General features: G+C 32.6%; 7 protein-coding genes across 10 annotated transcripts; 6 read left to right on the forward strand and 1 right to left on the reverse strand.

Moving 5' to 3' along the window:
• Nucleotides 1–460: 460 nt before the first annotated feature.
• LOC132754213 (dynamin-binding protein-like) lies at nucleotides 461–23355 on the forward strand. Of its 2 annotated transcripts, XM_060744810.1 has the most exons (18): nucleotides 461–1750; nucleotides 4531–4610; nucleotides 8009–8147; nucleotides 8544–8785; nucleotides 10860–10983; nucleotides 11532–11623; nucleotides 11999–12148; nucleotides 12616–12721; nucleotides 13760–13995; nucleotides 14412–14543; nucleotides 15075–15215; nucleotides 15616–15801; nucleotides 16120–16296; nucleotides 18078–18276; nucleotides 18671–18832; nucleotides 19515–19711; nucleotides 20532–20549; nucleotides 22705–23355. In XM_060744810.1, exons 1-18 carry the CDS (start codon nucleotides 511–513, stop codon nucleotides 22888–22890), a joined length of 3807 nt encoding a protein of 1268 aa, XP_060600793.1. In that variant the 5' UTR covers nucleotides 461–510; the 3' UTR covers nucleotides 22891–23355. The 2 variants fall into 2 exon arrangements, with proteins under 2 accessions (XP_060600793.1, XP_060600794.1); XM_060744811.1 differs by lacking the exon at nucleotides 20532–20549.
• Nucleotides 23356–33420: 10065 nt separating this feature from the next.
• Nucleotides 33421–45716, forward strand: LOC132754217 (U5 small nuclear ribonucleoprotein TSSC4-like). Its single transcript, XM_060744815.1, has 5 exons — nucleotides 33421–33476; nucleotides 42386–42460; nucleotides 42794–42963; nucleotides 43943–44018; nucleotides 44185–45716. The coding sequence occupies exons 2-5, from the start codon at nucleotides 42393–42395 to the stop codon at nucleotides 44735–44737; spliced, it is 867 nt and encodes a 288-aa protein (XP_060600798.1). The 5' UTR covers nucleotides 33421–33476; nucleotides 42386–42392; the 3' UTR covers nucleotides 44738–45716.
• LOC132754216 (uncharacterized) lies at nucleotides 33872–40335 on the forward strand. Of its 2 annotated transcripts, XM_060744814.1 has the most exons (5): nucleotides 33872–34195; nucleotides 34878–35046; nucleotides 35281–35394; nucleotides 35591–35713; nucleotides 39774–40335. In XM_060744814.1, exons 1-5 carry the CDS (start codon nucleotides 34185–34187, stop codon nucleotides 39885–39887), a joined length of 531 nt encoding a protein of 176 aa, XP_060600797.1. In that variant the 5' UTR covers nucleotides 33872–34184; the 3' UTR covers nucleotides 39888–40335. The 2 variants fall into 2 exon arrangements, with proteins under 2 accessions (XP_060600797.1, XP_060600796.1); XM_060744813.1 differs by lacking the exon at nucleotides 33872–34195 and having other exon boundaries at nucleotides 34594–35046.
• LOC132754215 (uncharacterized) lies at nucleotides 35728–39767 on the forward strand. Its single transcript, XM_060744812.1, has one exon. The coding sequence runs from the start codon at nucleotides 36579–36581 to the stop codon at nucleotides 39537–39539; it is 2961 nt and encodes a 986-aa protein (XP_060600795.1). The 5' UTR covers nucleotides 35728–36578; the 3' UTR covers nucleotides 39540–39767.
• Nucleotides 45717–47096: 1380 nt separating the features above from the next.
• LOC132754218 (tRNA wybutosine-synthesizing protein 2 homolog) lies at nucleotides 47097–55806 on the reverse strand. The gene is made up of 7 exons (XM_060744817.1): nucleotides 55659–55806; nucleotides 51606–51886; nucleotides 50897–51010; nucleotides 50240–50390; nucleotides 49704–49813; nucleotides 48506–48663; nucleotides 47097–48084 (listed from the first exon to the last, which is right to left on the reverse strand). The coding sequence occupies exons 1-7, from the start codon at nucleotides 55799–55801 to the stop codon at nucleotides 47392–47394; spliced, it is 1650 nt and encodes a 549-aa protein (XP_060600800.1). The 5' UTR covers nucleotides 55802–55806; the 3' UTR covers nucleotides 47097–47391.
• On the forward strand, nucleotides 55768–64941 carry LOC132754219 (gamma-secretase subunit Aph-1-like). Of its 2 annotated transcripts, none has more exons than XM_060744819.1 (7): nucleotides 55768–55833; nucleotides 58122–58249; nucleotides 58891–59034; nucleotides 59540–59634; nucleotides 59942–60064; nucleotides 60451–60578; nucleotides 61120–64941. In XM_060744819.1, the coding sequence occupies exons 2-7, from the start codon at nucleotides 58137–58139 to the stop codon at nucleotides 61294–61296; spliced, it is 780 nt and encodes a 259-aa protein (XP_060600802.1). In that variant the 5' UTR covers nucleotides 55768–55833; nucleotides 58122–58136; the 3' UTR covers nucleotides 61297–64941. The 2 variants fall into 2 exon arrangements, with proteins under 2 accessions (XP_060600802.1, XP_060600801.1); XM_060744818.1 differs by having other exon boundaries at nucleotides 55791–55891.
• A 24153-nt stretch (nucleotides 64942–89094) lies between these two features.
• LOC132754225 (glycoprotein 3-alpha-L-fucosyltransferase A-like) lies at nucleotides 89095–91903 on the forward strand. The gene is made up of 2 exons (XM_060744826.1): nucleotides 89095–90296; nucleotides 91014–91903. The coding sequence occupies exons 1-2, from the start codon at nucleotides 89260–89262 to the stop codon at nucleotides 91375–91377; spliced, it is 1401 nt and encodes a 466-aa protein (XP_060600809.1). The 5' UTR covers nucleotides 89095–89259; the 3' UTR covers nucleotides 91378–91903.
• Nucleotides 91904–116045: the final 24142 nt, after the last annotated feature.

Consider the following 116045-nt stretch of genomic DNA (forward strand, 5'->3'; position numbering starts at 1 on the left):
TTTACTAAAGCCATAATGAACTGATAGGGGTAGCCCCCCCGTATGCTTAGAACATTTATTATTTGTTGGAGAACTAACCGATGAGTTAAGTTTCAATGCAAATGATATTGTTACACTTATACAGCATGTGGATGAACAATGGATTGAAGGTGAAATTGATGGTAAAATTGGACTTCTTCCTTCGAATTATGTAAAAATTTTGTAGATTTCCGTATGCAATAATCTGAGGATGGAAATAATTTGAAAAATGAAACTTGGTGCGGTTTTTGTGAAGGGGCAAAGTTGAAAAAAAGGAAATTGGAGGAAAAATGTGAAGGGCTGAGTCTGATAAGAGTTACTTGATGAATTTGGGAACTGAAGGATTATTGGTCTGGTATTGTATTTAAAATTTTGGGTTGGCTGAAACTTCTCAAGGACCTCAGGTGAATGAAGTGGGGAAATGTTACTGTGGCATTAAAACAAGTAGATGAAAATTGGTTGTTGGTAAGGAATGATGGGGGTGAAACAGGTATGTGTCCTGTAGCATTTGTTGATATAATTGGAGCACCACCAGACTTACCTATGGCATCTCATGACAGTAATTACAATGAAATTAAAACAAAACAATCTGAAAGTGAAGTCAATAATGAGCCTACTGTAGAAGGAAAATCTACAGAAGAAAACAATAAAGATGTTGTTGCAAAACTTCCAAAATCTGTCAATAATATACATCATAGTATTTCTACCAAGAAATCCAATTCAAACGTGAAACCTCTGCTTAAACCAAAACCTGTATTAGCACCAAAGCCTGCACTCAAACCCAAACCGTCCCTCAGCCCAAAGCCATGGGCAGCCAGTGTTAGTCATAAGCCAGTAACATTTGATCCAAATTCAAGTATTCCAAAATCAGTATCTTCCAACACTTTATCATCACATTCTGCTGAAGAAGATGTTCCAGACTGTGCAAATGGTTCACTGACAAAAGCTCAGTCAATGTTTGAAATAAATAACCAGTCTGATGATAAATTAACTCATGAAACCAGTCACATAGAATCAAAGGGGAGTAACCAGGGAAGTTTAGGTTCTCTAACTATTACAAAAGACAAAACTGACCCTACAGATTCACCAGCTGAATCAAAGAAAACATTTGAGGACTGGGATTTATCTAAACCTCTAGATTCTTTATTACAAAGTGAATTTATAAGAGCTAAAGAGGAAGCAGATACAAAATCAAGGGGTAGTTCATTTCGTAGTTCAGGGTCATCAGTGCATTCTCAAAAAAGTATTCAAGACTCTGGCATAAAGGGTGTTGATGAGGTAGATCGTGCTTCCAGTTTTCATAGTTCTACCAAAGGGAATTATTCTAGAGATAACTTTGATGACGGTTTGTCATTTGGAAATTCTACATTTTTTGTATCAGAAAATAAAACTGAACAGAAGCGTGGCCCTCATTTAAGGAAGCCGCCACCTGCTCCTGGCAGGAGTAATGTTAAGGAGACTGATTTTACAAGGAGACCTTCATTGAAGAAACCTGCTCCTCCAAGACCTGTTGGTCCTAGAATAGCACCTGCCCCATCTAAGATCCCTATTATACCAACAAGTGCTGTTCCTACAAAGAACCTGCCTAGTAGACCGGCCCCTGCTCAGCCAGGTTCAGTCCCAGCTCGAGGGCCAAGGAAACACGCCCGACCAGCCCCGCCAAGACCAGGGGCAACACCAAACAAACCTGGTGAAGATCTGATGGGATTTAGCCCCACAAATACCTCTCTCTGTAAGTATATAAGTTTATTATTACTTGATTTAAGAAATCTATACTGGTTGGTTAATATTGTATGTTTTTATGTCATCAAATACAGTAAAAATGACAATTATATACATGCAGGGTTTTCGTTTTTATCTAAGGCAACAGATATGCTAACAAAAACAACCGATTCGGCCAAGGGTCAAGGGGGATGTTTTAATTTACAAGCTGACTACAACCAATTTTAACAGCATTTTAACTGATGATATGGATCGTCAATCTGTTAATAATGAAAACCCTGTACACTTATATGAAACTGGGAAATGATAAAATAAAAGAGCCCAGGTTTTGTTGTGAATCTTGTTGAAATGAAATCTTAACATTTGTAATGAATCAAGGTTGTACAGAATTCTATAGATTTCTAGCAAAAATTGATTTGATATACTAGTACTTTCCTTTCATAAATGATAATGTTGAATAAACATGCCAATACTTTTGTCTGCCTGCTTAGCTCAGTAGGAATAGAACATAAGATTTGTAATCAAGGGGTTGCTGGTTCAATTCGGAGGGGGGGGGGGGGGGGATTTCTTCATTAGAGTGATTGTCATTTGCCTTTCCTTGGTTATTTAAAGGGATACTCAGGCAAAATAATGGCAAAAATATAAAAATGATTTTCTGTACTCAAATCACCCTAAAATGACATTTCTCAAAGTCCCAACATGAATTTCTGTATAAATTCTATATATTTTGGGTTTGAAGTTTAAATATATCTATATATGTTGAACGAAATTTTGACACGAACAGAATCACCGAATAGTTTAAAAACAAGTCATGCGATTTGAACAAACCCTGGAAGTTACAATAACAAATATTGTGGATATTGTATGATTGAAACAAGTCTAAGTTATTGATTTGACATGTTTTTTAACGTTTCCAGAGTACAGAGTGACAACTATTGTGAAATTTTAGCCCTCTAACCTGACCCACGTGGGTCAAGTTAGGAAAACACCATTTTATTCTTTATATGGAGAAAAGTTTTGTTCCTTTGACTGTTTAGTGTATTCATTTTGAGGACATTTACAGAATAATGAATGAAAATTTCAAAACTAAGAAAGGAAAATTTTGCCTGTGTCTCCCTTTAAGGATAACTATTACAAAAGACAAAACTGACCCTACAGATTTACCAGCTGAATCAAAGTGATAAGTAGTTTGCTGTGTAAATTACTGTTTAGTTGTCCTGGAAAACTGTTTAGTTGGACTCAGATAGCCAAGGTATGACACAAAAAAAAATGTTGAAATTGATGTAACAAAAAAAAAAAAATTGTATCTGTGGTCTTTAATACTGCCATTTTGTCACAATTTAATGAATATCTACAACAAAACAGATATTTTTACAAACAGTTGGGTTAACATGCATTCCTCAGGTTTATATATCAGAAAACCTTACCATAAAACATGTTGTTATTCTACAATAAAATATTGAAATATTAGAAAGGTACAATAATTGCAATAAATGGTTGTAGATAATGTGTCTTACAAGGTTGAGCTGTCTGTGAAATACAATGTTAAAATTCACTTGAAAGTTAAAAAAAGTTAGGAAAGAAAAGTAAAGAAATCATTGAATCAGAAACACTGAATTATTTTTAATAGTTATATATAAAACCTGTTTGAAACTGCAAAATGATACATGTTTGTAATCTGCAGTGAAATTATGTGTGTCATTTATGATGAGTTATTGATATTCATAATACAATATACTAGTACATGTAAATTTACATTTTGATATGTCTAAATTATTGTTTAATAGTTGTAACAGATGATACTATATCACTTATAGATATGTACCCTTTTTTAATGCTTGATAAACTGTATATAAGTTTGGTAAGGTCAAGGTCAAAATGCAGACGGACATGTAGACAGAGTCATATATATACTCATGAAACAAATACAATTTCAAGTTTTAAACTGTTATTGGGAAAAAAATATTTAGATAGTTACTTTATGTTCTCATAAACTGTCAAAGTGAAAGATTTTAAAGCGAGAAAATGTAGATCTTGTAAATCTGGAATTTATAATTTGTTATTAAAAATAGAAAAAACATATACCACACTATACATTTCTATCAATAGTTATAGACTATTGAATGTTTTTATTGATTACAGTAGTTCTTTATCAAAAACTCTTACAGGTAGTCAGTCTAAGAAAATTAATAAGATGTTTAAATGTATATGCAGATTGAAAAAGAATAGATTTGTGTTCTGTTATCAATTGAGGTGGGTTATTTATAGTTAATATACAAGGATGGGAATAAATATCTACAAATATAGTGTTTATCATATAGCCAAACCTATAAAGTGTAAAAGGTCAGGTACATTAGACAGGTAGGTGTTTTTAAAGTACTATGGAATAATGTTGAAATTATTTGGAATGTTTTAATCATAGCAAAATATGAAAGAAAAACTTATTTTAACAACATACACAAAGTGGCTATATATACAAAGTAGACAATATTACTTGGTGCTTGATTGCGACATTTTTGAAGGAGTATGGACTTTGAAATGTGCGCAGTTAATTGAGTTATAGATAAATTGAGTGGAGATCTTAGAATTCATATATGAATGAATTCTGTTTATCTTTTAATGAGTATTATTGAGTATATAGATATATACATAAAAGCAAAGTTTACATGTATCATGACCAACTCCCTTTTAGATTAATGTGGGATCAAGGGAGATAAGTAGAGTCATAATCTTTTCTAAATATAGATGTTATATGTTCTATAAATAGAAATGTATATATTGCATGGGTAGATGTTGGTGAAGAAGAAGAAGATACAGAAGCTGTTCAGGAGTTGAGAACAAGGATCCGACATTTAGAAGCTGATATACAAGTACGTCATAAATTCTACAATCTTATCATTATATCATATTCTTTTCTTTTTTTTGCACTTTTTATACCCCTGCATCATTAGATGAGAGGTGATGTGTGCTTCTAACAGCCAACTCCTCATCACTGTAGGTTTGAATCCCACTAGGGATTTTATAGTATTTCAAGTGAGGAAGCTATCTAGCCAGCTAAGGGAAAGTAACTTCTAATCAATTGATCCCTTGTTAAGTTTATAAGGTAAAACCATTAAAATTTGGCAAAATTTGCCCCTGTGTGAGAGCTTCTTTATTTTGACATGATGAAATATGACTATATTACACTTGACCTTTTAAATCAATCTTTCCAATTTCAGGAAACTTTTCTGAATTAAGAAATAAAGGATCTTGGTATGGGTGATGGGAAATGATTCATTTTTTTCATGAAAACATCCTGTTTTTTAGCTCACCTGTCACAAAGTGACAGGGTGAGCTTTTGTGATCGCTTTTCGTCCGGCGTCCGTCCGTCGTCCCACCGTCCGTCCGGCGTCCGTCCGTAAAACTTTTACTTTAAATGACATCTCCTCATAAACCACTAAGCCAATTTCATCCAAACTTCACAGGAATGTTCCTTTGGTGGTCACCTTAAAAAATTGTTCAAAGAATTTAATTCCATGCAGAACTCTGGTTGCCATGGCAACCGAAAGAAAAAACTTTAAATATCTTTATTTAAAAAACCATAAGAGCTAGAGCTTAGATATTTGGCATGAAACATCTTCTAGTGAGTGTCTACCAAGTTTGTTCAAATAAAAGCCCTGGGGTCAAAATTGGCCCCGCCCCAGGGGGTCATTGATTTTCCCTATATGCATATAGTAAAAACTTAAAAATTCTTCTTTTAAAGAACCCAAAGAGCTAGAGCTAAGATATTCAGCATGAAACATCTTCTAATGAGTGTGTACCAAGTTTGTTCAAATAAAAGCCCTGGGGTCAAAATTGGCCCTGCCCCAGGGGGTCATTGATTTTCCCTATATGCATATAGTAAAAACTTACAAAATCTTCTTTGAATGAACTCAAAGAGCTAGAGCTAAGATATTCAGCATGAAACATCTTCTTATGGGTGTCTACCAAGTTTGTTCAAATAAAAGCCCTGGGGTCAAAATTGGCCCCGCCCCGGGGGTCATTGATTTTCCTTATATGTGTATAGCAAAAACTTAAATAATCTTCTTTGAAAAAACCCAAATAGCTAGAGTTTAGATATTAAGCATGAAACATCTTCTAGTGAGTGTCTACAAAGTTTGTTCAAATAAAAGCCCTGGGGTCAAAATTGGCCCCGCCCCGGGGGGTCTTGATTTTCCCTATATGCATATAGTAAAAACTTAAAAAATCTTCTTTGAAAAAACCTAAATAGCTAGAGTTTAGATATTTGGCATGAAACATCTTCTAGTGAGTGTCTACTAAGTTTGTTCAAATAAAATCCCTGGGGTCAAAATTGGCCCCGCCCCAGGGGGTCATTGATTTTCCCTATATGCATATAGTAAAAACTTAAAAATTCTTCTTTTAAAGAACCCAAAGAGCTAGAGCTAAGATATTCAGCATGAAACATCTTCTAATGAGTGTGTACCAAGTTTGTTCAAATAAAAGCCCTGGGGTCAAAATTGGCCCCACCCCAGGGGTCATTGATTTTCCCTATATGCACATAGTAAAAATTTACAAAATCTTCTTTGAAAGAACTCAAAGAGCTAGAGCTAAGATATTCAGCATGAAACATCTTCTAATGGGTGTCTACCAAGTTTGTTAAAAAAAAAGCCCTGGGGTCAAAATTGGCCCCACCCCAGGGGGTCATTGATTTTCCCTATATGCACATAGTAAAAATTTACAAAATCTTCTTTGAAAGAACTCAAAGAGCTAGAGCTAAGATATTCAGCATAAAATATCTTCTAGTGAGTTTCTACCAAGTTTGTTCAAATAAAAGCCCTGGGGTCAAAATTGGCCCCGCCCGGGGGGTCATTGATTTTCCTTATATGTGTATAGCAAAAACTTAAAAAATCTTCTTTAAAAAAACCCAAATAGCTGGAGTTTAGCTATTAAGCATGAAAAATCTTCTAGTGAGTGTCTACAAAGTTTGTTCAAATAAAAGCCCTGGGGTCAAAACTGGCCCCGCCCCAGGGGTGTCATTGTTTTTAACTATATGTGTGTAGTAAAAACTTAAAAATCTTCTTTTAAAAAACCCAATGAGCTAGAGCTTAGATGTTTAGCATGAAATATCTTCTTATGGATGTCTACAAAGTTTGTTCAAATAAAAGCCCTTGGGTGAAAATTGGCCCTGCCAGGGGGGGGGGGGGCTGTGGGGGGACGGGGGCTAGGTGAGATCATTGTTTTTTCATTACATGTGTGTAGTAAAACTTAACATTGTGAAACATCTTCTAATGAGTGTCTTCCAAGTTTGTTCAAATAAAAGCCCTGGTGTTTAAACTGGCCCCTCTCAGGGGGCCTATATACAGGTGAGCGACCTCAGGGCCATCATGGCCCTCTTGTTTTATATCATCATTTACCTAGTGTAGGCTTCTTTTAATACCAAGGGCATTTCAGGGTTTAAGACAACTGTTCAGTGTTGCAGTTCAATGAACTTAGAGAACAAGTTATGACAGCGATTAGTTTAGATTTAAATCTGCATGTACATGTACATTAAAACTTTATTAGCTTATCACATTGAATCTACTTGAAAGTTATTAAGCCAATTGAGGAACATCTATGAGTTTTAAGGTCTCTGACTTCAAACTCCTTACCCTTTCTGCTGTGGGTTGAATCCTGTTAAGGATTTTTGATTCTTTCATGTAAGAAAAATATCCAGTTAACTTACTGAAGAAATGGTACTGGTGGGCCATGCCTGAAACAATACACGGAGGGGTACCTTATGCTTTTCTTCAATAGTAAAGCTATTTATGTGATATGGGAAGTAATCAGAGGTATCCATCCATTCATGCAGAACATATATTTTATTCTTTATAATTACATTAAGAAAATGAAACATCATTGATTAATATATTTATTTATGAAAGTTATTGTAAAATTAATATCAAAGTAAACATAACTGATGAGAAATGATCAGAACCTCAAGCATTTCAAAATCAATACTTGAATTGATATAAAGGAAGGAATGATGTAAAATTATTCGCTGTTACTGGGGACTCTTTTTCTACAGTTAAGAATCATTTTCTGAACACTGTTGCTTGTTAACTTAATAATATCAATAGAATAAAAGTTCAGGAAATCTCAGCAGGAATAAAACTGGGAAGGGCTGCATTTTTATCAAATTCTGTGTTACATAATAAAGATGATATGCGGCAATGAGACATGGATTTCTAGGTCAGTGATACATGTAGTTTGTGATGCATGATTATTATAGGTTGTTATTTTCTTACTCCAGGAATTTGAGAAGTCAAAAGCAGAGTTACATCAGATGCAAGAAAATGTTGGTGAGAATGAAGATTTAGAAATCCATGAAAACATTCAGTTCTATGAGGATAATATAGCAGGATTTAAAGAGGAACTGAAAACATTGAAAGGTATTAAAATAGTTATATACTTGTACAAATTACATCACCCCTTTTCTAGATTTTTAGAATATCAATTATAAGTACACATAATTGTGCTGATCTTTTAAACTCATCTAAGCAAGATCTCGTATTATACTTATATGTAAATTTTGACCAATCTTTATAGGAATGGTCATCTATAATGTTACAGATTTTGATGAAATTTTTAAAAATGATTCATAGAACAACTTGTGCTAATGTTATTGCAGCAAAAATCATTCGTGTCAGCTGAACAATACAGCTGTCACAGCATTAACTTGAAGCAATTCATCTTGTCGTCTTTATTCCTTAGTAAAAAGAAAAGTTTATATATCAACTCATTTGTTTTCTAAGTTAAAATTCAGAAATACTTTAATGGCATTACAGAACAGTTAGCTGTAGAGAGTCCAAGAGAGAGAAACAAGATGGATGAAGAGAGGAAATTAGCAGAGAGGAAAATACAGGAGGAGAGATTGAGAGAAGAACAAATAAGGAAGTCAAAGGAGATGAAAGCTGAGAGAAAAGAGAAGAGACGGAAAGTGATCATGGAGTTATTACAAACGGAGAAAGATTTTCTGACATCGTTAAATCTTATCATGGAGACATTTCAAGGACCGACAGCAGAAAAGGTTTTTGTCTCCTTTGTACACATGAATTTTTAGCTCACCTGTCACAAAGTGACAGGGTGAGCTTTTGTGATCGCTTTTCGTCCGGCGTCTGTCCGTAAACTTTTACTTTAAATGACATCTCCTCATAAACCACGAAGCCAATTTCATCCAAACTTCACAGGAATGTTCCTTTGGTGGTCACCTTTAAAAATTGTTCAAAGAATTTAATACTATGCAGAACTCTGGTTGCCATGGCAACCGAAAGAAAAAACTTAAAAAATCTTCTTTTAAAAAACCCTAAGAGCTAGAGCTTAGATATTTGGCATGAAACATCTTCTAATAAGTGTCTACCAAGTTTGTTCAAATAAAAGCCCTGGGGTCAAAATTGGCCCCGCCCCAGGGGGTCTTTGATTTTCCCTATATGCATATAGTAAAAACTTAAAAAATCTTCTTTTAAAGAACCCAAAGAGCTAGAGCTAAGATATTTAGCATGAAACATGTTCTAATGGAATGTTCCTTTGGTGGTCACCTTTAAAAATTGTTCAAAGAATTTAATACTATGCAGAACTCTGGTTGCCATGGCAACCGAAAGAAAAAACTTAAAAAATCTTCTTTTAAAAAACCCTAAGAGCTAGAGCTTAGATATTTGGCATGAAACATCTTCTAATAAGTGTCTACCAAGTTTGTTCAAATAAAAGCCCTGGGGTCAAAATTGGCCCCGCCCCAGGGGGTCTTTGATTTTCCCTATATGCATATAGTAAAAACTTAAAAAATCTTCTTTTAAAGAACCCAAAGAGCTAGAGCTAAGATATTTAGCATGAAACATGTTCTAATGGGTGTCTACAAAGTTTGTTCAAATAAAAGCCCTGGGGTCAAAATTGGCCCCGCCCCGGGGTCATTGATTTTCCTTATATGTGTTTAGCAAAAACTTAAAAAAATCTTCTTTGAAAAAGACCAAATAGCTAGAGCTTAGATATTAAGCATGAAACATCTTCTAGTGAGTGTCTACCAAGTTTGTTCAAATAAAAGCCCTGGGGTCAAAATTGGCCCGCCCCAGGGGGTCTTTGATTTTCCCTATATGCATCTAGTAAAAACTTAAAAAATCTTCTTTTAAAGAACTCGAAGAGCTAGAGCTAAGATATTGAGCATGAAACATGTTCTAATGGGTGTCTACCAAGTTTGTTCAAATAAAAGCCCTTGGGTCAAAATTGTCCCCGCCCCGGGGGTCATTGATTTTCCTTATATGTGTATAGCAAAAACTTAAAAAATCATCTTTGAAAAAACCCAAATAGCTAGAGTTTAGATATTAAGCATGAAACATCTTCTAGTAAGTGTGTACAAAGTTTGTTCAAATAAAAGCCATGGGGTCAAAACTGGCCCGCCCCAGGGGTGTCATTGATTTTAACTATATGTGTATAGTAAAAACTTTAAAAATCTTCTTTTAAAAAAACCCAATGAGCTAGAGCTTAGATGTTTAGCATGAAACATCCTCTTATTGGTGTCTACCAAATTTGTTCAAATAAAAGCCCTTGGATTAAAATTGGCCCTGCCGGGGGGGGGGGAGGGGGGTAGATCGTTGCTTTTCATTATATGTGTGTAGTAAAAACTTAACATCGTGAAACATCTTCTAATGGGTGTCTTCCAAGTTTGTTCAAATAAAAGTCCTAGCCCGGGTGCCTTTATACAGGTGAGCGACCTCAGGGCCATCATGGCCCTCTTGTTTTTATAATTTTTTGAAAATTATTTAGAATTACATGGATTAGGGGAGAAAAAATCTGCTACAAATAGTTGATATTTACATAAAAACAAAGAATCTAAAAGCAAGAATATTGTGCCAGGGGCCAAGAGAAATGTTCAGCTTGGTTGAGACTTGAACCTGGGTGCCTAGTTCTACATGCTGAGTTGTCAATCAGTTACACATTTTCACATATTAACTTTTTCTGTGACATCCACACAGTACCTACCTTCTCGCTTTCTCCGTTATATTAAAATTTATACTATGACCATTTTGTTATGTTCATTTAATCATCTACAATTGTTAAAACATGAGATATTGATACAGTTATCTCCAAATGAAGTTTATGACATGTTTCAGCATAAGGAGGTAGATGTTCTGATGATGTGTGGTAATATAGAGGAAGTGGCAGAGGTCTCGCAGAAACTTCTTACCAAACTAGAAGATGCCACAAATGGCAAGGACTTTTCTCAGCAGGTTATAGGTATGTCTCATAGTTGATCTATTACATTTAGATAACATAAGACTTTTATAGTTTATAGCTATGTGACTTTATTACTACCTACCCTACAAGGTTAAGCATGTCTAAAAATTAGAATTGATTAGTACATGAACCATAATGCTGTTATTTGAATATTAGTTCTTTGATTTTTGTGATCTGCATGAATCTTTGCATATTCATATACAGTTGTATGTTGTTTCATGTTGCAATGTATAGGATTTCACTGATAGTGGTTTAAATCTTTGTCCCTACTAAGAAAAAAACATTTTGTATATCAACATTATTTACATACAACGATATTTGGTAACTTTACTGGTGAAGGAAGACCTTTGGTGCCCATGCACAGGACCTTAGTAGATCTAAGCAGTCTTCAATAAGCAAGCTGGAAAAGTTGTGCTACAGCTTGTTTAAAATCTAAATTCGGATTATTTATGAAATATACAAAAAGGTATATCTATCAATTTTTAATAAATGTCTTTCTTTCTTAATATCATTGTTGTTCATATTTTACTTTGTTTATTATATTACAGGAGAAAGTTTTGTGATGTTGGCGGAGGACATGAAGAATGTATATGCTCCGTATTGTAGGAATCACGATGATGTCATCACCCTTATTGAAAAGGTCACATAGAATTTACAACAAAGTTAAATAACAAGTTTATTATAATAATTAACTTAATTTTTCTTGTCTGATAGCCTTCGTTAGATATCGTTAGTGGGTAAAGTCAGGGTTCTGTCTGTATATACCGTAATAGACTTTCTTTCATAAGAGGAAGCTATCCAGCTATAAATGTACCTGACAGAATGTTGGTGTTTCTACTCAGGTGCCCACTCATGCCTTGAGTAATGCACAAAGGGACAGCTGAGGCGTTCCTCAACCCATAAAGGTAGAAAGTCACGATATTACTTTTCGGTGTCTTTAAATCCTTCAAAACAAACATGAGAACAAATTTCCTTTTTCAAAGTTTTATATAATTAGACCTGTTTTGTGTTTCAGTATAATCAGAATGCTGACATAAAGGCATATCTGGAGAGGTTGTTAGATAGATTAAGGGAGAAACATGTAGTATTTGACCTCGAGGCACTGCTCATTAAACCTGTACAACGAATACTCAAATATCCACTGCTGCTAAATGAACTGCTCAAGGTAAGATTTGTTTTCATAGTTTAATAATTATATGATGTCACATCTGACGTCCAAGAAAGGTTTATAAGAACCATGCAATCTCTTTATTGCAGGTATGAATATAAAGAGGACATATTGATGTTGAATGAGTGTAGGTTCAATACTGAATTTATTTATCAAGTTGAATAAAACTGTATTGTGCAAGCCTCTCAACAAGTTCAATAAATTTAGTAATATAGATCTAACTTTATGCACACTAATGTCATATTCTATTTATCAGATATCTAAATTAAGAAGTGATTACAGTAAAAAAGAATCAACTTTTCATTGACTGGTTTATAAACTAATATTGATGCGTCTTATGCTATGTTTGTATAACGCAAATGAAATTGTGTCAGAATATATACACAGCTTTTTATATGGAGTCAGAAAAGTGACACGGGTATGTGATAAAACATAACATGATTCTCTATGTTTGTATTTAACAGAGTACAGAAGATGAACATCCAGATAAGAAGGAAGTGATGATAGCTATTAAAGCTATGACAGATGTTGCTTCTGCCATCAATGAATACAAACGGAGGAAAGATCTGGGTAATTGAAATACATTCCGATGTGATCGACTGACATTTTATATGTGCATATGAAATGAAAAGAGAACTGTAAAATGTTTTGATTCTTTTGAGTGGAACACTGTATCAAGCTGCTCTTATTTGTAAATCTATCCTTGAGCAAAGTACATGTACACCACTAAACATCGTTGGGAATTATGAAAGATGTCTTTGGCTGTTCCGTCTTAGCCTAAATTTTATTGCCCGAACTTTGTGGGGCCATATAGATTTGCCCTGCTTGTCCGTCCTCGCTGTTATACTGTCACTTTGTCAGTCCTTAGACTGACAAAACAGTGGAATGTAGGGGCATCTATATCCCAATATTTATTTAAAAGTTCATTACATATAACAATATTATTCTATGTGCAAAATTTGATAACTCATAGTGCACTTTGACAGAGGTACAGTATGCCCGTTTTCAACCTAGAATTCAAATTTTTATTGACTATCTTAAGACACAGTTAAGTTATATGTATTGACCTGTAACTTAAAATGCAAACTTAAGACAACAGTGTAACTTCTCATGTCAAGTTTGATAACTCTGATTTTTTCTTTGATCTTCCCCTTTTTTAGTTAATAAATATCTGAAAATTAACATTTTTTGTTGAGTAATTTACATTTTTTGTTGAGTAATTTACATTTTTTGTTGAGTATCTCTGAAGGTATTATAATAATGAACTAAAATTTTAAGACACATGTCAAGAATCACATTCATAGGGAAGTTTTATTTTAAATCTGGCTTGCACTTTGACATACATGTAATGTATGTATGCCCTTTGTTAGACTAGAAAATCTTCCTCAATAGACATTTTCTCCCATTGTTTGTTGAATACTATAGGATGAAAATGTTTTTAGAAACAAATATGAAATTCACAATGTATATTATGTATAAATGTATGAGTCATGTTCAATGAAAGATCAAAGACATATTTCTGCAGTCAAATAAGGCATTGTTCATGTTTTAATTGATTTAGTAACCTTATAATAGGGAAATATAATGCGTGTAAATTTCTTGTTTCAGTATACAAGTACAAGAAGGATACTGATGTATCCCTGGGTGAAAAATTTTCTAAACTCAGTCTTCATTCTATTAAGAAAAAATCATCTCGTATAAAAGAAAGGTTTTCTGCCAACCTTGGTTTTATTGAACAGACTAGGGATGCAGAATTTGACAAGGAGGAATCGAGGTACCGACACCTAGAGAAAACTGTGCGAGTGTTTATAAAGGATGTACAATTGTACCTGGAGGAAGTTCAGGTCAGTTACTCATTGTCTGTTGATTGACTGTAGACTTAAATGTTTGTCTTAAACCAGCATGTCTGAAAATAGTTTCAGGTGACCATTATAGTAGTTTTGGCTAACAAACCACATGAATGACCTTAAATGGGTCAAAATATACAACAATAGTCTTTTCTGTATTAGTACATGAGATAAAAACAGTAATTGAGACATATTTTTTATAGAGCATGTTCAAAATGTGAATATTTATACATTTCTAAAACACTTATATTTCTAAAATTAGATTTCTTGCAACTAATCAGTCTTCAGATTCAAGCCTATTTGGTTATTTATCCACATTAGGCAGGACAACATAAAATATATCGTATTCAGTATATTATAAAATGTATCATAATTTTATTTACCATACAAATATGTTTATTGTATTACTACAGAATGTAGTGAGTTGTCAGGAAAGTATAACTACGGATATTGAAGATTTCTATGGTGAGAAACGTGACATGGTAGAAGTAGAGAGATATCAGAGCTTCTATAACCAGATACATATGACATTTCTACCTAACTTTGTAAGTCATTTTAGGTATATCAATGGATGATAACACTACTAGTATCTTAGAAAAATGATACTTGTAAACTTTGTTGACAAATGTTCTCTTAATTGTATATAAATATGCACTGTAATGTAAATAGGCAAGTAATTGGATAAACAATTCCATGTTAGCCATTAATGAACACATCTGCAAATGTTTCTAAATTAAAACTTTATCAATTTTCATGTATAAATGTTGGATTCCCCTTAAGCTGGTGCTAGGGGGTTTAACCAGTAGCCTGCTAGTGCCTGCTCATGCCTGAAATAATTCCCAAACTGCCAGTACAGGACTGCTATCACTAGCAAAAACTGGAATGTTGATAAATGACCTTTAAAGTGTTGATCTGACTGGAAAAAATACCAACTGAAAATAATTTTTATACTTGGCATTTTTTTTACTGAATGAAGACAATTACAAGATCAAGCAAGGTATGAAATGTCAATAAAATGATGGTTCATCTGCATGTTATAAGAAATAAATTGTAATATTTGTTTTTTTATTACCCAGAAAATTGAGGTAGATGAACTGGTGGTGTTACCTCTAGGACAGATGACACAGATGTTTGAAGGTCCTAACAAGGTCATCCAGAAAAGATATGATAAACTACTGGACTATGATAACTTGAAGAGAAAATCCCAGAGTGACAAGGTTAGATTATAAGCTAAATATCATACATTTATAATGTAATGTCCGAGTCTTTGAAGTCTAAGAAGTTTTAATTTTGAAGATTTTTTTATGTTAAGAAGGCAAACTTTGATATATGTTGCATGTTGGCCCAATTAGCTCATTAATAGGTAGAGCATTAGATTTGTAATCCAGATGTTGCTGGTTCAATCCTCCAGCCAGTTTTAATTTCTCTTAGACTATTGATCTCGGACATTTTGAGTCTAATGGTCATACATTTATGAAGGTATTTATATAAAACATGTGTGATATAAAATTATTTATGATCATGTTGTATTGAAAACTGTTTCTTTAACTAGGTTAGTCTTTCATATATCTATATACATGTATCTAGTAACTATGTCTACCTATTCTGTTATACTAGGTATTTGAGAAACCAATGCAGTCAGCAAAGCAGAATTATGAAGCATTAAACGCCCAGTTATTGGATGAGTTACCAAGGATGTACAGTCTGGCTAGCAGGTTATTTCGAGATTGTGTCGGCTCATTTGTACGAGCTCAGAGAGAATTCTATGATAAAATGTTACAACAAATGTATGCTCTGCTAGAGGTAAATGGTTTTATTCTGAAATGTTATATTAGGCATTTTTTTCTTGTTATACAAGTTGATTTAAATCACATACATGTATGTTTCGATAAACATGTATAATCAATATTTCTGTACAACTCCATATTCAGGCATTTGAATGATTTATGTATGGTCTAGTCATTCTTCAGCTGTAATATACTCTGAACAGGACCTACTATTTAGCATAACTACTCATGCGTAAGTTCAATCTTTTAAAGTTTTCCCTCCTAATCTTGAGTCATGCTACTTTATATTTTTAAAATCATTAGTAAGTTAGGTGATTTATTATTAATATTTCAGTTGGGAATGTTGAACGAGGAGAATATAATAGAGGAATTTAACATCAAACATACAAGTGTAGTTGACAAACTGGCTATGTTAAGTTTCATGCCTAAAACATTTTCCCCAAGAGTTGCTGATCAAAAACAAGAGAAGAAAAACAAGCGCATGTCACTTGATTCATCTATGCTTCGATCGGTAAGAGTTATAGCATTGATATATCTTCTTTTTTTTTTTCTTTTTTCTGGTAACTCTTACCCTGCGGAATTTATGACATCATGAATGGATTTTCCCTGCTTGAAATATGAATACTTCATTTGAAAATGAAGGGATTGTATATCAAAATAAAAAACAATTGAGCTACCAATAGTAAAGATCCTGGTCAGATTTGAAGGATGTGCAAGCTGACTTACTCTGCATGTAAGGCAAAGACTAAATCACTTTTGGTTCCAGCACTGAATGTGCCACTGAAGAAGTTATGTTATGTGTGATACATGTTATACAGTCTAACTTGCCCATGCGACCACGTGTATTAAGCGACTTTTGTCTTAAACGACCACTTTAAATTCCCCCCGATCATTTTCTCTCTATATCTTTAATGTATTAAGCGACTTTTGCTCAACGCGACCAGCGACCGCTTATTAGTCACCTAATTGACATCAATCTTTTCATTAAACGACCACATTTACCTGTCAAGTAATTGTGCTTTTAGAGAACGCCACCTCGTTATGTCACAAGTGTCAGCAATCAAAACACAACAATAAACGTGTGAAAAACTCTATTTCCCATACCGTTTTAGCGTATGCAAATGAAGTTAAGTATACGCGTACGTGTATTATCCAGTAATATCGGAAAAACAATGCAACGCTCCCCCCATACTGAGATTTGGTGTTATCGCTTCGCTTGTTGACATTTAGACTGCATTGAATTGACCTTGAACTTGATCAGCCATTAAATTAATCGTAACAAATAGATGTAGTTTGTTTTATTTCAAATGAAAAAATGCACAACAGAAAACATCTTCACTAATAGGGTTTTCGTGTTGGAGACAAGGAAAAAAACAACGGAGAAGTTAAAAAATTCTGGAAAAAAATGTCAAAACATGTTACGTAATGGATCAAAACTGATTTTGTCAATAAATATCAGAACGTTTATTTTTACATTTGCATCCGTTTAGATTATCAGAGCGTACTTAATTATTCAACATTTATATAAAAATGAAGTTGAAAAAACAATCCCATCGAATAAAAAAGATGTCATTTATAAATTTTGACTTTTATATCATGCTGACTGTCTTAAGAGACCCTTTCATTAAGCGACCGTTTTTGGTGTTTCCCTTGCCCGGTCGCTTAATACACGTTTGACTGTATTATGTACAGTGCATATCCTTATGTATTATATGACTGTTCTTTTAATGCATCACTATATTTCAAAACTAGACTTCTAAATATGAACTTCTGATGAGAGGACTTTAGGTCACTGACTTCAAATCACGTGCCCAGTAGCACTTTTGGTTTGAATCTTGTCTGTGACAGTGATTTCTTTCATATGAAGAAGCTATGCATTTAGATTATGGCTGTTGATTGTTGCTGATTCCTGCTTGTATCTGAAAAAGTACAAGGGAGACATCTGAGGTTTTCTACAACTTTTAAAATTTTTTTTGTTTAGGGCGGAGGAAGGTAGTCTAGTACTGGTGTAACTCTCCAGGAACGATGGTTAGAAAACTTCCCGCCTATAGGACTGAAATATGGAAAAAAGGCGTAAAATCAAACAAACTTAAAATTTTTATGTACGACCGTAAAAAACATTTTCAGTGTTGGTGTGACTTAAAATCTAACAAAGAAAATACATTGATTGAAACAAGTAGCTCTAAAAACTCTGTCTGCTCTATTGAATACATATCTTGATTTGTACTTTGTTTATATCTCCTTAGTTCAGACAAGCAGATTATGAATTTATACACATTTTATACAATGCAGACTGAAGCTGTACCTCAGATTGATAGTCAGAGAATCTTTGTCACTCAGAAGTATCCTGCCAACAAACTGTTCCGAGTCAGTGAGACGCATATTGCTGTAGATGCACTGGACATCTCATTATGTGAGGGTGATGTAGTGGGAGTTATTGTAGAGAAAGATCCCATGGGAAACAAAGAAAGATGGTTTGTGGATAATGGAGGTGAGAATATATTTGTATATGAACGATGATTCATTGATGAATATTTAAGTAAAACATTACTATTGTTTATTTTTGTCTGAAATTTTGTAATGATATTTTTGGCATGATATGTTTCCTTTTTGTGAGGAAGTTGATGTGTTATGTAAGTTTGTAGGGTTATGATAATTTTTAACCCTTTAAACAATTCCCTCACTATTTATAAAATTTATAGTGCCTCATACTTTGATGGATATTATAAATTAACTGAATGAATGAATTGATGAACTGACTGCCATTGTCAAATAATGTGTTGAAAGAAATTTTTTATTATTTCTAATCAGTGATTTCTAATTATTTCAAGAAATATAACAGCAACAAAAAAATTAATAGATAAAGTTGTATTTCTTAATTTCAGCATCTAAAGGTTTTATATCTAAGAAGTTATTGATACCATATCAACCATCTCCAGCCCGACCTCTGTCACTAGGTGAAGACCTGCTACGACCATCACAGGGGAGTTTGTCCCCAGTTTCCCCTAAATCTAGTCAATCACCATGGCCAGCTGCTCCTAGTCCAGGTGAGTGTATTGATACATGAATTTCTCTGGCGTCATTCGTTAGAGACATAACTACTTGGTTTATAGTATTTGTAAAGTATAAAAGTTTTATGAAATAAAGAAAAGATAACCATGAAACAAACAAATCATTTTGAGTATCTTTTGTCATTATGTTTCAGTAAATTATACTTTTATCAATTGTGTTTTGAAGCTATAATTTAAGAATAAAGGTAAAAAAGTTCTTGTGCTTAGATTTTTGTTCTGTGGTAAAGCCTAGTGGTTATAAAATTATATTTATTGGGATTAAAGATTTGCTCGTATTTCACTAGTAATACCATGTGTCCCAAAGCTAGAATATTTGGTATATAATATTACCTAGAAGTGTTTGAATCTTAGGATAAAACCTTGCACGGCTCTTGTTCGTCAATTTTAGATACACTGGAAAAACTGTTTAAAATTCTGAAAAGGCCGAGAATATAAATATTGTGCACAAGAATGGACAACATTTACTGGCTTACTGATTTTTTTGAGTATAAAGTCAGCAGAGATATATCAATATTGACTTTCTAATTATATACCTTAGTACTATTTTCTCATATTATGTAAGATGTTCACAGTCTGAGTACAACATTTACTCTTTTATATTGTGCACAATTAACAGGAAGCTGTTGATATTAACAATGTTTTCTAATTCTGTATTCAGTGATACAGTCTACAGGAAGTGGATCAGTGTTACATACTCTACCAGAAGCTGACGACATTGACTTTGCTCTTGACGAAGACATGGCTCCAGATTTAGGAGACATAAATCAAGGATATGTACATGATAACTTGACTGCTGATTCCCCATCTGTCATTGCTTGGAATACTGCCTCCCAGCAAGTGGAAGAGGAACCTGAGGTAAACAGAACTTTATAACTTTGTTTGTTCTTTGTTTTTAATCTTAACATTTTCAATAACAGTTGTGCATTTTTGATATTTAAATACATTCTTTACATTGTTTTCTTTCTTATCAAGATAAGTGATTATACGTCATATCAGAGGGGGTTTTACCCTTAACCTGCTAAGTTTCTGTAATGGATTTGCCCTGCTTTAAACTTAGAACAGTTCATTTGAAGTTTAAAGGATTGTAATATCAAAATACCAAATAGTGCTACCCTACAAAGAGCCAGTTTAGATTGCATGAATATACATGATGATCGGGCTTTATACGGGTGGCATAATGGCTTAAAATCACACTGGGTTTAAGCAGGTTATGTGTTAAACTTTCAAAGAATGCTGTGAGAAAGCTATCTGTAGTTAACAGTAGGGCATAAGGTCTTTTCATGTGTCCACACATGTCCAAAATAATGTTTAAAGAGGCACCTTAGATCTTCCTCCACCAGTATAGCTGGTAAGAAATCATGTGACATTTCAGTGTTTGGCATTAACCAAAACAAAACAAAATATTGCTTCTTAACCTTTTGGTTTTGAAATACAGACTTAATATAAACTGATTTATAATCACTTCTCTTTGTTGGGTTAAATCATCTTTTGCTGTGTATTTGTTTTAAAACAACTAGTTCTCTCTAACAGCTAAATGCTAATGCATATTTACTAACTTCTTAACTAACCAATTCTATTTTATAAATCTTGAATGTATACAAACATTTTTAGTGAACATCAGTTTGTTTATTGTCAAAGTTTGATGTTTCCACTTTGTTTTTTTTCCTCTACTAAGCCACTGAAGTTACCAGCAGTGAGTATAATATATGTATATATATATATGTATGTATATGTATTTAGTTCCGAGCTACATCCTTGTATATAGAGACAAGTATATAGTTCTTACCTTCATCATCTCATATTACAGTCAGTCAGTCATTCTGTCAGTCAGTTTGGAAGTCTTTTGTCATTACTTCTTCCATTCATTCATTCATTCATTTTGTCATTCTTTTATTTTGTCAGTCTATCAATCATAGCATCGGTACAATTATTCATATGTTATAAATATCATCATTCATTAGTTCACTCACATTATTCTTCCATTTGATTTCCTAAATCACTTCACTCGTAAAGCTTCACTCCACACTCTTCACTGTTCAGGTTTTACTCCCATATTTTGGTATACATCATAATAATCGAATATTTTTTGTGTCCGATGGTAGAATTTTGTCCTATGGTAGTATATGTAAATGCTGAATGATTTAATGTTTCTTGTCATAAATATTTAATATTGTTTAAAATTGAATTTTATTTTCAAATAGACAAATTTTATTTGTAGAAAAAAACATTAAGTTTTTAAACCAATACCTGTCTGGTATGAAAATATTGATTTAATGAAATGCAAGCATATTCAATGTGTAATACAGTTATGTTAGATTTAAAAAAATAAAAATGAATTAACATCTCACATATACCTGTAAATTGATCTAGTGGAAAAAATAATGATAAGAGGGTTTGTGGTTGTTTTATTAATTTATATTTAACTGATTTCATCTAATAAGATATATTAGATAAAAGAGTCAAGTGTCATGTAGCATGTACATATAGCATGTCTTATAGCTAGTGAATATATGTTATATCAGTAGAATGGATGATATGAGCCGCGTCACGACAAGACCAACATAATGCGTTTGCGACCAGCATGGATCCAGACCAGTCAGTCTGATCAGGATCCATGCTTTTCGCTAACAGATCCTATTACAAGTAAACAAACTGATAGCGAACAGCATGGATCCTGATCAGACTGCGCGGATGCGCAGGCTGGTCTGGATCCATGCTGGTCGCAAACACATTATGTTGGTTTTGTCGTGACACGGCTCATATCATACTGGTTGCTACTGTAGATGATTGCTATATTTGTATTACTTATATTCTTAAGCAAGCATTCAAATTATGATGATTGTTCAGATCTTGTTGAAAATTTGACATATTTTGTTTATTACCATACCCTTATGAAGAAATTTCCATACTCTACAAAGAATAATAAAAAAACACAAAATGTGGTCCTCTTGAAGTTAGAAAAAAAAAGTAGGAAAAGAAAAAAGTAAAGGCATTTTATAGTTTTAAGTTTTATGACCTGGGCATGTTCACCAACTGTACAGCTTCACCCCTGGTCATGTACAAGATTAAATATACATTTTACAACTACCACTTAATAAGGCAGCCAATATCTTGGCACCACTAAATTATACTTCCCTCTTGGATAATTATTTACACATAGGTGAAGTTAAGTAATTTTATGAATGCGGCAAAGATTTCTTCCAGATGATAAGCAGTTGTCAATGTTTGGATTCAAACCAATATATGACCTCTTCAGCATAAAGCACCAATTCTGCCAAAAATATTATGTACAGAAAAAGATGAAGTTTTCTATCTTTATTCTGCCGTTAGCCATTGAGGGAAATTAATTCAAATTATATCATCTAAGATATATATATCTATTTGCTGAAAATATGTCATCTGCTTGCCATAGATAAGTTGTCTGTCTGCTTAGCTCACCTCTGCCTCTGTTACAATGATCTCGGACATTGAGTCTAATGGTCATTTGTCTCTCATCTCTGATTCAAAAATCATGTGGGAATTGTTGTTGGTCACTTGCGGAGAAATTGGTAATTACAGGCTGATTATCCAAACTAGCTGGTTAGGTGGACCAACTGCCAAGATATGACCAAGAATGAGTTAAAAATTGCCATTAAAATATTTAATAATAAAGAAAAACAAACAAATATGAATGATTGTAACCTCTGATAAAAAAATTTTCTTGAACAAAATAATAATTTTTTGCTTTTAATAACTTTTAATATATCAAGCCAAGGGATGAAATCCCTTAATATTTATATCATTCTATATTTGCTTGCCTTTATTTCTTGATACAAGTGGCCTAAAGCGCTATGCTTTGTATATTTCAGCTGTTTTATGCAGAATATGCATTTAGTTCACGCAATGACAATGAGGTTACACTGTTTGAGCACCAAGTTGTTACGGTGATATCCATGCATGATCAGGAGGGAAATCCAGAATGGTGGTACGTAGAAGCAGACGGGCATTATGGATACGCACCAGCCTCTTATCTTCGTAGAATGGACGCAACATGAAGAGTTATTTTTGCTGTTGTTTTTTTATATCTAAGTTGAAGTTCTTTTAAAACTTTATTTACAGAGAAGAATTTTTTTTTTAATCATGTTTGCTTAATTTTGGTGTATGATAGAGCAAAGTATTTCTTAATGGTGATTTTAAATTGTGTATTTAATTCTACATAATTGGTTGTAATTATCCACCTATTGGCTTACAGAGTGAACCTTTCTATTATTTGTCTGTGTATAAACTTTGAGATTACATAAATAAATGGATCACTTATGGTAGCTATATACATGTTTGTTGAATAGTTCAGGTAAAACAACATTATAATCTATCATTCATCTCGAGACAGTAACTTACATAAATACAACATTAGCAAGTAATATTGTTTGAGTAAACATGACTGCATCATGTTAATATATAAAATTGAACCTTGAAACTTACGCAAATATGAGCCATGTCACGACAAACTCAACATAATGCGTTTGCGACCAGCATGGATCCAGACCAGCCTGGGCATCCCCGCAGTCTGATCAGGATCCATGCTGTTCGCTATCACTTTCACTAATTGTAATAGAGTTGATAAGTGAACAGCATGGATCCTGAATCAGACTGCGCGGATGCAAAGCCATTATGTTGGTTTTGTCTTGACACGGCTCATATATATTTGAAATGTTGCAAGTTTGTAAAATTATAAAGCAAATTATGAAGCAAATTATGTATGTTTTGTTTCAGATCATTTTGTCTCACAAGAGAGTTCGGATTTTTTGTTTCGTTTCCCAATGGAATTTAAAATCAAACAATAATTTGAAATTTTATTATTGCAGTTATTATGTCATTGTGTATTTTATTTTATTGTTCTGCTGTATGGCAATGTGCAATGTTTGTTGTCTTTTACATGGCAATGTCATTTTTTGTGATAAATTTCATGTTCATTATTATTATGATTATGTATTTCACCTATAACTATAGCAACAATTTTAGGACACTTAGAAAAATTAAGGAAAAAGACCCAACTATTTAGTTATGGCCGCTTTAGGATAGAAAGCTTGATGCAAAATAAGTCAGTTAGTCAAAACATTTGCATCACTTATTAACAAATATCACACTTTTATCCATGTACTGATATTATAGTATTATTAATAGAACCATTGACTTTGACTGAGTCTATTAATAGACTACAGTGGATAATTCAAGCTGTTGTCCATACCGAGGCAGAAGTCGTCGTATAAAAGTATTGATAGTCTGTTTCCATCATCAGGTGGTCACATTATACAGGTTGTACTGTAATAGCATAATATATACATTTACATTAATGCTTTTTTTAGCATTGACTTGAAAGTCCTATACTTACTAATGATAACAGGTGTAAAGAGATAGGTATATTATTACAGTTATAAAGATTTTTGATGTACCACAACATATAATATTTTTTTATTTTATAAGCTATCAGAGCTTTAAAGCTTTAGTTGATTCTCATCCAAGACGGATAATTTATTCCTTTATTATATTTCAACTTTAACAAATATTGTGTACATTGATGTTTTAAATAGCCTGTCTCTCTAGATATATATGTATATGTGTGTGTTTATTTTGAGTGTTTTTGGTTTGGTATGGTTAACATTGCCAGATTTTCCATGTTTATGTTAGCTTGTTGATATCTCAAACCTTCTCTTAATTTTAGATGTAATAAGTAATTTCATGTTATACATACATTCCACTAGCATTTAGTATTGGTTGTAATTAGTTATAAAAATGTATAAAGAGTTTTTAATACTTTTTCTGTGATAACTGTATTATAGTCTACTGATAAAAACCCCACCCCCAACACACACAATCCCTCTATCTATTGATAAGAAAAAGAAAACAAAAACAGATAAAAACCAGAGTCTAGAATATTGTTTCATAGTTAGGCTGTAGTTTGGACAGTAAGAGGGTCTTCACCACGGACACTTGACAATGACCAAGGTGTACCCTAATACAACTGTAGTTGCAATTGTGCTAGAATGCAAGAAATTAAATGAATTCCTTCCATATAGCTATACTTGTTTCAGCAGCTGTAAATCAATATCACTAGCAAACACTAAGAGACTAAATTGGTTAGATTGGTCCCAATTTCAGCTCACCTGAGCATATAAAGGCTAGGTATTGTGATCAACCTCTGTTTCTCATCTGACATCAATTTTTGCTTCAAACAGCATCTTCTCCAAGGAGGCCATTTGTGGAAGGAACCTTAGATGATTCTCTCTACAAATAATAACTTAATATCCTTCCTGTTTGCTTTTCAAGATTTGCTACCAGAGTTACATATTATAAACTTATAAATGACATATCCTGTTCTTTCATTGTCCCTTCACAAAAATATTTAAAATTGGTTTGGCCTGCTGAACAAAATAGCCACTAGAGCATAGAATAGAAATAAGCTTTAAACAACATCATATGGAGTTTTTGTGCTTATGTGATTGATTAAGGGCCATTATGGCCCTCTTGTTAGGGTTTTTTTGGCACACAAAAAAATTCAAGTTAAGAAAGTTACAAGATGATAAAAATTAGTCATTGAAAAAATGATTTAGACTATATTGTTGAAAGAATTGTTAATATATATGTTGAATAACTATTCATTAAAGGACATCACTTGTTTTCAATTTTACACAATACACAGTTGTGTTTATATTACACACATAAAATGTTATGTTATTTTCAACCATTTATAAGATAAAAATGTTAATATCATTTTAAAAATGATGCAGTCAGATGATGATTTTTTCCACTTTTCAACATTACAATGCATTATGTGACTTTTTGTTAGCAAGTAATAAAGAGAATCTTTATTAATTTAATAAAAAATTTCATTGGGATTAGTTTTTAAAATTTACAAAACCAGTAATGGTAATACATGTTTTTCCCCAATTTATTTTAAATAATTGCCCCGGGGGGTTTAAAATATCCTTTTTTTGTAAAATAGTCCACTGATTTCTTTTTGTAAAATAAATTTTCTATTGAATGAAATTACATGTATAATACATGTATATTCTATTCAATGATACTGTTGTTAGTTTTAACAGTAGTTTATTTATGATGTATGCTTCATTTACATGATTCATGTAATTACAAATAATTATTTGAATGGATTGAGTAGAAAGCTGTGTAAATGTTTTGCAAAAAAATTAAAATTCTGTTGAAATGTAACAACTTTGAAAATGTTGATTGGCAGACATACTGAATGCTTCCATTGGCAAAAATATAATATGTTATTATTGAATGCTAACATATTGACAGCTTCACTGAAGCAATGAATATTGGCATACATATATATGCTTCGCTGAAGCAAAGATAATAATGTGGCTGCTTATGAATCTGCATAATTCTCCAATGCTCAAAATACTCAATTATTTATTTGGAACATTAGTTTTGAACTTTTCTCACTTAGTTTTCCCAACCATTATATATTTATCTGTTACATTTACAATAGTACTATTTTATATATGAAGATTATATTTTGGTAGACAAATTAATATATTGTTAAAGGTTGTAGTTTCAGATAAGACTCTTATCATTGTTTAGTGTTGGGTTTTGGCTAAAACTCGCATTGTTCCTGGAATAAGAAATAGAGGCCTTAAATCCAAAGTTATCCTCCCAGCTGATTTAGTTTTAGCATCACTTTTCAGAGAGTAGTTGGACTTTTCTACTCACCCTGATGTTTGCATTTGTGTTACTCTTAGTTTAACATGTAATTTAATATTTTATAAAACTCTGAAGGTTTTTCACTAGAAACTTCACACATGTTGTTTTGTTAATATTTCTAGGTGACTGACCAAGATCCAAATAAACTCTAGAATGGACTTGTGCTAAATTATATTCCTAAGTAAACATCTTTTGAAAAATACCTGTATTGCCTGTGATTTACTATCAGGCACTGGTAATAGTGTACTGTCTGTCTGACAGTTCTTGTTGTGAATCAACATGTTATTTCTGTGTAGAAATTATTGATCTGATTTAAGGTTGTAGTTATAGAAGTATTTATGTTACTGTTTGCCAAGTCATGCCATCATGTAACCTAGCTTTTTGCTTGCTGCTGCTGTGACTCGTACCAATTTTCAGTTTTGGAATTGGTTACTAGAATAGTTTGCTGTTAATGTATTTACTTAATCATGTGCTTCAAAAGGATCTTTTTATGTAAAACTGTTTTAAATGGCAGTAGTGTATGTCAAAAGGTCAAATTAAATTGAATTATACTGCTGTATACTTCATTATTGAATAAGTTTAATTGCATATTTTTTTAGAATTTAATGGTTTTTGGTATGATATGTAATGTTTAAACATATATTAACATATTTAAGTACATTATTATGTAGCGATATAAGTAAAGAATTCCTTCATTATTAAATTTCTCATCATGTAATATATTTAGGGCAAATGACATTTCTCTAAATTTTGGCTTTATCTTATCATTCTTCTCATGATACATTACACATATGTAGTCGAGATACAGGGCTATATTCTTACCATTGACAAGTTCATTTGAATTTACAGTCAGGGTAATACGTATATAAAGTATATTTATTTTTTGTTTGTTTGATTGTTTGGTAATAAGAATATGATAGTTTTACATGGAAGTGAAATATGATACATGTTTTTATTTAGTAAAGAGATTTTTTGTTGTTTAATGAAGAGTAGGTTTTCACAATTATTGATCTATGATAAGTAATGACAGTTATATTTCATTGATCAAATGCAGTAGGACTAGGACATAAAATAGATCTAGTAGAATATAGAAAGGTGTCATGGATAGTCATATTTTTAGCTCACCTGTCACAAAGTGACAGGGTGAGCTTTTGTGATCGCTTTTCGTCAGGCGTCCGTCCGGCATCCGTCCGTCCGTAAACTTTTACTTTAAATGACATCTCCTCATAAACCACTAAGCCAATTTCATCCAAACTTCACAGGAATGTTCCTTTGGTGGTCACCTTTAAAAATTGTTCAAAGAATTTAATTACATGCAGAACTCTGGTTGCCATGGCAACCAAAAGAAAAACTTTAAATATCTTCTTTTAAAAAATCCTAAGAGCTAGAGCTTAGATATTTGGCATGAAACATCTTCTAGTGAGTGTCTACCAAAATTGTTCAAATAAAAGCCCTGGGGTCAAAATTGGCCCCGCCCCAGGGGGTCATTGATTTTCCCTATATGCATATAGTAAAAACTTTAAAAATCTTCTTTTAAAGAACCCAAAGAGCTAGAGCTAAGATATTTAGCATGAAACATCTTCTAATGAGTGTCTACCAAGTTTGTTCAAATAAAAGCCCTGGGGTCAAAATTGGCCCCGCCCCAGGGGGTCATTGATTTTCCCTATATGCATATAGTAAAAACTTAAAAAATCTCCTTTTAAAGAACCCAAAGAGCTAGAGCTTAGATATTTGGCATGAAACATCTTCTAGTGAGTGTCTACCAAGATTGTTCAAATAAAAGCCCTGGGGTCCAAATTGGCCCCGCCCCAGGGTGTCATTGATTTTCCCTATATGTATATAGTAAAAACTTAAAAAATCTTCTTTTAAAGAACCAAAAGAGCTAGAGCTAAGATATTTAGCATGAAACATGTTCAAATGGGTGTCTACCAAGTTTGTTCAAATAAAAGCCCTGGGGTCAAAATTGGCCCCGCCTCAGGGGGTCATTGATTTTCCCTATATGTACATGTATATGGTAAAAACTTAAAAAATCTTCTTTTAAAGAACCAAAAGAGCTAGAGCTAAGATATTTAGCATGAAACATGTTCTAATGGGTGTCTAACAAGTTTGTTCAAATAAAAGCCCTGGGGTCAAAATTGGCCTCGCCCCAGGGGGTCATTGATTTTCCCTATATGTATATAGTAAAAACTTAAAAAATCTTCTTTTAAAGAACTCAAAGAGCTAGAGCTAAGATATTTAGCATGAAACATGTTCTAGCGGGTGTCTACCAAGTTTGTTCAAATAATAGTCCTGGGGTCAAAATTGGCCCCGCCCTGGGGGTCATTGATTTCCCTTATATATGTGTATAGCAAAAATTTAAAAAGTATTCTTTGAAAAAATCTAAATAGCTAGAGTTAAGATATTAAGCATGAAACATCTTCTAGTGAGTGTCTCAAAGTTTGTTCAAATAAAAGCCCTGGGGTCAAAATTGGCCCTGCCCCGGGGGGGGGGTCATTGATTTTCCTTATATGTGTATAGGAAAAACTTAAAAAACATCTTTGAAAAAACCCAAATAGCTAGAGTTTAGATATTGACCATGAAACATGTTCTAGTAAGTGTCTACAAAGTTTGTTCAAATAAAAGCCATGGGGTCAAAACTATCCCCGCCCCAGGGGTGTCATTGTTTTTAACTATATGTGTATAGTAAAAACTTAAAAAATCTTCTTTAAAAAAACACAGTGAGCTACAGCTTAGATGTTTAGCATGAAACATCTTCTTATGGGTGTCTACCAAGTTTGTTCAAATAAAAGCCCTTGGTTAAAATTGGCCCTGCCAGGGGTAGGGGAAGGCAGATCATTGTTTTTCATTATAAGTGTGTACATCATGAAACGTCTTCTTATAGGTGTCTTCCAAGTTTGTTCAAATAAAAGCCCTGGGGTTTAAACTGGCCCCGCTCCGGGGGCCTACATAGAGGTGAGCGACCTTAGGGCCATCATGGCCCTCTTGTTTAAGTATTTTGTTATGTCATGAAATTGTTAAAGCAGCATGCCTCCAGATTCATACTAAATTTTCACAAAAATTTTGAAAATGTTTTTAAGATTAAAAATTGTCAAGTGAACAAAGAAAGTAATTTATACATTACAAACTGCATTACAATCCATGTAAATTATCAAAAATAGGTTAAATAATGCAAAAATAGCTCTTACTGTGTAGGTCACGCAATAGAGATATGGTGATAAATTCTGCAAAATTGATGTTTAACTACACATACATGTAAATTATCACTTAAAGCTTTTTACTTTTCTTAAAATCTTAGTACATTTTTCTCAAGTTTGATTTTCTTAAAATATTTTGGTTTGTCAGGAGGCGTCAAGATTTGCTTGAAGATATTAGTGTTTGCATAAAAAAAAATTGTATTGATTTCCTTATTTCCAGATTAATGCATTGTGGTATAGTAAGTCGGAATGACAAATTTTCAAATATTTTCCTGTCTTCTTTGAATATGAAAATATATATCATCTCCAGTTGTTTCTTGTTACTGTGATGTTTAAAAGTGGTCTTATTCTAATATATTGTAGCTCTTGTTGCACGCTATTAATGCCTGTATCATATTTATGAAATCATATTTGAATATTTTGCATTTACTTTGGTAATAAACCTCATTAATATTGTATATGTTGTGTTATGTTTTACTTTTTCTTTCATGTGAGAAAGCTATCCAGCTAGCTTAAGGAGAAGGGTGGTTCTGCTGAGGTGCCCGTTTGTGCCTGAAATAATGCACAAAAAGGCACCTCAGGTCTTCTTCCACCAGTTAAGCTGGAAAGTCGCCATATTACCTATACTGTTTCGGTATGGCGTAAAACCCAATCAATCATACAACCTTGGTAACTAAGAGTGACAGAATGCCAAGGTTAGAATCTTTTTTATGCCCCCGCCATATAATGGCAGGGGCATATAGTGTTACCCTGTTCCGTCATTCCGTCCTTCCGTCATCATCAGTTTCCGTTCATTATCTTAATAACCCTTGCACATATTGAACTCAAATTTGACATATGGATATGTCATGAGAAAATACAGGTCAAGTTCGAAATTGGTCATGGTTCGATGATTTTTGGCAGAGTTATGCCCCTTTTACATTGAAAATAATATGAAATTTTCAGTTTCCGTTCATTATCTCCCAAACGGTTCAAAACATTCAATTCAAAATTGACATATGGATATGTCATGAGAAAATACAGGTCAAGTTGGAAATTGGTCATGGTTCGATGATTTTTGGCAGAGTTATGCCCCTTTTACTTTGAAAATAATATGAAATTTTCAGTTTCCGTTCATTATCTCCCCAACGGTACAACACATTCAACTCAAACGTGACATATTGATATGTCATGAGAAAATACAGGTCAAGTTCAAATTTGGTCATGGTTTTATGATTTTTGGCAGAGTTATGCCCCTTTTACTTTGAAAATAATATGAAATTTTCAGTTTCCGTTCATTATCTCCCCAATCGTTAAACACATTTAGCTCAAACTTGACATATCAATACGTCTAAGGAATGCGCAGGTCAAGTTCAAATTTGGTCATGGTTCGATGATTTTTGGCAGAGTTATGCCCCTTTTACTTTGAAAATAATATGAAATTTTCAGTTTCTGTTTATTATCTCCCCAACAGTATTAAACATTCAACTCAAATTTGACATATTGATACGTCAAAGGAATGCGCAGGTCAATTTCAAATTTGGTCATGGTTCGATGATTTTTGGCAGAGTTATGCCCCTTTCACTTTAAAAATAATATGAAATTTTCAGTTTCCATTTATTATCTCCCCAACAATATTACACATTCAACTCAAATTTGACATATGGATATGTTTTTGGAATGCCCAGGCCAAGTTCGAATCTGGTCATGGTTCAATGATTTTTGGCAGAGTAATGCCCCTTTCACTTTGAAAATGATATGAAATTTACAGTTTCTGTTTATTATCAACCCAACAGTGTTACATATTCAACTCAAAATTGACATATGGATATGTCAAAGGAATGCGCAGGTCAAGTTGGAATTTGGTCATGGTTCGATGATTTTTTGGCAGAGTTATGTCCCTTTCACTTTGAAAATAATATAGATACATCTTAGGAATAAGCAGTTTAAGTTTGATTTTGGTCGTGGTTCAATGATTTTAGACAAACTTATCTTTCCTGAATGTTGGAAAAATTTTGAACTTTCAGTTTCAGCACTCATACTTTTGTGGAAATGTATATAGCCATTATGTTGGCTACAAATATGCATTATGCTATTTTTAAAAGGTTAAGACTGAATTATAATTTCAGTGCCTTGAACATTGTATAAAAATGGTTTGTGTCAACATTGAAAAGTTTTAAGGGCTTTGAACTTAGAATGAAAAAAATAATTTGTGCAAACAAATTTGGAACTAAATATTATAACATTTGAAATTTTGGCTGCATGCGGGGGCATCCGTGGCATGATGACACATTTCTAGTCTTTAATGATGGCTGTCAATGAAATTTTATAATCTCTTAAAATAGAACAGGACCCGGAAGGCAAAGCTAATCGAAAAATTAGCTGAAAATAGGAAAGTCTTTTTACCTCTTTCTAGTCTCAGTCTTGTTATCAAAACTTCTGTATCAGATCTAGAACTATGGTAGTTGCTATAATGTTAATTACTAGTACTACATTGTACTATGATATATCCTTCCAAGAGAGAATAAGGTTCATATGTTATTTACTTGTGATGTATAGTATTTACTAAAAAAAATGTCTGCCCATGTAACTCAATAGGGATGGTGTCATGGATGTTTCTCAAGATCACTATAAAAGGTATGGACAAGCAATTTTGATTACTCTAGAAATTTCAAAGTTACAAGTTTACTGCCCTTTAAAAATATTTACTTGTGATTTATAGTGTTATTAAAAAAAAATAAAAATAGTCTGCCTGCTAAGCTCCATAGAGAGAGCATTGTCTAAGTAATCAATGGGTGGCTGGTTGGATCCTTGGAGAGACAAAATTTGATGTGACAATTTATCTTTGTCTCTGACTGCTGATTCAAAAATCCTGTGAGATGAGCAGTCTGTCACTTGTCAAGAAATTGTCAATTACTGGTAAGTTTTCTAGGTGAGCCAATTAGGAGGATAGACTGTCAAGATATGATCAAATATGTTAAAATCAGCATAAAAAACAAAGCAAACTTAAAATCAGCACACAAAAAAAAACATTCTAAGAAAAATAACACTTATTTTTCAGCCACCTGACATTAACACAATGCAATGTGCACCACATAGGGTTAGTCCAATATATCAGACGTTACGGGCTTGTTATAGTTTATGTTGGTTAAGCCGTTGCTTTGCCAGCAGTTACAAATATCTCAAAGCAACGTCATATTTATAGGACTACACACGGTGTGACCTTCATTGTCAGGTAACATAACCACCTTACATCTTGTCAAAGTTAGGCCCCTTTTTAACTTACAAAAAATGATGGTTTATCCAAATTTTAAATGTTTCCACTCACATTGTCATTTATAGAAATTGCCTGAAATATTTTAATAAGACTGAATGTACAGATTGCTGTTATTATAAGCTTATCCAGAACAATATTGGGGAAAGTGCATGGTATGTTTTGATAAAACCCTGTATGACCCTATGCCAAGCAAGTTACTTTCAAATAAAAAATCCTGACCACTGTTAAATTTTAAAGGGATTAGGTTTTTGCTATGAAAGGACTGGAAATGTTTTTCCAGCTTTTGATATTATAAAATAATAAAGACCAACAACTTTTGTGCATATTTTCAGATCATTCATGTGATATCAAGATCTGAATTAGATTTTAGAATGTCTATCTGTGTATTTCATACTTTTTCTTTCTGGTGCTTAATGGGCTTTATGGTATTTAATCTGAGTTTCTTAAACGCTTGATTTTATTAACGATTGTAAGTTTTGCGACTTATTTTAAGTTTATTTGTCAGCAAATGGTTAATTATTTGTTACATACGAATATATTTCTTTATTAAAATTTTGTGCATGTATTTGTTTACACAATAAACAACTGACAGCTAGCGGTGCTGTAAGAACGTGTTTTGCTAAAGTGTGTTAGAATTCGGACATGACATGATATGGACAATTAAGAGATGAACACTATTAATAAAAGTAAAATTAAGTAACATGATATGTAATGAAAGGTAGAATCGTTGATTTTCTGCCATCAATAACATTAGATCGAATTCGAAAGGTTGCAAGTCATAGAGATAGATGAAATAAGTTTTTTACATACACTGGCATGCAAGTTTAGTAAAAATTAACGAGGTCAGCTGATCTCGGAACGAGGCGCCGCCTATGTGTCACCATTGTAAACAATAATGTTTGGGAGTCATACATTTGCTTAAATTCAATTAAAGTCTTCGTATCTGTTGAATAGTTAAGTAAAACAATAATTTATCTACCAAATAAGATAAATAAGTCAACTGTAACAGTGCCTGTTTATGTATATTTTTAACGCAAAGTTATCGCCTAACCGGAAACGAGGTCAGAATTGACATGGTCGCCATCTTGATCAGTGATAGGGTCAAAGGATAAATTGAATAAATTATCCTCGTTTCGGTATTTTGTGAAGAAATTACGTCATTGATTTGTGTGTAGACATGGATGCTGGGTATGTATTTTGGAAAATGCGGTTCACTTTTTTTTTTATATTTTCGTAGTTTTTAACCAAAGATTGGTGAATTTTAACCAATTCTCCCGTTAATACTGTGATAGAAAGATAGTTTAAATTGATTGCAGGGTGTTATGCAAGATTTAATCTTTGAAAAAAAGTCATTATCGTGTGTAAATCTTGCAGCGCATAGAAGCGCGCGCTCTTGTCGTTGACCTCTGGGGTCGGTCGACATTTTTGTCAGACGAACCGACGGGTTGAATTACCTCCCTTGAATACTCTCACAAACAATAATTACATGTAAACAACACGTTTTTCGTAGTTTATTGGTGATTATTTCCTTCGAACCAGTGGTTTTTGATTGAATTTATTATATTAACACAAGTTTTAGTAAGTTGCAAATAGATTTTATCGCAATAGAAAATTAATTAGAAGATACGACCAAGTTACACAGATGACATATTTCGGATAAGACTTTTTCGGATACCAAATGGTGCCCTTGTTTTTACAATAAATATAAATGGTTTTCCATTCACCCTTGTCTATAAATTAGTAAAGAAATATACTAGTAGTTTGATTTGTTGGAACATTTTAATATTTAGGAGATTTTATTTCAAGTAAATCCTAAACATGCTACTGCCATGTTCCTAATTTGCCATTTGGTATATTCTTGGAATACTAGATCAGCACACATTGAACCAACATCACAGCCTAGATTGTGTCTGTGTGGAGAAGTGGACGGCCACGAGTGGGCACCAAATAGCCAGTGTTGTCCCCCATCACCTTCAGCAAGTTCAGGCTCAGGGCAGACAACAGTTAACAGTTCCCGTCTTATGACAGATGAGATTTCGGTAAGTAGGAAAGTTAATAGAATCTATTATCCCATGTGTAAATGTACATTCAATTTCTACCAGATAAAATCAAATTATATTATAGTAAATAAAGAATGAAAGTTGAAATACAGTTGAGTTGTATTCTATGTTGATCATTAAGCTCTTACATAAAAATATCTCTTGTTGTTGTCTGTTTATAAGTAAATGAAATGATGTATATGTATTTTTTTTTCCGACTTTCATGTATTGCAGGCAAACAGCGATGACTCGCTTTTAGATGATTTAAGCAGCAGTGCCCCAACAGCAGACTCCATTGATTCCTGGGGAAAAGACAGGCTACCCCCATCCCTGCTGGATGAATATCCTGTAAGTGGAACAACACCTCTAAGTTTGTTAACTAAGAAACTATCCATACAATACACAATATACATTGTAATGTTTTAACGCTTTTTAATACTTGTACGAGTTTGATGCTATGTAATTAATCAAAGGTTCTTATTTCAGTTCTGAAAAGTATCTTTCTTTACGTTCAATAAAAATAACATTTTTTATATTTTTCTAGTCTTCATCTGAGTCAGAGTGTTCCTGTGCCCCCCTAATCCGCAGACTTCGTCAGCAAATCATTGCATTGACCAAAGAGAACCAGGAATTACGCAAGGAAGTCCAGGAACTTCTAGAATACAAAGTATGTTTGAATACCTAAGTATATATGAATGTTGTGTATTTAGATATATAGTATTTGCCTTAGAAAACATACTGCTTTCATAGACCCATACTAACCATTATTTCACCTCAAATGCTTATCTTAGTCATGCTTGACCATCATTTTATCAGAGATTTATTTTTACACAAAACTTAAACTCATCAATATTTAAATTGTTCATCTAATTAATTATTCTGTTCAGTTTCTGATATTTTTTACATTTTTTATTACAATACCTAACATTTTTACAATAGAAAATAAATCTCTGATTGCAAGAATGTACATGTGTATTTAGTTGTGGTTTGGGTGCTTTCTTCCTTATCTGTAAATACTTGTAGCTATTATATTGACTAACTTTCTATACTCAGCACAAAAAAGCACTATAGTTTGATGTATATTTTTTAAACCTTTATATTTCTCTGAGAATCTTGATACCACACAACAATTACTTGCTTATACAACTATTTTTGTTTTGCTCTTTGATTCACCAATTGAAGTGTAACAAATTAAGGCGATAGTACAATATTAAATTAAATGTGTGAGTTTTATTTTTGTGCTGAGTATATATCCAAGCTATGGTTTCTGCTTACTTTCCTATTAGCCATGAGATAATGTAAGAGTGAAGATTGTTTTTAACTGGGCATGTCAAGGCTTGTAACTGACAGTCTGCAAGATGTATAAAGCATATTTGAAAAAATGCACTCTTACATTATCAAAAGGCAAAAAAGCAAGTATATATTCCAATAGCACTTCCTATTTCCTTCTATTGTAGCCATCTGCCTCGCCAGTATTTGGACAAAAGAAACATTGTTAACATTTATTAAAGTAAGTAACACATATCATTACAATGGCAACTAACATCACTTACAGTCTAGTAATAGAAAAAGCCAAAAGTCTAGGAAAAAATGAATGTGCAAAGTGGCTACAGGAAATTCACCAAACAACTAGTTCTGCTAAACCGCATTATATGTCCTATGTGTCTTCGATAACTTCATGCCAACGTGAACATAGTAAACTGATTAAAAGTAAAAACCGAGACAGTGGCAGGTCTAAGTACGATATATTCATGTGTGATACATATGTCTTTCCTGAAGCATCTCCTCAACTCAAAAAGCCTAAAGACAGAGAAATTGCCTGTAATTGTTCATACCGTGAAGCCTGTATTGACATTGCTATACAACTCAAAGAAAAAAACACAGAAAATGAACAGTTAAAGTCTGAAATTACAAATCTTAAGAAAACTAAAGTTTCTAAATTGACAGTCAAGAAAATGAAAGCTGACATTGTGAATAACAAAAGACTGGTTCGTGTATTGGAGTCTCGTCTGAAATCGAAAAATGCTTCACTAAGAAGAATAAGACTAAAACAAAGTAGAGCAGAAACAAAGAACATAAAATTAAAAGTTCAGTTGGAACAAATGGAAAAAAATGTGAGTCAATTAAAGGAAATCATTAATCAAGAAACAGCAATTTCGGTTGAGTTACAAGAAGAAGTGCAAAGAAAGCAAGCAGAATATGACAATATAGTTGCAGAAAGGGATTGGTTGGCAGAAATGGTGGAAGACAATGAACTCTCATTCTATGATGAGAACGGGAACAAATACTTATCTGAATTAAGGGAGTGCATATATATGTTGCTCGAACTGAACGTTAGTGCCCAGAATGTTGAGAAAGTTATCCGAACTGTTTTGAAGTTAGTCAATAAACACACATATAGGCTACCGTCAAAAAGTACAGTGCTGACTATGAATGTGGAAAGACTTGTACTGTCCCAAACTCAGCTAAATGAACAGTTGCCAGACAAAACTAATTTTACCTTTTACACAGACGAAACAACCAAATTTGGGACTAAGTATTCCGGATACCATACATCAGACACAGAAGGTAGAATGTATGTATTAGGTCATCGACCGCTCGTCACCAAATCAGGACAAGACACACTTAGTGTGCTCAATGAAATATTACAAGATATTGATGACCGAAGCAAAGAAGCAGACATGACAGCAAAACGGATCCTCATAAACATATCTGCTACAATGAGCGACAGAGCCAGTACCGAAAAGAAATTCAATGAGCTACTGCAAGAACTAAGGTCCAATGTGTTACCAGAGTTGCATGGAAATTGGAATGCTTTGTCTGAGGAAGATCAAGTTGCTGCTAGCTCTGTTCTGAACTTCTTCTGTGGCCTCCATGGGCTCGTGCACTTCGCAGAATCTGCAAACCAGTCCCTGGCCGAATGTGAAAAGGGCTTCTTTCAAGATAGGCCAATTCATGACAAATCATTTCTGAAAGCAAAAGAATCTGGTGCACTCAGACTAGTTCGGACAGCATGCAAAGCGCTGGCACGGGGTGCTGATGAGAAATCAGGCAAGTTTAAGGACTTCAGCTCCTTCGTAAAGGACTTCTTGTCTGACAATGGAATGCACAGTCTCCCCCTACAACCATTCCGTGGTAACCGTTTCAACATACTGTTTGAAAGTGCGGCGTCCCTGTTCTTTTTGCATCAGAAGATAAGAGAATTTCTATCAGGCAATCAGACAAACAACCTGCTGAAGTCAGTACTGTTTGATATCCAAGTTCCAGAGTACATGGCTGGAGTAAAAGCTCTTGCGCTGATCAGCAGACTAGTTACTGGGCCATTATGGTCTCTGTTAGAAGATAGAACCATCCATGTATTTGACATGAACATTCACTACCTACAGCTTGTGATTTTCTTAAATGAAGCTGCAACTGACATGGAGTCTTTCATAACTGGAAAAATGAAAGTATTTGGAGATGCCACTGTAGTTAAACATGATCCAATACTTGAATCTTTGCTTGCTCCATGGGAACATGACGACAAGGTCATTATATACCTGCAAGTAGCACTTCCAGCCTTAGCCGAGTTGTCACGGAAAATGTATGCTGATCATTTACCAGGTGGCCAATGGGAACATTTCACAGACGAGATGAAAGGAAAGGCATCAGGAACGCAAAAACACAATAAATTTGCAGAATCAGCATTTGGATATTTAGACCAGCTTTTGAGAAAGAAGCCAAACGTCTCTGTGCTTGCTTCTGAGGCATATTTGATGTTTTCAGCCAACAGAACACACACTTGGTTGAATGAAAAAGATGAACACTTGAAAAAACATTTGATTGAAGAAGCAATGCGTGATGTTAAAAGAGTACGATCTGACTTTCAGCAAAGGAAATCAGAAATTGAAAGGAAACACAAGGAAGCTGTGGCGCTGTCAATCGAAAAGGCGAAGGCTCTTGAGCAGAAAAGGATTCAAAAACTTGAAAGGTACACAGATAGAATCATATACTATGGTTTATGGCAGTCTGAAGATGCTGTTGACAGTGCATTGAGAGAGTTGGATAGTGTAACAGAAAAAAAAGAAGCATTGAAATGTCAATTGAATTTTAGAAAGCATGTTCTGAAGCAGAATCCATCTGATGGATTAGAAGACGTTTACAGATTTTCTAAATCTGAAAATGGAAAGCGAAAAGACCTCACCACAGAAGAGCTGACTACAAATGTTAAAAAGCTTGTGGCTCATGCCTTTACAATTACAGCAGAAAATGACAATTCAGAAACAGATAGAGTAATACTAACAGGAAAGATGGTAGAGCATAAGTTCGCCCAGAATGGAGAAGAAATCTGGTACAAGGGAAGAGTCATCTCACAGGTATTCAGTTCGACCGATGACTGTAGCTCAACTAAATTGTGTTTTTATCAGTGCCATGAAAATACCTCATTTGTTAACTGTCAATTTAGATCCAGTCAGATGTTTATGCAAGTTACATTACTAAAAAATCTTCACTAACCTATATGTATTAACTTTACTAATATCATTACCGATAACATCTGAATTCATAAAGGCTTGCTTCGTTGCATGGGTTTCGATTAGTACAGTCATGCTTTCTTTTTTCTTCTTTTTTATGATTGTTTCAAACTATGCACAACTTGTATCTAAAGAATTTATAGGTAAAACTTATGTATTCACTGTTTGTGACATTTTAACAGACTTGGTTTTTCTAAAGAGCTGTTTATGTTTCAGGTGCCAGGTTACCAGTCTTGGTTTAACATTGTTTATGATGAGGACCCTGCTGTCTACACCTATCAGTTGCTGAAGGACTACCAAGAGGCTTGCCTGAAAATAACTGTCAATTAAAGTAATATTACTTTCATAATATTCCAGTACAAAGTGAGTTTACCTGAGAATGAGATTTTTTGGGTTGTGTTGCGGGATTCAGACTTCTGGACACTATCTATATGTGCAGTTATGTGCTTTGATACTTTGATACTTGACTCTATATGTGATTGATATTTGTATTTTGTTGTCATTTTATGTCTGTTTTGTTATTATCATTAAAATAATATTCACTAGTCAATTCTTAGGTACTTTATTTTAATATATATGTGTAAATATATATGTAGAAGGACAATCCTGTGATTTTGGTATCACGTAACACAGACGGTTGCTATATTCAAAATGGGATAACTTTCTTATATGAAAAGATATTTTGTTCATTTAAAAAACATTGTGCTTCTTTTGCAAAGACCTTTAAAATGATGTATAACACTCCATACTTTATTAAAAAAAAATTTTTTGCTTGACTTCACTATAAAAATATATTGACGTGCGAGATATTTTCTTTCTGGGGCAGAATCTCGCTTAGTCAAAATATATTGACATGCCAAATGAAATAGCGAGTAGTTCAGGTCCAAAAAAGCGTAGTTACTAAAAAGCTCTGTTTTAATATGCTCACTCACCAAACAATTGTTGCTACACATTATTATTCGGCTTGTCACACAAATTATGGAAATCCCAATAATTTTGTTCTTATTAGAGAATAACTTTAAGTTATGAGGCCTAATATGTTAAGTCTCAATATTTCGACTGCAAGACGGACCAATTTTACAATCTGATATTACATAGATGTTGGTCTTTGCATGAAGGGAGACCATCGTCTATATAATAAAAAGCCTTAAAGTGCATAATTTGTTGGGCTAGATATGCGTTATTGAAATGACACATTATTTTCTTCTAACTGCTGGGCCCCTCTGTAGCATTGTTGTACATTTAAGGTAACTATTTTAGCACATGCAAACAAAGATGGAATCCAAAGGTTTTATATATTGTCATGTTTTAACAACACAAAGGTGAAAGTGATTTAAAATGAAAACCTTTGTACCTACTCAGGGTTCAAATTTAAGCTTGCATACTGCCAGTTAAAATAAAAAACTACCAGCAAAAATTACTTTAGCTTGCATTTATTTGCAAGTTACAAATTATTCATTAATATGAAATTGTACATAACTGAAATCTTATGCACATGCTAAGAAACTGCCCGCTGCAATAACTGATGATGTTTACTATGCCAGATGCAGTAACAGATGATGTTTTCAGTAAAAATCTATTTAAGGTTGCTATTTTCATTTTTTCTGTGGATATATTTAGATGGACTATTTATCTCAACATAGGCAAACATTATTGGTTAGCCTATCAAAGTTGTTATATCAGGGTCGAATCTAAATCAGTAGCACTTGTCTGTAAAGTGTTTACTTTAAAGTAATTTAGTACCTCTAAGTTTTCAGTCTGTTGGTGTAATCAGCTGGTCAATTACAAAGTATGCTAAAATTAATAAAGTTACATGTACCAAGAAATTGCATTACATGAGAGTTTATAACTGCACATTGTCACTGGTGGTTCTTGATAGTCCAGATAGACTAGTTTTCCTCTAATATATACATTCCTAATCTCTAACCAATTGTTTATTATTTATAAATTAATGTATTGAATAGTTTTTGTCTCATCTGTGTTTACTAGTAATAAAGATGTTTCTGACATTCAATAGACATGCAGCTAAATATCATTTGTCAAACCATATGTTCAAAATACATTGTCAATGTGCATAATAATAATAAATAAAAGAGATGTTATTTAATAATTGAAATGCCAGCTGACTACCTCATATTGCCAGTTAAACATTTGGTTACTTGCACAAATTTGCAAGTAGAAAATATTGCTAAATTCTATCCCTGCCTACTGGCACTCAGACATTGTCTCGTTCATACATCTGCACGATTTGATATCAATTTTTAAAGAAAACAAGTAAAAATCAAGCGTTTAAAAGAAAAATACAGGTACTGCTTTTGTATGGTAACTACTTGTATGCCAATATGTATTACAGGTCTTTATTGACCTTTTTGACCTTGGCTGTAAGCACTATACAGGATTGTGCCGATTAACCTCTGGGGAATTACACAAGCTTTACTACGTTTACGCTCATCAGACTATACTGTAGCCTGTACTTAAATTAAAACTGCTAACCTGCTCAAAACCATGGAGTATATTATGCATTGACTGATTGAGGTGTGCCTCTAGCTGACGCTTGCCTCTAATAAATCCACTAGTTTGAGTCAATCTGACAGCTCATGTTTTCCTGCGACTGTATATATAATAAGCAACTGAATATTCTATTTGCTTCCTTCACTCTTCAAGCGATTAATTTGAACAAGACTTAATTGGCTGTTATTTGTATAAGGAACAGGGTAATTTTTTAGCCTGATACAGAATCCAGGATAAATTGTTTATATTTAATATCAATTAGAAAATGAAAGGCATTCTTTTCATTTGCTGTTATGTGATCTTTTTGTATATTCCAGGAATGAAATGGATGATATTGAGGAGTCAAAGACAGTTCCTGTATTCCAGTTACAAAACAGCGGCTTGAATGACAGGTTTGACGTTATTTTAATACAGCATGTTTTACTTTAGATATTTAAACATTTATAAATATAAACACTGAAACAAGAAGAAATTAAGGTAGATGTAAAATGGATATAAAACTTAAAGATTTTCTTGGAGTATGGAATTGGTTTATGCTTTAGAAAAAAAAAAATAGAAACATAATAATATACAATTGTTTCATACTGCTTGTAATCTGTATGACTTCTTACTACTTTCCTACAATGGCTTAGGAAAGTAATTACTGGTAAAATACTGTTTCTGCATGTTGAATGTCCATAAATTAAGTATTTATCTAAACAAACATTGTATATATCTTTTAATAGATGCAAGGATGTTTTTGGCAGTCTAGATGCTTTGGAACAAAAGCATCAAGCTTTTGAGAGATCTAGAGCAAGAGAAGATGCAGATTCGGACAGACACTTGATTCATCAAACTCCTGTTGACGACGATGCAGACACTTCCACTGAAACATTCAAAAGGCCAACTTTCACAGGTATAATCTTATATAATTCAAGTTGTCTTGGAGAATTTTTTTTGATTGATTTACATAAATAGCAGTCATTTATATGTAGATGTAGAATACCTTTCGATCAAATGATGGCCGCACAATACCCCATGCTCAACTAAACATCTCTTATGTTGAACTTTGATAATTTTCTATCATCAGGCATTATTATTATTATTAAAAGAAATATTGGTAATATTTTGAATGTTTTGAAATGTTAATGAAATTACAGGGTAGCATCTGAAATGATGTGAATTACATTGAATGTTGTAATGAAATATTAAGGAATTTAGGGTATGAAATCTGAAGGAAATTTAACATTTGTTTTTTCAGGAGTTGAATTTTGCCATTTGTTTAGAGAATGTCTACACAGAAATTAATTCTTTATTACATGCTTTTCGTTGGTTTATAGAAATATATCAGTTATATAAAATTGGTAATTTCACTGTTTGAAACAGTGAAATTACCACTTTGATAATTTCACTGTTTTGAATTTAAGCCCCTTACGTTGTTTCAGTGAAATACCAGCGTGCACAGTACTGGGTACCAACTTAATGACGTGACGTCGTAAATGACGTCACGTTGTATTATTATTTGGCGCGCTTTTCATTCAGTATTAGGTTTAATGTCTTTTTAAAACGTTTCTTTGCATGTAATAAAATGAAAATTTGTTTAGTTTAGTGTAAGATCGATATATATTTCACCTTGTGAACACCAAAAGTTCATATTTCACTCGTGGCTGCGCCACTCGTGAAATATACCTTTTGGTGCTCACTCGGTGAAATATATTCCGATCTTACACTGAACTAAACAAATATCCTCTATATAATTATGTTTTTCACAAAATTTATGTACATGAAAGTAAGTACTTGAATTTGTTATTTTAATGCTTTATTAGAGGTCAGAATAAATTTGTGCTATACAGTGCATGTAACAGATTAACAATGTATATAATATTATTTGTTAGGAAGAGATTACCATGAGAGTAGGAAAGGAGGCAGACATGGACACGAGAGATCAGAACAGCAGTTCAGGAAACCTATGTAAGCTACCATAACTTCTTCTTAACATACAACTTTATTAGAAAAAATCTACTGTATTCAGCTACTGCCTAAATTGATTCTATCTACAGTTTTTCTAAGAGATCCTGTTGAGCAAAAATAAACATGTTGATAAAGGAAAAACTCAAATGCTGTGTAAATATTTCAGGCCACCACAGTCACAGTTTAGAGGCAGGAACTCTTCACGGGGGAGATATGGGCGCAGTCGGGGGGTACCTGATTATAAAGTACACCCTGAACGTTGGACAGAATACAGTCTAGAGGATGTTGATACAAGTGACTCTGCCAATAAGAAAGCCGCCTTGGACTTTCTGCATGAAAGACGTAAAATGAGAGAAGGCGAGATAAAAGAAAAAGGAGTAGATTTGGAAAGTAATGCATGTTCAAAGGGACTTATCACGTTTAAACGGCCAAGCAAACAAACTGATTCCGGTCAAAATTCTGACAAAAATAAACAGAAGCCTTCCAGTAGTTATGAGAAAATGGAAGATGATTCCAGTGATCCTATAGATGACAAATTAGACAGTTCTATTGATATTAAAAGTGAAAGTAGTTTAAAACGTAAATTAGAGAAGATAGATTTAGAAGATGAAGCTGATAAGACTGTTGAAGAAAAGTCAGTAGGTTTTAAAAGTCGGAAAAAGATTAAGAGGAATTTTAGAGCACCAAGAGACATAGATACAGATGACACTAATGAATGAAAGATAAACAACAGATAGCCCAAGGTGATAGAAAGTTCATACATGGTGATACTACAAGTTTTTACACATCTTTTAAGATGTTAAATAATCATATACTGTGATTCTGTGACTTTAATGGCCAGTTCAGTACAGCAGTATCTTAAGATGATAGAAAATCATACTCAGTGTTTTTTTACAAAACCATTTCTATGCTTAATATCTTAAAAGGACTTGTGCATCAGTCTTAAAAAACAACAGATTATAACAGAAAATGTCAAAACAAGTACTGTCTAAATAGCAAACAGTGCAGACCATGACCAGACTTTTATGGGAAGAGTTATCTTATAGATAGATCTGATGGTTCTACGCAAGTGCCATCAATTCTACATTTAGGGCCTTTTCATGTCTCTCTGCCATCAAAGCTAGAAAACCACCATTGTTACCATATGATCTTAACAGGTCTCAACATTAACTTTGTCGGCAATTTCCTTTTAAAAATTACTTACTTAGAACTTACTTGTCCTGATCTTTAGTGATTAAAAGATATATAAACTATAATAGTTTTCATTAAATAATGACTAATGTTGCAATTATTGTCTTTATATTCCTTCCAACTAGCTCTCCTGGTATTCAAATTTTTGGTATTAATAAAAACAGATTGCTCTTTCTGTATGTAAGTAATACACAGTGAAGTTCAACATATTCAAGAAAAAACAATTTTTTCATGGGACATAAACATTAAGTGTGCCAAGGTATGATGCATTAACATGCTGTGTAGTTCAACTGCTTATCATCAAATAGAAATCACATTTGTCATTGTGGCTTTATGTTGCATACTTCATAGGAAAGTTTGTGTATAAAGAGAAAATATGCATAAGGTAGAGTTATTTCTTTTGAGTAAAATCATATTTAAAAGCCTTGTTAACACAAAGAATTCTTTGTTATGTGGTTTTTGTTTATGAAAGATATCTATGTGATAAAATAAAAGGCTTTATATTGATTGGTTTTTGTTTATCATTTGAACGAAGCATTCTGTCATAAAATCAAAGACCCAATAAATAATTTGAATCAAGTCATACAGCTATGTTTGTGTGAAGTAGGACAAGAAAAAAGTAAGTGTTTGTGTATGCCTTTTTGACAGGAGGATATGGTTCTATGATCATGTATCTGTTTAGCAGCATGCCACTAATCTAAAAGCCTTCATTGAAATCATTGGCATTTCTATGTACAACTAGATATTGAGGAACGTCATGTTGAACCCATTAACAGTGGAGAGCATTATTCAAAAGTGACAACCATACCAGACTAATTTCAATTACTTTTAAAATGTGCCATGTTATTTGAGAATCTGTAATTCCATGGCAAAGTAACATTCTGGACAAGCAAAATAGCTATCAATATTCACTTTGCCTTAGTATAACCTTGACCTTAACTTCAATGACATCTCAGACAAGCAAATATGCACCTATTTTTCATGTTTGACCCTTTGTATAACCTTGACCTTTGAATTACAAGTCTGGTTCTTGCACATGACACTCGTCATTAAGGTTGACATTTGTGCCAAGTTTTTGGAGAATAAGTAAATCTATTGGGCACTTACAGCATTGACAGACAGCTGCACTAACACAAGCATATACTTTGCCAAGTCAGCTTCTGCAAGCGGGCGTCTGAAAAGTGACCAATATTTGTTAAAAACTTTTTTAACAAAGCTGATGAAAACAAAAAATATATTTCAAAATAAGACATGTTGGCTGAGACTAGGCAATGTATGTCTGAAGGAAAATAATATGTTGAAAGTTACTGACAGAAACTTAGAAAACTGACGGTATATTGTGACTCAGGTTCTGTTTTTATGTACATGCATCACAATATAAATCTTATCTATGAACTCTTCAAAAGCAACTATGTACAGTGTGTCTTGAAATCTTCAATTAATATTAAAATTGCATGTATAAGGTGCATAACTTTACCACAATTCAGTAAATTGTAACCAAAATCGAATGACCTGAGTTCTATTAAGCTATTCGGTTATAAATTTATCAATTTATTGTTATATTGATGAGAATTGAAAACTATAAAATTGAAGGAAAACAACAATTGTGTGCTTTCTTAACTTCATAAAATATTTTTATAGATACAATGTCACTTTGCACAGTATGTCATATCTGTTTCAGTATTGATTACCTCCCTTTATTTCAATAGATCACTCCTAGAACCAGAGACACACCTGTATTAAAGTTGTGTTTGACTCCCTGGTTCATAAATAAAACATATCTGTAGAAATACATTTGCTTAATATTTAAACTTCAAACCCAAGTCTAAGTGTAACTGGGCATTACTCAATAACAATATAAAACAAAGATGTAGTTTGATAATTTTTTTACTGTATGTAGGTGTAGAGACAATTCAATCACATTATATCATCTAAATCCATACCTGTAATTTTACATAAGTCTGCAAATAAGTTAAACATATTTTCTCTATGGTTAGATTAATAACTCATAAGATAACATATTATTATCAATTAGTTACATGATCATAAGAAGAAACATCTTAGTCAATGGTCATTTCTTCTTCCAAGTGTCAAATTTACTAAGCCATTGTTGCCAACTTGCCATGTTAGTGGGTCATGAAGAAGATTTACTTGAAATGCATTAAATTTTTTCTTTTATGTTTTACAATACAACTGGTTTACACTTAAGATCTAACACAATGTGATCAACATAAGGTGCATAAGATTTTACATGTTCTATATGTAATATTTGTGTAGTCCACATTCCTCCATGTATACGTTGTAACATTTCTCTTATTTCAAGACCTGTTTGTTCTGCCCAAGTATACCATTTGGAATTTTTAACATTACTATCACAACATTTATGTTTTGCGACATCACAAAGTTCATTGTTTGAATAATTTTCAAGGTTATTACAACTACATGTCGCTACCATTTCACTTTTGCTGGTTTGTGTGTCACCCTGATCATTTATGATGGTTAGTTGACTTACACATGCATCAAATTTACTAGCAGTGTTGTCTATGGTATGTTTTTCTGCTAAACATGAATCTACTTTATTATCACAGATGTTAGAATTATATTCATGAACATTTTGGCAGTCCGACACTAATACATCATTTTCATCAGTACCAACATCACATGGTGTACGACTTTTAGCCTCACATCTGAATATCTGCTGAGGGTCATCACTATGACAACTAGACCTAGCCTCAGACTTTGTGTTTACATTATAATGTATATGTAATATCCCTCCACTGTCTGGTTTCAGTGCACGGCATGCCACAGGCCAACCCTCACGAGAACTTGGTATCAAACCAAGATTTACTCTGTCAGCAACACCTCTTGGACAAACCTGAAAATGAAATGTTAAATGAAACATGCATCAAACAATTTCTACAAAATTGGATATTTATTCTAACTACATGTATTTTAAAATAGTTACAGGATTAACTACCAACATTTCACTTCAATTTTTTAAATGGACTGTTCCAAAATGGAAATTGGACAAGTTCAATAAGGAACTATAAGAGTTTATATGTTGGCATCTAATTCAAAGATCAATTTTTAAAACAGAATTCATCAGTTGTCATTAAAAAGTGGGTATGATAAGCCTCTAGCCAGCTACAGCCAACTTGCATAACAATCTGCAGTCTGATCAGGCACTAGTCTGTTGGTAGCTCAAGTTTTTGTACTGGTATTTGATATTGAAATCCCTTAAACTTTTAATGGATTGTTCAAAATTCTAACCAGCAGGTTAACTCTACATTTTGTACCTCTTTATTATCTCCATGGTGAACTGTACATCTATCATCAACTTTGTTTAAGATAAGATTTCTATGTAAAGCTTCTACAGCATGCGGATTCCACTCACAAGCATGTAGATGCTTGACTCCAGTATATACCAAATATGGAAGTGTGAAATACCCAATACCTGAAATATAAAGTATTACCTGAAACTAAAAATCTCCATCTTGCAATAAATGGCGAAACACTTGAACATTTTCTAAACTATGTCAAAAGGTACAAACTTTTGTCGCTACTTTTCAATAATGTTCTTTTTAGGTGAAACATTAAATATCCACAAATCCTATGAAAGTCAGTACATCACAATTTGGAACAGTTTTGCAATAAAATAGTAATAATGTTGTCATAAAGTTATTTACCTCTGGTGTCTAAGTTTAAAATAAATGTTGTAACCAGTTATATTATGCAAACATAACATACAGTAATTTAGAATTATTAAGAATGTTTGAAAGGAGGTCACAGTGATTATTCATTGATCACCTAAATGATTTAAAAATGAAGAATGCAACAACTGTCATCTCATGCTCACACAACTGAGAACGTAACTTCATTTAGATATGGTAGTTGGTTACCTTGTCAAAAGTAACCTCAATGCCACCCACATAAGTGTAGAGGTTCATGCATAGTACCAACAAATCTAACAACTAATAAAAATCACTCAATAACAACAGATGTTTGTGAAATTCTTATGCCTCACTGATGGAGTATAAAAGCAATATGCCTCTCAAATTTTCTATGAAATACCACATCTCTAAAGTTTAATTTCATACAAAAAGATGGGATATTTGTAGGAAATTTGACTTATTTATACTTTTAAAATTATTGAGAAAATATCAATTTCCTATGAATAAATATATGTTCTAAGGGGAAAATAAAGTAGCTACTTTAAGCATAAGAGCCCTCGACTCCAGTGATTATCAGAGGTTCACACAAGGTGTATACACAAAGTAAGTGCTGATCATGATAATATAAACAGGCTCTATGACAAATAGAGATTGTTATATTTTTAGCCAACTAAGTGACCACTTAGGCGGTGGCCAATTACAACAACTGAATCAGAATGGATAAATATTATGATGTATCCAAGATGTTTCAGTGACCACTGTTATGTATAACTCTGTATGACATAAAGTCATAGTGTAAAATAAGTCCACAGCCATGATATACCTGCATAAAGATCCACAACAACTTCTCCACTACACTGGAATCCTGCCACTCTCAACTTTTCTGTAATGTTACCAGCACTAAACATACACTTTGTTACATCATATGTATATCTACAAAACAATAAATTGTGCAGGTAATTATAACTTGTATCAAACAGTGCACTGGCAGACATAAATCTAAATAAAATATTGCCTTAACAAGACAAAAATAATATCTGGAGAATAATCTGAGTATTAAAACTCTTATTTAATACTTACAATCTACTGAAAAGAAAAATTGTTTTTTTTATGTTACAAATAAAATTGGCAGGAAATTGTTACAAAGAGGGTATTCATTTCTAAGTCAGTACATAATAATTGTATCCCAAAATCAATACAATATGCCCTAGGGTACTTGATGACAATATTTCTATGTAGATTTGGTTAGAATCCCTCGAGCAATGTAGGAGAAGTTACATTATATTACAGCTAAATGAATTAAGCAATGTCATGTGATTTCAAAGGTTATAAGTGAACATAATTTCTATAGGCACTTACTTTATACCATTATCAACATGCTCCACCCAACCATTGTCACCATATAACATTATAACTTGTGGTGTCCTGTACTGATCTACAGAGACCAGGCACTTTCTTGCTATTCTTTTACATGACAAACTCCTTGTAACTGTTGGCCAAAACTCTGTACCTATAACACACACAATAACCTCACACTTGGTAATAAAGGTAATACAATTGTATTTCAAGTGTATCTTCAAACTTACTGCAGCAAAATAATTTCTATAGGAAAATAAAATTAAGGTTGTCAACTTTTAACCAATTGTCCTTTTTTATTGCAGCTTTGAACCTTGCTTTAATCTGAGAGTAAGCTGCTGAAATAATATCAGATAATCTATAATATGAACAGTTTAATCCAGGTACTGTCTTGTAATGAGTATCACCTGACACTGATAAAAAATAACAGCAATAAAACTCTTAACCTGAGGATTTTTTTTTAATGGATTGTTCTCCTTTGAATTCGGAGATTCTTTAGTATCAAAATACAAAAAAATAGTTACCAACCAACAGTTAAGAGCCTGGTCAGATTTCACACCATTGCAGACTGTCCTGGGTCTATACTGGTGACAAATGCTAATATCTTTTGGTCCTAGCATGTTAAGGGTAAAAAAATCCTTACAAACAAACTATACAAACCTAATTGAAGCCAGATAGGAAGTGTAAATGTTGAGCCTGGAATGAGAACAAGGTCACCATGTCTTTCCCAATGTGTTGGTATATCATTTATCACATCATCAGTCCAGCTATAACCTAGTTTATAATATACAATCAGGAAACACTGTCAAATATAGTCATTATTTATTTTGTAAGAGGTATTTCTTCAATAGAATTACAATTTACTTGATCAGTTGAAGTGAGAAAAAAACTATGTTTCAACCAATAATTATTGTATCAGAAAACCTGACAATATGCCCCAGTGCATCTGATTAAAATAATTCTGTGAATGTTTGATTGTAATCCATTGAGAAATATAAGGCCTTCCACACAGACTATTAATATGTGACAAATGGAAAGGTTATAGTTCTGCCAAAAATAATCAAATCAATTACAATATCACTAGAACACTTGGTGAAGATATTCTGTAAAATCCTTTGAGAAATGAGTTACACACAGAGAGATCATTTACATAATATAAAGAAATACATAACTTACTTATAAAAAAAAAAAAAAAAAAAAAAAAAAAAAAAAAAAATATATATTATAAAACGTCAATTTTTCTGAAGAAGACTAAACGTCGAAAGCTTAAGAAAAGCGTTTGTTTTTATTGAACTGATTATTATAACTTACTTATGTAATTAATACAAAAATAAGCACTATCATAAATAATGAAGAGTTGAATAATCACCATTTACTTCAAGAAGAGACTTTAAGCCTGTTTTCAACAGTTGTTGTGGAGTTTTGACTGTCAATTTTTTAGCAAGAGGCAAGTCCATTGTCCTAATACACACTTCACTCACATCATAACTACCATTTTCATACATTTGTATTTTCCTCTTCAGTTTGTCCAAAGTGTTTCTTGATTCTGAATCATGTACAGGTTTTATAGGAATAGCAACAAGATTCTCATTTTTCAGGTGTTTGAGTCTTCTAGATGCATCATTCAATTTTAACTCTTCAAGAGCTTTCCTGCAAAATAAACAAACAGGTTTAATAATTGAATATGTATCAAAGCTTTAAAGGTGTAAGAAAAATAAATTGATAAAACTTGAGGGAATATAATTATTAGATAAAATCTAATATTTTAATTCAGCTGACAAATAGAACTTGTATATCCTAACGAAATTTGCTTTTTTGCAAAATTGAATATGCAATAACTAACAACAGAGTATTGTCACTATAAGTTTTGGTTATTTATTTTAGTTTGTTTTTGTGTTGGATGCTATAAGCACTATCGAATCTGTTACTGGAATCAACCACTGTACAATGAATGTAATGAATTGCCAACATTGGAAAATTACATATATATTCCCCCTCCTACAGGTTCAGGTACTGTTTCCCCAAAACAGAAAGGGATAATTACTAAGTTTATAGATCTAAAGTATAACTGTAATTCATGTATCTGTAATTAAATATAATAATTTATTATATGCTCCAGAGTCAATTCCACAAGAGTGCTATATTTTTATACACATCACACATTAACTGGTAATGATAAATTAAATGAACATATGCAAACAAACTTGACTTTATTTCAGGTTTATGCTGGGGCTTAAAATTGTAAATCCCAGGTTTATGCAAAGGAGAGATTGAGACTATATTTTAATAATTCTCCTTCTTAGAAAGAATTGTAGTGCACTCCTTGATTTATTTCTCAATTCATCGTCTAAAAACAAAGAAACAGGATCATTTAAACTAACTGGACTTTTGACTAAAACATGTTTTTAAGAATGGGTATACTATTATATACATTGTATAAGTACCTTACCTCACACCATTCATTCATGAGCCAGAAGTTCCTATGATGTCATCAACTTGTGTGCTTATAAAAGCTTAGTTTCTGACAGACATGTCTTTTGCTGTCAAATGAAATAAATCCATAGGAATGGATATTTACAATAAATATTTTGTTACTTTAGCTTAGAGTAACTTTATATGAATTACTGTTACCTTTTAAGTCCTGTAAATACACCATTGACTTATTAATGTGAAAATGAGTGTTATAAACAAAAAACACTTAAAACAGTTACCTGCATCCTGCAATGTGTCAAAGTCAAGTGACAACCACTTTATTAGCTAAACTAGACAGTTAAATTTCGGAGATATTTGAAGAGGTTTGGGGTTAGTTCCTTTATTTTTAGAGGCCATGACAGGTTAAGCTTTTCCAAGTTTGAAATGAGGCTTTTAATTGGATTCAGAGTCAACTCGTCCTCTGGTCAACTCGTCCTCTGGTCAACTCGTCACCTTTTTGGTCAACTCGTCCCCTGGACAACTCGTCCTCTAGTCAACTCGTCCCCAACTCGTCCTTTATATTTTATTACTACTTGTTTTTCATATAGTTCATAAATCATTATAGACTGTTAAAATAATATATTATAAAATTACTGAATTGGACATATTTTGACGCTTTTTGTATGCGATTATTTGGAGTTCCAGCTTATAATAAGGATATATATGCATAATTCTGATTAAATTACATACAGAAAAAAAAAACACGAAGACGATTAATCACTTTCACACTTTCATTGTTTTTTTTCCATGCACATATTTCATTGTCTTTTTTTGGACATCTTACGACTCTACTCTTGGGGCTTGTATAAGTTGCCGAATTCTCTCAAAAGTCCCGTTGAGGATAAATAAATATAATTGACACAATTGATACAATGACCTAAATTATCGTGTTGATTGACGATAAGTGGATACTGTACTGTTTTATGCATGATATAAATTGTTGTTAATTAAATATATCATGACACGTGCCTTTGGTTATTAAAGTATACACATGGTTATTTGATAATAGGATTAACGACACAAATACCTCTGTGGTTGGATACGTTTTTTTTTATATATTTTAAGAACGCGTGTCTTTAATTTGAAATTGCGTGAAAATCGTGCCAAAAGTTGTTATCAAAATTTATTTTCCAAATGTCGAATTTGTTTTGATGGTGTATGGTCAAATATATTAAAATGTTGATTATTAGATGCCTTTTATCAGTCATGGTACAGCAATATTAACAATTCTAGAAAACTAGAAGCCTATTGTTTATTTAAACATTCATTCAATCGGGAGAAATATTTAGATACCGTAACGGTTGTAAAATATCGCATAGCATTAACTAAGTTCATAGTATCAGCACATTCCCTAGCCATAGAAACTGGGAGATATGATGGTACTCTGAGAGAAAATATATTATGCAAATGCTGTTCAATGGGAGTTTTAGAATCTGAATATCACTTTCTTCTTGTATGTCCGTTATACAGAGATCTAAGAATGAAAATTCTTTAAAAGATATTTTTGCAGATGGCCAACACTGAAGAAATTTGAAATTTTAATGTCGACAAATGTTAAAAGTAATGTTACCAACTTAGCAAAATATATTTACTTTGCATCAAAGTTACGAAATGACAGGTTCTCAAATTTATGATGTGTTAATTGTTGTTATATACTAAATTTCAAATTAAGTCTCGTACATTATTTTTACATTTTTTTTTTTTTTATCGATGAGTAATTAAAATGTCAGCCAAATACGTCATTATGATTGTTTTTTTTTTTTTTTCTATGAACAATTGAAAATGAAGTCTCGTACGTTATTGTAATTGTAAATTTCCAACAGTATTCATATACCCTGTGTAAACCATTTCTCATGTATTTATGTTGTTGTTATTGCTATAAACTTTGTAAGTTTAAAGCGGAATAAAGTGTATTGTATTGTATTGTATTGTATTGTATTGTATAACGTACAAGCAAATGTGTTTTTAAGAATAAATCTTATATTTATCAGGGAAAATTTTTTATTGACAATATCCCAACAAACAATTATCATGTTTTTAATTGACACGATCCTTCTATAATGAGATCAATACGCACCGACATAAAGTTTTTAGCGTTTCTAATTTCTGTTAATCTGTCGTCAGTCTTTTGACATCAAAGCTATGCACGTGCGCTTAGATAAAGATCATTAAAATTTAACGTAAAAAAGACGTAATTATTTTATTAATATTTCGATATCAATCAAATTCAGTATTAATTTTACATATTTTACATAAAAGAATTATTTAAAGAAATTTTAAAGACAGAGATCGAAAGAAGGGGACGAGTTGACCATATTAGGGACGAGTTGACCAAAAGTAGGGGACGAGTTGACCAAAAAGGTGTCGAGTTGACTAGGGGACGAGTTGACCAGGGGACGAGTTGACCGGATTGCTTTTAATTGTGTAACTGCAGCCAAACTTGACAGAAATATAAAAAAGATTATAGTGTATGTATGAAAGGAATTTTTACACTAAAAGGTCTCTTGAATGCTTAGAGGTTTAAGACCTGGTTTGCCAGTGGCTAATTTGTATGGCGTTCTTTCGCTACGCTGGGGGCAAAGTCGAAAAAATAAAAAATATGACAAATTTAACATTTGTCTTACTTTACTCCTCTGGGCACAAAAGCGAAAAAACATTAATATGACAGACACCACTTTGTAGTTTGTTATACTTTCACTCTGAGGGGCGTATGGCTCCCTAAATCAATTAAAATGACAAAGTGGCAACTTTGATATATTTTTGCCTGACCACCCTCGGACCAAAAATAGGACATGTCAAAATCTACTCTACTGTATATATAGACAATACACGTATACTGACTACTTTACTGTAGTTTTGACTTTGGGATCGAGAAACTTGTATCATAAGTATAATTTGTTTATGAAAGAAAAACACAATGTAATATATACGATTAATAAAGATTTACAACCTTATTATATTAACACCATCAGCACGAGTTGTCACGCACAGATTTGGCAAGATTTCATCCATTTTAGCAGTCAACTCTTTGTTGTTGTTGTTGTTATTGTAGAAGAATGGTTTGCGTATTGTCTGTATTGTCTGCTTAGTCATTCCAAACCAGTCTGGAAAATTGACACACGGAAGTAAGAATAAAAACGATATTTTTTAAAAGAAACAGTCATTTCATTTTAAATTCAATAGGTAGGTAGTTGTCTTAAGTATCTTTCTTCAAAATCGTAAGGTTTATTCGTAAGTGTAAGGCATTTTCAGTTACTTGACGAGATATATCTCGTTTGTAATGACATTTCGCGATCATGAAAAACAGGATAATTTCAGATTGTCTAAAATATTCTGATATCAGTATAACAAACTGACATCAGTTAGATTGGCAGATTAGAATATGTTTTATTTCCAATCAAGGATCGTTTTAAATGACATGTAAATCACAATAATAAATTAATAATGAGATCAACGATCAAATAATAGTAAATAGATGTTAAAAAAATACAGCAGCACAACTTGATTTCAGATTTGTACACAGAGATATATATCAATCTGTTCATATAAGCAATAACAGTGAACTGAAAATAACAAAATTACTGATAAAAAAATTTAAGATTTGTTAAATTCTAATTGTCGGTGGTTGTTTTTGTATATGTTTTGACATATGTAAATATTGATCCACTTTGGATCACTTGAAAATGAAAGTGAATCCCGTGACAATATCTAATTTCGAATCAGTTCGTGACGACATTAAATTTGTGACATATATGCACTTTAATCATGTGACACACTATATTTGCCGTTATTCATCTGTAGGGTAGCTTAAATCTTTTTTGGCTTGCAGCCACGGCTGCAAGCCATCTGTTTTGGAAAAGCTGTTCCGGTTAGGTGGTTTCCTGCTTACATTTGTTAGTGCATGATTGAACGGGAAACCAGCTGGAATCGTGCCAATCGCAACTTTTCGGCCCTTTCCGTCACTCTTCGGTTTAATGATAATAGCCGATGTAGTTCCGATTGCAATCGTGACAATTCGGGCGATACCATCATACTGCGGAATCAGACGAAGTAATATTACGGAAATCTAAGCTATTTTAGTTACTTCGGTAATCCCAGTTTGTTTATATAAAAAGGATTTCTATTTTTACTTGATTTATCGGTTTAAACCGTAATAAATTATAAACGAAATTGTTGCGTTTTAATTCTTTTTCAAGACGCAAAAGTTAGTTTCTTTTATAATTGTTTTTGTCTGTATTAGTTTTATACAATAGAGAATGGTTATTGTAGTAGTATTCCGTCTCCAAAGGGCGGTCCTGCTTACCAAATCACACAGAATATATGTGCATGATCGAGTTATATTTAGATCTAATGAACGCAATTCAACGTCTTGGTGAGGTAATCTAAAAATAGCCCATGCATATCATTAACCTTACCACGTGCTGATCTACAAATAGCGCATATCGTATCTGTGGTCGTGTAACATAGTTCAAACATGTACATGCTTATTAATTTTTACCACGTAACGAAGTATTTTAAATAGTGCATTTACTTGTCCATAAAGATGCTATATAAATGAAATTAGCAACTGCCAAAACGAATGATTTCTCTGCGAAAAAAGTGGAAATGAAATGTGCACACTTGTTTCCCTTCAGTATGATAGATAGATCTTCACGTTAGTATTTTTACGATTGATTATTTTCTTTATTTGTTTTATACAATAGAGAATAGATTTCAAATCGTTTTGACAAAAAACATTCGTTTTTACAAAAAAAAACAAAAAAAACAACTAAATAAACCCTTTATGATATACAAATACCTTAATTCAAAAAAATTGTGATAATAAATTGAAACAAAAAAAAACAACAATTTTAAAGGGTTGGGATGAAGGCACAACTGTGCAAGCCTTTCCTTTTAAAAGGAAACTTTATTAATTTTTCATTTAATGAAAACATATGCCATGTGATTAATTAAGGAAAATGAGTAAAACACATTACAATATTAAACTAACTAGCATGAGTAAATTTATTATCAACATTTTCAAATTTATACCAAAGTTTTAAAGTATATATCTTTGAAAGAAAGATATCGAAGGCTCAGAACGTATTAGTCACATAATCAAATAAAATCTTTGATTCTTTGTATTCTCTGTGATGTTGCCGTCAGAGGCATCACAGGTTTTAGTATATCTGCATCCACTGTCAATGATAAATTCTGAAATGTTGACATATTCTTGTAGATTTCTTGTGCTAATTCTTCGTTTCACTTCATTTCAAATTATCGGGAACTCTGTTGTCATGTTGATCATGATATTTATATTTCAGAACTGCAACACATTTGTTTTGTTATAATTACGTAAATGGATTTTTTTTCTTGAAGATCATTATTTTGTTTTTTCAGGAATTAAATCTGGTCTTGTATATCATTATTTCAGAACACATTAGTAACCATGACTTTGATGGAATTTTTCGGATGCACATTTATTGCCTTTGGTCCACCATTTGGTTTGTTTGTGTTTACCATTGCAAGAGATCCTCTGAGAGTTATTGTACTGATCACAAGGTATCTAGAGATCTTTGATTTATAATTTTGTGTTGTATCAATATTGTATATGTATAGAATGACCATTTTGTTTATTCAAGCATGTTAACAAATTTTTCTTATCCACCTCAATTCTATGGTTCTGAATTCACCAAATGGTTAGTTTAGATCATAAAAGTGCTGCTCTCTTTTTAAAACACACAGGGTACTAGTTCTTTATAATTACATTATTGACAAGCATGATGATGTCTTAAAACAATGTGATAAATATATATATGACTCTAAAGACTGATATATTTATATGAGTATTAATATCTTCTGGTTGCTAGTATGTGATTGGTTCTTGCATAAATACTGTGAAAACCTAAATTGGCTAACATGTCAGAATTGTAGTCAAAGGACCATTTATCTGTATGGATTCAAACCCTGTCAGGGGCGAGCCATTGTTTTGTTGAGAAGAAACTTTACACTCTTCGCTCTGTACTTGTTGATTCAAGGAACGGATTCCAGAGTGTGTCTATAAGCTGGAAGCGTCCTGCACCACCGAATATACTATTGTTCAAGTAAATTCTGTATAAACAAATACTTGTTAACAATCGTTGTTTACTAAAAGTAAAGTTTTAAAACTGTGTATTAATCAGTTTAAAATGTTTTCATTTCAGTGGATTTTTCTGGCTACTATCCCTGCTACTGTCATCTATATTATGGTATGCAGTGGTTCCATTACGAGATAAACTTGCCTTTGGTCTCGTTTTCTCTGTAATTTTCCAGGAGCTGTTCAGATTCTTTTTCTATAAATTGTTGAGGTAAGGTATAGGGTGATTTAACATTTGTATGTAAACACAGAATTATTATTTTAATGTTCTAATATTTCTTGCTGCCAGTCTTATGATCCCAATTGCTCAAAGCTCAATTTTTAAAATGCTTTAGTTTCAACATATTTATTTTAGTGGATTATGATGAAAGCTTGAACCTTACTTGAACCATTCCATCTGTTTACCAGAACCGGTGTCATGGTTATGACCCTAGTAGGGCTTGAACCCACAATCCCTGGTTTGAGACTTGAGAGGCGGACACCTGAATCATGACACTATCACTCCTCTAAAAACATTTTATTTATAAAAATGTAATTAGGTAGTTTATGTAAACAAATATCATTGTTACATAAGTCAGGTAACATAAAATACTTACTTATTTAAATTAAAAACAAGCTGGATGTTTACATGTAATTACTTTCACAGAGAAACTGTTTAGAGTCAATATACATGTATATATAATATATATCATCTATTTGGTAACACATTGCTATAGAAAAGCAGACGAGGGTCTACAAAAAGTTAGTCTGCAGGGACAAGATCAGCATGTCACACCAAAAGACATCTCTAATAAACATATCATGGCTTACGGTAAGATAATATAAAACTAGCCCTATCGGCTTAACTATTGGCATATTGTCTTATTAATCTATTTTTGACTTTGATAGTGTGGTAATAGAAGAAAAATCATGTTTTGTTTGTTTCAAACTTTATAGGAGAATTGTAACTGCATTCAGTGGTAATGTACCCTTTTTCTCCATTTATTGAGTAAAAATTCATAAAAGAATATTTTATTATATAGAGTGCAGGAGTCAATAATTATCATCTGTTTTAAATTTTATAAGCGATATTGCTGTCAATAAAACCAGATAATGATGGATCTGTGATATTATTTCAGTATCAGGTCTAGGGTTTGGGATACTAGGTGGAGCGTTCTCACTGATTAACGTGCTAGCAGATATGGTTGGTCCAGGAACTATAGGTATCCACGGCGACTCACAGTATTTCTTTCTAGCATCAGGTAAGCTTAAATTAATCTACAGTGATAAGTTTTGTATATCTTTAGCTTACCTCAGTGGTGAAGTTTATGATTGCCTGATTGACTGTGGTCTGTTCATCAAAGGTCATTAACGAACATTTGAAAAATTTGGTACCTTGCATGTTAATATGATTTAAGTTGATTTGATCACAGTCACTTAGGATAGATACAGATTTTCTTCTTTTTCACAAAGAACCTTCATTAATTGGTTAATGTTTAAGATGGTTTTAGATGTCAATACCTACATACACGAGTACATGTATCTTACTTTTTATGTGGTTTTGAGTTGATTGGATCAGATTAAAAATCATATACAGATTTCTACTTTAAATAATTATGCACACAATGGTAATATTTGTTTCTTTCAGCTTTCCTCACACTGTGTTTCGTATTACTTCATACATTCTGGGGAATCATATTCTTCAATGCCTTTGACAAGAAGCAATATATCTATGTTGTGGTTGTAGTTGCCTCACATATGCTTGTCTCATGCCTTGTAAGTATGCCAAAAATAACTTATAATATACCAAAAAAATAACTTAAAATATACCAAAATAACATGTAAATATACTAAAATAACATGGAATCATACCAAAATAACATAAAAATATGTCAAAATAACTTGAAAATATACCAAAGTTGAGTGAAAATATACCAATATTATTATCTTATTAAAAGTAATGCAAATACAACTTTATTTCCTTACAAAATTTTATTGAAAAATATGCAAAATTCTTTTAAAAATTCCAAAAATGAGTTGCAAATGTACAAAAATAAAAAACAAATACACCATGATAAAGAAGAAATACTGTTGTAGTCAAATAGATTAAAACAACAAAAACTTCAAGATTCTGTTTTTTGTTGTCCCTGTTACTTAGTTTGTTTTGATCTTTTTTCCTAAAAATATTGAAAATGGGTATATGCAAAAAAGAATCAATATTTAAATTATCAAATTTGTAATAAGACAAGCAGAATAGACCAAAATATGTAGATCGTAGTAGAGAACCATGTAATACTATATTTATTTTGTATTTCAGAGTTTATTAAATCAACGAGGAGCAGATAATCCACAGAGTTACCTAGGCAGTATTATACCCTCGTATATTGTCATGTGTATTATGGCAGTACTGGCCTTCTTCCACGCAGGTGGCTCAATATCTAATCTACAGGTAGCTCTAAGATGCACAAAACCTACAAGATACTCTGTTGATTAAAATGGTCCAAATCTCTTTATATTTCATCCAAAATATCATCACATTGTGGTGACAGAAAAAACAGAACAAATAGACAGTACCTTTTTGAAATGATGGATTGCTTTTCATGTACCATTTTTACTTTTCATTATTTTTTAATTGCTAAAAATTGTGAGACCTAACAACATTACAAATTGAGATAATTATAAATGTCAACAAAAAAGAATAAAGTAAAAGTAACAAAAAGTAGAAAAGATGAAAATACAAAAGTATCTCCACTGATATTTATACATGTATATAATTAATATTGAAGGGACTAGAATGAATGATTTTTTTATAGAAAGAACAGAAAAACTGAAATTGTTATCATTCTGTATTTAATCAAAATGTGATCATTTGAATGTTTTTATATTGATTTTTAAAGCCAAACTATGAGGAAATAAACTTGTACATTGATTGATATTGTGATTTATATTGCAAGGATAAATGTCTTTATGATTGTATACAGAAATGGTGCATTCTTAATATGTAATGTTAGTAACCTTTACCTGCTGGAACAGGGAGTGATAAGTTTTCACCACCAGTATAGAACCAGGCCAGCCTGTACATGTGGTGTAGTCTGACCAGGCTTTAAACTTTTGGCGAACTTACTTTCAATTGTCTTTCTCATACCCCCAACATTTAAAAAAAGTCCATTTGACAAATTAGCAGGTAAAAGGGTGTACACAAAAAGGATACACAATTTTGACATCAGATCATGGGATAAATTAATGTCATGTTGCTCTAAACAAATACTAGTAATTATGTTCTTGTCAAATACATCTTAAATTACAACATCTATTGAATGCATGAATCATGTTTTAACAGTGCTGTCTGTGATATTTAACTTGTGAATGCGACCAGAAATTCCTTAAATTAACAGTGGACACTTCTAAATTCAAAAGCAGGACAATTCCATTACAGTAATTTAGGTTGATAACGGTTAAATTAAAGTTAAATTTTATTATTCGCTATGTAATGTTTATGAGGCTGAATGTAAAAGTACACTGTTACTATATATAGAATAAAACTATATTTAAATTGTTTGGTATATGTGATTATGCTTTTTGTACATAAAAAGTCCTTAATTAATGTATTAATTTTTATTTGTTTCACCTATATTGTTTTTTTGTTTTTGTTTTTTTTTGTATGTGTTTCCTGACAGGGACATAAACAGGCCACTTTTTGACCACTATTTTTTAACTTGACCAACTGAGTTATTCATCTGCTTATACCCCTCTTATTAGTAAATTGATTTATACTGTAACAATATTTTGCAAAATATTTTAAGGATGGTACATTGATTCACAGCTAACTTTTAACTGAGTCTTTTCTTTGAAGTATCCTTTTACAAATTTCACAATTTTAGTTTGACTTTTCAAAGACTAGTAGTGCAATCCTACACAAAGCAGGAAATCTCAGTGTTTGTCTATTGTATAAATAGAGGATATTGAATGAGTGTAGTTTAATTCAAAATTTATTGAATGAGTTGAATAAAATCATATTATGCGAGCCTCTGGCGAGCATAATATTGTTTTATTCAACGAGTTTAATAAATTTAGTATTGAAATCTACATGAATATAATATTCTTTTTATCACATATATAAAATAAGAACAGTAAACTGTTAAAATGAGTAATTTTTCAATGTCGTGTTAATAGTGTAACGCTAACATTAGCATGCTTTAATGCTATGTTTCTATATAGCGCAAATGACGTCATGTGAAAGTGTTATTACACTAGTGTTATATTGTTTTTATTAAATGGCTTTATTACACACCTGCGCCGCGGTTTATGTGATAAATTGTATTATGACTCGTTCTTGTTTTGACATTGTAACAAGGGACCATGTACTGTAAAGTATACATATAATTGTAAGTTTTGCTTTTATCTACTGCACTGTTTTTCTTTAAATGTTAAAACTTGATGTAGTTACGTTATGCTTGAACATAAAATTATATGTCTATTTATTTAAATAGATTTTAGAAATACAAAGTAGATATTCTTATACATGAATAGAGAAGTAAATGTGAAAAGTTGTAGTACAACCTTGAAATTATATCAAGTTCAATATTTGTTTCTTTTCTTAAAAATCAAACAACAAAACTTTGCTACTTTTTCTTAGTGCAACTTTGTTGATGCTGCTCTTGATTATTGAGATTGTTATTCAGTTTTTGTGTTTTTATAGAATTTGTATATATGCTAAGGTGTATAACACTACAGATTTCTGCTCTAAACAGAATATGAGGAGTGTAAAAGTATTGTGACAGACAGTTGTCTTATAGGAAGGCTAGCTTCAAGTATTTGGCTATCTGTAGAAATAGTTTTGTTGTCAATTTACTTGTACTATTTCTATCAGAACATATGTACACATATTGTATTGTTTTATTTTCAATATAGAAACTTACTTTATGACTATATTTGATATGAAACCAGTATTTATTTTACTTGAAAGCAAGCCTACTAGTAAATGACAAACTTTGAATACAAAAATCTACCAAAAATGTTCTCACTCTTGGAAAAATACAGTTTGAAAATATTCCAGTTTACAAACAGTATTATTTCTGCACTTTACAAACTTTTTAGGAAAGGAGTGTGCAGGCATATCTATCTTAATTTCAAAAGTTTTACTAAATCCCAAACATGCATTGTTGTTCTTTTAGACAGAGATATATACATGTATGTATGATACTATATATTGCAATATATTATTGTGTCTTCTTGACGACGCATATTTGAAATCTTGCCCATCAGACCTGTAATAAGAATATATTTTTGGAACTGTGTTATTTGGGTTCTTTTTTTTGTTATAAATCAACATTATAATGGCGAACTTTGTTATTGTTAACTGATTAATGTGTTAGCTATTTTCAGTGTATATTTACACAGTTAACTATTATTTCATTACGTTTATTTTCTTGTCAAATTGTCATGATTTGAGATCAAATTTAGTGCTCCTTGAAGGTAACTTTTGTAATTATAAATATATCTCATAATTGTCTAATTGTTTTAAGGTATGACCCTCCTAATGCGACACCATATTCATGGTAAACATCCTGAACTTTTTCCATTGTACACAGATTAGGCCGAAATATTACCCTCGATAATATATGGCAAAGCCTGGAAGGATTTCTCAACCAGATCTTTGTCATTTTGAAATACAGTTTATACTAAAGTATCATCGTATGTATCATCAAACATCATTAAAATTGATAAACACGTTCATTATACAATGAAGTTCTGTGAAATATTATTAAAGATAACTTTTGAAACATCATCCATTAGGGTGGTCATATCTTAATTTGCTTGCCTGTTGAACAGAAAAATGTTCATAGATTATATTTATTTATGTGTGCTTTATTGATTTGAACAGTGAATATACGAGTTATTTGTAATTTATTTGTGATGTGTAAGTATTTCTGATTTTGTAATATAGAAATCTTGTCTTGTGTAAGATAATTATGTTTTATATAATAAAACACTGTAATTTTTTGTTTAATTTTGAAAAGTATACAAAATAAGTAAACAAATGCTTTATCTGTAGAGTTGTATGTTAGACTGATACACCATCACAACATGTACAACATGTACATTGTAAAATTCTGTAAATAAAATAAAACTGTTTGTTTATTTGTTTTATTCTATTTTATTTGATTGATAATTTCTGGAAAGAAACAAGGGAAAGAAAATTTACTGATTCTATTCAGCCGAATATTTTTAATTAAAATTTGGTAGAGCATTGATTCAACAATGCAAAAAAATCAAATTTTGAAACAAACAGATTTGTATGACTATCTATAAAAGAATATAGATTAAGAACCAGTTATATGACAACCTATTTATCATCATTATGAAATATATGGAAATCTTGAGAGACAGGCTAAAGTTCTCTCGGACAAAAGTCCTACCATCTATACTTTATAGTAAGATAGAGAGAACTAGAATCCCTAAAAAAAGGCCAAAACAGCAAAATTAAAAAAGTTGCAGGCTCGTGCAGGCTGGGTTTGGCTGAGCCTGTTCCTGGGAAATACTGGAAAGTGCAAGCTACTGTCCGTGTGCATTGGCTTAAACAGAATTTAACATTTAAACATGGTAATAGAGAAACATCCGCAGAGGTAATTCGTGGAACCGTAAATGAGACATGTTAGTGCCGTTCCATAAAAAGCGGCGAATGGTCCCCAATTTAATGAATGCGTGTCCTTTAAACGAGGAAACAATTGAAGAAGCAATATAAAATGGAATTTTGAATTGGGATCCTGTTTATCACAGATAATGCTGTCAAAAGACCAATTTAAAAAACAAAATACGTATCCTAATTGTTGATGATATAGTATGTAAGTAAGAAACACCGAAGTAGAAAAGGCCACCTCCTCTCATTTACTTGGTGGACACAAAAAGCCCTCTATATTTGAAAATAAATTACTCGATCAGGAGACGAACATTTTTTTGAAAAATAAGACAATAGTGAATTAGGCCTTTTCTTTCGAGATATTTGCAGGTTCTGTATTGAACCAGATTAGCTCTAAAAAGAGCTGTTCAGAAAGTAATTGTATATCATTCGTCGTCTTCAGTTTCGTACTCAGACTCACTGCTCTCTTCTATCCAGAAACGCACATCATGACGCAGCATGTTGATGTCTTCAGCTTTCGTGTAAACATAGTTATAGTACATGCTTCTCACGCCTTCCAAGACAGATAACTTCAGTTTCAGATTGTAACGAAAACATTTAAAGTTGTTTCCCTCAGCTCTGTTGTATCTGTAACTCATGTCAGCCATAAGTTTGTTTAGGTGCATCAGCTGGCGAGAAGCTTTCGTGAATTTTATTTCTGTATATCGTAATTCTCGCCGTTTCTGTTGAAGTGTCTGATTTTCAGCTCCCGGCTTTGTTGACTTGACATTACTACTGAAGACTCTGTGTCCGTATTTATCATAGGATACTCTCATATTTGAAGACATTTCTTTCTCAATTTGCTTTTAGGAATGATTTCAGAATGTTTCAACTTGTGTATTTATGTATTGTCTTAATTCAGAACAAGACAATAGTGATAAACATCAAATGTCACAAATTGTGTTCATATAACTTGACAAAAACCAAGATTGCCAGACAAGATAAAAAGGTGTTAAAACAAACAAAATGGGTGATTACTCCAGTAATTTAACTGTCTAGATGGTAATTACTCAAAATAAACTACACCTTCAACTTTGATCACCGTTAGATAATTGTTTGTGATAGCACGATTATTATCTAAAAACATAGTTCATAAAGGCGACGTTCTTACACAAATTATTAAAAGAAAATCGCATTCGTAATTTTCGTAAATTCATATAATAATGAGTTACATGCTTACACACCTCCTCTATTGTTTGTGACAGGTCTATATTTTTCGGATAGACCTGTTTTAACAAAAGAAAGTCCGTTATGAGGTCTATCTTTTGCACGTGCACAGGTCTGTTCTAGTCAGACAGACCCGGTCATGAAAAACACGTGAAAAAATAGACCTGCCTATGCGTAGACAAAGAAAACATGAAATGCAATCCAAAAATTGAAAATAAAATGTAAATAAATGATTGTCATAATATTCCTGTCTGACAAAATCTGGATACATTCTTTTAAACAAGATAATGTTTATAATTATTCCAACATTTCTATATTAAATCTTTGAATGAAATAAATGGATAGCATATCAAAGTTAGGAAACATTTAACATTTTTCTAATCGCGTCATTTTTCAAAATAATAGTAATCTAAGCGCTTCTTCTGTCATTAATTTCACAATATAACAAAAATGGGTGCTTTAAGTTCATTTCTATGAAACTATAACAGTTATCACCGACCGCATACTTATCACGATTCTAAATCATCTAATCCACACAAAAAATTCATAGTAAATAAAAATTGTACCAAACTTTCATATCGAAAAAATATAACATAAATATGTCCGTCTCATTTGTGATTCAAATTACGTCCATTTGATATACGCTTTGCCTAGGAAACCGCAGCTACCGACAGTTCATAGCAAAGTCCCTGGTTACATTCCGACCCTCAGGATCAATCAGATTGTTAAATCCCCGTTAACCCGTCCCCACCCCCTCTTTTAGTTTGGCTTTATCCTACCTTTCTATTCAACCCGCGAAAAATCAAAACTGATTTCCCCTGAAAACTTTCGAATCCAGGGCTTAGTTTCAAAGAACGTTAGAGATATTATCCAAACCTTGCTTATAGTGACATGCAGATACAAGTACTCAAAGTGGATTGGTCTACAATGGACGCATCTCCCATTAGTTATTAAAATATCGACAAAAACGATTAGGATATTATTAAAAGAAATGTTGAAAAAGAAATGTTAATATAAAGTTATAAGTGATTTAGTTTAAAAATTTATTTTCATTATTTTTATTCTAGAACACTTTATAATCTGCTATATAAAATATAATTTCGGATCATGTTTCTTACACTTGTCATGCAACAATATACATATGTAAGTCTTTCACGGTGTGCTGGGTATCGGACATTTGCCCCACAGACAGTTGCACCCTCGGAGTTTGCTCCCTTTTAGCAGTGGCGGACATTGCCCCCCCCCCATATCCTTGGAAGGGTTGGACATTTGCCATCACCCCCATGTTTTAAAAATGTTAAAAAATTTAATTGTTGAATTGTTTGTTACAAAAATTAAAATTCATCGCCTATTGTCGAAATTCCATTTTGCTTCAATAAACAAAAAATCTCGCGCAAATTTGTGAAAACTTAAAAATTAGCATCTATAAATAAAAAATAAAATACATAAAATATATACACGAGATGACCTCTGACAAGTTACAAGCGAAAAAAAGGGGGGCATACGTCCGAGAGGGCAACTGTTCGGGAGGAGCAAATGTTCTAGAATTTGAAATGACTGATACGAAATACTATCAACACAATTATTCATTCTTTTACATAAATTCAATTACAGACCCATTCACTTTATTATTGACAAATTACACATTTAGCCTTTTTATTATTATTTAAAAAAAACAAACAAAGTTAAATGCAAAATATATACTATATAAAAGCAGAACGTTGATAAAAGCTTACCTGTTTATGCGCTGTGTTAAAAATTATCTTTGTGCATTACATCAAATGTTTCGGATCAGCCATTGCTCAAGCCAATAGTTTGACGGTGTGTAAGTTGGATATCGGCCTCGTACATCGATCTTTCTGTTTAGGAAAGACCTGGTCACGAATTTCATGAAACACCTCGAGCGCTACGCGCTCTCGGTGTCACATGAAATTCGTGACCAGGTCTTTCCTAAACAGAAAGACCTCGTACTCGGTCGATATCCTATACATATTGTGGTAAAAGCTGCTCTCTTAATTTACTCTAATATTTTTTGTTCGCTTAACTGTTAAATTTTGAATAAAAGACAATCGTATACTAGCAGTAACTTAATTTTCAATTATGTCGAATTTCATTCATAAAAAGCGGACTACTTTTCCCGTTTTTTCCATGAAAATCGTGCTTGATTCATAATAAATATTTAACAATTATTTCCTAATTCGCTACGCTCAAACGTAAATAAATTATTTATCCCATAATAAAGGCAATCGAAGGAAGAAAGAACAACAAATACATAAATTCACATTTAGGATTTGTTATCTGCATTGCCGTATATCTACATTACTAATACATGTTCTTAGAAACAGCATACATGACATTAACATCTCAACGTTTCATAAATCTATGTAATCTAAAAGGACTTTCTTTACAATAATCTCATATCTTTATTATGAACATTAACATGGAAAACACACAGTTATGAACGTACTTTCCCTGTCAGTAATGCTGCGAGTCGGCTGCGCAACCCATCTCCATCGTGGGAGGGGGACGTAGTAGGAAACCAAAACTCAAGACCAGCCACCTTCCGTAAGTGCTCTGACATAATTTAATGAGAAAATCCATAAAAATAACCCACTTACTATGTAAAATGTTATTAAAAGCCGAATATGTACGCTCATTAACTGCATGCTTTCCACCTATAAATTCAGAACATTTACAAAAACGTATAAAATATGGAATCTCTTCTTATATACAGACTATAAAAATTGAAATCATAAAAGTTCAAGGTATCGTATTTCACTAACTAAAGAATCGTTCTCCAAAATAACGAACATCCTGGGAAAGTAGTACATCTTGTTCTTGTAACAAAATCTGAAAAATATAAACTTAAGTAATTAACAATATTTTTAGTTAAATTCAAATCGTAACCAAAACGTAAAAAACTTGACTGAATTAATCTAAAAATGCATCTTTATAATACCATACTTCATTTACCATTAATACATTTATGTATTTATAAATCAATTATAAACCTTGCAAAATTATTCTGCAGTTGTAAGAATATGCTTGTCCTTTTTAATTAGCGTGTCGATTTAAACAATTAAAAAGATTTATCAAGAATAAAAATAAACAAAGAAAAATCATTGTTACTGTACAGGTTAACTATACTTTATACGTGCAAACTGCGTGAACTTTTCGGGAGAGTGGGAGGGATTCAGTGTACGATAGAGTTAAATAAACGTGTGTAGCAATGCAGAAAACCTCGAATGATATACACATCTATCCGACTTTATTATATATTACTGACGCACGAGAAAATCGTGCGTATCATATTCAATGATTTTCAATACAGTAAAACTTCGATTACCTAAACCTAGGGTTAATATATTGAGTTTGAAGCGTCTTTTATAATAAATAAATAAAATTCTGAAAAGCGTTACGTGACGAACATAAGGTAGTAAACTTTGACTGGCCAATCTTTTCTTACCAAAATTTTAATATTGTGTACAAAAAGCACTGTATAACAGTGATGATGACTTGATAAAAGAGGACTTGTTGAACTGAACGCCATGCTTTACTTTACATCACTTTCTGTTGTCCTTGAAAAATTGAATCGTGCTTAAGCCAGTGCATAAGGGGCGTGAACTGTAGCTTTCACTTACCATGAGCATGTTTAATGAAACTGAGCCTGCAACATTTCTAATGTTGTCATGTTTAGCGTCTCTAAGTTGTCTGAATGATATATTTTGTGGTATACATGTCTTAAATAAATATTGGATTAAAAGGCGGATTTATCCGCTGATCTACTTTCTCTTTCAGGACAAAAAAGATATTACATTACATTTTATTTTAACCTTTTCCCTTTTGCTGTATACATGTCTCGTCTTAAAATAATATTTGGTTGCTATTTCTATAAAAAGGTGGATTCATCTGCCGATCCACTTTCTTTTTTAAGACAAAAAAAAAAGATTTTATATTACACTATATTGTTAAGTCATAGTAAAATTTAACATGTCTTTTAAAATATATATTTTTCTATTTATCTTTTATACAATAATTCTATCATTTTAATCAAAAGTAAACAAATAAACAAAGCGCTAAGATTTAATTAAGTTTAACGTAAAGATTCGTGTTCGGCCATCTTAACATCATTAAGCTCATATGATCGTAAATGTTTAGCATAACAATAAAAACATCAGAAAATAAGACAATACTGAATGAGGCTTTCCCTTTCGAGATATTTGTAGGTTCTGCATTGAACCAGACTAGCTCTAAAAAGGGCTGTTCAGAAAATAATTGTATATCATTCGTCGTCTTCAGTTTCGTACTCCGACTCACTGCTCTCTTCTATCCAGAAACGCACATCATGACGCAGCATGTTGATGTCTTCAGCTTTCGTGTAAACGTAGTTATAGTACATGCTTCTCACGCCTTCCAAGGCAGATAACTTCAGTTTCAAATTGTAACGAAAACATTTAAACTTGTCTCCCTTAGCTTTGTTGTATCTGTAACTCATGTCAGCCATAAGTTTGTTTAGGTGCATCAGCTGGCGAGAAGCTTTCGCGAATTTTATTTCTGTATCTCTTAATTCACGCCGTTTCTGTTGAAGTGTCTGATTCTCAGCTCCCGGCTTTGTTGACTTGACATTACTACTGAAGACTCTGTGTCCGTATTTATCATAGGATACTCTCATATTTGAAGACATTTCTTTCTAAATTTGCTTTTAAAAATGATTTAAGAATGTTTCAAGACGTGTATTTATGTATTGTCTTAATTCAGAACTAGACAATAGTGATAAACATCATATGTCACAAATTGTGTTCATATAACTTGACAAAAATCAAGATTGCCAGACGAGATAAAAAGGTGTTAAAACAATCAGAATAGGTGATTAACTATCTAGATGGTAATTACTCGAAATAAACTACACCATCAACTTCGATCAACGTTAGATAATTGTTTGTGATAGCACGATTATTATCTAAAAGTATAGTTCTTAAAGGCGACGATCTTACATAAATTATTTTAAAAATTTCGCATTCGTAATTTTCGTAAATTCATATAATAATGAGTTACATGCATTTTATAGTAAAAGCTTCATTCTTAATTTCCCCTAATATTTTTTGTTCGCTTTTAAATTTTGAATAACAGCCAACGTATACTAGCAGTAACTTATTGTCAATTATGTGGAATTTCATTCATAAAAAAGCGGACTACTTTTCCCGTTTTTCCATGAAAATCGTGCTTGATTCATAATAAAATATTTAACATGTTTGAAGCGACTTTTTACCGAGTAACATAAGTATAGGATATCGACCGAGTACGAGGTCTTTCTGTTTAGGAAAGACCTGGTCACGAATTTCATGTGACACCGAGAGCGCGTACGTAGCGCTCGAGGTGTTTCATGAAATTCGTGACCAGGTCTTTCCTAAACAGAAAGATCGATGTACGAGGCCGATATCCAACTTACACACCGTCAAACTATTGGCTTGAGCAATGGCTGATCCGAAACATTTGATGTAATGCACAAAGATTATTTTTAACACAGCGCATATAAACAGGTAAGCTTTTATCAACGTTCTGCTTAAATATAGTATATAATTTGCATTTAACTTTGTTTTTCCCTTTAAAATAATAATAAAAAGGCTAAATGTGCAATTTGTCAATAATAAAGTGAATGGGTCTGTAATTGAATTTATGTAAAAGAATGAATAATTATGTTGATAGTATTTCGTATCAGACATTTCAAATTCTAGGATATTTGCCCCCCCCCCCCCCCGAACAGTTGCCCTTTCGGACGTTTGCCCACTTTTTTTGCTGTGGCGACTTGTAACTTGTCACAGGTCATCTCGTGCATATATTTTATGTATTTTATTTTTTTCCACAAATTTTCGCGAGAGTTTTTGTTTATTATTCAAAGCACAATGGAATTTCGACAATAGGCGATTAATTTTATTTTTTTGTAACAAACAATTCAACAATTAAATTTTTTAACATTTTTAAAACATGGGGGTGATGGCAAATGTCCAACCCTTCCAAAGATATGAGGGGGCAAATGTCCGCAACTGCAAAAAGGGAGCAAACTCTGAGGGGGCAACTGTCTGAGGAGAAAATGTCCGAAACCCAGCAGACCACGATATATTCTTGCATGACAAGTGTAAGATACGAGATCCGAAATTATATTTTATATAGCAGATTATAAAGTGTTCTAGAATAAAAATGATCGCTCATCATATAAATTTTTATATTTAATCACTTATAACTTTATATTAACATTTCTTTTTAATAATCTAATCGTTTTTGTCGATATTTTAATAACTAATGGCAGATGTGTCCATTGTAGACCAATCAACTTTGAGTACTTGTATCTGCATGTCACTATAAGCAAGGTTTGGATAATATCTCTAACGTTCTTTGAACCTAAGCCCTGGATTCGAAAGTTTTCAGGGGAAATCAGTTTTGATTTTTCGCGGGTTGAATAAAGCCTAACTAAGAGAGGCGGGGGGGGGGGTTAACGGGTATTAAACAATCTGATTGATCCCGAGGGTTGGAATGTTTCCAGGGACTTTGCTATGAACTGTGGGTAGCTGCGGTTTCCCAGGCAAAAGCGTATATCAAATGGACGTTATTTGAATCACAAATGAAACGGACATATTTTTGTTATGTTTTTCCGATATTAATGTTTGGTACAATTTTTATGATGTACTTTTTTATGGATTAGGTGATTTAGAATCGTGATTAGTATGCGGTGGTAACTGTTATAGTTTCAAAGAAATGAATTTAAAGCACCCGTTTTTGTTATATTGTGAACTTAATGACAGAAGAAGCGCTTAGATTACTATAACTTTGAAAATGAAGCGATTAGAAAAATGTTAGATGTGTCCTAACTTTGATATGCTATCCATTTATTTTATTCAAAGATTTAATATAGGGATGTTGGAATAATTGTTAAGTGCATGCAATAAACATTATCTTTTTTTAAAGAATGAGCAGGTTTAATCAAACTGAGTCTGCAACATTTCTTATGTTGTCATGTTGTAAGTTGTCTGAATGATATATTTTGTGGTATACAATGTCATGTCTTAAATAAATAATGGATTTAAAGGCGGATTTATCCGCTGATCTACTTTCTCTTTCAGGACAAAAAAGATATTACATTACACTTTATTTTAACCTTTTCCCTTTTGCTGTATACATGTTTCGTCTTAAAATAATATTTGGTTGCTATTTCTATAAAAAGGTGGATTCATCTGCCAATCCACTTTCTTTTTTAAGACAAAAAAAAAGATTTTATATTACACTATATTGTTATGTCATAGTAAAATTTGACATGTCTTTTAAAATATATATTTTTCTTTTCATATTTTATACAATAATTCTATCATTTTAGTCAAAAGTAAACAAATAAACAAAGCACTAAGATTCATTAAGTTTAACGTAAAGATTCATGTTCGGCCATCTTAACATCATTAAGCTCATATGATCGTAAATGTTTAGCATAACATTGAAAACATCAGAAAAAAAGACAATATTGATTAAGGTTTTTCCTTTCGAGATGTTTGAAGGTTCTGCATTGAACCAGACTAGCTCTAAAAAGGGCTGTTCAGAAAATAATTGTATATCATTCGTCGTCTTCAGTTTCGTACTCAGACTCACTGCTCTCTTCTATCCAGAAACGCACATCATGACGCAGCATGTTGATGTCTTCAGCTTTCGTGTAAACGTAGTTATAGTACATGCTTCTCACGCCTTCCAAGGCAGATAACTTCAGTTTCAAATTGTAACGAAAACATTTAAACTTGTCTCCCTTAGCTTTGTTGTATCTGTAACTCATGTCAGCCATAAGTTTGTTTAGGTGCATCAGCTGGCGAGAAGCTTTCGTAAATTTTATTTCTGTATCTCGTAATTCTCGCCGTTTCTGTTGAAGTGTCTGATTCTCAGCTCCCGGCTTTGTTGACTTGACATTACTACTGAAGACTCTGTGTCCGTATTTATCATAGGATACTCTCATATTTGAAGACATTTCTTTCTAAATTTGCTTTTAGGAATGATTTAAGAATGTTTCAAGACGTGTATTTATGTATTGTCTTAATTCAGAACAAGACAATAGTGATAAACATCAAATGTCACAAATTGTGTTCATATAACTTGACAAAAATCAAGATTGCCAGACGAGATAAAAAGGTGTTAAAACAATCAGAATAGGTGATTACTCCAGTAATTTAACTGTCTAGATGGTAATTACTCAAAATAAACTACACCATCATCTTTGATCACCGTTAGATAACTGTTTGTGATAGCACGATTATTATCTAAAACATAGTTCTTAAAGGCGACGTTCTTACACAAATTATTTAAAAAATTTCGCATTCGTATTTTTCGTAAATTCATATAATAATGAGTTACATGCATATTGTGGTAAAAGCTGCTCTCTTAATTTCCTCTAATATTTTTTGTTCGCTTAACTGTTAAATTTTGAATAACAACCAATCGTATACTAGCAGTAACTTAATTTTCAATTATGTCGAATTTCATTCATAAAAAGCTGACTACTTTTCCCGTTTTTTTTCTCATGAAAATCGTGCTTGATTCATAATAAATATTTAACAATGAGTTTGAAGCGTCTTTTTACCGAGAGCACAATACAAAGCGAATTGTCATTTATTAAAAGTTGATTCAAACTGAGCATTCCCTCGTCTCCAGCCACCCACGTGTTCCTAAGAAACAATCAGTTTTTCAAAAAAGTTATATTTCATGCTGTTTTTCTTTCTCTTCCTCTCTTGTAACATTTTAACATTTTAATACTCATTGACCGGATACTGTATCATTTTGTGTGATTGTAAATTTTGTAATAAACCCATGTTGTAGGATATGATATATCTTCCTGTACCTGGGTGAATAAAAGATATGTTCTGTTCTGCTCTGTTATAAGTGATTTCAAAGAACAACTAGATCTGATAAAAAATAATAAAATGAAAATAAATAAATAAAATTCTGAAAAGCGTTACATGATGAACATAAGGTAGTAAACTTTGACAAGCCAAACTTTTCTTACCAAAATTTCAATATAGTGTACAAAAAGCACTGTATAACAGTGATGATGACTTAATAAAAGAGGATTTGTTGAACTGAACGACATGCTTTACTTTACATGACTTTCTGTTGTCCTTGAAAAATTGAATCGTGCTTAAGCCAGTGCATAAGGGGCGTGAACTGTAGCTTTCACTTACCATGAGCAGGTTAAATGAAACTGAGCCTGCAACATTTGTAATGTTGTCATGTCAAGCGTCTCTAAGTTGTCTGAATGATATATTTTGTGGTATACATGTCTTAAATAAATATTGGATTAAAAGGCGGATTTATCCGCTGATCTACTTTCTCTTTCACGACAAAAAAAGATATTACATTACACTTTATTATTAACTTTTTCCCTTTTGCTGTATACATGTCTCGTCTTAAAATAATATTTGGTTGCTATTTCTTTATCTGCCGATCCCCTTCATGTTTTAGGACAAAATTTTTTTTATATTACACTATATTGTTAAGTCATAGTAAAATTTCACATGTCTTTTAAAATATATATTTTTCTTTTCATATTTTATACAATAATTCTATCATTTTAGTCAAAAGTAAACAAATAAACAAAGCACTAAGATTCATTAAGTTTAACGTAAAGATTCGGGTTCGGCCATCTTAACATCATTTAGCTCATATGATCGTAAATGTTTAGCATAACATTAAAAACATGGGAAAAAGGACAATATTGATTAAGGGTTTTCCTTTCGAGATGTTTGAAGGTTCTGCATTGAACCAGACTAGCTCTAAAAAGGGCTGTTCAGAAAGTTATTGTATATCATTCGTCGTCTTCAGTTTCGTACTCAGACTCACTGCTCTCTTCTATCCAGAAACGAACATCATGACGCAGCATGTTGATGTCTTCAGCTTTCGTGAAAACGTAGTTATAGTACATGCTTCTCACGCCTTCCAAGGCAGATAACTTCAGTTTCAAATTGTAACGAAAACATTTAAACTTGTCTCCCTTAGCTTTGTTGTATCTGTAACTCATGTCAGCCATAAGTTTGTTTAGGTGCATCAGCTGGCGAGAAGCTTTCGTGAATTTTATTTCTGTATCTCGTAATTCTCGCCGTTTCTGTTGAAGTGTCTGATTCTCAGCTCCCGGCTTTGTTGACTTGACATTACTACTGAAGACTCTGTGTCCGTATTTATCATAGGATACTCTCAAATTTGAAGACATTTCTTTCTAAATTTGCTTTTAGGAATGATTTAAGAATGTTTCAAGACGTGTATTTATGTATTGTCTTAATTCAGAACAAGACAATAGTGATAAACATCAAATGTCACAAATTGTGTTCATATAACTTGACAAAAATCAAGATTGCCAGACGAGATAAAAAGGTGTTAAAACAATCAGAATAGGTGATTACTCCAGTAATTTAACTGTCTAGATGGTAATTACTCAAAATAAACTACACCATCATCTTTGATCACCGTTAGATAACTGTTTGTGATAGCACGATTATTATCTAAAACATAGTTCTTAAAGGCGACGTTCTTACACAAATTATTTAAAAAATTTCGCATTCGTATTTTTCGTAAATTCATATAATAATGAGTTACATGCATATTGTGGTAAAAGCTGCTGTCTTAATTTCCTCTAATATTTTTTGTTCGCTTAACTGTTAAATTTTGAATAACAACCAATCGTATACTAGCAGTAACTTAACTGAATTACTACTGAACTATTTCCTTCTACACTTGACTACTGAAAACATATAATCAGTCTTACAAATTAATACCACCATATTAACTAAGTAAGACGTTTATGGTTGTAAACGTTGGCCAAAAAAAAGACAATATTGATTAAGGGTTTTCCTTTCGAGATGTTTGAAGGTTCTGCATTGAACCAGACTAGCTCTAAAAAGGGCTGTTCAGAAAATAATTGTATATCATTCGTCGTCTTCAGTTTCGTACTCAGACTCACTGCTCTCTTCTATCCAGAAACGAACATCATGACGCAGCATGTTGATGTCTTCAGCTTTCATGTAAACATAGTTATAGTACATGCTTCTCACGCCTTCCAAGACAGATAACTTCAGTTTCAGATTGTAACGAAAACATTTAAAGTTGTCTCCCTTAGCTTTGTTGTATCTGTAACTCATGTCAGCCATAAGTTTGTTTAGGTGCATCAGCTGGCGAGAAGCTTTCGTGAATTTTATTTCTGTATCTCGTAATTCTCGCCGTTTCTGTTGAAGTGTCTGATTCTCAGCTCCCGTCTTTGTTGACTTGACATTACTACTGAAGACTCTGTGTCCGTATTTATCATAGGAAATTCTCATATTTGAAGACATTCTTTCTAAATTTGCTTTTAGGAATGATTTAAGAATGTTTCAAGACGTGTATTTATGTACTGTCTTAATTCAGAACAAGACAATAGTGATAAACATCAAATGTCACAAATTGTGTTCATATAACTTGACAAAAATCAAGATTGCCAGACGAGATAAAAAGGTGTTAAAACAATCAGAATAGGTGATTACTCCAGTAATTTAACTGTCTAGATGGTAATTACTCAAAATAAACTACACCATCAACTTTCATCACCGTTAGATAATTGTTTGTGATAGCACGATTATTATCTAAAAAACATAGTTCTTAAAGGCGACGTTCTTACACAAATTATTAAAAAAATTTCGCATTCGTAATTTTCGTAAATTCATATAATAATGAGTTACATGCATATTGTAGTAACAGCTGCTCTCTTAATTTCTTCTAATATTTTTGTTCGCTTAACTGTTAAATTTTGAATAACAGCCAATCGTACATTTGCAGTAACTTAATTTTCAATTATGTCGAATTTCATTCATAAAAAGCGGACTACTTTTCCCGTTTTTTTTTCTATTCTGGTTCAATGCAGAACCTTCAAACATCTCGAAAGGAAAAACCTTAACCAGTATTGTCTTTTTTCCCCATGTTTTTAATGTTATGCTAAACATTTACGACCATATGATCTTAATGATGTTAAGATGGCCGAACCCGTGTCTTTACGTTAACTTAATAAATCTTTAAGCTTTGTTTATTTGTTTTCTTTTGATTAAAATGATAGAATTATTGTATAAAAGATAAATAATAAAATATATATTTTAATAGACATGTCCAATTTTACTATGACTTAACAATATAGTGTAATGTAAAATCTTTTTTTTTTGTCCTAAAAAAGAAAGTGGATCGGCAGATAAATCCGCCTTTTTATAGAAAAAGCAACCAAATATTATTTTAAGACGAGACATGTATACAGCAAAAGGGAAAAGGTTAAAATAAAGTGTAATGTAATATCTTTTTTGTCCTGAAAGAGAAAGTAGATCAGCGGATAAATCCGCCTTTTAATCCAATATTAATTTAAGACATGTATACCACAAAATATATCATTCAGACAACTTAGAGACGCTAAACATGACAACATTACAAATGTTGCAGGCTCAATTTCATTTAACCTGCTCATGGTATTTTAGAATATGTAAGATGTTTAGAAGTATTGAGATAAATATTAATGATGTACATGTTTTTAGTGCTAAGAGAATAGTTGAAATGGTCGAGAACAAGTTACGGTCAGTTGAATTAGATAAGTGGAAACAGTCACTAAATAGGAATGATACCAATAGAAATACTGGTGGTAATAAACTTAGAACATATAGTTTGTTTAAAGATACTCCGGTTGTTGAAAAATACCTCAAGTACAATTTACCCTTCCATCATAGAAGTTCTTTGACAAAATTTCGTTGTGGTGTTGCGCCTATCCGGTTAGAGACAGGCCGTTATGAGAATTTACATGTAAATGATAGAACATGTTTCAATTGTACCACAAATGTTGAGGATGAGATTCATGTAATTTTACACTGCCCAGTATATAATGATATCAGAGAAGATTTGTTGGTAAAAATACGTCAAATTAATACTGTATTTGATACTCTGTCTGACATGGAAAAGTTATGTTATGTACTAAACAACTTTGAAATTGTTAAATATTCTGCCAAAGCCTGCTACCAAATACTGCAACTTCGACGTTTAAGGCTGTATAGGAGATAATTTTTTTACTTTAACTAATCTAGTCATTAGTGGTATTTTTACTGAATTTTATATGTTTATTTTTACATGTTTTTAACAATACAAATTGTTGTAAATACATGTATATAAGTACAACAAGTATGAGTATGGTGCTTTTAAAGTTCTTTTATCAAGATATTTTTTATTAATAGGTTAAAATAGGAATATTGCTATTGATATAGAAAACAGGAATGAAATTGTATGGTTTTAATGCCTATGTGGTATAATATTGATCTTGCCAATTTAAAAAGCAGCCTGGAATTCCCAGGTGTACAGACTCCTTCAAAGTATTGTAATAAAGGAATTTATTATCATGAATTTTATATTTAACTTTTAAGGGTATTAGCTAAACGATTTTATGAATTAAAAAGTATTAATACACAAGGTTAGCTCAAACAACAATTATTGTCATAGTTATATTATTAATAGACAGACAGGCACAAACTTGACCTCTTTTATCATATACATATGTAATTCATGTTAGATTGTGTCTAAATATTGACTTTTTATTCTTAAAAAGTAGATATTTTAGAGATTATTTTAGAGATTATTTTAATAGTTTTACAGTCTCTTATAACTCCTTATGTAGGACTGGCTTTGTGTTGTGTAAAAATGCTGTGTTTTACTTTTTAAATATATGTAAAGATGCACATAGATGAGACTTAAATAAAATATTTGAGTTGAGTTGAGTTGAGTTGAGTTGAGTGAAGGCTACAGTTCACGCCCCTTATGCACTGGCTTAAGCACGATTCAATTTTTCAAGGACAACAGAAAGTCATGTAAAGTAAAGCATGTCGTTCAGTTCAACAAACCCTCTTTTATTAAGTCATCATCACTGTTATACAGTGCTTTTTGTACACTATATTGAAATTTTGGTAAGAAAAGTTTGGCTTGTCAAAGTTTACTTCCTTATGTTCATCATGTAACGCTTTTCAGAATTTTATTTATCTATTTTCATTTTATTATTTTTTATCAGATCTAGTTGTTCTTTGAAATCACTTATAACAGAGCAGAACAGAACATATCTATTATTCACCCAGGTACAGGAAGATATATCATATCCTACAACATGGGTTTATTACAAAATTTACAATCACACAAAATGATACAGTACCCGGTCAATGAGTATTAAAATGTTAAAATGTTACAAGAGAGGAAGAGAAAGAAAAACAGCATGAAATATAACTTTTTTGAAAAACTGATTGTTTCTTAGGAACACGTGGGTGGCTGGAGACGAGGGAATGCTCAGTTTGAATCAACTTTTAATAAATGACAATTCGCTTTGTATTGTGCTCTCGGTAAAAAGACGCTTCAAACTCATTGTTAAATATTTATTATGAATCAAGCACGATTTTCATGAAAAAAAAACGGGAAAAGTAGTCAGCTTTTTATGAATGAAATTCGACATAATTGAAAATTAAGTTACTGCTAGTATACGATTGGTTGTTATTCAAAATTTAACAGTTAAGCGAACAAAAAATATTAGAGGAAATTAAGAGAGCAGCTTTTACCACAATATGCATGTAACTCATTATTATATGAATTTACGAAAAATACGAATGCGAAATTTTTTAAATAATTTGTGTAAGAACGTCGCCTTTAAGAACTATGTTTTAGATAATAATCGTGCTATCACAAACAGTTATCTAACGGTGATCAAAGTTTGCAATGTGTTAATAAATATCTTTGTTAACTTGAAAACCGTTTACTTTTTAATAGATAATGAAATTTTTTATGAATATTAGCTCGAATCTGGAGGTATGCTGCTTTAATTTTTATCTTCAGTAAAAATGGTTTCATGACTTAGCTGGGGTCAATGTCAGTACACCATTTGAAATGATTAAGATATGTATCTTTGGTTGTGGCATGCAAGTTTGCACCTCTACGTATGTGAAATGTTTTCTTTATTTCTCGATACCAATCAAAACTGTATGTATCACTATCATTAACGTTCAAAACATATAGCGTCCTAAAATTTGGATAACGTTGGGTTTCACATAAAATATACTAGAAGAGCATGCTTTCGGAAACGTATTGCATAATTAAGTTCTGGATAACTTTACTTTTGATATAACCTTGATAATCATAAGCCGTACGGGAAGAAAAATAATTTAGCCGATAGTTCACATGGAACACAACTTTCAATGCAAGAAATATATTGTTGCAATTTACAAGATAGAAAATATAAGACAACATTATCAAAATTTTGAGTTAATGTCCACAAGCTTTTTCTTTTATTTGGACGACATACGAAATTCCGCTTGATCAACGGCAATGTAAGTTCTATAACACTAACACATTTGAAGCAGAGTATCACTTTTTATGATGTGTCCAAGATAAAAAGAGCTAAGAAAAAGTTTTGTTTTTTTACAGTTTTCTCTAAATTACCAGCTATGAATAAATTTAATTTTTTATTCAATTCAAAATAGAAATAAAGACAGAAATAATCTTTCGAAGATTTTGTATTATGCCTGGCTGATGTATTCTTTATAAAATCCTTAAATAGTTTGTGTAACATGCTATTTGCCTAATACCAGAACACCTTTTAAGAAAAAGAATTGTTATTCTTTTATGTCTTATCATATGTTTAAAAATATATTGTATTGTATTTGTATTGTATTTGTATTTGTATTTGTATTTGTATTTGTATTTGTATTGTATTGTATTGTATTGTATTGTGTTGTATTGTATTGTATTGTATTGTATTGTATTGTACTGATGTTTTGCTGCGTTGCGTTGAGTAGTATTTGCATTTTTGCTTCCCTTCCCTTCTGGTCCAGAAAAAGCGATATTCAAAGTCTTAATGAAAATGATATACTTTAATTTGGAATCTTCTTTGATAGTGTTATGCTTGGCAGGTGTTAGACGATTTTGTGATTACCATTATGCAAATATGATCTTCATATGATCTATGTCACAAAGGAAGATAACTCTGCAGTACAGGCATAATAAACTGCTGTCATATTGGCCCTGGAGTTGTCCCCTTTTAATAATTCTATACTGAATGGATGCTCATGTTTTTATGTTTGTGTTGAACATATGTGAACATGAATAGATGAAACTAAAACAAATTACTAAAAGAAAAGGCAAATCGCCGATGGCCAACTCCGATCTGAATTACTACTGAACTATTTCCTTCTACAATTGACTACTGAAAACATATAATCATTCTTACAAATTAATACCACCATATTAACTAAGTAAGACGTTTATGGTTGTAAACGTTGGCCAAAAAAAAAGACATATTGATTAAGGTTTTTCCTTTCGAGATGTTTGAAGGTTCTGCATTGAAACCAGACTAGCTCTAAAAAGGGCTGTTCAGAAAAATAATTGTATATCATTCGTCGTCTTCAGTTTCGTACTCAGACTCACTGCTCTCTTCTATCCAGAAACGAACATCATGACGCAGCATGTTGATGTCTTCAGCTTTCATGTAAAAATAGTTATAGTACATGCTTTCTCACGCCTTCCAAGACAGATAACTTCAGTTTCAGATTGTTAACGAAAACATTTAAAGTTGTCTCCCTTAGCTTTGTTGTATCTGTAACTTATGTCAGCCATAAGTTTTGTTTAGGTGCATCAGCTGGCGAGAAGCTTTCGTGAATTTTAATTTCTGTATCTCGTAATTCTCGCCGTTTCTGTTGAAGTGTCTGATTCTCAGCTCCCGTCTTGTTGACTTGACATTACTACTGAAGACTCTGTATCCGTATTTTATCATAGGAAATTCTCATATTTGAAGACATTCTTTCTAAATTTGCTTTTAGGAATGATTTAAGAATGTTTCAAGACGTGTATTTTATGTACTGTCTTAATTCAGAACAAGACAATAGTGATAAACATCAAATGTCACAAATTGTGTTCATATAACTTGACAAAAATCAAGATTGCCAGACGAGATAAAAAGGTGTTAAACAATCAGAATAGGTGATTACTCCAGTAATTTAACTGTCTAGATGGTAATTACTCAAAATAAACTACACCATCAAAACTTTAATCACCGTTAGATAAGTTTTGTGATAGCCGATTATTATCTAAAAAACATAGTTCTTAAAGGCGACGTTCTTACACAAATTATTAAAAAAAATTCGCATTCGTAATTTTCGTAAATTCATATAATAATGAGTTACATGCATATTGTAGTAACAGCTGCTCTCTTAATTTCTTCTAATATTTTTGTTCGCTTAACTGTTAAATTTTGAATAACAGCCAATCGTACATTTGCAGTAACTTAATTTTCAATTATGTCGAATTTCATTCATAAAAAGCGGACTACTTTTCCCGTTTTTTTTTCTATTCTGGTTCAATGCAGAACCTTCAATCATCTCGAAAGGAAAAACCTTAACCAGTATTGTCTTTTTTCCCCATGTTTTTAATGTTATGCTAAACATTTACGACCATATGATCTTAAACATGGGTTTATAACAAAATTTCGACATAATTGAAAATTAAGTTACTGCTAGTATACGATTGGTTTTTATTCAAAATTTAACAGTTAAGCGAACAAAAAATATTAGAGGAAATTAAGAGAGCAGCTTTTACTACAATATGCATGTAACTCATTATTATATGAATTTACGAAAAATACGAATGCGAAATTTTTTAAGTAATTTGTGTAAGAACGTCGCCTTTAAGAACTATGTTTTAGATAATAATCGTGCTATCACAAACAGTTATCTAACGGTGATCAAAGATGATGGTGTAGTTTATTTTGAGTAATTACCATCTAGACAGTTAAATTACTGGAGTAATCACCTATTCTGATTGTTTTAACACCTTTTTATCTCGTCTGGCAATCTTGATTTTTGTCAAGTTATATGAACACAATTTGTGACATTTGATGTTTATCACTATTGTCTTGTTCTGAATCAAGACAATACATAAATACACGTCTTGAAACATTCTTAAATCATTCCTAAAAGCAAATTTAGAAAGAAATGTCTTCAAATATGAGAGTATCCTATGATAAATACGGACACAGAGTCTTCAGTAGTAATGTCAAGTCAACAAAGCCGGGAGCTGAGAATCAGACACTTCAACAGAAACGGCGAGAATTACGAGATACAGAAATAAAATTTACGAAAGCTTCTCGCCAGCTGATGCACCTAAACAAACTTATGGCTGACATGAGTTACAGATACAACAAAGCTAAGGGAGACAACTTTAAATGTTTTCGTTACAATTTGAAACTGAAGTTATCTGCCTTGGAAGGCGTGAGAAGCATGTACTATAACTACGTTTCCGCGAAAGCTGAAGACATCAACATGCTGCGTCATGATGTGCGTTTCTGGATAGAAGAGAGCAGTGAGTCTGAGTACGAAACTGAAGATGACGAATGATATACAATTACTTTCTGAACAGCCCTTTTTAGAGCTAGTCTGGTTCAATGCAGAACCTTCAAACATCTCGAAAGGAAAAACCTTAATCAATATTGTCTTTTTTCTGATGTTTTCAATGTTATGCTAAACATTTACGATCATATGAGCTTAATGATGTTAAGATGGCCGAACATGAATCTTTACGTTAAACTTAATGAATCTTAGTGCTTTGTTTGTTTGTTTACTTTTGATTAAAATGATAGAATTATTGTATAAAATATGAAAAGAAAAATATATATTTTAAAAGACATGTCAAATTTTACTATGACTTAACAATATAGTGTAATATAAAATCTTTTTTTTTTGTCCTAAAAAAGAATGTGGATCGGCAGATGAATCCACCTTTTTATAGAAATAGCAACCAAATATTATTTTAAGACGAGACATGTATACAGCAAAAGGGAAAAAGTTAATAATAAAGTGTAATGTAATATCTTTTTTTGTCCTGAAAGAGAAAGTAGATCAGCGGATAAATCCTACAATTAGGATTAGCTTTTACCACAATATGCATGTAACTCATTATTATATGAATTTACGAAAAATACGAATGCGAATTTGTTTTAATAATTTGCGTAAGAACGTCGCCTTTAAGAACTATGTTTTTAGATAATAATCATGCTATCACAAACAATTATCTAACGGTGATGAAAGTTGATGGTGTAGTTTGTTTTGAGTAATTACCATCTAGACAGTTAAATTACTGGAGTAATCACCTATTCTGATTGTTTTAACACCTTTTTATCTCGTCTGGCAATCTTGATTTTTGTCAAGTTATATGAACACAATTTGTGACATTTGATGTTTATCACTATTGTCTTGTTCTGAATTAAGACAGTACATAAATACACGTCTTGAAACATTCTTAAATCATTCCTAAAAGCAAATTTAGAAAGAATGTCTTCAAATATGAGAATTTCCTCTGATAAATACGGACACAGAGTCTTCAGTAGTAATGTCAAGTCAACAAAGACGGGAGCTGAGAATCAGACACTTCAACAGAAACGGCGAGAATTACGAGATACAGAAATAAAATTCACGAAAGCTTCTCGCCAGCTGATGCACCTAAACAAACTTATGGCTGACATAAGTTACAGATACAACAAAGCTAAGGGAGACAACTTTAAATGTTTTCGTTACAATCTGAAACTGAAGTTATCTGTCTTGGAAGGCGTGAGAAGCATGTACTATAACTATGTTTACATGAAAGCTGAAGACATCAACATGCTGCGTCATGATGTGCGTTTCTGGATAGAAGAGAGCAGTGAGTCTGAGTACGAAACTGAAGACGACGAATGATATACAATTATTTTCTGAACAGCCCTTTTTAGAGCTAGTCTGGTTCAATGCAGAACCTTCAAACATCTCGAAAGGAAAAACCTTAATCAATATTGTCTTTTTTTTTTGGCCAACGTTTACAACCATAAACGTCTTACTTAGTTAATATGGTGGTATTAATTTGTAAGACTGATTATATGTTTTCAGTAGTCAATTGTAGAAGGAAATAGTTCAGTAGTAATTCAGATCGGAGTTGGCCATCGGCGATTTGCCTTTTTCTTTTTAGTAATTTGTTTTAGTTTCATCTATTCATGTTCACATATGTTCAACACAAACATAAAAACATGAGCATCCATTCAGTATAGAATTATTAAAAGGGGACAACTCCAGGGCCAATATGACAGCAGTTTATTATGCCTGTACTGCAGAGTTATCTTCCTTTGTGACATAGATCATATGAAGATCATATTTGCATAATGGTAATCACAAAATCGTCTAACACCTGCCAAGCATAACACTATCAAAGAAGATTCCAAATTAAAGTATATCATTTTCATTAAGACTTTGAATATCGCTTTTTCTGGACCAGAAGGGAAGGGAAGCAGAAATGCAAATACTACTCAACGCTTTGTTGTTCGTTTCTGGATAGAAGAGAGCAGTGAGCAAAACATCAGTACACTACAATACAATACAATACAATACAAATACAAATACAAATACAATACAATATATTTTTAAACATATGATAAGACATAAAAGAATAACAATTCTTTTTCTTAAAAGGTGTTCTGGTATTAGGCAAATAGCATGTTACACAAACTATTTAAGGATTTTATAAAGAATACATCAGCCAGGCATAATACAAAATCTTCAAAAGATTATTTCTGTCTTTATTTCTATTTTGAATTGAATAAAAAATTAAATTTATTCATAGCTGGTAATTTAGAGAAAACTGTAAAAAAAAACAAACTTTTTCTTAGCTCTTTTTATCTTGGACACATCATAAAAAGTGATACTCTGCTTCAAATGTGTTAGTGTTATAGAACTTACATTGCCGTTGATCAAGCGGAATTTCGTATGTCGTCCAAATAAAAGAGAAAGCTTGTGGACATTAACTCAAAATTTTGATAATGTTGTCTTATATTTTCTATCTTGTAAATTGCAACAATATATTTCTTGCATTGAAAGTTGTGTTCCATGTGAACTATCGGCGAATTATTTATCTTCCCGTACGGCTTATGATTATCAAGGTTATATCAAAAGTAAGGTTATCCAGAACTTAATTATGCAATACGTTTCCGAAAGCATGCTCTTTTAGTATATTTTATGTGAAACCCAACGTTATCCAAATTTTAGGACGCTATATGTTTTGAACGTTAATGATAGTGATACATACAGTTTTGATTGGTATCGAGAAATAAAGAAAACATTTCACATACGTAGAGGTGCAAACTTGCATGCCACAACCAAAGATACATATCTTAATCATTTCAAATGGTGTACTGACATTGACCCCAGCTAAGTCATGAAACCATTTATACTGAAGATAAAAATTAAAGCAGCATACCTCCAGATTCGAGCTAATATTCATAAAAAATTTCATTATCTATTAAAAAGTAAACGGTTTTCAAGTTAACAAAGAAATTTATTAACACATTGCAAACGAAACTTAAAATCGGAGAATATTACATAAAAGATATGTCAGAATATGCAAAATCCCCACAATGCGTTAGTCACGCGGTAGAAAAATGATGATAGATACTGCAAAATCAGTTAGTATTTGCATATAACAATGTAAACTATTTCTTGAATAGTAAATATTGTTGTTACTCTTCTAAATTTTTAGTACATATTTCTGAAGGTTGATTTTCTTGACATATATCGGCTCATCTAGAGGCATACAGCTTTAAAGATCAGCATATCCATTCATAGATCCATAAATCCGTATAAAGCCGTTATTATTGTCTGGAAACTGATCTTGTACTTACCAGTAGGAAAAAAATTGACTTTTCTTTACATGTCACTCTTATCCGGACTTACACTAGTGGTGAAGTCGCTGTTATTCTGACAAATCCGTTCCAGTGAGTTTAAGCGGCGATTAGCAGAAACATTCTCAACATGTCAATTCTATACTACAAATTGATAGCTTTGCCTTTAACATATCATATATGCTACATTTATGTATTTTAATTGTTTGAATATGTTACTTTTATACTGTTCTTTGTTGAGTAACTAATATGTTGTTTAAATGAGTTCTCTCGTAGAATAAAGTCTTTATTATTATTATTGTTGTTATTTTCAAGTTTTGACACCATTGTTCGTTACCTCGGGTTGTAGAGGAACTGATATTTTAATCGCCACTAAAGGCCACATCACACACGTGCATACCGTGATACTCATGCAGCAACATCATTTTTTTCTACTGCAATGGGTAAGAACCGAAAAGCAATGTCTATGTATTATTTATATACAGTATTAATTAAAATTTGATTTTATTAACAGTTATATTTCCCTATTTAAAGCCCGCGGGTAAATGAACAGTTAACTAACGTTCAAGGATCATTTCTGACAGCCGCGTGCTCCCGGCCTCTGACCGACGGTCACATCGCTTTCAATACACACAAGGTAACCGGAAGTTTGTGACAGTAAAAATCAAATAAATCTCATCATATATTACATTAGTTTATGGTCATTTCTATAATAAAATAAAACTGCCCAACATAACACAACAGTTTCTAGTGAAAACTAGTTTTTTATGTTTTGAAAATGGACTTTGCAATTAATAACTCGGACGAAAACAAATAATAAGGACTTTTTTTTGTAAATTAGACATTGCTTTTAATAAGAAAAAGTTATCATTATGGATATGCGAAATTGTGTGCGTACTGTTAGATCATTTATCGTGCTAACATGTTTTATGTCTTTGATTTCTTTAAACTTTTATGTCAATGTCTTGGATGGAGTTGCAGACGACAATTATGCCCTAGAACTGTCACCGGACCACAGTTCACACACTGATTCAAAGTATTTGATTTTAGGCTATAAAAACAATTCAAAAGTAAAGAAAGTTTCAAAACTACCTCCTGAAGTGACACCGCGAAATTATCTTGAGGCTCCTAAGACATTTCGCAATAGTGACTTTACACAAAAGACTGTGATATATTCGAAGCCGCCATCATTGTGGCCGAGTTTAGATAATTATGAAGATGACAGAATTCTGAAACAGTTGAATCATAAACCTGTTTCTGTAGATAATGTACATTCTATTCCAATGAAAACCATTTTGCTATATAATGGTTATAAAGATTGGGGAGTAAAACCCGGGCGAGCTACTTTCCTGGAACAAAAGTGTCCCGTCAACAACTGTCAACTTACCGATAGCAGACGAGCAGCTCACTCGGCAGATGCCGTTCTTTTCCGTCAAAATCCGAGATTCCCTTGGTTTCGCCGACCTCCGAGTCAAATTTGGATTCTGTATTTGCTGGAAGCTCCATATTTCACACCAAGTCTTCGAAAGTTTAATGGACATTTTAATTGGACAGCGTCTTATAGACATGATTCTGATATTGTAGCACCGTATGAAAAGTTTGTAAAACACGACAAAACTATTTCTAATATTCTTCCTAAAATGACTAAAAACTACGCAGAAGGTAAAACTAAAAAGATAGCTTGGTTTGTATCTAACTGCCGGGCTACAAATAATAGACTCGAGTATGCAAAGGAATTGTCAAAATTTATGCAAGTGGATATTTTTGGAAAGTGTGGCGACAAGAAATGCCCACGAGGTCAGAATTCCTGCTCAGAAATGTTAAATAAAGAATACAAATTTTATCTTTCCTTTGAAAATTCAAACTGCAGGGATTACATAACAGAAAAGTTTTTCTTCACCGGTTTACAGTGAGTAGTTTATTTATATTACTTAGATTTTATTTCATGCACTCAGATGCATTATTTTTTATATATAAATATTTGTGGGATTCGTTAAAATGCATCGCGTGTCGGTTAAAGTTGTTTATTCTTCAAGAATAGGAATAATTGATATTCTTTCAGGTGATTGATACCAGAGGTTTGGTATTATTACATTGTATATACTATTCAACAAATCAGCGAAAGAAGAAATTGTGTTTGATTAATATATTTCTGGTATGTTAGATATTCAAAACTGAAGAAAATAACGCTGAATGTATTGTAATATGACATAAAGGTAGCAAAATGTAAACAAAGTAGCATTTTGTCTTCCATACATAGTTGCCATAGATAGTACATGTATAATTATGGTGCATGAGTATTACTTTGAAAACTGTAACAAGATACCAAAAATTGAAAGATTTGAGAAATAAATGGGCAGCATTTCTGGGGCATAATTGTCCTCTAAGTTTTAAGTACAGGAAGCTATATATCCCGCTTATTCCGTGTATCATTACGGAGCTCAAAAATGTAAAATGAACTCTGTATGTCACACAATCAATTTTTTTGCGAGGAAAGACATTAAACTAAAGAAACACTCAAGTTAACAGTGGTTTAACATTAAAGAGTACAATATAGATTGGATCTGTACCAGTTTAAAAGACATGCACTAAACGTCTAATGAGCTAATATTATCATTTACTTCAGGCACGATGTAATTCCGATAGTGATGGGAGCGGCGCCGGAAGATTACCGTCGGGTTTCACCACATTATTCGTTTATTCACGTGGACGAATACACGAGTCCTAGAGATCTAGCTGATTATCTCATAGACTTAGATCAGAATGATCATCTTTATAACGAGTATTTTAGATGGAAGGGTTCAGGTAGTTTCATTAACACATTTTTCTGGTGTCGTGTATGCGCCATGTTACATGACACATCGCGCTCACAAACGAGTTATGGAAACATTGAAGAGTGGTGGAGAGGTCGAGAGGTGTGTATAGGACGGGATAAATGGGGTCAACATACACGTAGAGTACCCTATATATCCGACTACTATAAACATTAGAAGATAAAATAATTGTTTGAGGAAACAACGATGACGACGACGACGACGACGAAAAACATTGTTAACTCGTTGAACGGTGTACTCTTGTTAACTAACTTAATAAGAACATGTTAATGTCTCACTTTTGTTCATAATTTATTTAAGTTTGATATATTTATTTATATTTATATGTTATATTCTCAATATAAGTACATTTTGTTTATTCTGTTTTTTGAAAATAAATTTATTGTTTAAACAAAAGTATATATTTGATTACGAAATACACGTACGTGTAAAATTTTACACGTCTGAGATATATGTGTAGAGCCGTCCATGTGGTGGCCAATGCAAACTATGTCATGTTGATTTAATACTGTTTTGAGTCCACTGTTGACATGGTTGATTTGCATATTTAACAGCACCAAGAAACAAAAGAGCCGTGTCACGACAAAACCAATATAATGGGTTTGCGACCAGCATGGATCCAGACCAGCCTGCGCATCCGCGCAGTCTGATCAGGATCCATGCTGTTCGCTTACAGACCCTATAACAAGTAAAGAAACTGATAGCGAACAGCATGGATCCTGATCAGACTGCGCGAATGCGCAGGCTGGTCTGGATGCATGCTGGTCGCAAACCTATTATGTTGGTTTTATCGTGACGCGGCTCAAAAATAAAAACAGGAAACTGTGTTTATTTTTTTCAACGGACAGGGAAAAAGAAGGTGAGAATGTGGTGGAACATTGATAAATAGTTTTTGTAAAACATTCCTGTAAAGTTTCAACATTGTTTATGTTTCTAGAACTATCTGATTTTATGTCATTCATTACTACAGGATTTTATGATTGTATTGAGATAAAATAAAAAAATCAGATGTCGGCTTTTGGTTTTGATAATACAGGAAACAAGAACCGTGCATTTTTTGACGTCCGTTTACTCTTCACTGAAGTCCGTCCCATCCCAATTGGAAATAAAATTTTCCCGTATTGTACTTGTGTAATGTTAAATAACCTGTTTATTCTACATGTATATCCAAAATATGTTAAATGTCCAATATGCCTCATAAGAGTTTTTATTCTTATTTTTCAAAAAACCTTTATAGTACCCAAAAAGTTACTCATTGGCCAAATACTTTAACCATCTTTTTCGTCTTTTCCTTTTTGGCAAAAAGTACACTTATAGTGAATTTGTATTTTGTATGGAAGTAAAAATACTACGTTGTTTACAATTTGCTACTTTTATGGCAAGTTATTTCACAATTATCGCTACTGTCTGCTAACATTCTCTAAAACAATTATTGGAAGTAAAAATGCATTTGTTTCTGAGGCATAAATATTAATGTGCCTTTAAGGAAATGTGATTTAATATTGATATGATTTTACGCTCGACGCTCATTCGGAAACTTTTAATATTGTTGTTTCATGGAAAAGTTCAAACGCTCTTAACTGTCCATAACAGGATGATTATATTGGATGCTGTAGCGCCGATATATGTCCAAACGTCGAAAAATGTCCAAACGACGATAAATGTCCAAAAATTGACGATAAATGTCTCAATCGCCGATAAATGTCCAAAACTCCTTTAACGATAAACGTCCAAAAATTAACGAAAAATGTCGCAACAAATTAGGTGCTCATAAATGTCCAAATCGGTTAACGATAGATGTCTCAACTTTTCATATGTTAATTTGTAATTTATTGTATTGGATACTGTAACAATCTATCCAACTAACCCGTGATTTTACCCTCTGGTTTACCCCCGACGTAAAATGTATCATACATTATTGTGCATGGCCAGTTGCAGATCCGGATGGGGCGCGGGGTGCATGTGCCTTCTTAACTCACCGCAGCAATACGTTTCAGCATTGTTTGTGTTCTTCAATATTTTTGTGCCCCATATAGCGTTGCCATTGTCCGTCCAAGTGTCTAAGTGTCCGTCCCGAAAGTTTGTGAACGGTATAGGGGCGTGGACAGAGTTGCATATTTCTTTACTGTCAAGTGGTCAAAAGTTAAGAAAAATATGCAACTCTATCTGGCAAACAAAGCAGTTAACCTGTATAAACCATGTGAGCTAATCAAGGGGTTAACTGCTTTGACAGTTAAAATCTGACCTACTGATTCAACAGCGAACAGTGCAGACCTTGACAGGATGAAGCATTTGCTTGTCGGGGGATATGGTTCGAAAATGGTCGTTATAAGCATATACGCAACACGTGTTAAATGGGTTTTGTAACTTTTTTCTTAAGTGCTGCGAAGACGGTCCTTCTCATGCTGCATTGATTTAAGATATTTACGGTGGCACAGAGGTGACATGTGGGTGTCTTTATTTATCTCGTTCTCACGCACGAGATAATAAGTCGTTCCCACGACATAATATCTCGTTCCCACGAGATAATTATCTCGTTCCCACGAGATAATAAGTCGTTCCCACGACATAATATCTCGTTCCCATGAGATAATTATCTCGTTCCCACGAGATAATAAGTCGTTCCCACGACATAATATCTCGTTCCCACGAGATAATTATCTCGTTCCCACGACATAATATCTCGTTCCCACGAGATAATAAGTCGTTCCCACGAGATAATATCTCGTTCCCACGAGATAATTTCAGCCAATCAAAACTCAGTATAGTGGAAAAATTAAAAGTTATTTCCCTTTTTTTAACAAATGCTAAAATGGACTTTAACAATCAGGCTAATATTAGAAACCTTATATCAAGATACTTTCATGAAAGATTGAATTACCGGCAAATAGTGTTGCGAGAACAACATGGGATATTATTGTCAATAAGACATTTATATAGACTTTTAAGGTCTGAAGGACTTCAACGAAGGTCGTACTCTGATCCATCTTCAGTTATAGACTTCGTCCAGAATGAACTCCAACATTCAGGCCAGCAACACGGATACAGGATTATGCGTGAAAGATGTCTGGCAAATGGTTTATATGTTCGATCAGGCGACTTAGCAACCATTCTCCGTATAATGGATCCCGAGGGTAAGAAAATAGCACACCCGTCTTTATAAATGTATAGCCACAAATAACAAAATGTCATGTAAAAACTTGAGACACAGACATGGCAACAAACGTCATATTTATAAGACTTTCTTTTCTGTATCCATTATCATATATTCCTTTATGTTATTTGATGAACAAAAAGCCTCTTCTGTATGAACTTCATAAACGCACTACCCAATTAAAGGAGAAATCACACAGCATCCAGCAGTATCAAAGCCACATGATCCCTATGCGACCAAACATTCACTTTGTTAAAGGGTAAACCCAATAGCAACGATGTTGGCCTATAAACATGAGAATACATACAGGAGAGAAATACTTTAAATGCGACGTGACGTGAGAATACAAACAAGAGAGAAATACTTTAAATGCCACGAGACGTGAGATTACATACAGGAGAGAAATTCTTTAACTGCGACGAGAAATGAGAATACATACAGGAGAGAAATACTTGAAATACGACAAGACATGAGAATACATACAGGATAGAAAATCTTTAACTGCAACGAGACATGGGAATACATACAGGAGAGAAATTCTTTAACTTCGACGAGACATTAGAATACATTCAGGAGAGATATTCTTTAACTGCAACGAGACATGGGAATACATACAGGAGAGAACTTCTTAAACTGCGACGAGACATGAGAATACATTCAGGAGAGATATTCTTTAACTGCGACGAGACGTGAGAAATACATATAGGAGTGAAATACTATAACTGCGAAGAGACATGAGAATAGCATACCAGGAGATAAATAATTTAAATGCGACGAGACGTGAGAATACATACAGGAGAGAAATTATTTAACTCCGACAAGACATGAGAATACATACACGAGAGAGAAATTTTTTAACTGTGACGAAGACATGTGAATACATACACGAGAGAAAAATACATACTGGAGAGAAATTCTTTAACTGCGATGAGACATGAGAATACATACAGGAGAGAAAATCTTTAACTGCGACGAAACATAAGAATATAAACAGGACAGACATTCTTTAAGTGCGACGTGACATGAGAATACATACAGGAGTGATTTTTTTAAATGCGGCGAGACGTGAGAATGCATATAGGAGAGAAATTCTTTAACTGAGACGAGACATGAGAATACATACAGGAGAGAAATTCTTTAACTGCGACGAGACATGAGAATACGTACAAAAGAGAAATTCTTTAACTGAGACGAGACATGAGAATACATACAGGAGAAAGATACTTTAAATGTGACTAGAGGTGGAGAATACATACAGGAGAGAAAAACTTTAAATGCGACGAGACATGAGAATACAGATAGGAGCGAAATTCTTTAACTGCGAAGAAATTGTTAAGAATACATAGTCATACAGGAATAAAATACTGTTAATTAGACGTCTGCGATAAGGTATTCAGTGGGAATAGTACAGAGTTCCGTTAGGGCAATTTTAAATCATTGCATTTTGCTGTGTGGATCAGATTCGTAATGGTACGATGGTTCGTTACCATTCGTAGGTTTCTAATATTAGCCTGATTGTTAAAGTCCATTTTAGCATTTGTTAAAAAAAGGGAAATAACTTTTAATTTTTCCACTATACTGAGTTTTGATTGGCTGAAATTATCTCGTGGGAACGAGATATTATCTCGTGGGAACAAGATAATTAACTCGTGGGAACGAGATATTATCTCGTGGGAACGAGATATTATGTCGTGGGAACGACTTATTATCTCGTGGGAACGAGATATTATGTCGTGGGAACGAGATAATTATCTCGTGGGAACGAGATATTATGTCGTGGGAACGACTTATTATCTCGTGGGAAAGAGATAATTATCTCGTGGGAACGAGATTACGTCGTGGGAACGACTTATTATCTCGTGGGAACGAGATAATTATCTCGTGGGAACGAGATATTATCTCGTGGGAACGACTTATTATCTCGTGGGAACGAGATAAATAAAGACACCCACATGTCACCTCTGTGCCACCGTAGATATTTGTATTTGATTATTACTCATTCGCGCGTGGTGGACTGAACGCCACTGCGGGGCCACCGCCTTATAAATACAGAGTTTTGAAAGGCTACTTACATGCATCCCTCCAGTGTCGACCCAGATCAGTTTGCACGCAAATGCGCTATTAAACACCAGTAATTGATAGTTAAGGTTTTGTATGTCCCTACAGTGTGGCACTTTCAAGATCAACCTACATGGTTATACATGAATATAATGTATATACATGTATAATCAAGTAAATGTTCAACTAAATAAGGAGAAGTAACTGCTATATTACCATTTTACACCTTCTGATTGGCTATAATTATGTCGTGGGAACAAGATAATTATTTCGTGGGAACAAGATATTATCTCGTGGGAACAAGATAATTATTTCGTGGGAACAAGATATTATCTCGTGGGAACAAGATAATTATTTCGTGGGAACAAGATAATATCTCGTGGGAACAAGATAATATCTTGTGTGAACAAGATAAATAAAGACACCCATGTGTCACATCTGTGCCACCGTAATAGACACTTGACGTAAATGTATGTTTTCTTGCTGTGCTGGTTGGATACAAACATGTACATTTAAAAAATACTTATATGTCAAATATTAACTTAACAATGTTATATAAATAACACATGGCTGTCAGTTTGCATCATGCTAACTGGTTACTAAAGCATTATCGTTTTTATCAATACAGAGTTATGTAAGGGTTATGTACCCCAGGGTGATATAAGAAATATTCCCCGGGAAATATATTCTAGGAGGGTGATATTCGATCAGAACACATTGTAGGCCTATGGGAGTTTTACATTGAAGGATATATTGAGGTATAATAATATATAAATAACATATTGCTGTCGGGGTGATAGAGGATATTGTCAACCCGAGAAGTTGTATATTACCCCGAGGCGCAGCCGAGGGTAATATGCCAGTTCAAGGGTTGGCACTATCCTCTATCACCCCGACAGCCATATGTTATTTATTTTATTATACCGAAAAAAAAAACCTTAGGTTCCAAAACATTCATAAGAGAAAATACAGATCAACACTTCAAAATTACAGCGATTTTGATCTGTAAACACAAAAATGTATTGGAGTCATTCTATATTTTCGTAACATTTTCTGTCCTACGGCCAAAACTTTGTATTAATACTGTCCTAGGATGTAAACTTGAGCCTTTGTTTACATAACAAAGACCAATAACAATGCGAAAAATAGGTTAGGCAGATCAATGCCACAATCTATAAAAATGAAAATAAAACTACATGTTACCATATGTCTTGTTAGCGCAGTAGGTAGAGCAACCGTGTCAGTAATGAGTTTATCCGTACAGACAGAAGTTCGACTACTGGTACATTTTTTTTACCTCAGAACAGTCAATTGTTTGACCGGTTTTATGCATACATGAATATGAGATCGAATATTTTATTTCACTGTGATCAAAAAATACAAAAAGAAAAAAAATAGAAATAAAAAATAAATATATACTATAAAATATACATGTACATGTATATCATAAGAAGAAACAAAAAGGAAAACGAAAATAAATGAATAATTATAATGATAAAAAAACAGAGCAAGAAGAAAAACCTGTGGTTATAAAATGGCACTACTTGGGGTTCGAACCTATGAGAACAAAACTCTAAAAGTTACAAATAATTTCGATCTACCGACAGAGCCATAACGGTAATACGCAAACGATACTGTAAGAATAATGCTATATAGTATTTGTAAGTGTTTACTTTTACGATATCGGATAATAATCCAGATAACCCCGTTTTTGGACTTTCCCATGTACCGTTAAGACCAAATTATCATCCTAGGACAGTATATTTAAGAGATTTTACTGAAAATGCAAATGGACACGAAATGTTTAGCTAAAATCTCATAATTTCAACAGTTTCCAGTTTTTTAACGGTTATATAAACCCTTAAAAAATATTATCAGAAGTGCCAATTAGAGCCAATTAGTGCTGTCCCTACACAAAAATAACAGCATTTGTGAAAATATTACAAATCTCATGACAATTTAACTGTCAAAAACATACCCTTTTCGCATTATCTTATGTTTAAGCCAGTCAACTTTGATTTAAACGCACATTTACAACAGTTTTTGTATTATATTTTAAAATTTGAAATCTGTCCCTAAAGTTTATGTCACTCCTGTAACATATTCATGATCATTAAAAGTAATAACTGATCCCTAGCTATTAAGAATAAAACAAAGCCTCTAAAATAAAGAGAAGTCTCTAAATAGTAACACAGGAGGTGCCACATGGGATCATCTTGTTTGTATATTTTTGAAAATGCATACTTCTGTTGGCAATTACTTGCGTAATTTTTATTCCCGTCAATCCTGTAACGGGTAGTATGCTTTAATTGTCAGTACTCTGCATTTACAGCCCCACTGAGAATTTTGTAAAATATGTGGTAAAAGTCATTAAGAACGATTCACATCTATTAGGGATACATTGTTATTACTTTTACTGAGATTAACATTAAATATGTCACTCATGTAACAGTCACTTCTGTTACAGCTAATTTTGTAACAGTAGTGACCAAATAAGTAACAGTAGATACATGTACATTTAAAACAATTATCAGTTAATTTAAAAGTGTAATTTGTAGAAAAGACCTTGAAATTTACTGTATAAACCTATTAAAATTTTCAGATTATACATTAGAAATAATGGTTTACTTTTTGTTTATAATTATACGATATAAAATGATACTCATTTTGCATAATTTATGTTACAGTAGTGACAAAATGCGTTGTTATGATTTTGATATCTTATCATAAGGTGTCGACCTGGTGAATTTTCGTATTCTTTGTTCTATAGTAAATCAGTCACATTTGAGGCTTAATTCTGGATTCCACTGTTCTTGATGAATTATATACTGTCTTCAACTTTAAACATCAACACTATCTGAGTCAAATGAGGCCCAAAATATATTAGGTTAGCCATCTCCTTTTTTCAGAAATCTTCATTCTGTTGTAACACAGTTTAAATTCACCACTTTAAAAACTCTTGACTGCTGGTGGGTTGTACATCTTTAATCCTTCCGCCAACAAATGAGTTCCTGGAGAATACACAAAAAACAACTGTTAAACTCATCATATAACACACAAAAACTACACACATGCAATAAATACACTTTAATTATGACCAATCTAACTAGAAATGACTTAAATTGGGCCACTTCCAAATTTTAAAGAACTACTTTCTAGACTACAACGGGCTGGGTCTAATTCCGTACCGGGTTGAGACCATAAGAAGAGGCCAAAATTTATCATTTCCATTGTATGTAAACTATCTAAATGAAAGTTTTTAGAACTAATTTATTGATTTTTCAGATATATTTGTTAGATTGCTTCTCCTAGACTTAAACATTGTTACACGAGTGACAAATATGTTACAGTATAAGCGTTTCAGGTATCAAAGAAAATTGTTAATAAGTGATTTTGCAAACTAAATGATACTTTTAGGGGGAAAAATGTTACATCCTCTGCCATTATATTTTATATATAATGATTGTAATTCAAAATTTGCAGATTTTTAAAAACATTTGTTTTATAATGTATAATATATATAGATTGTTTACCTAATTTATCAATTACACTATTGTCTTTAAGTATAACATGTATAAATTGATGTCTTGAGAAGTAGAACTGCTTCCCGCGAAATTGAAGATTTTCCAGGCTCAGTTTGATTAAAATGTTCCTGCATGGTCCTTTTAAGTGCAAGCTATTGCCCACGCCCCAGGTTATGGTAAAGTGGTAGTTGTAATTAAGGTGAAACTCTTGAGTCAGTAGTAAGTAGTAAGTCATCAGAAAGTTGTAACAAATTTATGTCAGAAGTTTAAGCTGTGAGTCTGAAAAATGTAGTTAGTCGGTAGACAGTAGGTAAGTCAGATGGAATTAGTTAGAAATTAGTAAGTCTGAAGATAAGTTAAAACCTGAAGCTGTTGTAAGCCAACAGAAAGAAGTAGGTTATTACAGCATAAGGTTGCCATTACAGCAGAAAGTCAGCAGAAAGGAGTAGTAAGGCATCAGAAAGAATTAGTACGACAGCAGAAAGAAGTCAGGCAAAAGGAAGTAGTTAGTCAACATTTAGTATTAAGGCAAAAAAAATTAATAGTAAGTTAGTTTAAAGTAGTCCGGCAGAAAAAGTAGTAAGTCATCAGAAATTAGTCAGGCAAAAGAAAGTAGTAATAAGGCAGCATAAAGTAGTCAGGCAGAAGAAGTAAGTCAGGAGAAAGTGGTCAGGCAGAAGAAAATGTAAGTCAGCAGGAAGTAGTAAGCCAGCAGAAAGAAGTAAGGCAGAAGTAAGGCAGAAGAAGGTAGTAATGCAGGTAGTAATGCAGTCAAAGAAACGTGATCAATTTATAACAGTGATCGATGCCTCTGTTAAAGGTAATTTTTTTGCTTAATTAGAAAGACAGTGAATATAAGTGGGTCCAATCATCTTAAGGTTGTTGATGATTTTAACAAAAAGAACAAAATAGAAATTTAGAAGGCTTTGATAACCATTGAGTGGTTGAAAGTATTTTTGTCCTGTGATTGTTCCATCTTTTAAAAAAATCTTTGGTATATTTAATCCACACCAAATTGTCATTGAATACTGTCCTGTTGAATCAGGGTTCCAAACCAAAACAATGTAAAACCTTAAGGTATTTTTATTAAAGCTGACTAACAAACACTAACCTATTCTTAATACGTTTTGGTGTAATGTGTTCAAAGTTCTACATTTCAACATTCATGAATGTTTTTTCCCCATAAACTTTCTCCAGCAATCTTATTTAACCAAACATTCAACCATTTATTAGCATTTAAGAAATACATATTAATATAAAACTAGGGGAGAATAAGTGTGACAGTACACTTGGATTTTGACATATGATGAATGTCTTACATTTATTATCTTCTTGTATCAATGGATTTAATACAAGTTTGATGAAATTGTGAAGTGCCATGCATGCATATTTTTGTCACTGTTGTAACAGAAATGTCTTTCCTGTAACTAAAATGTCACTCATGTAACAAGATGTAAATGACATTGTTATTTAACCACGGTCTTGTCAGATGATAATCAAACACTACATAATAGATTTCAGATCACATTGTATCTTAAGATAAAATAAAATGGAATTCTATAAAAGTTTGGTAAAATAACGAAGTACCATGCATGTTTATTTTTTGTCAATGCTATAACAGAAGTGTCTTTCCTGTTACAGTACCTGTCACTCATGTAACAGCACATAAAAATGAATTTTTTATTTTACTGATGTCTTATCAGATGGTAATGAAGTAACAGTTCATAACATTTAGGTGATCTTTACATCTTAATAAATCTTTAATATTAAACAAATACTATAGCCAGTCTGAGAGATCAAATTTTATGAACTCATTGCAAGATAAACTGTTTCTGGATTTCAAAAATGATTGGTCATCGAGAATAAATTCAACTTCTGGTGTTAGTGGACGAACAAAAGGCAACAAACTAAGACAATATAAACTATTTAAGAAAGAATATAAAACTGAACACTATGTACAGTCTGAAATAATAAAAAGACATTATAGGGCCGCATTATCTAAATTTAGATGTGGAGTTGCTCCTCTAAAAATCGAGACTGGTCGCTATGAAGCTTTACCAATTAATGAGAGAATATGTTTTTATTGTAGTAATAGCATTGAAGATGAGCTACATGTCCTTGTTAAATGTCCACTTTATTCGCAAATAAGAGAGGCGCTTTATATCGACATATGTAAAAACTAATGACAGATTTCTAATGTATAGTGATAGTGAGAAATTCATATATTTGCTATCAAATGAAAATATTGTAAAATATTCTGCCAAAGCCTGCTTTGATATATTATGTGTGAGGCGCAATTTATTATATAATGGCTAATTTTTACTCTGTACATATATGTATCATAGTCAAAGTCAGAATAATAGTTAGTATGCGTTTGTTTTATATGTGTAATATAATTTTTATTGCCACCATATATTTCAGCTTTTAACAATATTTTAGTATCTTAATATTGTTTTTAAATGTGTTTTTATTGATGATCATGTTCTTAGTCTCTCATAACTCTTTTAGAGTGGTTTTGTACACGTATTTCTTTTATAACTTTGTTATATTTGTTAATGTATGTACAAAAGTGAGACTTAAATAAACAAATTGACTTGACTTGACTCTTAAGACAATATAAAATTACGTCAAATGCGCTAATTTATAATTATATAAACTCCAATACTCGAAATATTTACGTTTTAAAAATGTAGGTGTATTTATCATTTAAAATTGATATTTGGTACCTTTTTAATATGGATTAATTGTTCTTTGAAAAGAATAATACCAAACCTGACAAACAGACAGACAGGCAGACAGACAGGCATATCGTTATTTCTTCATTAGAAAATAAATAACAACAACAAAATCAAATTATTATAATTATTATTAATGGATGCAAAATTACAATTATTTTTAATCATCTATCTATAAAATTTTAATATGTAGTAATTTTAATACACGTGAACATGTACAAGCTTGTAACGCTTGGTTATCTTGGTTGCAACTTCGGTAATGTACTGATGCCATTTCTTACGGTCTTCTGTACCATATATCTGCAATCTCGTACCAACAAAGGGCATCAGTACATAACCGAAGGTGCAACCAAGCATTGGCCCATCTAGATTCTATTATAATATTGTGGATTTCTAATATTAAGCCACTGAATTCAGCAAAAGCCCCCCCCCCCCCCGGACGAAAGCCCCCATAGGAACTCTGGAACAGGACCGCATATTGCGGCGCATAAATCCGAATCCGTACCGGCTTTACATATTGTTTGTCTGGCCTTTGAATATATTTTCATATTATGCGAGCGTGTGGTCTTAAATTATCTAATCTCAATTTAATATAATCTGCTAATTTGAAAATCAGTCAAATTTACGGTATATTGAAAAAAGAAAAGGAGTGACATCCGCCATTTACCGCAACGTTCGGCGTAAGTTATCCCCCTTGATATGCTTGATTTTTGTTTTAATTTTTCTAGTAATGAATACCAGACGAGGGCCTAAAATATTTATGGATCATGTTTTAATTTTCCTTTTTTCAGTTTGGCAAAATCAGTTGGACCATATTACTAAAGTGTCTGTTTTCTCCATGTTAACAAATCAAAACACGAATACGCCCGTTATAATGCCGCCTATACATGTCAACATGTGTAATCGATAAACCGTGAACGTTATATCCGGACGATACCTGATAGTTGACAAAAATAACGGGAACAAAATTCTGAAAAAATAGTAATCAATTGTAGCCAAAGGGGAAAAACTCATGCCGAAAACGTTGCGGCAAATGGCGGATGTCACTCCTTGTCTTTTTTTATAACACCGTAAAATTTGACCAGTTTTAAAAGAGACAGATTGGATTCAATTGATAACATATTTTTTGAGGCCATATTCTCGGATAATACTAAAAGATATTTAGACGTAGCAGAAACGTTTTTAAAAACCGTTACACGATCGAAAATATGCGCCGCAATCTGCGGTCCCGTTCTCGAGTTCCTATGGAAAGCCCCCCGTCTAAAAATGACAAGGTGGACAAAAGCCCCCCCCCCCATAAAATTTACACATAGGACAAAAGCCCCTCCCCCATAAAAAAGTAAAGGTAGGACAAAAGCCCCCCTCCCCCTCCCATGGTCAATCAAATTTAAATATAGTGTATTAAAGTTGTGCTTTTTATGTGTTTGAAAGATATGTATGGACATCACATGTAGGTGACATAGTGCTAAGGATATTAATTTGATCCATTCACAAAAGAGATTAAACATTAATACTCTTCTGACCCTTGTTGTGTATATGAAAAGCTATGAATTCAGTATCGCATGCATGCATTATTTCATCTGTTATCATATACTTTGTTATCATTTCAATATATACATTATAAATAAACATTAAAACAAATTACAAATTATTTTCATTTTTATTTAAAAGTTTGTGTGAAATTTGATGAATTTGAGCACCTGTAGTGTGAAAAAAGATGGGGGGGGGGGCTTTTTGTCCTACCTTTACTTTTTTATGGGGTAGGGGCTTTTGTCCTATGTGTAAATTTCATGCGGAGGGGGGGCTTTTGTCAACCTTGTCATTTTTAGATGGGGGCTTTCGTCCGGGGGGGGGGGCTTTTATCCTACACTCTATTCAAGTCATTGGCAGTAACGCTAACACTATTATTGGCAGTATCGATATCACTTGGTAAGTTCTCCGTGTCATTGTTATCCAAATAACGGTCGGGTGATCCAGGGGCGACAGGGGTACGTCCGTAATTCTGTCGGCAACGTCCGGGATGATCAAGGGCTCTGCCGGGGCTCTACCGGTGAATGTCGGCACTCTATCTGACCGTACCGGGGCTCTGCCGGGATCATCCGGGACTCTGCCGACATCATCCGGGGCTGTGCTAGCAGGGATCTCAGCTTTTATGGTCTCTTTGATTGAAGACTTAACAGCGTTTGAATATCGTGTTAGGTCATCCGTCGTCCACTTACTATCTGCATTATCCGTAGTTTCAACTGGACTCTGCATGGATGGCCCGGAGTTCATCCTGGTTGTTATAAGTATGGGAATTGGGTATCGCCGTAGTGCTACTGAGGTTATTAAGACTGCAACAATATTTTCATCCCGGATCGTCTGGGGTGGTCCTGGGCTTTGCCGGGATGCTGGTGAGAACGCTACTTAAATCGTTACTTTTAATCCCTATGGAAATCTTTATATCTGGCTGATGCATTACTGTTGATCATAGAAAAAGGTGCAATTAACATATGAAATGTTGAGACATTTATCGTTAACCGATTTGGACATTTATGAGCACCTAATTTGTTGCGAACCTTTTCGTTAATTTTTGGACATTTATCGTTAAAGGAGTTTTGGACATTTATCGGCGATTGAGACATTTATCGTCAATTTTTGGACATTTATCGTCGTTTGGACATTTTTCGACGTTGGGACATATATCGGCGCTACAATTGTTTACTTGAGCATAAAACTGCACCCTCATGGCTCGGTACCGGTTCAATGGTTCCAAGAACAAGATTAAGTGTGCGTTTATAAACTGATTAACAATCGAACAAAACTCATTTCTGTATTAACTATCATTCTCGTGAGGTCTTCCTCCACCAGTTAAGCTTGAACTTCGCGATATGACCTATACTGTGTCGATGTGACGTAAAATCCAAAACAAAAAAAAAAACAAAAACAAAAATTACGCCTTTTCATAACGCCATGTCAACATTACGCCTTTTCATAACGCCAGGTCAACATTACGCCTAATTACTATTACACCTTGTCAAACATTACATGTACGCCTAATTACCATTACGCCTTTTCATAACGCCATGTCAATGTTACGCCTAATTACCATTACGCCTTTTCATAACGCCATGTCACCATTACGCCTTATTACCATTACACCTTTTCGTAACGCAATGTCAATATTACGCCTAATTACCATTATGAATTATTTATCTCATCTTTTCATCAGAACGCCATGTTATGATATTTTTCTTATAATTACCATCAACATCACTCTGTCTTAAAACTATTAAACACTTAATAAAGATAGTATGTTGTAATGAGGCGTAAGCAGAACATAATATGCGAGATGGGGTAATAATAAAGCGCAGTTAAAAGGGTATTTTAAGCAAGTTGAGTAAAATAACTGATAATGTATACTTTGGCTAAATAATTTATCAAATTGATATTACTATGCGCTTTATCTGAACTAGATTATAACATATCACCTACCTCATTTTGTCTTATTTAAAACGTGTCATAAAATGCATTATATCCTATAATTTTTAGCAACATCATCATCATTACTCCTCCTTACTATCAAATCTTTTGCTTATTTTGTCACTAATAGTACGTCACAAACATCACTTTCACTCATTATAAGATTGCTTCATAGCATTACGTCTGATCATAATTGCACTTGTAATTGTTTTACTTTTTATCTTGTATTACATTTCAGACTATTGTACAAAGCAGACAGAAGCTTGTCTTTCCAGTCAGGGAGTGAACTACTTCGAATACTCAGGTTACAATCGCATGCATCATGACCACAGGGGCTTAAAACAAACTTTTTCTACAAGAAAAGCATTGATGCAAAGCATCAAAGGGCGTCCAAGCAAGAAATGCAGCAAGTGAAGATGAACTAGTACACATATGATGACAAGATATTCTTATAAACTACCAGAAATGTATACCACTTATGAATGAGCGGACGAAAGACATTGTTCATTATGAACTTTGATTGGCATGCTAGAGATTAGAATATTACTTGTTATTTCTTTATGATCGTGGTTATTAATAGCAACGGATATACATGTATGCAATCATTTATAATCCATATGTGTAACGCATGATCAACACGTACCACACATTTGTCCCTTATTATGTACATGTTATCGCTATTAGCGAAGACCCCCTTAAATTAAGGTATCTGTTCACACTTTAAGTTAGTAAAAATATGACACTGGTTATATTACCATGTTGATCATGTTGAGCATAATTGTTTATTATACAATAATTGTAATATCTATTAATTTTAATTAAAAAAAATACAAATTTTATGAATATTGTTTTCTTTTATTCATTTTTGTGTTTTATGTGCTATTTTAATACTGAGTTTTTACTACTCTTTTTTATTAAAATTGTAAAATAAATTTTAAGAATTCAATTGTCATATTGACCAATGATTATAAGTCAAAGCTTAACTGGAAAAAGTCAGTAAATTATGGTTTATCTTTCAATATATAATATTGTTTATTCTTAAACCATGTACATGTACATTGTATTTTTCTTTATCATTTTTTAAATTATCGATCAATTGAATAATTCATAAAATCTAATTTGTAACTTTAAATAATTCCTCGGCATCTTTACTAAACACGGATAACAAATTGAATAATTAAATAAAATGTTTCAAAGTTGATAATGTCATTTTAATACCATAAAAATGTACCTTTTTCTCAAATATTGTACATATCACGGATTTATATTACATATAAATCCGTGTACATATTTATTGTTTTTATCTCATATAGATAAAATGAAACATGCTATTGTTGTTTTTTTCTAATTGTAACGATATCAAACATCTACTCCAAAACCGGGAGAGACCGGACAATAAACGTGTGGTACTATTCGCCGGTCACTAGTAAATCCTGGTCAAAATAGACCGGGAGAGACCGGCATTTACCGATACGACTGATAAAAAGATATATCTATAAATAGGTTTTTGGAATATTTAGGTCATCAACTGGTCATTCTAGGATACATGTACAACAATAACATACTATGACATGATAACCGACTGTGTACTACAAAATGATAAATAAAAAAACCCGAAGAGCGCGATTTATTGACGGAAAAGGTTATTTCATTTGTAAATGTTTGCATTGCGAAAATTCATTGTAACATATCGCGACATTTCATTCTTATTTAATAATCAAGCACCCTCATACCGATCGGAATTTTCGGCTTTTATTATGACCGACTAAAAGGCTCGAGAAGTTGCTGTCGCCCTTTCACAAAATCTGATCTCATTCCATAAGAGCGCCGCGCTTCGGCGCGGACGCCAATAATAAGATATACGGTCTCTAACAGAACAAAAACATCAAGCCGAACAAACAAGACCACTGCTGCAAGAAACGACCAGATCACAGTTATCTCCTTTTCGTCGCCATTTAAAAGGATCCATCCAAGCGTTAAAGCTTTTTATTTCATTTAAATCTCTCAAATATTAAAGAAATGAAAAAACTTTCACAGAATGCCAATATTTTCAATCCATGTCGTTTTCGACGTCCATTCTATTCATGTATAGACACACAATTACGAAATAAACAGAAAACGGCTAAAATTTCCACATACGTTCCTTAAACAAACTCTTTTTCTTAACTGAACGAAAGTCCATTGGGGCCTTATACAGTATCTTAATAAACAATATATCATATCGGCCGATTATGTAAAATATTTGATTATGTAACTAACGCCTGTGAGCATGACCATCGGAATAGGTCAATGTCATTGCGAATAGATCAATGTCATTGCGAATAGGTCAATGTCATTGTGTGTGCATATTACATATTTTCTGACTAATTCACATCAAGTAGCTCATTACGCCTCTTTCTTTTTACACATTTCAACTCAGTATTCATTCCCGTCATTATTACCCCTTTTCGCATCAAAATTATTCTGTCTCCTAAATACTAGTAATACACTTAAACATCATCCACCGCATTACGCTGCATCATTACGCCTCATCAACGTGTTTCACCTCATTTAAGCAGTAAAATTAGTCGTAAAGACCCATTATGTTGGTTTTGTCGTGACGCGGCTCATTTGTTTTACTAGAACACGTCTGTTATACGTCTCATTAATACACCCTCACTACGGCAGCAACCAAAATCTTTGTCTCCCAAACGGTGCTTTTGTGCAGAGTCTCTACTATAGTTTTTTATTATGCATGGAATATGGATTTAATAATGTTAATGACCTAAATAAAAGAGAATGGATGTGGTAGTAAGATGTATAGCCAGACATTGCTACCCCAGGACTAAGTACTAAATGTGCCATTTTTTTCTAATAGTAAAATTGGATTAAAAATCCCTATATAAATTATGCCTATTTAATGGATATTTTATTTAAAAAACAACTGCGACAGAAATTATGAACTGATTTCGTTTGAATTAAAGAGAGTATTTTTAAGTACAAGTATTTACAAGTATATTATTAGTTATAAAGATTGTTGACAGGTTATATGACCATATATAAACGGCTATTTGTAAATATAACTTGATTCTTCATGATATCGACAGCAGCCTTGTATATAAAACTTTATAATACTGCACGTTTGTAAAGTCATTTTTCATTGGATAATCATGACGTTTACATAGTTTTGTATACACGGCTGCTGTCGATTCATGAAGAAATCTTACTTTTTTCTCTAAAAATGATGCTTGCTGTATTATAAATTCGTTATAAAGATGGTTGACGACAGGTTATATGGCCGTATATAAAAGGCTGTCCATGACGGGTTTCGAACCCACAATGGTGAGGGGCAAGTGGTTCGAAGTTAGCAAACCCAACAGCTTAATCAAAGAGATTACCACGAAAACAAAATAAACACACAACAAAATCATTTGTTACAACTGTAACATTATTATTCAGATAGCACTCTTGCGTATAGTTGAGTAATTGTTGACAATGTTAATAATACAAAGAGCGAAACGTACCAGTTTTTAGCGAAAGGGGATTTCCACTTATTTCTTTAAAGAAAGTACCATCTGCAAATAATTTAACTTGTGACGTGTAGTGGGTGTTGCTGGTGATATGACGAATATGATGTACAACTGTTCGGTTGGGATGGAAACTGTTGCTAAGAGTATCTGTCCGAGCTACATCACACTCTAGTTCCACCTAAAATATACATAAAAAAACATGTTCCCGACTCTCTTTATGATTCTTGTCGGTCATTAGTTAAAATGTATATCTTCCCGATAGGGGTCAGACGTTGTTATTGGGAGATAAATGCATATATTTAACTCAAAACTTTCTAATATGGCACCCTATGAATCTAGCTTATTACGCCTATATATTTCCAGATCCATACACCTTAACAAGCTTGCTAAGCATCTTTTTTGCTCATTACGCCTTATGTACCTCATTACGCCTTATAAAGCTCATAACGTTACATAATCAGTATATCACCATTACGCCTCATTCAGATTATTACTCTCTTTATTAGCTCATTTCGCATATATACTAGATTACTTTACATCGTGCATTACCTGTATACCTCCTACACAATCGTCGGATTATCCGTCCCATTATATACTAATTTAATCTCATAACAATAGAGAAAAAATTGAATGATACTAATCGTACAGATTTGGAGATAATACAAACTGGTGGAGGAGTGAAGATTTGTTTGAATACGGGAGCATACAAACTTTTGAAGTTTTCAGCAGAGCAGTTCTACTCTAGTGAATCTGATCAATATATATATCAAATAATTACTGTTACAGACAAAAAAGGAAATACAGTCGAAACAAAATACAAAGTAACATCCGGTAAGTCAACTGTTTACACACTTAACATGTACCATACAAAGTCGTCGTGTTTAATAAATGGAAAACAGTCACACATTTTCATGGAATACGATTTCCCTCAGATTATTTGTGATATCGAAAATAAACTGAGTACAGAAAATACGTCAGTAGGAGAAATAAATCTACGTCTGAAAAATCTATTACAAGAATATAATATGAACAACAATCAGCATGAGAATGGCACGAATAATACTAGATCTAACGTGAAACGTAAACAAATTTTGAAAGAAAAATCAGTCATAAATGCAGAAGAAACAAAACCAGACATAAATGACAGTATTAGTGAAACATTTAATGATGACAAAGAAATTGGAGCTAATGGTGACAAAGGCGACTTGGTACTGTGCATGCTAGAATCAATCAATGAATGTATGAACTCTTTGCGCGATACACTTGAAAATCATATAATCAACACAGAAAGGAGATTTGGTCAAATCAAAGATGAAATTCAAAGTGTTAAAAACCATGTGACTTGTATTAAAGATGAATCAAAATCAGAGCTTGAAGAAATTAATACAGCTACAAATATATTGAAACAAAACATAGAAAAAAACAACGATTCATTATCTAGAAAATTGCAACAAATCACAGATACAGTGAAAAATGCATATACACAAAAACAGAAGTCCGGTGAAAACAGACGTTCGTCAGAAATTACTTCAACAGTGCAGAAAGAAACACCACCGAGAGAAAAGACTCTTATAATTGGTGATTCGGTGATAAAGGGGATTCAACAAAAAGGATTGAATGATAAAATAGATATCAAGAAATGCAGTGGAGCGAAAATAAAAGACATTTCAAACAGCCTTGACAATTTGGATATGGGACCATATTCTAACGTCATAATACATGTAGGCGGAAATGACGTTAGTGGCGGCAAACGTCACGAAACGTCCTACCAGGAACTGTTGGAAATAACTGTAAAGCTGCAAGAACAACAACGCAGAGTTTTTCTTTGTACTGTTTGTCCCAGACAGGATGTAGATATTAGCCAGTTAAATCGGAATATTCGTCGGATATGTCAGGAAACTGGGGCTTATTTGATTGAAACATATCAAGCATTTGTATACGGCAATGGAGATACGGTGGAGCATTATTTCTCCAGCGATGGAATACACCTAAACATGCATGGTTCCAGGACATTAGTGGCTACTATAAATAAGTGCGTACAAATAATAAAACATAAAAGGCATGTTGAAAACGCACATGTATCACAGAGTTCCGCGGGAAGGGAAATACGAATTCAACAAAATGGTATATTCTGCTGTTATTGTGGGATAACTGGTGATCACATATCGGATGACTGTTCTGTGCAGACGAGAAACGCCGCGATGCATTATGGGGGAAGACAGACTTGGAACGACAGAAGACCCGGAAGTGAAAAATTATTATTATGGACAGAATAGCTTCAGAATATATAGGAATTAGGAAATATCCGACAGGCACTCAAATTTTGAAAATCAGCAATTTGAAATATACAATTGTACTTATAATAAGGTAACTACTTATAAATCTATATTCAAACAAGATCTTTATAGCGATTTTCAAACTAATATATTAATTTTATAATGTATGTTACGATTTTATGTTGTATTCCACAATTGATATTTTACACATATGTTTAAATACGCGAAAAATTATCGATTTGATAGTAAAAGAACGTAAATTTATAGACACTATTGCATCTGGTAATCAAATTGTTACTTTTGAACAATCAGTGCCATACAATAAATACGGAAATGATGAATATAATTGCAAAGTACTAAATAACGTTACGCTCCATAAATCAAATTTTCCTGATAATAAATTGTTCAATTCTAAGTTTGAAAAACGAGGTTTACATATTGCACACCTTAACGTTAATCACTTAATGCCTAAAATAGACGAAATAAAATACAATCTATTAAACAAATTAAATTCGCCAGATATTTTCGGTTTTACTGAGACATTTCTTGGTGATGATACAACAGACGATGAATTAAATATTAACAATTTCACACACGAAAGAAAGGACCGTAAAAGTTGTCACAAAGGCGGGGGAATTGTAATATATATTGCTGACAAGGTGCCATATCGGCGCCGTTACGATATAGAAACGGACGAATTAGAATCTGTTTGGTTGGAAATTATTTACCCAAATTGCAAACCTTTTCTTTTAAATTTTATATATCGCCCACCAAATGTACACCAATCTTGGATTGACGATTATGAAAAACAACTAAGTATAATAGATATATCAAATTTAGAATATCATATTCTAGGAGATTTCAATATAAACTTTTATCCAATGAATAAAAAGAAAAAATATGACAATACAAAATGGGGTGATTTGATAACGAAATATGGTTTGAAACAACTTATCACAGATCCTACTAGGATAACAAAACGTACCCAAAAAATTATAGATCATGTTTATACAAACAGTAGCAGATATATTATTGAATCGTTTGTTTCTGATACCTCATTAAGTGATCATTATCCGATAGGTATTTCAAGATCAACGAAAGCATGTACCCGATTGATTAATGAACATAATTCGATTAAATATAGATGTTTTAAAAACTTCAATGAAATTGATTTTCAGGTAGACCTTGCCTTATCCGATCTTGAATTAGTCGAGCACATAATTAATCCGAATGAATCCCTTACCTTATTTTACTCCATTTTAAATACTATCTTGAAAAAGCATGCACCGATAAAAGAAAAACGTATCAAACGTGAACACCGCCCGGAATGGTTTACTGATGAGATAATATATCTTATACATGAACGCGATTACTATCATAAAGTAGGGAAAAATGAACAATACAAATTGCTCAGAAATAAAATAACATCAATGATTAAAAAAAGTAAAAGAGATTTCTTTAACAATGCTATTAAAAATAACAAAGAGCCGGCATTTTTATGGAAAAATTTAAAGGACGTTTCAAATCTAAATAAAAAAGGTTGTATTACAATGCCAGACAGACTAGTGACAGGTAATAAAGAAATTTATGGAACTGTAAATATTATAAATGAATTAAACAAGTATTTTGTCAATATCTCGAATGTCATACATAAAACAAAGTTTTCAAATACAAATTTTTCCAAATTAAAAGAAACTTTAGACCAAAAGCTAATATATCATGAATTTAATATTGAATTAATTACACCGTTTGAAGTAAAACTTATTATTGAAAAACTGAATATTAAAAAATCTACAGGATTAGATGGAATTGGACCAAACATCATCAAATATTGTGGAGATTATATTACACCAATAATTGCATCAATTATCAATAATAGTATTAAATCTAATATTTTCCCAGATGATTTAAAAAGAGCTCGAGTTATACCTATTTTTTAAATCGGGGGATAAGAATGAAGCAAATAACTATCGACCGATATCAATTTTGTCAACTATATCCAAAATATTTGAGCGCCATATTGCCAAACAAATACACTCATTCTTTGAAAAAACGAACATAATTCATAATAAACAATCAGGATTTCGTAAAAATCATTCATGTAATACTGCACTCATTAGTTTAATAGATACTTGGTTAAAAGATGTTGACAGTGGAAAAATATCGGAACTGTATTCTTAGACTTAAAGAAAGCCTTTGATTTGGTTGACCATGAAATACTTTTGCATAAACTTAAACTTTATCATTTTTCTGAAAATGCCGTTAAGTTTTTTAAATCATATATTTCTAACAGAATACAACTGGTTAAGATAGGTAATCTTCAATCTCAGCCAATGAAAATAATTTCCGGTGTTCCACAAGGCTCAATATTAGGACCTTTATTATTTCTAATATACATAAATGACATAGCTTTCATAGGTAATGATATAAAAATTGATTTATACGCAGATGATTCTACTCTTTATGAGTCCGGAGAAAATATATCAAAAGTAGAAATAAAACTTCAAGATCATTTAAATAACATTGACAAATGGTGCAAAATAAATAATATGGCCTTAAATCCAGATAAATCAAAATGTATGGTAATAGGAACAAGACAAAAAGTAAATATTATGAGAAAATTAATTCTTAAGATAAATGAAATAGCTCTTGAAAATGTAACTGATCAAAAAGTCTTGGGTATTTGCATAGATAACAACTTAAAATGGCACTTGCAAATTGACAATGTTTGTAAAAAAACTTAACGGAAAAATTGCCTTATTGAAAAAAATATCGTATTTTTTGCACTTTGATATGAAATTATTGTTTTACAATGCATATATATTGTCCATTATGGACTATTGTTGTATTATATGGGGTAAAGGAAACACAAACTACATAAATAATGTTTGTAAGTTACAAAAACGAATTGCTAAAATCATTTTACAGCAACCTCAAAGATCTCCGTCAATAAATCTATTCGAAACTCTTAATTGGTTACCGTTCCTTGACAGATGTAAATACCACACGGCGGTGCTTGTTTTTTAAAACTTGAAATAACATGGCACCGACTTATATGACAGAACTGATGACTTTATCCGACAACAAAATATATAACTTAAGATCTAGGTCACGAAAAGATATTGTATTATGGACAAGACCTAAAACAAATTATATTAAAGACACATTTTCTTATTATGGCATGAACATTTGGAACAATATACCTTTAAAGATTCGTAATGTTAATAACCTTAAATGTTTTAAAGAAAAATACAAAGCATATCTTGATGTTCATATGAGTGAATGAATGAGTGAATGAATGAATGAATGAATAAATATATACGAACGAACAAATGATGCAATATACGTATATGTTTAAACAAATTGTTGAGTGTCTGTCGAAAGTATATGAGTTGTATTATTCTAAAAATTACATATTATACACTCATTTTTCTACCTATGCATATCCTGTTGTTGTTGTTTTCTATTTCAGAAGGCCACATTGGAAATAAGATATATATGATTGTTATTATATGTTCTTAATGTGTAACCTTCTTTAAATAAAGATATTATTATTATTATTATTATTATCATTATTAGTCGCTTTCTTTCTAACATGTGACCCGTTAACATTGAACACAATTGCAATGCTTCATTGCATTAACCATCATCTGTGTATGGTACACATATGTATTTTGTAAAACCCGCATAGAAATTAAACAATCATGAAGATATTTGCACACTTGAGAAACATCTAATAGATTTGCGAATACTTTTCTTTATATTTGAAATCATTTCTCCGTCAAAATAAAAGTTTTACCAAATAGCAGCGAAAAAAATGAGGCAAATTATACAAATACTTGCGCTCTTGAAATATTTTATAGATAAGCAAATTAATGTCTTTATATTTGAACTCATTGTTCTGTCTCAATCAGTCGTATATTATGTCTTTTATGACATTCAAATATAATACTCATACATATCTATGTACTATTATTAATGATGTTACAAACCACAAAAGAAGAAAGCAAACTTACTTTACAGGGTCAAGACGATCATATATATTGACCCAAATCCAAAATTTCTTTGCCAATTTTAAAAATATAAATCTGTGAATATCATTCAAA

The sequence above is a fragment of the Ruditapes philippinarum genome, unplaced genomic scaffold, assembly GCF_026571515.1.
Source record: "Ruditapes philippinarum isolate M1 unplaced genomic scaffold, ASM2657151v2 ctg2024_1_1_1_1, whole genome shotgun sequence".
In the NCBI taxonomy this organism is placed as follows: Eukaryota; Metazoa; Mollusca; class Bivalvia; order Venerida; family Veneridae; genus Ruditapes; species Ruditapes philippinarum.

Coding starts and splice junctions, on each gene's coding strand:
- LOC132754213 (XM_060744810.1), top strand. CDS start 511: ATGTGTCCTGTAGCATTTGTTGATATAATTGGAGCACCACCAGACTTA. Junction 13,996..14,411: donor TGTACCTGGAGGAAGTTCAG/GTCAGTTACTCA, acceptor GTATTACTACAG/AATGTAGTGAGTTGTCAGGA. Junction 18,277..18,670: donor ATGGTTTGTGGATAATGGAG/GTGAGAATATAT, acceptor TCTTAATTTCAG/CATCTAAAGGTTTTATATCT.
- LOC132754216 (XM_060744813.1), top strand. CDS start 34,837: ATGTTCCTAATTTGCCATTTGGTATATTCTTGGAATACTAGATCAGCA. Junction 35,047..35,280: donor TTATGACAGATGAGATTTCG/GTAAGTAGGAAA, acceptor CATGTATTGCAG/GCAAACAGCGATGACTCGCT. Junction 35,714..39,773: donor AGGAACTTCTAGAATACAAA/GTATGTTTGAAT, acceptor TTTATGTTTCAG/GTGCCAGGTTACCAGTCTTG.
- LOC132754215 (XM_060744812.1), top strand. CDS start 36,579: ATGGCAACTAACATCACTTACAGTCTAGTAATAGAAAAAGCCAAAAGT.
- LOC132754217 (XM_060744815.1), top strand. CDS start 42,393: ATGGATGATATTGAGGAGTCAAAGACAGTTCCTGTATTCCAGTTACAA. Junction 42,964..43,942: donor CAAAAGGCCAACTTTCACAG/GTATAATCTTAT, acceptor ATTATTTGTTAG/GAAGAGATTACCATGAGAGT. Junction 44,019..44,184: donor CAGCAGTTCAGGAAACCTAT/GTAAGCTACCAT, acceptor TAAATATTTCAG/GCCACCACAGTCACAGTTTA.
- LOC132754218 (XM_060744817.1), bottom strand. CDS start 55,801: ATGACTAAGCAGACAATACAGACAATACGCAAACCATTCTTCTACAAT. Junction 50,391..50,896: donor TCCTATCTGGCTTCAATTAG/GTTTGTATAGTT, acceptor TGTGTGTTATAG/GTACAGAGTTTTGGCCAACA. Junction 48,085..48,505: donor ACCATGGAGATAATAAAGAG/GTACAAAATGTA, acceptor TTTCATTTTCAG/GTTTGTCCAAGAGGTGTTGC.
- LOC132754219 (XM_060744819.1), top strand. CDS start 58,137: ATGACTTTGATGGAATTTTTCGGATGCACATTTATTGCCTTTGGTCCA. Junction 59,035..59,539: donor TTTTTCTATAAATTGTTGAG/GTAAGGTATAGG, acceptor ACATTGCTATAG/AAAAGCAGACGAGGGTCTAC. Junction 59,635..59,941: donor TAAACATATCATGGCTTACG/GTAAGATAATAT, acceptor ATATTATTTCAG/TATCAGGTCTAGGGTTTGGG.
- LOC132754225 (XM_060744826.1), top strand. CDS start 89,260: ATGGATATGCGAAATTGTGTGCGTACTGTTAGATCATTTATCGTGCTA. Junction 90,297..91,013: donor TTTTTCTTCACCGGTTTACA/GTGAGTAGTTTA, acceptor CATTTACTTCAG/GCACGATGTAATTCCGATAG.